General features: G+C 45.1%; 2 protein-coding genes across 14 annotated transcripts in view; one reads left to right on the top strand and one right to left on the bottom strand.

Moving 5' to 3' along the window:
- The window catches only part of mcoln3b (mucolipin TRP cation channel 3b), a 55192-nt gene extending 34837 nt beyond the window's left edge, over positions 1–20355 (bottom strand). For 4 of the 11 annotated variants that reach the window (XM_059983728.1, XM_059983730.1, XM_059983737.1 and 1 more), the window contains exons 1-3: positions 20078–20353; positions 7899–8125; positions 4797–4964 (exon numbers count right to left, since the gene is read on the bottom strand). In XM_059983728.1, coding sequence (XP_059839711.1) covers positions 4797–4964; positions 7899–8125; positions 20078–20159 — 477 coding nt within the window. In that variant the 5' untranslated portion in view covers positions 20160–20353. The other 7 variants (XM_059983738.1, XM_059983739.1, XM_059983733.1 and 4 more) reach the window with 6 other exon arrangements.
- A 6837-nt stretch (positions 20356–27192) lies between these two features.
- Positions 27193–115366, top strand: dnai3 (dynein axonemal intermediate chain 3). Of its 3 annotated transcripts, XM_059983721.1 has the most exons (23): positions 27193–27271; positions 35555–35687; positions 39526–39710; positions 44979–45083; positions 49352–49480; positions 51492–51691; positions 53415–53531; positions 59530–59720; positions 63045–63169; positions 67663–67752; positions 68748–68837; positions 71430–71552; positions 75916–75989; positions 83065–83212; positions 85225–85309; positions 87732–87859; positions 91798–91995; positions 93893–93956; positions 97416–97546; positions 99986–100190; positions 102943–103034; positions 104193–104303; positions 113724–115366. In XM_059983721.1, exons 1-23 carry the CDS (start codon positions 27266–27268, stop codon positions 113841–113843), a joined length of 2850 nt encoding a protein of 949 aa, XP_059839704.1. In that variant the 5' UTR covers positions 27193–27265; the 3' UTR covers positions 113844–115366. The 3 variants fall into 3 exon arrangements, with proteins under 3 accessions (XP_059839704.1, XP_059839705.1, XP_059839706.1); XM_059983722.1 differs by lacking the exon at positions 91798–91995; XM_059983723.1 differs by lacking the exons at positions 102943–103034; positions 104193–104303; positions 113724–115366 and adding an exon at positions 101808–101848.
- The last annotated feature ends 28813 nt before the right edge of the window (positions 115367–144179 follow it).

The following is a 144179-nucleotide window of genomic DNA, read 5'->3' as shown; positions in this document are numbered from 1 at the left end:
ATTTAAGAGTGAGGTAGAAGCTGTCTTTGATCCTGGAGGTACATGACTTCAGACTTGTTTTGTCTGCCTGGTGGGAGGGGGAGAAAAGAGAGCAAAACCCTATAATCCACCCAAAATGGGTCGAAACACAGAATAAAAATACAACACCAAACAGACCATGAATCAGCACCATGGACAGGGAAGAATTTACAAGCAGCTTAGCCTTATAGTGGTAAAATTACAGACACATCTGGATTCAGGTCACTCTTGCATGTCTCAGGAGAGAGATTTCCCACAATAGTGGGTTATATTACAAGACAACAGTACTCGAGGCCCATTTTTTTTTTTAAAAATCTAGAAATTAAACTGAACATGTTGACAGTTCAGTAAAGTCAATAAACTCAAGACAAAAATCTGTCTATAAAGCAGGGCTTCCCAACATTAATACCATTGACTACTGACATTAAGCAAGGGGTCTATGGATCCCAGGTTGGGAGCCCCTGTTATAAAGAGGGGAACACAGGGAACATTTAAACATGCTGGGAGAAACTCAGTATGAAATGTCAATTATTTATTTTCCTCCATATACGCTGTCCGACCTGCTGTGTTCCCTCAGCATTTTCTGTATTGCTCTGGATTACCAGCATCTGTAGAATCTCTCATTTAGTGAGTTTAGGTTTTTAAATAAATGCAGCTCATTTGCAATTCAACTGACCCACAGTAAACATCAGACTGACAAACCTGGGTCAGGTCGGTTGTCGACCCTACAGTCCAGCAGCAAACAAAGACCTTAAAGTTTCAAAATAAATCAAAGCACTTCAACATGGACTAGATGGGCTGAAGTGCCTTTTTCTGTGCTGTAGGGTTACAGTGGGAAATGTTGTCACATGGTGTGAGCAGAATCATCTGCAGTTTAATGTGAAAAAGACTAAGGAGCTGGTGGTGGACCTGAGGAGGGCTAAGGCACTGGTGACCCCTGTTTCCATCCAAGGGGTCAGTGTGGACATGGAGGATTAAAAATACCTGGGGATATGCGTGGACAATAAACTGGACTGGTCAAAGAACACTGAGGCTGTCTACAAGGGTCAGAGCCATCTCTATTTCCTGAGGTCCTTTAACATCTGCCAGACAATGCTAAGGATGTTCTACGAGTCTGTGGTGGCCAGTGCTATCATGTTTGCTGTTGTGTGCTGGGGCAGCAGGCTGAGGGTAGCAGACACCAACAGAATCAACAAACTCATTCGTAAGGCCAGTGATGTTGTGGGGGTGGAACTGGACTCTCTGACGGTGGTGTCTGAAAAGAGGATGCTGTCCAAGTTGCATGCCATCTTGGACAACGACTCCCATCCACTCCATAATGTACTGGTTAGGCACAGGAGTACATTCAGCCAGAGACTCATTCCACCGAGATGTAACACTGAGCATCAAAGGAAGTCATTCCTACCTGTGGCCATCAAACTTTACAACTCCTCCCTCGGAGTGTCAGACACCCTGAGCCAATAGGCTGGTCCTGGACTTATTTCCACTTGGCATGATTAACTTATTATTATTTAATTATTTATGGTTTTATATTGCTATATTTCTTCACTATTCTTAGTTGGTGCAGCTGTAACAAAACCCAATTTTCCTCGGGATCAATAAAGTGTCTGTCTACTGGTAGAAGTTGAAGTTTGATTATCATTCAACCATACACAAATACAGCCACATGAAGCAACATTCCTCTGGGGTCAGGATGCAAAACATTACCAATGGCAGACAGTACAAACAGCATATACAGTTACAATTTCAGAAAAAAAGTCAAAGAAAATATAGCTCAAGTCCAAGTATCCAGCTTGTTGTTCCACTGAACAAACACCAGCAAGGCAGCACAACACCTCATGGCATACAGTGACAGAAACCATCCCCAGAACCCAGGAGCAAGCTCACATCCTTTAGACCATCAAGAACTTCACCCCCTCATGGAATCACTTGTACTCTTACAAATCCAAGGCAGGGAGAGGAAGTAAATTTATAAACCTGCTAACAGCAGTCCATCAATCTCAGGTTCAGATAACAAAAGAACAGGATCTTAACGCAAGAGAACAAAACGTGCAGCAATGTTCAAAACAAATCAAAGTACATGCGTCACCATATACAACGCTGAGATGACTTCTTGTGGATATACATCGAAAAATAGAAGTAATGAAAACTCAAAGACTGATAAACAATGTAATAACATTGCACCACAAAACCAGAATTAGGTCCCCCAGCCCATCAAGTCTGCTACACCATAACATGGCTGATCCACTTCCCCCTCAACCTATTCTTCCTGCAACCATTCATGCCCTGACTAATCAAGAACCTACTAACACCCACTTTAAATACATCTGAAGTCTTGGTCTCCACAGCTGCTATGGCAACAAATTCCACAGATTCACCACCCTCTGGCTAAAGAAAATCCTCTTCATCTTTATACTAAACTGACATCCCTCTATTGAGTGTGCCCTCTGATCCTAGCCACCCTCACTATAGGAAACACCCTCTCCACATCCAATTTAGGTCTTTCAATATTTGATAGATTTCAATGAGATGCCTCCCATTATTCTACATTCTACCAAGTACAGGCCTAGAGCCATCAAACACTCCTCACACAATGCCTTTCATTCCTAGAATCATTCTTGTGAACCTCCTCTGAACCCCCCCCCCACAATGTCAGCAAATCCTTTCTTCAAGGGGTCCCCCAAACTGCTCACAATACTCAAGAGTAGTGGTTACCATGACACCATTATAGCTCAGGATGTCAGGGTTCAGAGTTCAATCCCAGCATCCTCTACAAGGAGTTTGTACAACCTCCCCCTAGAATGCGTGGGTTTCCTTCGAGTTCTCTGGCTTCCTTCCAGACCAGAGATGTACCAGTTAGTTAGTGAATTGTCATTGTAAATTGTCCTGTGATTAGCCTAGGTTAAATTGCTAGGTTGCAGATAGCACAGCTTAAAGGGCCAGAAGGGCCTGTTCTGCATCTCCAAGTATAAAGTGCACAATATAAACTGAGAATGAGTTGTTGAGTCCTTCAAAACAAGTGCACAGGTTACAGATTCAGTTCAGTGTTGAGGTGAGCAAAGTTATCCATGCTGGTTCAGGACCCAGACGTTCGAGGGGTAAGCGCTATTCTTGAAACTGGTAGTGAGAACCAGACTGTCTTCCAAAAAAAGTTGATGAAAAGGCTCAGAATTCAGTCAGAGTTAGAGAAACACAAGTGGCTCAGAGAAATCTTAAGTAAAATAGAAGTGGGAGCAGTTCACTTGGCCCGCCATTCAGTACAATGTCTGATCTATGCCAGACTCGAAGACTAGTTTGATTTGTCACACACACACACCAAAATAGTGAAACATCATATCAAGTCAGTAATGAAGGCACTGGGGGCAGTCTCTTCCAGCACCAAAACAGCACACTGAAAGCACTAACCCAAATACCTTTGGAAGGTGGGAGGAGACCTATGAAGTCACAGAGAACAAACTCCTTACAGACAGCATCAGAACAGGACCCCAATTTGTGATCACTAGTACCAACAGCATTATGCTAACCACTACACTATCCACTCTTCTTACTGAGCCACTACCATCTCTGCCAATTCCCCTGTATTTCTCAGTTCTTTGGCTCATTCGTTTCTAGATTTTATGATTCGGACTCCAGTACCCTCAAGCGGAGAATTCCGGACATTCCATGCCTCAGGACCCCTGCAGTTCACACCTTCATTTGAAGTGACCACAGAACAGTACAGCACAGGTACAAGCCCCTGCAACCCACCATGTTATACCTGATTCTTAACCCACTCTAAGATCAGTCTAACCCTTCCCTTGGTTTTTCTTTCACCCATGTGCCAATCCAAGATTCTCTTAAATGTCCCTAATATCTGCCTCCACCACACAAAACCTCAGACATCCCCCATACCTCCCCTTCAATCACCTTAAAATTATGCCCTCTTATATTAGCCACTTTCACCCTGAAAAAGGTCCATCTACTTGATCTATGCCTCTTACACACCTCTACAAATTCACTTCATCCTTCTCTCTAGAGAGAAGAGCCCGAGCTCAAGGCACTCTCTAATCCAGGCAGCATTCTGGCAAATCTCCTCTAGTGAGGCAACTAGAACAGAACAATACTCCAAGTGTGGTCTGACTAGAGTTTAGAGCTGCAGCATTACCTCATGGCTCTATAAAACCCTAGTCAGACTACACTTGGAGTATTGTTCTGTTCTGGTTGCCTCACTAGAGGAGACTTGCCAGAATGCTGCCTGGATTAGAGAGCGCATCTTAAACTCAGTCCCCCAAAGTTCAAAGTTAATTTTATAATCAAAGTACATATACAACCAAGATTCATTTTCCTGCAGGCATACTCAACAAATCCAGAGAACAGTAACCAACAGGATCAGGGACCAGAGTACAGACAACAACAAACTGCAAATATAAATAAGCAGCCATAAATAACAAGGACATGAGATGAGACACCGAGTCATTAAAGTGAGATCATTGGTTGTGGGAACAGCACAATGACCCCACTTTAAGGACCATGGTCATCCAACCGCAAGGTCAACACGTTACATCTTAACCAGCCCATCAACTTTGAGGGATATCTGGAAGTGTTCCTCCACACTGCTGTGAATCCTGCCACTGACTACTTTACCTTCAAGGTTGACCTTCTAAAATGAACTCCACCCACTTTTACATTTTAAACATTTGAAGGAAGTTTTAAAATAGGCACTACACATTTCATTAAAGCCTGTGGAAGATTAAATACAGAGGTAGAGAAGTGGAACAGTAAACTGGTGACTCACTCACCTGACTAAATATGAAGGAAAGATACTCGTACACTTCACTTTGGGTATAGATTGCAAAGCCACTGCTGGCACTGTCCACGTAATTCTTAATGAAGAGGTGCTTAAAAGCCACAGTATTCTCCTCTTTGAAGAGAACAACCATCTGATTGCTGAGCCCAAAGAGCACCAACTGCAAAAGAGAAAGCTGATTGCACTACTGACACACAAGCGGCTGGTACTCAGTCCTATTTCTCAAGCTTCAAGCGTTTAAGAAACATTTCAAGTCAGTGCCCACTATCAATTTAGTTCAGCATGCCTAGCTGGATGTGAGAGCAGTTTTGGGGCCCAGTTTTTAAAGGATTTGCTGGCATTGAGCTAGAGGTGGTTCATGAGAATGATGCTGGGAATGAAAAGGTTAATGTACGAGTGTTTGATAGGTCTGGACCTGTACTCACTGGAATTAGAGGATGAGGGGGCAGGGAATCTCAAAACTTATTCAATATTGAAATGCTTAGATAGAGTGGATGTGAAGGGCATTTTCTACAGTGGTTGGGGGGGGGGGGGTGCGCAAAGAAAATCAGACTAGAGGATTCAGCCTGAGAATAGAAGAATGTCCCTTTAAAGCAGGTGAGGATGAATTTGTTTAGCTAGAGGGTGGTGACAGCTGTGGAAGCCAAGAATTGGGTATACTTAAAGCAGAGGTTGATAGGTTGTTGGTTAGTCAAGAGAATAGAATAATAAATCAGGCATGCAGAGCAGACTTGATGGGCTGAATGTCCTAATTCTGCTTCTGTCTTGCCTTGTACTGTATCACTGCTGCAAAATAACAATTCTCATGACAAGAATGATAAATAAACTGATTCTGATTTGTGAACATGTCAATTGCATCTTCATTCTAACTCGATGGATTTGTGCCCAAATTCAGATTTACATTTCACATGTACATTGAAACAGTGAAATATTAGAAGAAATTTGCACCATTGAGCACCTTTATAAGGAGCACAGTCACAAAAAGCAGCACCCATTAAAGACCCCCACCATCCAGACCATGCTTACTGCCAGCAGAAATGAGGTACAGGAGCCTCAGGATCTGTTATCACCCCTCAACCATTAGGCTCTTGAACTGGAGGAGATAACCACACTCACCCCAACTCTGACCCAATTCCACAACTTGTGGATTCACTTTTAAGGGCTTGACAACTCACGTAGAGTTAGACTAGTAATGGGGAACAAGGAAATGACAGACAAGCTGAATAAGCATTTTGCGTCAGTCTTCACTGTGGAAGACACTAGCAGTGTGCTGAAAGATCCAGGTGTGAATGGTCATGAAGCGTGTGAAGTTACCATAACTAGAGAGAAGGCTCTTGGCAAAACTGAAAGGTCTGAAGATAAACAAGTCACCTGGAACAGATTGTACACCCCAAACTACTGAACTAGGTGGATGAAGAGATAATGGAGGCATTAGTAATGATCTTTCAAGAATCACTAGATTCTGGAATGGTTCCAGAAGACTGAAAAATTGCCAATGTCACTCCACACTTCAAGAAGGGAGGGTCGGAGGCAGAAGAAAGGAAGCTATAGGCCAATTAGTCTGACCTCAGTGGTTGAGGAGATATTGGAATCGATTAAGGATGTGGTTTTGGGGTATCTGTAGGCACACAATAAAATACGCCATGGTCAGCACGGCTTCCTCAAGGGAAAATCTTGCCTGACAAATCTGTTGGAGTTCTTTGGAAAAAAAAAAGCAGGATAGAATCAATTGATATTGTTTACTTGGATTTTCAGAAGGCCTTTGACAAGGTGCTACACACAAGGGCCCTTAACAAATTACAAGCCCATAATATTACAGGAATGATTCTAGCATGGATAAAGCAGAGGCAGATTGGCAGGAGGCAAAGAGTGGGAATAAAGGGAGCCTTTTTTTAGTTGGCTGCTGGTGATTAGTGTTCCACAAGGGCCCGAGTTGGGATTGATTCTTTTTACGTTAAATGTCAATGATTTGGATGATGGATGTAAAGTTTGCAGATAGGTGGAGGAGCAGGTAGTTTTGGGAAGTAGAGTCTATAGAAGGGCTTAGATTAGGAGAATGAGTAAAGAAATGGCAGACAGAATAGCGTTGTGAAGTGTATGATCGGGCACCTTGGTAGAAGAAATAAATAGGGTAAACCATTTTCTAAATGGAGGGAAAATACAAAAAAAGGCACAAAGGGACTGGGAGTCCCTGTGCAGGATTCCCTAAAGGTTAATTTACAGGTTGAGTCTGTGTGAGGAAGGCAAATGCAATGTCAGCATTCATTTCAAGACTAGAATCTAAAAGCAAAGTTAAAATGTTGAAACTTTATAAAGCACTGATGAGGTCTCACTTCAAGTATTGTGAGCAGTTTCAGGCCCTTTATCTTAGAAAGGATGTGCTGAAACTGGAGAGGGTTCAAAGGAGTTTCCAGTGTTGACTGGCTTTTCTATGAAGAGCACCTGTATTTGCTGGAATTCAGAAGAATGAGGGTGACCTCTTTGAAACCTATCAAATGGTGAATGGCCTTGATGGAGTGGATGTTTGCTATGGTGGGAGTCTAAGACCAGAGGACACAACGTCAGAATAGAAGTGTCCTTTTAGAATAGAAATGAAGAGGAACTTCTTTAACTAGAGAGAGCCGAATCCATGGAATTCTTCGCCACAGGCAGCTGTAGAGGCCAAACTTAAGGCAGAGGCTGATAGATCTTTAATTGGTCAGGGGATGTGGAGAAGGCAAAAGATAGGGGCTAAGAAAATAAATCAGCCATGATGAAATGACAGAGCAGACTCAATGGGCCAAATGGCCCAATTTTGCTACTATATCTTACAGTCTCGATATTTATCTATCACCTTTGTCTCTTGTATTTACAGTTTGCCATCTTGTGCACATTGGTTGTTTGTACATCTTTCTGTGCGGTCTCCGATTCTACTCAATCTTTGTATTTACTATATGGTGACACACGTACTTTAATAGGTTTTCTTTGATGGGAAAATCCTTAGGAAGGGAGTTCTGTACTGGATTTATTTCAATAATTGTAGTGGAATGACACTTTGTGACTGGAGACAGAAGCTGAACCCAAGCCATCACCCTCAACTCCAGTGAACAGGTACCTGTACAGTAACCATTGCTATCTTCAAGATCTGCACGCCTAGCTTCCAGGGCTTACGGCCACGAGCCTGGAATTTCTCGCATGGGTTCATGAAGAAGAATTTGAGCTTCCGCTGGAGGTGATCAGCCGAGTCTGGATCGATCACTGACCCTTCATCCCTCTTCTGTGGTATCGAGTCTGCCACAGCTCCACCACCAGCATTGGTGGCCAGGTCAGGACCCAGCATATCTAATGGAACAAGAACAAGTGGTTCCACATCACAAACCCTTCAGAGTCCGTACTACAGCACAGTCATAAGCCCTTTAACCCATCTAGTCCATGCAAGCAATTAGTCCCTTGGATCCATACCCCTCCCATCTATGTACCTCCAAATTCCTTTAATGCTGTAATTGAACCTGCATAACAAGACCATAAGAAATAGGAGCAGAATTAGACCATTTGGCCTCGAGTCTGCTCTGCCATTTCATCACGCCTGATCCATGTCCTTCTCAGCACCAATCTGCTGCCTTCTTTGTAACCCTGACTAATCAAGAATCAAATAAGATTCTTGCATTAATCACTTCTGATAGTAGCTCATGCCACCCACACTGAGTGAAGCTCCCCATTTCCCCTTAAATAATTCACTCTTCACCCTTAACCCATTATCTCTAGTTGTTGCATCTAACCTCGGTGGGAAAAGGTTTGCCTGCATTTATCAATCTATACCGCTCAATTTTGTGTTCCTCTAGCCAATCCCCCAAGCTGTGGGGAATAACATCCTAACCTATCCAGGCTTCCCTTACAACTCCATGTTACGAACCCCATAACTGGGTGACTTACCAGCGAAGATAGAGACGTCCGTTGAAGTCTGATCATACTATTTTTAAACAGTATTTATTAGTAAAAATACACAAAAATAATATAATGCAAATATACAGATAATAGACGTAGTCAATACTAAACCTAAAAGTGCAGGTATAATAATAATCAATAAGAAATAAGCTTTATCGTTGTCTAGGGGATAATGTATTATCCAATGGAAATATAAAGTTCACTGCAGCTCACACAAGCTGCCGTCTTTTTGGTTGTCGCTGTGGGGGGGGGGGGGAGAAGAGGGGGGAGAGAGAGAGAGAGAGAGAGGGAGAGAACATTGACCACTAAAGGTTTTTGCCAACCTTCCTTTATGATTTCGATCCGTCGGTGTCTCGTTGTCATGGCCGTTCAAGTGTGACCTCTCCTTTAGCTAAACTGTCTTCCGTGATGAGCCCGCCACCCAGGCAAGGGAAGACACACACGAGCCCCCACCAGCTGTTGCTATAAAACGCTGTCACGGGATTTCTAGCGTTTCTCCTGGTGCGTCTAAAGGGGTTGTTCCCCAGACCTCTCTTTTATCCTTACTCACGGGGTCTCAGATGTCAATCAGGTTGGGATGATGCAATCCCTCAACCAGCCCACTCTGGTTGTCCCCTGAGGGGTTTCAATGAATAGTACAGTACTCAATACACAATTCCTTCTCCAAGAGACAATAGCAGTAATCAATGGTTCCATTCAGCTTATGTCAGGAGAGATTCCACCTGGTTGTGTATTCTGTGTGTGTCTCTCTCTCTCATTTCCTGGGTCTCAGACCCGAAATAATAGCGATCTTGCGATTCTCAAAAAGGAGGGGGGGGCGACTTTGTACCCTTCAGCCCCTCAGAGTGGCTTCACTTTCATAACATCAAGTACTCAAGACCTACCAACATCTTAATGAAGAGTTTTGGTGCAAAACATTTCTCTATTCTCCTCCACAGATGCTGCCTGACCTGCTAAGGTTATGTGGTCCTCTGGGTTTTCAGCATCTGTTTGACATCCTTGCAAACTTTATCTTCACTTTCAATCTTATGATGCATTTCCTATACAGTAAGTGACCAGAACTGCACACATTACGACTAATTTGGCCTCACCTACACACAGTAACATCCCAATCTTGTCTGTTAGAGTTGGGTTAGTAGCACTTCTGAAGGCTCTTCAGCCCAACCGCTCAATGCTGACCCATGCCACCCAGCTGGTCCCGATTTCCTGTGTTTATTCCATATCCCCCTAAACCCCATTCCTCCATAAACAGGAGCAGAATTAGTCCATTCAGCCCATCAAGGCTGCTACAAACTTAGAGATCACCACCATTACAGGCCCAGTGAGACCACACCACCCAATTACACCCATGTGACCAAATAATCTCCTGACCTGTTCATCCACACACCTTTCCCAATGCTTCTTCAATGGTATCTGCTTCAACCACTTCCTCTAGCAGCTTGTTCCACATGCTTACCTCCTTTCCCCTCGCCCTGGGGAAAAGACACCGCTACTGGGCAGCAAATAGAGCTGTCACCTCAGTTCCAGAGACCTGGGTTTGGTCCTGACCTCGTGTAAACTCCACGTTGATAGCACTGTTCTCCCCATGACTGCATGGGTTTCCCTCCAGTGCTGCAGTTCCCTCCCATATCCCAAAGATTGAGCCAGTAGATTAATCACCCCTTTGTATACCGCCCCAAACTGAAAAGCTATGGGAGCTCAAATCCCCTATGCCCATCCCCACTAAGACCACCTTACGAACAACAAAAAGTAAAGCCTGCTCTACTTGCTTTGTACCCATGACTATGTGGCAAGAGCAGATCCAACACCATATACAAGTTTCTTTATCGGGCCCCTGCCCACTCCCTTAGTCCTGACGAAGGGTCTCAACCCAAAACGTTGACTGCTCCTTTCAACGGATGCTGCTCAACCTGCTGAGTTCATCCAGCTTTTGTACATGTTGATTTGACCACAGCATCTGCAGTGTACTTTGTTTACCATATACAAGTTTGCTGATGACACCAGGCTGCGTGCAGGAGAGATTGAAAATTTGGCTGAGTGGTGCAATAACAACCTCACACTCAATGACAAGACCAAGGAACTGATTGTAGACTTGGTGAGGGAAACCAGAGTCCATGAGCCAGTAATCAGATGTGTGGGGGGGGGGGAAAGAGAGAAATCAGTAACTTAACGTAGGGACATAGTAATATAGGGACAGAAATGTGGGGCAGAGGGGGAGGGGTGGCCCTGTTGGTGAGGAATGAGATTCAGTCCTTTGCCGGGGGGGGGGGGGGGGGAGAAGAAAAGAAAACACATAGGATCAGGAGAAGTAGAGTGTGTGGATAGAACTGCGGAACAGTAAGGGCAAAAAGACCCTAATGGGTGTTGTCTACAGGCCACCAAACAGTAGCATGGATATTGGGTGCAAGTTGAATAGGGAGTTAACATCGGCATGTGGCAAAGGTAATGTTGCAGTAGTTATGGGGGATTTCAACATGCAGGTGAACTGGGAGAATCAGGTTGGTGCTGGGCCCCACGATAGGGAGTTTGTAGAGTGCCTACAGGATGCATTCTTGGAACAGCTTGTATGAGAGCTGATCAGGGACAAGGCTATTCTGGATTTAGTCTTGTGTAATGAACAGGATTTGATAAGCGATCTTGAAGTAAAGGAGCCATTAGGAGGTAGTGACCATAATATGATAAGTTTTTATCTGCAATTTGAGAGGGATTAGGGCAGATCAGAGGTGTCAGTGTTGCAGTTGAACAAAGGAGACTATGGAACCATGAGGGAGGAGCTGGCCAAAGTTAAATGGACAGATATCCTAGCAGAAAAGACAGTGGAACAGCAATGGCAGGTATTCTTGGGAATAATGCACAAGGTGCAAAATCAGTTCATCCCCCGGAGAAGGAGGGATTCAAAGGGGAGAAAGGGGCCACAGTGGTTGACAAAGGAAGTCAGAGATTGCATAGCATTAAAAAAAATATGACAGTGCTAAGGTGAGTGGGAGGACAGATGATTGGGAAATTTTTAAGGAACAACAGAACTTAACTAAAAAGGCAATACAGGGAGAAAAAATGAGTTACGAACACAAGCTAGCCAGGAATATAGAGGATAGCAAAAGCTTTTTTTTTGGTATGTGAAGAGAAAAAAGTTAGTTAAGAACAATGTTGGGCTCTTGAATGAATTGGTTGAAATTGTTATGGGAAACAGAAATGGAAGAATTTAATAAGTACTTTAGATCTGTCTTGAATAGGAAGACACAAGCAATCTCCCATATGTATGGATGGGCCAAGGACATAGGGTAACAGAGGAAATGAAACAGATTGACATTAGGAAGGAAACGGGACTAATGGGACTGAAGGCTAACAAGTCCCCAGGTCCAGATGGTCTGCATCCTAGGGTAATAAAGGAGGTGGCTCTGGAAATTGCGGATGCATTGGTAACCATTTTCCAATGTTCCTTAGATTCAGGATCAGTTCCTGAGGATTGGAGAATGGCTAATGTTATCCCACTTTTTAAGAAAGGAGGGAGGGGGAAAACAGAGAACTATCATCCTGTCAGCCTAACATCAGTAGTGGGGAAGATGCTAGAGTCCATTATTAAAGATGAAATAGTGGCATATCTAGATAGCAGTGATAGGATTGGGACGAGCCAGCATGGATTTACCAAGGGCAAATCATGCTCAACTAATCTATTGAAGTTTTGAGCATGTAATCAGGAAGTTAGATGGGGGAGATCCAGTGGATGTAGTGTACCTCAATTTTCAGAAGGCATTTGATAAGATCCCACATAGGAGATTGGTGGGTAAAAATCAAAGCTCAGGGCATCGGGGGGGGGGGGGGTGGGGTGGGGAAGATATTGACATGGATAGAAAACTGGTTGGCAGATAGAAAGCAAAGGGTAACGGTGAATGGGTGTTTCTCGGAATGGTGGGTGGTGACTAGTGGGGTGCCACAGGGCTTGGCATTGGGACCCACAGCTGTTTATGATTTATATCAACGACTTAGATGAAGGCATTGAGAATAACATTAGCATGTTTGCTGATGATACTAAGCTGGGTGGCAGTGTGACATGTGATGAGGATGTTAGGAGAATTCAGGGTGACTTGGATAGGCTGGGTGAGTGGGCAAATACTTGGCAGATGACGTTTAATGTGAATAAGTGTGAGGTTATCCACTTTGGGAGTAAGAACAGGAAGGCAGATTATCATCTGAACGGTGTAGAGTTATGTTAGGGAGAAATACAAAGATCTAGGAGTCCTTGTTCATCAGTCACTGAAGGTGAATGAGCAAGTGCAGCAGGCAGTGAAGAAGGCTAATGGAATGTTGGCCTTTATTACAAAGGGAATTGAGTACAAGAGCAAGGAAATCCTTTTGCATTTGTACAGGGCCCTGGTGAGACCACACCTGGAGTATTGTATACAGTTTTGGTCTCCAGGGTTAAAGGACATCCTGGCTGTAGAGGAAGTGCAGCATAGATTCACAAGGTTAATTCCTGGGATGTCTGGACTGTCTTACGCAGAGAGATTAGAGAGACTGGGCTTGTACACATTGGAATTAAGGAGATTGAGAGGGGATCTGATTGCAACATATAAGATTATTAAGGGATTGGACAAGATAGAGGCAGGAAATATGTTCCAGATGCTGGGAGAGTCCAGTACCAGAGGACATGGTTTAAGAATAAGGGGTAGGTCATTTGGGACGGAGTTAAGGAAAAACTTCTCCTAGAGAGTTGTGGAGGTGTGGAATGCACTGCCTCAGAAGGCAGTGGAGGCCAATTCTCTGGATGCTTTCAAGAAGGAGCTAGATAGGCATCTTATGGATAGGGGAATCAAGGGATATGGGGACAAGACAGGAACCGGGTATTGATAGTAGATGATCAGCCATGATCTCAGAATGGCGGTGCAGGCTTGAAGGGCCAAATGGTCTACTTCTGCACCTATTGTCTACAATTTAAAAACTCCTGGGTGTCATTCCACAATGTCATACCAACCAATCTCTAAATGTGCCACGAGTTCATCCAGCACATTCCGAATGTTACCTGTATTTAAACACAGCACCTTCATTCTTCGCCCTTTTGAATTTTGCCTGTAGTGCAACTTAATTCTTTGATCTGTCCGCATTTGTACCCAATCATTGGCTTGTCCTTATTTGCACTGATATTACATAAATCTCATTCAAATGTTATTATCAGTAATATACAGTAGGCTATGAAATTTGTACAGTATAAAATTACTACAAATTAAGTATACAAAAGAATAACAGTGTGAAATAGTGAGGTAGTGTTTATGGATTGCTCACAAGTCTGACAGGAGGGTAGAAGCTGATCTAAATCATTGAGCGTGGGTCTTCAGGCCCCTGTACCTCCTCCCTGATAGCAGCAACAGACAAGTCTCAAACCCTCTTCTCCACGCATTTGTTTGAATAGTTTTTCTTGAACATTGTACCCACCTCAACTGCCTACTCCAGCAGCTCATTCCACACATTCACCTCTGAATTTGTCTGGCAGGTGCCTCTTAAATATTTAACTTCCTGCCCTCTAGTTTTCTCCTGCTGGTAAAGGGCAATTCAAGTTTGGTCCATCATATCCATTTTCTCCTCCAAGAAATATACCCTAATCATATAGTTTGCAAATTGATAAAATTCATACAGCCTTGTATAAAGGGCTACCACTCTATTTGCATAAGAGTTTCATTAACAATATATCTCATTGTGAGTTTGCACCTTACTGTTAATGAGCTTTCTCTGTAACCCGAGCACTATTCTGCATTGTAAGCATACACAAAACACCAAGGGAACTCAGCAGGTCAGGCAGCATCTGCAGAAGTGAATAAACAGTCAATGTTTCAGGCTGCTGCTCAAGGGTCCTGGCCTGAACCATCCACTCTTTCTGCAGATACTGCCCGACACCAGAGTTCCTCCAGCATTGTGGGGATTTGCAGAATCGCTCGTTTATTAGTCCACATTGCTGCTGTTCCACTGCGCCATGTACGATCTGATCTTGTGAACAGTGTACAACACAAGCTTCCCACTGCATCTCGGTAGCTCTGACAATGAAACACTTTTCATTAATACATTTTCAAAGTGACAAGATTGACAACCCCAACCACTGAATGAAAGTGCGCTGTTTGGACTGAACAGACAAGTGATAAGAGGGGAGGCAGAATGGGGTAAAAAAAACACAAAACTAGAGTTGTGACACATCTCAGCACATCACAAACTAGCTTCCCTTCTATGGACCATCTATACTGCTCAGTAAAGCAGGTAGCACAATTAAAGACCCTCACCCACCCAGATGTTCTCTCCGTGCCCCCCCCCCACCACCACAGGGCAGGATACAAGGACTGTTTCTATCTCGACCATTATCAGAATTTTGTCTTCAGCCTATCTCATACGGCTTACAGTTTGCCTGTGCTGTATTGTAGCTGCGACACCATACTGCATTCTCACCCTGGACACTACCTCATCTACATTGTTATTTTCTCCAGTACTACAGAGTCCTGATGTGATGAAGTGATCCCTATGCAAAACACTTTACACTTTTATACATATACAGAGGTAGAATAAACCAAACCCTCTTGCCAGAAACACCACCATCCACTTGCCATCTCATTGACCTCGGATAGATTTCTGTGATCTATTTTAAGCAGAGAATTTAGTGACTGGTTTCCAAATCTCTCCCTTCAATTCCCAAAGCCACAGGCATTTTTGTTTCAGAACAGCACAGCCCCTTCAGCCTACAGTATTGCGCTAAGCTACACAAGCCTACCCCGCCACCAATCTAACCCTTCCTACATTACCCTCCAGTTTTCTTTTACCCATGTGCCTCCAAGACTTAAATGTCCCCAATGTATCGGTATCTATCACCACCCGTAGCAGCACATTCCACACACTTAGCACTTAAAACTCAGCTCTGACATTGCCACTATACTTTTCTTCCAATTACCTCAAACAGATGTCCTCTAGTATTAGCTTTTGTCATCCTGGAAAAGTCTCTGGCTGTCCACTTACATCACCTCTCATCCTCCTTCACTCGAGGGAAAAACCCGCGTTTGCTCAACCCATCCTCAAAACATGCTAATCCCAGCAGCATCCAGGATCATCTCCTCTGCACCCTCTAAAGTTTCAGCATCTGCAGGCTGCCACATCTTTTCTTACAGCACAAGGCCACTCAGCCCATCAAGCCTACTCTACTAGCTCACCAAACAATCTTGTTCTGGTAAGGAGAGGCTGCACAGGATCAGGAAAAAGCTGTAGAAAATTGCAAACTCAGCTTGCTCCATCATGGGCAGTAGAGTCTCTTGCAGATAAGACCTTCCAAAGCCAATGCCTCAAAAACATGGCATCCATTATTAAGGACCCCTATCACATGCCCTCTTCTCATTGCTCCCATCATGAGCCTGATAACCCATACTCAACATTCCAGGAACAGCTTCTCCTCCAGGTTTGAGTGGAAAATGAATCCATGTACATGACCTCACTAGCTTGCTCTTTCTGCACTACTTGATGTCTTTATCTACATCTCTTATTGTAATGTATAGCAGTGCAAAACTAATTTCAATATGCATGCCAGTGATATTAAACCCAATTGATTGCATGTCCACAAGGCGACACTAGGCACAGGAGACAGTATACAAGGTAAATGACAGGAAATGATAAAGTAATGGTGGATTTAGCATCCTGCTGACGAGATGGTGATTTTAACCTGTTCCATTACAGGTACTATGGTCACAGATTGTATGCATTAACTCAGCCTTTGCTCTGAGAGAGCAATCCTACCAAACCCAACCCTTTATTAATCATAGAGCCTTTTGACTTCCTTACTCCCTTTGCCAAGGGATATTGATAAGTGACAACAGGTGTTGAAAGAACAGCCAACAGATAGGATTCAAAGAACGGGTTTAAAATAATTTATGCACAGAGCTAGACTTGATATTATCACATGCAAAACAGTTTGAAATCTATGGTGCACTGACAGATGGATGACTAATTCTGGCACCCAACTGCAGTCTAATCATACCAATAGAATTTCCACTGGCACTGGCAAGCCAGTGGGTGGAAGGCAGTTTTGGGTGCTGGGTTAACAAACTGCAAAGCACTTTGCTTCATTTTGGAGGGTCAAACTTGAAGGCCAAATACAGGGTTAATGGCAGAGTTCATAGCAGTGCGGAGGAACAAAAAGTCACCACACAAATTGATAGGGTGGTTTGTGTCTTCGTTTGCTGAGGGATTGAGTTCATGAGCCACAAGGAAATGCTGCAGCTTGAAAAGACTCCAGTTAGACCACACTTGGATTACGTGTTCAGTTCTGGTCATCTCATTGTAGCAAGGACGTGGAAGCTTTAGAGGAGATTTAGAGTGTGCAGAGAATATGCTGATGGGGTGGTGATAGAGACAGATACATCAGGGAGATTTAAAACACCCTTAGATAGCAACATGAATGATAGAACAATGGAGGGTATGTGAGGGGGGTAGGGGGTAGAAGGGTTAGGTTGATCTTGGCGTAGGTTATTGGGCCGATGAGCCTTACTGTGCTGTAGTGTTCTATGTCACATGCATGAGATACAATGAAAAGCTTTAACATGCAATCCTACAGATCATATCATACATAATTACAACAGGTTACAGAACAGTGCTGCATCTACAGAGCAAGTGCTGTGCAGGTAGACAACATAAAGTGAGTTCATCTTCAGTGTACAAGGAGTCTGATAACAGGTTGAACTTGGATCAGAAATATTCTGCAGTCTTCAATACATCCAACCTGACATTTACAAAACCAATTTCTGTTCTGTAGCTGGACAGAGAAATTATCAGCAGGGGTACAACATCAACTGAGTGTGAAATCACTCTCTCCTTAGAGTAACCCTCTCATCTCTGGAATCAATCTCATGAGCCCCCTTTGCACCACCTCCAAAGCCAGTATACCCTTCAAGCAAGGAGAGCAGAAATGCACGCAGTACTCCAGGTGCACCCTGTACAGTTGCAGCAGAACCCCTCTTCTTAAATTCAATCCCTCCAGCAATGGCCAACATTCCTGATGTAGCGTGTGAAGGCAGATAAGTGGGTGCAGTTACTGTTACAAGAGAGAAGATGCTCAAAATGCTGAAAGAACTAAAAGTACACAAGTCAGGTGGACAAGAGGAACTACATCCTATAGTTCTGAAAGAGCTAACATTAGAAATGTTTCAGAAATTGTTGGACTCTGGCATGGTGCCAGAGGACTGGAAAACTCCAAATGTCACTCCACTCTTCAAGAAAGGAGGAAGGCAGCATAAAGAAAATTACAAACCAGTTAGCCTGACCTCAATGTTTGGCAAGATATTAGAGTCAGTTGTCAAGGATGAGGGGATGGAGTACTTGGTGATACAGGACAAGATAGCACAAAGTCAGCATGGTTTCCTTCAGGGAAAGTCCTGCCTGACAAACTTGTTCAAATTCTTTGATGAGATCACAGGTAGGATAGATAAAGAGGATGTTGTATATTTGGACTTTCAGAAGGCCTTTGACAAGGTGCCACACATGAGGCTGCTTACCAAGTTAAGAGCCCATGGTACTACAGGAAAATTACTAACATGGTTAGAGTGTTGACGGGCTGGTAGGAGGCAGTGAGTGGGAATAAAAGGATCCTTGTCTGGTTGGTAGCCAATGGTGTTCTGCAGGGGTTGGTGTTGGGACCATTTCTTTTTTTGCTGTATATAAGTGAGTTAGAAGGTGGAATAGATAGCTTTGTTGCCAAGATTATAGATGATACAAAGATTGCTGGAGGGGCAGGTAGTGTTAAAAAACCAGGTAGGCTGCAGAAGGACTTAGGTTAGGAGAATGGGCAAGAAAGTGACAAATGAAATACACTGTTGGAAAAGGCATGGTCATGCACTTTGGTAGTAGAAATAAATGCGCAGACTGTTTTCTAAATGGGGAGAAAATCCAGGAATCTGAGATGCAGAGGGACTTGGAAGTCCTTGTGCAGAACACCCTGAAGATTAACTTGCAGGTTGAGTCACTGGTGAGGAAGGCAGATGCCATGTTAGCATTCATTTCAAGAGGTCTAGAATAGATGAGCAGGGATGTGATGCTGAGGCTTTATAAGGTACTGGTGAGGCCTCACGTTGAGTATTGTGAACAGTTTTAAGACCCCTCATCTTAGAAGAGATGTGCTGGCATTGGAGAGGGTCCAGAGCAGGTTCACGAGGATGATGGCAGGAAAGAAGGGGTTATCATGAGGAACATTTGATGGTTCTGGGTCTGTACTCAGAATTCAGAAGGATGCTTTCAAAACAGAGGTGTGGAGAAATTTCTTAAGCCAAAGGATGGTGATTTTTGAGGAATTTGTTGCCACGTGCAGCTGTGAAGGCCAAGCCATTGGTTGTATTTAAGGCAGAGATTGATAGGTTCTTGATTGGACAAGGTATCAAAGATTACAGGGAGAAAGCCAGGAACTGGGATTGAGGAGGAGAAAACAAAAAGGTCAGCCATGATTGAATGGCAGAGCAGACTCAATGGGCCAGATGGCCCAATTCTGTACATGTTATATGGTCTTATTCCATTTGACTTCTTGATAACCTACTGCAGCTGCAAACCAAACTTGTTCTCCATTTTGCTCCTTCACCAGATTCAAGGGGAGATATTTTCTCTTAATCAAAAGTAGTAAAATCAGACCATTACAGCACATACAGGCCCTTTGGCCCATCCAGTTCGACTAATCCCAGTAGTACTTTCCCAGAACAACTGAAAGTCTAAGGTCTGTATAGATAACCAGAGGAATGGAAAACAGCACATTTTACTCCACTTTGCCACTCACCCATTCAACAGAACACAAATCACATCACATCTCCATCTGCACCATTCCACAGACACATTCCAGTTCGTCCTCGTTCAATCATACGTGACCATACCAAACCAGTGTTTCTCCAGGGCCAAGGTGCAAATCACAGCACCAACAGCACACAACACAGATGGTTATGTAAAAAAAAACATAGTCACAAAGAATAACCTATGTCCCCACGTGGCATGACTGTAGACTTTGTAGATGCGAACCTTAGCAGACTCACAGGACAGGTACGCCGCGTTTGAGTTCACGGACCATCGAACAATCAACTCGCAAAATAAAATCAGATTGCCCAAAACACGCAGTTATTCGTTAAAAAAAACAATAATTAAGCTTCAAATTCCAACTTAATACCAAAACTCCATACAGTTATATAGTCAAATAGTTTGCAATCTCTCCTCATTCAGAATTGGTGGCAGGAGCGGTGGGAAGTAAACGATGGAAGATGCTCAACTCCTTCAAAGGTTTAAATAACTGCAGGTTTTACCCGATTTCGAGAGTTTTGCCACGGGGGAACCAGCATCCATGATTCCCAGAAAACAAACCTTGCTTTACGTCAGGGCACGCCGAATTCAGGGAGAGAACCTGCATCTCATACTCCGCAGGACGACTCACGGAACTTCCCATATCACTTGATCTGTTCGCAGTGAAATTAAACTACACCGGTTAGTTTTACACCGCTCTTGCTCGTTGTGGCGTCAACAAGAAACGTCGAGTCCTCATCAACGTCAATGCATTGAAAACGAGCCATTACTTGACGACTGGAACAAGGACTCACCTCCCCGGGTTCGTGCGCAGCCGAAAGGTGTTAAAAAGACTTGATTACCGGGAGCTTGATGGACGGACGCCCGGGACCGCCCTGAGTCTACGTCACAGCGACCGCCTGCCAATCCGCGCTCCCAGGCACCGCCGGCGACCCGCGCACAGGGTCAACCCTCCGCACGAAGTTTTAAATGTCGCCGAACTTGAAAGCAAAGTTGCAAATTCACGTTCTAGGTCAGGTTGGGCTTCGGATGCAGAGCATCGTTAATTTAAACCCACAGGCGGTAATAGAAACAATTCAACAGATTCAAGATTGTTTATGCCGTTTCCAGTACACTAGAGTAAAGGAGAAGGAAATAATTGTTACTCCAGTTCCGGTGCATAAAAAGAAAGCCACAATAATAATAAAAAAACACAATAAATATAGTAATCACATGAGGTAGCTTATATGCATTGATTGTATGTCCATAAAGTGACACTAGGCACAGGTCTGTCTGTACATAAGGTGACTGACAGGAAATAATAAAGTAGTGGTGGTTGGGGCTGTGGAGGGGTGGGTCAGTGGGTGGAGGTGATCACAGCCTCACTGCTTGGGGAAAGTAACTGTTTTTGAGTCAGGAGATCCGACATGACCTCCTCCCTAATGGGAGTGGGACAAACAGTCCTTGTGCAGAGTGTGTGGGAACCTTCTGGCATCTTTTGTATTTATGTCTTTGATAGTTTTAAGGTAGTACAAGGGGAAACAATAACAGTACTGCTTTCCATGGATGCTGCCTGGCCTGCTGAGTTCCTCCAGCATTTTGTGCGCATTGCTTGGATTCCCAGCATCTGCAGATTTTCTCTTGTTTGTGAGCAGAATGAAGTGTTGCAGTTACAGAGAAAGGGCAGTGCAGGCAGGCAACAAGGTGAAAGGTCATGACCAGGTAAATAGTGAGGTCAAAAGTCAATTTATCGTACAGGGGACATTTAGTAATCCTGTAACAGTGAGGTAAAAGCTGTCCTTGGGTCTGCTGGTATATGTTATCATGTTCTTGTGGCTTCTGTTCAGTAGGAGAGGTGAGAAGGGAAAATGTTCAGGTTGGATGGCATCTTTGATTATGCCGGCTGCTTTACTGAGGCAGTGCGATGTATAGACAGAGTCCACGGAGGGGAGGCTGGTTCCTGTGAGGTGCTGAGCTCTACCACAACTCAACGCAGTTTTGAAGACTTGGAGTACTTGGAGTATGGGTGTAAGCAGGATCATTAAGCTTGGGACATTTTCACAACCTACTACTAATTTAATGATCAACATTAACATCAGATAACTCGAATTAACTGAATTTAGGGTGCTTAATTCCCATGTGGGATCTGAACTCTTATTCAGTTGCACGCACACAAAACTCTGCAGATACTGGAAATCAAGAGGCCCATGCACAAAATGCTGGAGGAACTCAGCAGGTCACACAGCAAGTGCAAGAAGTGCAGGTGAAATGGCCTTTCATTTGGGTTGTGCCAGTCTTTAGAGTGGCTTGGCTCATTAGGTTTGGGTGAGGAAGATATCTCTCCCTCTCCCTCTCCCTCTCTCCCTCTCATCTCTGGCACTGAGTCTGGTGATGTTGCTCAGAAGAGCAGAGAAATGAAGAGGACTGCAGTGTTGATATGAGATTCCTTATTCAGAGGAACAGAGACGAGGTTCTGTGGGTGCGATAGAGGCACCCAGATGGCATGTTGCATCCCTGGTGCCAGGATCAGGGATGTCTCGGATTGTGTCCAAGACATTCTAGAGGGTGAAGTGAGCAGCCAGAAGTCTTGGTACATACTGACACCAATGACATAGGTGAGGAGGTCCTGAAGAGAAATTTTAGGGAGCTAGGTAAATCACTGAGAAACAGCATCACCAGGGTAGTAACCTCTGGATTGCTGCCTGTACCACATGCCAGTGAGGGCAAGAATAGGGTGATCTGGCAGGTGAGTGTGTGGCTGAGGAACTGGTGCAGGGGTTCAGATTGCTGGGTCATTGGGATCTCTTCTGGGGAAGGTATGACCTGTGGAAAGGTGTTTACCTCTGGATTAAAGGTGGTAATTTCTGGATTACTTGAGCCACCTGCAAATTGGCACAGGGCCAAGAAGATTAGTGAGTTAAAAGTGTGGCTCAAGGATTGGTGCAGGAGAAGTGGGTTTGAACTCATGGGAGAATGGCACCAGTATTGGGGAAGGAGGGAGCTGTTTCAATGAGATGGGCTGCACCTGAACTGCGATGGAACCTGGATCCTAGAGAATCATATAATTAGGGCTGTGGATAGGGCTTTAAACTAAATAGTAGCAGGGTGGGTTCAACAGATTGCAGAAGTATGAATAAAGTAAAAGAGAAAAATGTGGATAAAGATAAAATAAAAGCAAAAGTTAAAAAAGAAAAGTCAAATGCAAGAAGTCTAGATTTTAAAAGCGCAATGAGTGTAAGGGCCTTTTATCTGAATACCCTCAGTATTCAAAATAAGGTCAGTGAACTTGTGGCACAAATCAGTATAAAGGGGTATGATTTAGTAGCCATTACAGAAACGTGGTTGCAGGGTGGAGAGGATTGGGAATTAAATATCCAAAGATATCAGGTATTATGGAAGGACAGGCAGGAAGGTAAGTGAGGTGGAGTAACACTATTAATTAAAGATGAGATCAGGGCGATAGTGAGAGATGATATAAGATCTAAGGAACAGAATGTTGAATCCATCTGGATAAAGATTAGGAACAGTAAAGGTAAAAAATTGTTGTTACAGTGGCACAGGCAATAAACAGAGAAATTTCTGAGACATGTAAGAATGGAACAGCAGTTGTCATGGGGGACTTTAACTTATGCATAAATTGGGTGAGTCGAGTTGGTTGAGGTAGTCTTAAGACGGACTTCATAGAATACACTCGTAATTGCTTTCATAAACAGTATGTTACTGAACCTACAAGGAAACATGTTATATTGGACCTGGTCCCATGCAATGAGACAGGTAAAATTAACTATCTTGTAGTCAGGGATCCTCTTGGAAAGAGTGATCACGGTGTGATTGAGTTTCTCATACAAATGGAGGGTATAATAGTTTGACCTAAAACCAATGTATTATGCCTAAACAATGGAGACTACGACGGGGTGAGGGAGGATTTGACTAGTGCAGACTGGGATCACAGGCTAGATGGTTGGATGGTTGAAGAACAGTGCAAGACTTTCAAACAGATTTTTCACGGTGCTCACCAAAAGCATCTTCCAGTTAAAAGTGAGGACAGTAAGGGTGGGAGAGCCAGCCTTGGATAACTAAGGAAATAAAAGAAGGCATCAAACTAAAAGCTCGTGTGTACAAAATCACCAAGAGTAGTGGGGAACTGGAAGATTGGGAAAACTTCAAAAAGCAACAAAGTACCAGTAAGTGAGCAATAAAGAAAGAGAAGGAGGCTATGAAAATAGACCAGTACAAAATATAAAAACAAGATGTAAAAGTTTTTACAGTTATATAAAGCGGAAAAGGGTGGCTAAAGGTAGACAAGTCCCCTGGTCCTGATGGAATGCATCCCAGGGTACTGAAAGAAAAGGCAGAAGTTATAGCAAAGGCTTTGGTGATAATTTACCAAAATTCTCTGGACTCTGGGCAGGTCCCAACGGATTGGAAGATGGTGAATGTCATGCCAGTGTTCAGAAAAGGATGTAGGCAAAAGGCAGGTAACTATAGGCCATTTGTTTAACATCTGTAGTTGGGAAAATGCTTGAATCTATCATTAAAGAAGAAATAGCGAGGCATCTGGAAAGAAATGGATCCATCAGGCAGATGCAGCTTGGATTCAGCAAAGGCAGGTCCTGTTTGTCAAACTTACTGGAGTTCTTTGTGGATATAACGAGTGCAGTGGATAGAGGGGAACAGGTGGACGTTATTTATCTGGAGTTCCAGAAGTCAGTTGATAAGGCGACTCATAAAAGACTTATCCATAAGATAAGGATGCATAGAGTTGGGGGTGATGTATTAGCGTGCAAAGAGGATTGGTTAACTAATAGAAAGCAGAAACTAATAGAATTCTTTAGCCAAGAAGTAGTGCAGCTGTGGAATTCCTTGCAGCTGTGGAGGCCAAGTGCTTATGTATATTTAAGGCATTGGTTGGAAGATCCTTGGTTGGCCAGGGCATGAACAGATATGGTTAGAAGGCAGGATACTAGGGCTGAGAGAAAAAAATTGATCAGCCGTGTTGAAATGGCAGAGCAGACTCGATGGGGCAAATGGCCTAATTCTGCTCCTATATCTTACGGTCAAAGAAGCACAATAATAAGGTGGGGGAAGGGAAGAAGTGCAAGCTCGAAGGTGATAGGTGAAGCCAGGTGGGTGGGCAAGGTAATAGTCTGGAGAAGAAGGAATGTGATAGGAGAACAATAAGATGGCAATGAAGACAAATTCACAGGAAGGATATGTGGCTGTGGTAGCAAGTCTGAGTGAGTACATGGTCAAAGATTCGGAGGGCAGCAGAGATCCCAGGGGGGAGCAGTGAGAGAGGGTTTTGCTGAACTCTCATCAAAGAGAGGATTTAAACTTCTTCAGGGTAGGCATCCCTGCATCAGACTTCGTAGTGGAGCAGTAGATCATTAACACATGGGATTCTATAGATGCTGGAGATCCAGAGCAACGCACACAAAACGTTGGAGGAACTCAAGAGGTTGGGCAGCATCTATGGAAATGAATAAACAGTGTTACGTACACGCAATGGTTTAAATAAACCAGCAGCAATTGACCACACCTGGAGTCTGGTTTTGATGCCAAAAACCACTATTTAATAGTAACTACTTAATATAGTAACTTAAACCAGGTAAATCAACAGTTAGCAATCTTATGCGTATATATGTGATGCACCATCAATAACTCTCCGAGACGTGAGGCGAGATATCGGCTTTTATTGGCTTGAAGAAAGAACAAGCAGCAATTGACCACCATGCTACATCCTGGAGACTGAGGGCAGGGCTCAGGCCTCAATCGCCTTTATACAGGGGTCTGTGGGAGGAGCCACAGGAGCAGTCAGCAGGGGGCGTGTCCAGACAGGTGTATGTAGTTCACCACAATATGTGTGTAACTATAATTCCCAAACTCGTTTAAACTCGGGTGGCAAGGTTTAAAGTCCTACAATGGTACTGTAAGAAAGTTCAGTTCAATGCACGGAGTTGGCGGGGGGAAAGAGAGAGGGAGGCATCTGTAATCCAAGGTGAAATCCACAATAGGAGAAGAACGAATAACCAGGTTTCCTTGGTCTTCCATCGTCGGACACCGAATCCACTCCCGAGTTAACCAAACGTAGCTTATCACAAAGGGAAAACTACCACCCAGGCAAAGGAAAACACACCGGTAGCCTCTAGAGGGTCGGCCCTTCCGCACACCGTGATAGCTGCTGATTGATCCTCAGCCCACCCTTGTGGGCACTCGGAAGTTTTATCCAGCTGTGACACTGCCTGTGTGCTGAACGTGCCCTTGTATAAAAGCAAACATCAACTCTCCATCATATAACTCCACTTCTCTCTCCATAGCAACTCAGAAGCAGGCAGTCCGTGTCTTTCTCTCGCTCTCTTTTTTAAAGACACAGTCCATGTCCGTCACAACAGTTAATGTTTCTGGCCGAGACCCTTCTTCAGGACTGGAAAGGAAGTGGGGGGGGGGGGAGGCGCCAGATTAAAATCTTATTCAGATTGTCCATTCAGACTGGAGTCATGATATTGTAGGTGCTGGAATGAACAGTAACACACAAAACGTTGGCCGGCTCAGCCAGCCAGGCAGCATCTATGGAGAGATGAAGTCCTCTATCAAGCTGTGTTTCCCTGGTGCAATGAGATTGACTCTTGATCTCGCAGACTATCTCATTCTGACTTTAAACACAAGAGAACCTGCAGACTATATTGCATTATTTCATTAGTTTATTACCTAAAACACTCACGAACTTCTACAGGTGGAGACAATTCTGAAAGGCTGCATCACCGTCTGGCATGAGAGGGGGTTCTGCACAGGATAGACAGAAGTTTCAGAAAGTTGTAAAGTTAGACATCTTCATCATGGGCATAGTATTCAAGACATCTTCAAAGAACAGTGTCTCAGAAAGGCGGCGGCCACATTAAGACCCCCTATCACCCAGGTCATGCCCTTTTCTCACTGTTATCATCAGGTAGGAGGTACAGAAGCCTGAAGGCACACACTCAGCGATTCAGGAACAGCTTCTTCCCCTCTGCCATTCGACATTGAACCCGTGAACACTACCTCTCTTCTATTATCTCTGTTTTTGCACTATTTTAATGTAACTTTTTAATATACAAAATTGACTTATTTATTTTGTTTTCTATATTTATCACGTATTGCATTGTACTGCTGCCGGTAAATTAACAAATTTCATGACATATGCCGGTGCTATTAAACCCGATTCAGAGATGCTGAGTCTGTTGTGTTTAAGGTCATAACGAGGTAGATTATGAACAACACATACAAAAAGGCTTGAGCAACGCCAGTACTTCCCTCCAGCATTTTGTGTCTGTGTCTCGTTGTGCCGTTATACCTGATTAAAAGTGCACTGCACTTTTTCTGTAACTGTAACACTTTATTCTGCATGATTGTTTATCTTTGTACTCCCTCAATGCATGGTGTAATCATTTGATCTGTATGAACAATGCAAGTTTTTCACTGTACATGTCACAATAATAAAACAATTCGCAATGAGGAATCCACTGTGATGCTGGAGTGGCAATATGACCACATTAACCTGTGTAATGATATATCAGCAGCAAAAATAATTCTAAGTCTGTTAAAAACCATTTTAAATATTCAACCTGAAACGCCCTCTGGGAATTCAGCGGATCGCGCATGCGTACAGTGGCCGCGACAGCCAATCAGCAGCGCTTGTCGCCGACACTTAGCAACGCCCCTGGAGACCGAGGACGCCGGAAGGGAGCGGTGGTCAATCGGAGGGGAAGGCCGACAACGGCTGTGGTGGCCAGGATGAATGTAAGTGTCCCGGGGCCACTTGGCCGCGTTAGCCGCAGCAGCCGGGAGTTGGATGGGCTTTCCCCCGAGTGTTTCAGCGACCCCACCGGTCGCAAACCCGATGACGGTTGGCCGGGACTTTCTGCACTTCGGGACCAGATCGAAGGCCAGACGAGTGTCCGACACTGGGTCTGACCTGCAGTGCCCCTCTCCTTCCCTTCATACAACTGTAGGGCAATCTACCTCGCACCTTATTGTCTGCCTGCACTGCACTTCGTCCTTAGTTACTCTTGCTCTGCATTCTGTTACTGTTTTACCTTGCTCTTCCTCAATGAATAATACAATGCTTTGATCTGTATGAACAGGTTTTTCACCGTACCTCGATATATGTCAGAATCGGGTTTCACCACACCGATATATGTCATGAAATTTGCTGTTTTGCGACAGCAGTGCATTGCAATTCATTGTAATAAAAAGTATATATAAATTAAATACTTAATGCAAAAAGAGGGAAAATTATTGAGGAAGCGTTTGTGGGTTCAAGATCTTTTCAGAAATCTAATGGTGGAGGGAAGAAGCTGTTCCTGAAACTTGTGTGTATGTCTCTTTGGGCTCCAGTACCACCTCCTTGATGGTAGCAAAGAGAAGGCATGTCCTGGGTTACGTGGGGAGGGGGGGGAATTCTTAATCCTTATTGGGGAAAATGTGGAGGTGATAGCAGCTACAGGGAGGCAGGCACCTCTAAGTTGCAGGAGGCAGGTCCTTGGTGACTTGCTGGAGAGGGAAAGGGGATAGGCAGCCAGTGCAGCATGCCCCTGTGGCTGATCCCCTCAAAAACAAGTATACTGCTGGGATGAACAACCTACGGGGGGAAGCTGCAGCAATAGTGTCTCTGACTGTGTGGCTCAGAAGGGTCGGGGGGTGGGGGAAAGTGAAGTGTAGCTGTGATAGGGAATTCTATAACTAGAGGAGCAGATTACACGGATGTGAAAGAGACACTGAGATGGTATGTTGCTCCCCAAGTGGGTCAGGACTGCACTGGATTGGGTCCATGGCATTCTAAAGGCGGAGAGTGAACAGCCAGACGTCGTGGTACAAATTGGTACCAGTGACAGAAGTAGGAAAAGAGCAGAGGTCCTGAAGAGAGAATGTGAGGAGTTAGGCAGGAAGCTGAAAAGCAGGAGGATTGCTGCCAGGTTCCAATAAGGGTGAGAATAGGATGATTTGGCAGGTGAATGCATGAATGAAGAATTGGTGCTGGGGACAGGGCTTTAGATTTCTGGATCATTGAGATCTCTTCTGGAGAAGGTATGACCTGTACAAAAAGGACGCGTTACCCCTGAACCGGAGGGGGAACCAATATTCTTGCAGGTTGTTTTTTTCTAGAGCTGTAGAGAAGGGTTTAAACTAATTTGGCAGGGGGATGGGAAACTGAGTGATGGGGCAATTGGTATACAAGTAGGTGCAGTGTGAAGCGAGACTGTGAGGAAGGAGAGCCTGATGATGGGGCAAAATTGGAATCAGTGGGATGAGTTACGGTGGCCAGAATTGAAAAAGGTGATGAATACAGGACTGAGGGTGTTCTAACTGAATGCACACAGCATATGGATTAAGGTAGGTGATCTTGTGGTGATGGGCAGATATGATATCATGGGCATCACCAAATTGTGGCTGAAAGATTATAGTTAGGAGCTTAACATCCAAGTGTATATATTGTATTGAAAGGTCAGGCAGGTAGACAGAGGGAGTGGAGTGGCTTTGTTGGTAAATAGTAAAATCAAATCCTTAGGAAGGGGTGACATAGACTGGAAGATGTAAAATCCTTGTGGATAAAGTTAAGAAATTGCAAGGGTGAGAATAACCTGATGAAAGTTACACACAGACCTCCAAACAGAAACCAGGATGTGGGCTCCAAATTACAGTGGTAGATAGAAACGGCATCTCAAAAGGGCAATGTCATGATAGTCATGGAAGATTTCAATATGCATGTAGATTGGGAAAATCTGGTTGATGCTGGATCCCAGGAGAGGGAGTTTGTAGAATGCCTTTGAGATGGCACTTTAGAGCAGCTCGTGGCTAAGCCCACTCGGGGAAAGGTTATTCTGCATTGGGTGTTGTGCAATGAACTGGAATTGATGAGAGAGCTTAAGGTAAAAGAACCCTCAGAGGGAAAGTGATCATAATATGATCAAATTCACCCTGAAGTTTGAGAAGGAGGAGCTGAAGTCAGATGTATCAGTATTACAGTGGAGTGAAGGGAATTGCAGAGCATGAGAGAGGAGTTGGACAGAATTGATTGGAAGGGGACACCACCAGGGATGACAGCACAGCAGCAGTGACTGCTATTTCTGGGGGAAAGTTAGAAGGTGCAGGAAAGTTACAACCCAAAGATGAAGAAGCATTCTAAAGGGAGGATGAGGCAACTGTGGCTGACAATGGAAGCCAAAAACAGAATAAAAGCAAAGGAGAGGGTATATAATAGAGTAAAAATTAGTGGGAAGTTAGAGGATTGGGAACCTTTCAAAAAGCAACTAAAAAAGCGATACAATGAGAAAAGATGAAGAAGAAAGCTAAGCTAGTCAATAATACAAAAGTAGGTACCAAGCATGTTTTTTTTGGCTATATAAAGAATAAAAGAGAGATGAGAATGGATATCAGACAGCTAGAGAGATAGAAACGGGGGGCAAAGAAATGGTGGAGGAACTTAGTAAGTATTTTGCATCAGTCTTCACTGTGGAAGACACAACCAGAATGCCAAAGATGTGAGAGTGTCAGCGGATCGAAGTGAGTGTTGTTGCTATGACTAAGGAGAAGGTGCTTGGGAAGCTGAAAGGTCTGAAGGTAAAAAGTCACCTGGATCAGATGGACCATCCCAGAGTTCTGAAAGGGGTGGCTGAAGAGATCGTGGAGGCATTAGTAATAATCTTTCAAGGATCACTGGATTCTGGAAAAGTTCTTCTGAACAGGTTAATTGCAAATGTCACTCCACTCTTTAAGAAGGAAGAGAGGCAGAAGAAGGTGCTAATCCCAGTCAGCTCAATGGTCAAGAAGACGTTGGAGTTGATTGCTAAGGTTGTGGTTTTGGATCCACATGATAAAATAAGCCCTGGTCAGCATGGTTTCCTTAAAGAGAAATCTGTTGGAATTCTTTGAAGAAGTAACGATCACGTTACACAAAGGTGCTTATTTGGATTTTCAAATGGCATTTGACAAGGTGCCACACATGAGGATGCTTGACAAGATAAGAGCCCATGCTATTACAGGAAAGGCATGAGCATGGCTGGACCCTCTACCCTCTCCTATCTGATTTCCCCCTTCTCCAGCCCTTTATCTATTTCACCAATCAACCTTCCAACTCTTTACACAGGCTCAGAATTGAGGGGCATCTATTTAGAACAGAGATGAGGAAAATTTTCTTTAGCCAGAGGGTAGTGAATCTGTGGAATTCTTTCCCACAGATGGCTGTGTAGGCCAAGTCACTGGTTATATTTAAGGTGGAGTTTGATAGGTTCTTGATTAATCACAGCATCAAAGTTTACAGGATGAAGGCAGGAGAATAGGGCTGTGAGGAACAATATATCAGTCATGGTGGAATGGTGGAACAGACTCGATGGGCTGAATGACCTAATTCTGCTACTAGGTTTTATTGTTTTAATGGTGGATGCCAGTTTTTGAGGCATCACCTTTTGAAGATATCCTGGATGCTGGGGAGGCTGCTGCCTGTGATGGAGCTGGCAGAGTTTACAATTTTCTGCTACGCTTTTCCCGATCCTGTACAGCGGTCCCTCCAGGGTAGATGTTGATGCAACTGGTTAGAATGTTCTCCATCATACATCTGGAAAAATTTAGACCGGAAGACCATAAGACATAGGAACAGAATTAGGCCATTCAGCCCATCGAGTCTGCTCCGCCATTTCATCATGGCTGATCCCGGATCCCACTCAACCCCATACACCTGCCTTCTCACCATGTCCTTTGCCATGACTGATCAGGAAACGATCAACTTCCACCTTAAATATACTTGACCTCCACTGCAGTCTGTGGCAGAGCATTCCACAAATTTACTACTCTCTGGCTAAAAAAATTCTTTCTTGCCTCTGTTTTAAAGAGCCAATCCTCAATTCTGAGGCTGTGCCCTCTACGCCCACCATAGGAAACATCCTCTCCACATTCACCCTATCTAGTCCTTTCAACATTCGGTAGGTTTCAATGAGATACCCAACATTTTTCTAAATCCCTGTGAGTACAAGCCCAAAGCTGCCAAACACTCCTCATCCATTAACCCATTCATTCCTGGAATCATCTTCATGAACCTCTTCTGGATTCTCTCCGATGACAACACATCTTTTCTGAGATACGGAGCCTAAAGCAGTTGACAATACTCTAAGTGTAGTCTGACTAGTGTCTTATAAAGGCTCAGCATTATCTCCTTGCTTTTATATTCTATTTCCCTTGAAATAAATGATAACATTGCATTTGCCTTCTTTACCACAGACTCAACCTGTAAATTAACCTTCTGGAAGTCCTACATGAGGAATCCTAAGTCCCTCTGCACCTCTGATGTTTGAACATTTCCCCATTTAGATAATAGTCCACACTATTGTTCTTTTTACCAAAATGCATTATCATACATTTCCAAACACTAACTTCCATCTGCCACTTTTTTGCCCATTTTTCCAATTTGTCTGAGTCCTACTACAATCGCATTGCTTCCTCATTACTACCTACCCCTCCACCTATCTTCATATCATCTACAAACTTTGCCACAAAGCCATCAATTCCATTATCCAAATCATTGACAATGTGAAAAAACACCATTAGTCACCGACAGCCAAGCAGAAAAAAGCCCTTTGTTCCGACTCACTGCCTCCTGCCTGTCAGCCATTCCACTATCCATGCCAGTATCTTTCCTGTAACACCATAGAATTTTATCTTGTTAAGCAGCCTTGTGTGTGGCACCTTATCAAACACCTTCTGAAAATCCAAGTAAATGATATCCACTGCCCTTCCATTGTCCACCCTGCTTGTTACTTCCTCGAAGATCTCTAAAAGATTTATCAGGCAAAATTTATCTATAAAGAAACCATGCTGATTTTGACTTATTTTATCATTAGTCTCCAAGTCCCTCGAAACCTCATCCTTAAAAATAGATTCCAACACTTTCCCAGTCACTGAGGTTAAGCTAACTGGCCTATAATTTCCTTTCTTTTGACTTCCTCACTTCTTAAAGAGTGGAGTGACATTTGCAATTTTCAAGTCCTCTGGGACCATGCCAGAATCTAGAGATTCTTGAAAGATCATGATCAATGCATCCATTATCACTTCAGCAACCTCTCTCAGGACTCTGGGATGTAGTCCATCTGGCCCAGGTGACTTATCCACCTTAAGACCTTTCAGATTGCCTAGCACTTTTACCTTTGTAACAGCAATGTCACTCACTGCTGCTCCCTGACACTCACGGACCTCTGTCACACTGCTAGTGTCTTCCACAGCGAAGACAGATGCAAAGCACCCATTAATTTCATCTGCCATTTCTTTGTCCTCCATTTCTACCTCACCAGCATCATTTTTGCAGTGCTCCAAAATCTACTCTCACCTCCCTTTTACTCTTTATATAACTGAAAAAACTTTTAGTGTCCTTCTTTACATTATTGGCTAGTCTGCCCTCATATTTCATCTTTTCGCTTCTTATAGACTTTTTAGTTGCCTTTGGTTGGATTTTAAAAGCTTCCCAATCATCCAACTTCCCACTTACTTTTGCTACCTTATATGCCTGTTACTGTTCTGTATCTCCAAATAAAATAAAGCCACTCACTGAAACTCGCCTGGTATGCTTACAACACTCTCTAAATTTCAACCTCAATAACAGCAAAACAGCAGTGGTTCATCAAATCTCTGGACTTCAGAGAAGTTAAGGCTGCCTTGATCCCAACTTCCACTATTGAACTTTTTCACTGGCTCCCTGATTCATCATCAGCACAAGCTATGTCCTTTGTTACCAGTCTCTTTTCCCACTCCTGCTGCACTCCAGGATCTTCTCGTTTACTCCAAATTCCAGCACCTTTCATTTAGAGCCAGAGTCAGAATATGCAGTGAAATGTGTCATTTGCATTAACAGCCAACATGTGCAAGGGTGTGCCAGGACAGCCCATGAGTGCCACAACACAGTCCAGCTCCAACATAACGTGCCCACTGCAGAACAACTCAAAAGGTTCAAATGTCCATTTATTATCAAAAACAAATGCAGTGTACAACTCTGAAATTCATCTTCTCTAGGTAGCCATGAAACAAAGAAAAACCACGGACGACATTCAAAGAGAAATGTCAAATCTACCCTCACACGAAACAGAACATCGACCCCTCCCAACCCGCTTTCCCTCACACAAAACAGAATATTGACCGCCAAACCCCATTCCCTCACACAAAACAGAACATCGACCACCAAACCCCGTTTCCCCACACAAAACAGAACATCGACCCCTCCCAACCCCCTTTCCCTCACACAAAACAGAATATCGACCCCCAAACCCCCTTTCCCTCACACAAAACAGAATATTGACCCCCCAACCCCCTTTCCCTCACACAAAACAGAATATCGACCGCCAAACCCCGTTCCCTCACACAAAACAGAATATCGACCCCCCCAAACCCCGTTTCCCCACACAAAACAGAATATCGACCCCCAAACCCCATTCCCTCACACAAAACAGAATATTGACCCCCCAAACCCCACTCTCCCACACAAAACAGAACATTGACCCCCCAACCCCGTTTCCCCCACACAAAACAGAATATCGACCCCCAAACCCCATTCCCTCACACAAAACAGAACATCGACCCCCCAACCCCGTTTCCCCCACACAAAACAGAACATCGATCCCCCAAACACCGTTTCCCCCACACAAAACAGAACATCGACCCCCATCCCCGTTTCCCCCACACAAAACAGAATATCGACCCCCAAACCCTGTTTCCCCACACAAAACAGAATATTGACTGCCAAACCCCATTCCCTCACACAAAACAGAATATCGACCCCCAAACCCCATTTCCTCACACAAAACAGAATATCGACCCCCAAACCCCATTTCCTCACACAAAATAGAATATCGACCCCCAAACCCCATTCCCTCACACAAAACAGAATATCGACTCTCAAACCCCGTTTTCCTCACACAAAACAGAACATCGACGCCAAACCCATTTCCCCCACACAAAACAGAATATTGACCCCCAAACCCCGTTTCCTCCACACAAAACCGAATATCGACCCCCAAACCCCGTTCCCTCACACAAAACAGAATATCGACCCCCAAACCCCATTCCCTCACACAAAACAGAACATCGACCCCCCCAAACCCCACTCTCCCACACAAAACAGAATATCGACCACCAAACCCCTTTTCCCCACAAAAAACCGAACATCGACCCCCCAAACCCACTTTCCCTCACACAAAACAGAATATTGACCGCCAAACCCCATTCCCTCACACAAAACAGAATATCGACCCCCAAACCTCGTTTCCCCACACAAATCAGAATATCAACCACCAAACCCCATTTTCCCACATAAAACAGAACATCAACCCCCCCAAACCCCGTTTTCCCACACAAAACAGAACATTGACACCCCCAATCCCCGTTTCCCCCACACAAAACAGAACATTGACCCCCCAACTCCTCTCTCCCACACAAAACAGAACATCGACCCCCCAAACTCCATTCCCCCACACAAAATAAAATATCGACCACCAAACCCTTGTCTCCCACACAAAACAGAATACCAACCCCCCAACCCCAGTCTCCCATACAAAAAAAAAACAAAATGCAACAAGAATGTTAGCCCCTGAACCCCCTTCCCTCACACACCAAAACACAAAAGAATGGTCGAAAGCACAGAATATAGAAACCAGATAAGCAAAAAACAGTCCACAGTCCGTAAACGCAATAGTCCAATCCAAAAACGCAGAACCTCGATAACATCCCTCGACATCATCGAAAGAGGCACCACTTGAACCATGAGCAACAATAACTGAAAATGAGGTCTATTCATATCCTCTCACTCACCTACCCACACCCCCCCATTTACTCTCACTGTCAAGCCTCCAACCCCAGGACAGGCCACCTCAGGGCCTCCCGTTGGTTTTTGGCCTGAGACTCCCAGACAGCGGGTCTTCAATTTGTTAGACTGAAGAGTGACCACATGATGATATTTTTTCCTTATTACTGCACTTATATGCACTGTGACCTTTAACCCCACCCTGCACATAGTGTCTCTAACTCGCACTGTATCTGCTTCTGCAGTCTGAGGACAAGAAAGATGACCTCCAAACTTCAAGGCTTTCAATAGCCAAAGATATGAAAGCATTTCCGAAACATTCAGAGAGACGGAGGTCCAAGACGCCATTAAAATCAGCAAGGAAAGCCAAATCTGCTGGTGAGTTAAAGATGAGCTTTATTTGTCACATGTACATCGAAACATCAAAGCATAGTGAGATGTGTCACTTGTGTCAACAACCAGCACAGTACAAAATTGTCCTGGGAACAGGTCGCAAATGTCACACTGCTTCCGGCACCAACGTAGCATGCCCACGACTGACAAACCCTAACTGGTACATCTTTGCAATGTGGGAGGAAACCAGAGTTCCTGGAGGATTACAGGGAAGTCGTAAGAACTCCTTACAGACAGTGGCAGGAGCTGAATGCTGAGCGCTGGTCCTGTAAAGTATTACACTAGCTGCTGCGTCAATGTGCCACCTGAGAACAGTCCATTCAGCCCAACCCATCCATACCGACCTTGCCTACCTGAGCTGAGGAAGTGATAGCATCTGCTCCTCACTGACAATTTTCAAAAATCGTCAGCTTTATTTGTCACGTGTACAGAGAAACATTGGAACACAGTCGGAAGATGAGCTGGGGCAGCCAGCAAGTCTCCCCACACTTCTGCGGCCAGTGTAGGATGGTCACAGCTCACTAAGTCTAAACCGCACACGTTTGAAATATGGGGAGAACGCAGAGCAGTCACGGGGAGAATGTACAGACTGCTTACAGATTGTGGCAGGAATTAAAACTGCTACACTAGTGCGCCATCCTCACAAAGAGTCTCGACCCAAAGCGTTGGCTGTCACTGGCCTTTCACGGTAGCTTGGTGCACTTAACAATAATAAACCGATACCAAATTGCTCATTTCCTGATCCCTGAATTCCTCTAGATTTCCAGCATCTGTGCTGATGGAGATCGTGGGGGAGATGTTGTTGCCAATCCAAACTGACTGGTATTGAGGCCGATGTCTTGAAGCTTATTGATGAGATGTTGGTGAGACCTAATTTAGAATATTGTGTCCATTTTTGATCACCTAACTACAGAAACAGTGAAAATCAGACTGAAAGAGTGCAGGGAAACTTTACAAGGATATTGCCAGGACTGAAGGACCTGAGTTTTCGGTCAGAGATTGGTCAGTATGACGTTGTGGGCATCACTGAGTCATGGCTGAAAGAAGGCCACAGTTGGGAGCTTAATATCAAAGGATATACTTTAAGTTGAAAGGCCAGTCAAGAAGGCACAGGTGGTGGTGTGGCTCTGTTGGTGAGAGATGGAATTACATCTTTAGAAAGAGGTGACATAGGGTAATGAAGTGTTGAATCTTTGTGGGTGAAGAAGGGTAAAAAAAAACATTATGGGAATCATATGTAGTTCTCGAAATAGTAGCCAAGATGTGGGGTTGAGATTGCAAAGGGAGCAGGAAGGGGAATGTAATAAAGGTAGTGACACAATTGTAATTGGGGGCTTCAATATGCAAGGGGATTGGGAAAATAAAGTTGGTGTTGGATTGCAGGAGAGGGAATTTGTTGATTACCTACGAGATGGCTTTTTAGAGCAGGTTGTGCTTGAGCCTACTTGGGGAAAAGGCTATCTTAGATTGGGTGTTGTGTAATAACCCAGATCTTATTAGGGAGCTTAACGCAAAGGAACCCTTAGGAGGCAGTGATCATAATATGATTGAATTCATACAGCAATTTGAGGGGGAGACACATAGGTCACATGTATCAGTATCACAATGGAATGAAGGGAATTACAGAGGCACGAGAGAGGAGCTTGCCCAGGTGGATTGGAGGACAATACTGCCGGGGATAACAGCAGAGCAGAGATGGCTTTAGTTTCTGGGAATCATTCACAAGGGTGTAGTATAGATATACCCCACAGAAGAAGTTCTCAAATGGCAACGATTGGAAATCCAGCAAAAGGCAACTAAAAAAGGGAAACAATGAAATATAAGGTTAAACTAGCCAATAATATAAAATGGGATACCAAAAGATTTTCCAATTATGTAAAGAGTAAAAGGGAGGTGATAGTTGATATTGGACCACTGGAAAATGATCCTGGTGAGGCAGTAATGGGGGACAAAGAAATGGCAAAGTAATGGGTACTTTGCATCAGTCTTCACTGTGGAAGACACTAGCAGTGTGCCAGAGGTCCATGAGTGTCAGGGAGCAGTAGTGAGTGCCATTGCTATCAGTGTTAGGGAATCTCAAGGGTCTTAAGGTGGATAAGTCACCTGGACCAGATGGACTACATCCCAGAGTCCTGAGAGAGGTTGCTGAAGAGGTAACAGATGCATTGGTCATTATTTTTCAAGAACCACTTGATTCTGGCATGGTCGGAGGACTGGAAGATTGCAAATGTCACTCCACTCTTTAAGGAGATTATAGGCCAGTTAGCCTACATTCAGTGGTTAGGAAAGTGGTTGGAGTCTTTTATTAAGGATGAGGTTTTGGTGTACTTGGAGACTACTGATAAAAAAAGTCAAAGTCAGCACGGTTTCTGTAAAGGGAAATTAGCCATGTTGGAATGGCAGAGCAGACTCGATGGGCTGAATGGCCTAATTCTGCTCTTATGTCTTATGGTCTTAAAACAGCTCACGATACTCCAAGTGAGGCTTTGTCAATGCTTTATGAAGTCTCAACATTACATGCTTTCTTTTATAATCCAATCCCTTCGAAGGACTAGAAAGACAACAAACAATATACCGTTGTATCTGACATTCCCAACCTGGGAACAAACCTCAATCATCAACACGTGTGCAGCTTGGTGGCACTTTGCTGAAGGAAACTTGGGCTCCAGTAATTCAGAATCAGAATCAGTTTTATAATCACTGTCATATATGATGTGGAATTTATTATTTTGTACTGCAGTACCATGCAAAGATGTAGAATTCTGCTAAATTATAAAATAAATTGTGTACACAAAAGAGGAATAACAAGGCAGCACAGCATAAATTCAAGAGATTCTGCAGGTGCTGGAAATCCAGAGCAACACACGCAAAATGCTGGAGGAACTCATCAGGTCAGGCAGTATCTAAGGAGGGGAATAAACAGTTGACGCCTTGGCCCAAACTCCTTCATCAGGGCTGAGAAAGAAGGAGGATGAAGCCAGAGATGCTGATCACTTATGCAGAGCATCTTTGCAGAGGTACTGCATGGATCTCTGTGTATCTGCAGCTCTTTGAATGTTTTGCTCTGTGATTTTGATGTCATTCATTACTATATGAGAAATCGACTTCCACTAATGGATCCCCCTTTGTTCCATCGTTCACTGTCCAGAGAGGGGGAATTTGATTATGCTGGATGCATTACTACGGCAGTGAGAAGTGTAGACAGACCCCATGGTTTCTGTGATGTGCTGAGCTCTGCAGTTTTTCGTGGTTGTGCACAGAGCATTTGCCATAAGCAGTCTCTAATTACATCCCTGAAGGGATTGTTATCACAGGAAATGTATTTTCAGACTTATGGGCAAACTGGATTGAAGGGCATCTGTGAAAATAGAACCCATCTATTACCTAGGGCAGCCACCACCCATCCTGCTCTCTTCTCCCTGCTGTCATCAGGAAGAAGCTACAAGAGCCTCAGGACTCACACCACCAGGTTCAGGAACAACCAACCACCCCAACACTGAACTGTTCCCATAACCCGTGGGCTAATTTTCAAGGTCTCTTCATCTCATGCCCTCGATATTTATTGCTTATTTATTTATTATTATTTAAAATTTTTGTGTATTTGCCCAGATTGTTGTCTTTTGCACACTGGTTATCTAATTTGTGTGTGGCCTTTCAGTGATTCTGTTACGTTTCTTTGTATCTACAGTGAAGCCCACAAGAAAATGAATTTCAGGGTTGTAGATGGTGACATAAATGTACTTGGATAAAAAATTTACTTTGAACTTTGATATTCTGCTGCTAAACAGTATGTGAGATTAGAGATCTCTGTCTTTCTTTACAGTGTTCACTGAAGCCGTGGCCCCTCTCTATCTCACCTCCAAGACTCAGGAAATCTTTCAATGTGTAATTGACCGGGACGTCACCCAGGAGAAGCCATACAAGTTAATCAAAAAGGATTTCATCATCAATGACATGAAGACAAGGGCAGCTGTGTCAGATTTTCATCCCTACAAACACCCAATCATGGTTGGTACTGAGTTAAGTTCAAATTCAACCATACCCATGTATAGTACACCCCTGAACTAAACAACATTCCTCTGGACCAAGGTGCACAACACAGTACATATAAATCACACACAACACATAAAGTTATATTACCACAAGTAAATTAATAAGGTGCATATACAATACACGTTTAAAAAGTACACTGTATAACAGTACTGGTGCTTCATGCGTGATGAGGTCCATGATGAGAGCCATGCCTGGTATTATGTCCTGGGAGAAGCAGCTGCTTCCCACACAAACAGGTTTTGACCTAATGCCATGTTACCTCCTGCCCGATGGTAGGGGTGAAAGAGATTGTTGGACAGATGGGAAGGATCACTGACAATGCCAAGGGGCCTGCGCATGCAGTGCTCATTATAAATATCTTGAGTAAGTGGAAGGGAGAACCCCAATGATCCTGTCAGAGGTTCTCACGTTTCTTGAGGAGGACTTCATAGAACGCATCCATGATGGCTTTCCTGAACAGCATGTTACTGAACCTACAAGGGAACATGCTATCTTAGATCTGGTCCTGTGGAATGAGACAGGGAAAATTAGTGATCTTGTAGTCAGGGATCCTCTTGGAAAGAGTGATCACAGTATGATTGCATTTTTCATACAGATGGAGGGTGGAATAGTTTGACCTAAAACCAGTGTATTATGCCTAAACAATGGAGAGTACAATGGGATGTCAGAGGATTTGGCTAGTGTACAGTGGGAACACAGGCTATATGGTGGGACAGTTGAGGAAGAGTGTAAAACTTTCAAAGAGATTTTTCACAGTGCTCAACAAAAGTATATTCCAGTTAAAAGCAAGGACAGTGAGGGTGGGGAGAGCCAGTCTTGGATAACTAAGGAAATAAAAGAAGGCATCAAACTAAAAGCTCATGCATACAAAGTCTCTAAGAGTATATAACCATATAACAATTACAGCACGGAAACAGGCCATCTCGGCCCTTCTAGTCCGTGCCGAATGCTTACTCTCACCTAGTCCCACTGACTTGCACTTAGCCCTCCTGTGACAATACTTCATGTCGATGTGCCAATGGTGTGGAGGGCTTTGCCTGTGATGGACTGGGCCATATCCATTACATTTTGTAGAATCTTCCATTCCAGGGTTATGATGTTTCCATGCCAGGCTGTGATGTACTCTCCACATCTATAGAAGTTTGTCAAAGTTTTAGATATCCTGTTGAATCTTTGCAAACTCCTAAGGAAGTAGAGGCCCTGCCATGCTTTCTTCGTACTCTGCACTTGTGTGCTGGGTCCAGGACAGGTCCTCTGAAATGATAGTACTGAGGAATTTAAAGTTGCTGACCCTCTCCACCTTTGATCCTCCATTGAGGACTTGGATATGGACCTCTGGTTTCCTCCTCCGAACGTCAATAATCAGCTCCTCGGTCCAGCTGACATTGAATAAGAGGGTGTTGTTGTGGTACTAGTCAGCCAGATTTTCAATCTCCTTCCTATATGCTGATTCATCACCATCTTTGATTTGGCCTATGACAGTGGTGTTGTCAGACAAACTTGAATAAGGCATTGTCATATATGGCACAGTCGTAAGTGTAAATCGAGCAGAGTAGGGGTCTAAGCACACAGACGGCCTTGTGGTGCATCTGTGCTGATGGAGATCGTGGGGGAGATGTTGTTGCCAATCCAAACTGACTGGTATTGAGGCCGATGTCTTGAAGCTTATTGATGAGATGTTGGTGAGACCTAATTTAGAATATTGTGTCCATTTTTGATCACCTAACTACAGAAACAGTGAAAATCAGACTGAAAGAGTGCAGGGAAACTTTACAAGGATATTGCCAGGACTGAAGGACCTGAGTTTTCGGGAAAGTTTGAATGGGTTAGGACATTATTCCCTGGAGTGTAGAAGACTGAGGGGAGATTTGATTGAGGTATTCAGAATTATGTGGAGTATAGATAGGGTAAATGAAAGCAGACTTTTTCCACTGAGGTTGGATGAGACTACAACTAGAGGTCATGGGTTAAGGGTGAAAGGTGAAATGTTTAAGGGGAACATGAGAGGGAATTTCTTCACTCAGAGGGTGGTGAGAGTGCAGAATGAGCTGCCAATGGAAGTGGTGGATGTGGGTTCAATTGGACAGGTACATGGATGGTAGGGGTATGGAGGGCTATGGTTGATGGGACAAGGCAGATTATTGACTTGGAACAAATTAGATGGGCCAAAAGGCCTGTTCCTATGCTTTAGTGCTCTATGACTCCATTTGACATGTTGATTGCTTATTCTCCTCCATAGATGGTTCCTGGCTTGTTGAGTTCCTCCAGCGTTTTGTGGGTGTGTTACTCTGGTTTTACAACATCTGCAGAATCTTTTAGTTTAAAACTTGTTGTTTTGTCATAGCAGTACAGTGCAAAGACATAAATCACAATAAATTTCATAAATAAATAAATAATGTAAAAAGGCAATAGTAGTGTACATGGGTTCATGTTCATTCAATAATCTGATGGTAAAGGGGAAGAAGCTGTTCTTAAAATGATGTGTGACTTCAAGGTCTTGTAGTTCCTTCTTGATGGTCCCAGATGACGAATGTTTGTAACTGTCCAAAATAACTCAGAGCGTTTAGTCTTGTTTATTCTGCTGGACTAGAATAACCTGCATAATTACGAAGTATCAGTGTTGTATCAACCGTACTACAGCATGGTAAAATAGCTGTTTCATCAGTAACAGGCACAATAAATGACCGTTCAATCATTATCTTCGTATGGTGGTTAACAAAGGCATACTTGGGGTGTTGAGTATAAGGACAAGGAAGTCAAGTTGCAGCTCTATGAAACTTCAGTCTGACTGCACATGGGGTATTGCGTACAGTTCTGGTCACCCCATTACAGTAAGGATGTGGAGAAGAGCTTCACTAGGATGCTGCCTGGATTAGAGGGTACTAGCTATAAGGAAAGGTTGGATAAACATGGCTTGTTCTCCTTAGAGCTGAGGGAAGATAAATCTTCGTAGACAAACCCCTTTGCTTCAAAGACAGCAGAAAGTCATGTAGGTTTTTACAGCTATCCAGGTAGGTTCAAAGTGTATGTACTTTGATAATAAATTTATGTCACCATCTACAACACTGGGGCTCATTTTCTTGCGGGCATTCTGAGTAAATCTAAGGAGAATAATAGAATCAATGACAGACTGCAGCCGAAGGACAGAAAAAGTCACCATGGTACTATAGCAGTTAGAGAACACTATTGCAGCTTGGAGGCTGGAGCTGAGAGTTCAACTCTAACGCATTCTGTGAGTACATTCCTTCCCGTCTGTGTGGCTTTCCTCCGGGTGCTCCGGCTTCCACCCACAGGTTAGTACATTAATTCGGCATTGCAAATTATCCTGTGATTCGATTGGGGGTTGCTGGGTGGTGCCTGTCATTGGAATGGGAGGGTCTGTTCTGTGCTCTATTGCTAAGTTAATTAATTAAAGGGAATGCAGTCTAAAATTAAATTCTTCTGTTGCCAAGTTCAGATTGGAACCAGCATCCTATTTACCTGAAGCTTTAGGCAGGCCACCTGACTGAGAATCAGGTGCTGAAGGAAGATTTGATGGAGGTTCTTAATTGCTGAGAGGCATAGACAGTCAGAATCTTTTTGCCAAGGTAGAAATCCCTAACACTAGAGAACATGTTTTTAAGTTTCTGGGGGATAGGGTGAGTGAAGTCTAAAGGTGAGGGGCAGGTTTTTTACACAGGGTGTGATAGGTATCTGGAGTGGGTTATCTGGTGGTAATGGAAGTCATCATTTTGGGGGAGTTTAAGGAGCTTTTAGATAGACACATGAGGATGAATGGAATGGAAGGATAGGGATGATGTGCAGAGGAAGGACATTTAGTATAAATTGGCATTAAGATAGGCACAACATTGTAGGCTGAATGGCCTGTCCAATGCTGTTCTGTGGTCTAGAACAGTATGTTGGTTTTCTGGTTTTGTCCTTTTTAATCCAAAGCTCCCGATGAATAAGATCCTGGTTGCAATCTCACCATGGCAACTGGGGAGTTTAAATTCAGACTGCAGTGAAGTTGAAGCTACCCAGATAATCACAAAATTCCATCTTGTTTTCTGATGTTCTTCAGGCAAAGGAGTTTGTGAACAATACAGAGACTTTAAGCTAGAACACAGGAGTTGATTCTATGTCTGACCCAGCAAACTCTTCACATCGAGCTGAAGGAAGAACAGGGAATAATATTGGCCTTACTGGCGAAGTTTAGATCCTGATATTGAATGAAAGAACAGGTTGACAGGGTGGTTAAGGAAGCATATGGCATGACTCCCTTTATTTGTCGAAACATTGAGTTCAAGAGTCAGGAAGTTATGTTGCAACTTTATTAGGCTCTGGTTAGGCCGCATCTGGAATATTGCATGTAGTTCTGGTCGCCCTGTTATAGCAAAAATGTGATGTCAAGGCTCTGGAGGGTGTGGAAGAGATTCACCAGGATGCTGCCTGGATTAGAGGGCATGTGCTTATCATGAGAAGCTGGACAAATTTGGGTTGTTTTCTCTGGAGCACCAGAGGCTGAGCAGAGATCTGACAGAGATTTATAAGGTTATGAGAGGCAAAGATAGAGTAGACAGGCAGTATCTTTCTCCCATGGTTAAAATGTCCAATACCAGAGGACGTGCAGTCAAGGTGAGGGGAGGTAGGTTTAAAGGAGATGTGAGGAGCATGGTTTTTACACAGAGAGTGGGGGCTGCCTAGAATGTGCTGGCTGAGGTGTGGTAAAAGCAGATACAGTAGGGACTTTTAAAAGATGTTTATGGACATTGAGTAGTCAGAAGAGATTAGTTAGGTTGGCCATTTGATTACTAATTTAACTGAAGGTGCTGTACTGTTCTCAGTTCTATGTTCTAATAAATCTCTCAAAGCCTGATTACATACATAAATTTAGCAGATGACTGAGTATTAAATACAGGTGTCCCCCGCTTTATGAATGTTCACTTTACGCCAGTTTGCTTTTACAAAAGACCTACATAAGTAACCTGTTTTCACATTACAAAGAAGATTTTCGCCTTTACAAAAATTTTCCCCTTATAAATTAATGGTTCTTTCCTTTACGCCATTTTGGCTCAAGAAATGTTTCATAGGAACACTCTACCTTTGTAATGGGGGAGACTCCTGTAGCATAACACACAGAAGCCTGAATGTATTTACCTGTAGCTGTACACACCCCCATATATCTTTCTGGGAATTTTACCGAACTTTTAAGGCTGCTTTTAATAAATTATTCGTTCAACACAGGATTATCAGGGCGATGAACTTCTAGTCGTCTATGATATCGATTCCATGTACGGACAAAATTTCTACCTTGCGCTCAACGAAATGATGAAGGGGATAATCCTAAATGTAAGTAATTTTATTCCTAAGGAAAGAAAGGAGGACTCATTCAGTATGATTATGTGTGATTTGTGAAAACACACTCCAGAAATCCTTGTTCCATCTGGTTTGGTAACAGTAACCAGGAAAGGATTATTGAGTTTAAATTATTATACAGCAAGGAGGCTCAAAAGGGGCAGTGGATTAAAATAGTTGTGTAATTCCTGTATATATAAGAGAGAGAGAGAGAGAGAGAGAGAGAGAGAGAGAGAGAGAGAGAGCGAGAGAGAGAGAGAGAGAGAGAGAGAGAGAGAGAGCGAGAGAGAGAGCGAGAGCGAGAGCGAGAGCGAGAGAGAGAGAGAGCGAGAGAGAGCGAGAGCGAGAGAGAGAGCGAGAGCGAGAGCGAGAGCGAGAGCGAGAGCGAGAGAGAGAGAGAGCGAGAGAGAGCGAGAGCGAGAGCGAGAGCGAGAGCGAGAGCGAGAGCGAGAGAGAGAGAGAGAGAGAGAGACACACACCATGGTACCTACCTAAGCTAGTTTCTTGGATCTTGAGGATATGCTTCTATCCAATTTACTGTATTTCCCCCCTCCCTCTTCCCTCTTCTTCTATTCCCCATTCTAAACCTCTTATCTCTTCTCTTAACTTGCCAATAATCTCCCCTTGGTGCCCCTCCTCCTTCTCTTTCTCCCATGATCTACTCTTTTCTATCAAATTCCTTCCTCTCCAGCCCTTTACCTTTTCCACCTAACTCCTCCCAGTTTCTCGCTTCCTCCCCACCCAACTGGCTTCACCAATCACCTTCTAGCTTCTACTCTTCCCCGTCCCCGGCTTCTTCGCCCTTCCCTTCCAGTCTTGATGAAAGGGCTCAACCAGAAACACGTTCTGTTTCCATCGATGCTGCCTGACCTGCATAGCTTTGTTGTTGTTGACTTGCCTTGTGTTGCTGTTACTGTTGTTGTTTGTGGACATGCTACGCTGGTGCCAGGATGTGTGCCCACAGTACATCCTCAGGTTGTGTTGGTTGTTAACTCAGGCAAGGCATTTCACCGTGTTTCAATGTGCACATGTCAAATAAACCAGAATCTGAATCAGCTTTAATGTCGTCAGCACATGTTGTCAGATTTGTTCTTTTGTGGCAGCACTACATTGTAATACATACCGCTAATAAAATTAAACTAAATTACAGCAAGAATTATCTATATTTTTAAAAGATAAAATTAAACAAGTAGTGCAAAAAGAGAAATAAAATTAGTGAGATAGTGTTCATGGGTTCAACATACATTAAGAAATTGGATTGTGGATGGGAAGAAGCTGTCCTGAAGTGCTGAGTATGTGTCTTTCCCAATTTACTCCCAATACTAATAACCTATCACTCTCATCCCTATCCCAGTGATCCCCATCTCCTGGATACCCTGTAGCCTATAGGTCTCATCCCTATCCCTGAGTCATTCCCATCTCCAGGATTCCCACCAGCCTCTTGGTCTCATTCCTCCCCTGAGTCATTCCCATTGCCAGGATTCTCAGTAGCCTACTGCTATCAGCCCTATCACTGAGACATTCCCATATCCGGATATCCAGTAGCCCATCGCTCTCATCGCTATCCCAGAGTCATTCCCATTGCCAGGATTCCCAGTAGCCCATTGGTCTCAGCCCTGTCCCTAAGTCATTCCCTTCTCCAGGATATCAGACCATGATGGGATCAGTATTGGGTTTTGATGGTTTTAATCCAAGGTTCTTTCAGAAGTCAGGAAAAAGACACAACACTTGGTGTTTCCCAGTTGTTATATTAAGTGCTAATAGAACAAAGAAAATTGGAAATGGACCTTAAGCGCAACAGAGGCTAGTAGTGAAAGGGAGAGAAGAAGCAAAAGATGGCAGAGCCTCATGGTCAGCTCTTTTTATATCCCATCAATAAGAAACGTTCCATTCAAATTCATAGATAGATAGATACTTCATTGATCCCAAAGGAATTACAGTGTCACAGTAGCATTACAAGTGCATGGATATACAAATATAGAAAGATTAGAAGAGACATAAGAAAGAATAAAAAAATAAGTTACCTCATACAGGAGGGGGTCATCACTTCCCCAGCTAGGTTGTCTCACTATAGAGCCTAATGGCTAAAGGTAAGAATAACCTCATTTAGCACTCTTTGGAACAGTGCAGCTGTCTATCACAGAAAGTGTTCCTCTGTTCAGCCAAGGTGGCATGCAGAGGGTGAGAAACATTGTCCGGAATTGCCAGGATTTTCCGTAGGTTCCTTTGTCCTACCACAGCCTCCAGTGTGTCCAGTTTGACTCCTATAATAGAGCCACCCTTTCTAATCAGTTTATTGAGCCTGTTGGCATCACCTGTGTTGATGCCAATGCCCCAGCACACCACCACATAGAAGATTGCACTGGCAATAACAGACTGGTAGAACATGTGAAGGAGAGGCCTGCACTCTCCAAAGGACCTCAGTCTCCTCAGGAAGTAGAGGCAGCTCTGGCCCTTCTTGTACACAGCCTCTGTGTTGGTGATCCAGGTGCACCCCAGGTACATATAGGTTCTCACCACATCCACATCCTCACCATCAAATGTAACAGGGAGCATTGCAGTCTAAGTCTTCCTAAAGTCCATTACCATCTCCTTTGTCTGACTGATGTTGAGCTGCTGATGATTTAGCTTGCACCATTCGACAAAGTCCTCCACCAGGGCCCTGTATTCATCCCCCCCGTCCTCCCTTTATACACCCAACTATTGCTGAGTCATCAGGGTATTTCTGTGGATGACATGACTCAGTGTTGTATCTAAAGTCCGAGGTATACAGGGTAAACAGGAAGGGAGCCGATACGGTCCCCTGTGGGGCCCCAGAGCTGCTTACAGCCATGTCTGACACACAGCTCTGAAGCTGCACAAACTGTGATCTGCAATCAGGTAGTCCATTATCCAGGACACAATGGAAGAGCCAACCTGCATTGAACGCCAGCAATGAGGGCTGTATAATATTGAAGGCACTTGAGAAATCAAAACATGATTTTCACAGTCCTGCTCTGCTTATCCAAGTGGGAGTAGTCTCTGCTCAGTGGATAGATGACAGCATTACCAACTCCAGTGTGCTCTTGGTAGGCAGACTGCAGGGTATTGAAGGCTGATATGACCAGGGGTCAGAGGTGAGTCAGGCCCAGCCTTTTAGGGTCTTTATGATGTTTGAGGTCAGGGCCACTGGACAGTAGTCATTCAAATCTTTTGGTTGGCCCTTCTTGGGTACTGGGACCACACGATGTTTTCCACCCAGTCGGGACCCTTTCCAGGCTGAGACCCAGATTGGAAATGTGCTGGAGGACTCCACACAGCTGCTTTGCACACAGAGCAGCTATGATATGCGTTAACCAATCAGATAGCCCCTATTCAAATAATTCAACACTGGAGAAGCTTCCAGATCTTTCCAGAATGATACAAAATACTGTAATTACTGGAGGATGCACTGGACAACTGTGTATACATACTGGGACCACTAGGAAACATACTATACAGTTACATATATTGAAGTAGTTATAAAAAATATTAACAGGCAAGAATTGTTAAACTGCAAAAATGATGACAATTAAGCAGTCTAATCCAACACCAGTCAGGACACAGAGTGGGCTGAAGGACCTGTTTCTAAGCTGTATCTCTCTGACTCAATCTCCTGACCTTTCAAAATGGCAGAGGTAGGGTAGCAGTTAGCACAACCATTTTACAGCATCCACGATGACTGATCAGAATTCAGTTCCCGCTGCTGTCAATAAGGAGTTTGTATGTTTACTCAGTGACAGGTTCTCTGGTTTCCTCTCACAGTCCAAAGATGGACTAGTTATCTTGTTTAAAAGTAATCGAGTTGCTTCACCTCTTTCTCAAAGTAACCTTCCATAATGACTTCTGCAAAAGGCAGTGACCATCAGTCTGAGGGAATTTCGTTCACTGCTGGAAACACCAGCATTTACCGGGTGCCATGGTGGTATGCATTTGGTGCTACATTTTACAATATCAGCAACTGAGGTTCCATTACCACTGGAAGCTTATGTTCTCCAAGTGACTGTGTGGGTTTCCTCCTGCATCCTGGAGATGTTTAGTGAGAGTCAGTGAGTTGAGGGCATGCTATGATGACACAGGAAGTGTGGTGACTCCTGTGCCACCACAATCCTCAGACCACATTGGTCACTGACACAAAATGACGCATTTCACTGCATCGATGCACAAAGCTAATCATAAAAAGTATGCAAAAGAAAACATCACCTGAAAGGAACTGATTCCAAATCTTGGTCTCTCTCTTGCAGTCTTTCGAGGCAACTGAGAATAAAACTTCTGACTTTGATGTGGTGAATGAAATCAAAAGAAAGCCATGGGTTGACCTGGGTAGCGGCGTTGAAATCGAAGAGGAAAAGTTTGAAGAAGCTCCAACTAAGGTCACAGCTTATATCAATGTGCATATTTACTGGGATGGAGATGGCAAGGCTGAAAATCTAAATTGCCTGGGCTTTTGTTATTTTGGCCAACCTCATTATCTGCACCAGTGCAAGCTGGTTCCTTAAGGTTGTCATAGCTGGGTGAGGGGAGGAGCGGGTTTGGGTGGGTGATGACGGGGAGAAGCTCCCAATGACATGCATCTCTAATAGCCTCTGACAACTGAGTTCAGCTCCTGGCCTTTACATATGGCCTAGCTACCAAGCCCAGTGGATCCATTTCTACTGACAGGAGAACGGGCAAAGGTGGGTTACCGGTGCCTTAAAACCAGTTGCTTCAAGCAGATGGAGCTCATCAGTCATGGTTGGCAGGTCATCGAGGAGAAGGAAGACTCTGATCCCAAACCTCTGCTGCCTTTCAGCTATACCCACTCATGGGGAAGGTTTTGGGGGGAAGCTCCAAGGGGAAAATGCAGAACTAGAGTCCCTAAGGCAGTCCCATGTTGAGTTTAACGCTGACTGGCAACTCTTGTGATGTAGGAATTAGTCTATTTTGTTATTATATGTATTGGGATATAGTGAAAGGCTTCTCTTGTATACAGTTTATGTAGATCAGATCATTACACAGTGTATTGAGGCAGAACAAGGTAAAGCAACCACAGGATTCAGAATAAAGCTTTAGCTACAGACAGTATAATGCAGGTCAACAATAAAGTGCAAGATTATAATGAGGCAGGATGTGAGTTCAAGAATCCAAGAGCCCCGAATCAAAATCTGATGGTGGAGGATGGTGGTTGAGTATAAGATTTGGAATGAAATGGTGAGGTTGTATAAGACATTGATGAGACCGAATTTGGAGTATTATGTGCAGTTTTGGTCACCTAATTACAGGAATGATATTAATAAAGTTGAAAGAGTGCAGTGAAGGTTTACAAGGATGTTGCCGGGACTTAAGAAACTGAGTTACAGAGAAAGGTTGAATAGATTAGGACTTTATTCCCTGGAGCGTAGAAGAATGAGGGGAGATTTGATAGAGGTATATAAAATTATGATGGGTATAGATAGAGTGAATGCAAGCAGGTTTTTTCCACTGAGGCTAAGGGAGAAAAAAACCAGAGGTCATGGGTTAAGGGTGAAGGGAGAAAAGTTTAAAGGGAACATTAGTGGGGGCTTCTTCACACAGAGAGTGGTGGGAGTGTGGAATAAGCTGCCAGATGAAGTGGTGAATGCAGGATCACTTTTGACATTTAAGAAAAACTTGGACAGGTACGTGGATGAGAGGGGTTTGAAGTGATATCGTCCAGGTGCAGGTCAGTGGGACTAGGCAGAAAAATGGTTCGGCACGGCCAAGAAGGGCCAAAAGGCCTGTTTCCATGCTGTAATGTTCTATGTTTCTATGGAGAAGAAGCTACTTCCCAAATAACTGCAAGGGCTGTGATGAGGTAGATGAGGAAATCAAGAGTTCATCTTTGGTGTGGGAGAGGCTTGTTCAAGAGTCTCACGACAGTCGAACGGAGGCTAGTCTGAAGCTGCTGGCACGTGATCTCAAGCTTTTGTACCTTCCGCCTTATGGGAGAGAGAATGGCTAGGATGGGTGGGGTCTTTGACTATGCTGCCTGAGGCTGGATTATTAATGTCAGATCTGCATCTAGATAGAAAAGCAGCAATATAAATCAGAATCAGATTTATCATCACTGAACTAGATGATGTTTTGTGGTAGAAGTACATCACAAAGGCATTGAGTTACAAGAATAGGTAAATTGTGGAAAAATAGGATAATGAGATGGTATTCATGGATACATGGGCCATTCAGAAATGTAATGTTGGTGGTGAAAGAGCTGTTCCTAAAACATTGAGTGTGGATCTTCAGACTCCTGTACCTCTTCCCTGATGGTAGTAATGAGAAGAGGGCATGTTGCAGATGGTGATGGTCCTTTGTGATAGATGCCACCTACATCACGTACTGATGGTGGGAAGGGTTGTGCCCATGATGATATTCCATAATCCATTACAGATGAAATTCATGGTGTCACGCATCCGTAGGCAGTTTGGGGCTCCAGTGACCTTGTCTGATTGGAATGTTGCTGATGCCAAGGACAGCTATGTGGAGTGTGCATCCTATCAGGATAAGAGCTTCAGCATCAGGAAGCTGGAGCGGGATATCGGGATTCAGGCGGTGCCGAAATTATGGGAAAGCAGCACACAGACTAAATGGTGAGTGGTCACAGGCTGTTCATGAGCACTTCACCAGCCATGTCTCTCAACCAGTGAGTGCAGAACATCTACACTGTAAAGGGGTTGTGTATTTTTCTGATTGGACAGTCAGTAACCAAGGTAACCTGGGACAGGTACGGGCAAACTAATACAATAACTGAGATAACCTACAAGGTCAATGACTCAGTAGATTATTGTGAGCAGTTCTGATATTTTCAAAAAGATGAGCTGACAATGGAGAGGGTCCAGAAGAGGTTAACAAGAATGATCCCTCCTGATATAGGCTGGAGGTTTATAGAGTCTGGACATCCTTAGTGAAAATGAGACAATCGGGGCCAGGGAATGCAGCCATTGAAAACATCAGGAGTATGTGAAGTGTCATGGGTGTAGTCACTGGGGAGGTAAAACAGAGTTGAGGCATACAGACATAAGTTTGGTGAGGCAGCGACAAGCAGAAACAATGGGTCTATCAGGACAGGCAGAGTTACGCCTCAGGACCCTCACCATCAGATTCAGGAATAGTTATTACCATTCAACCATCAGGCTCTTGAACCAGAGGTGATAACTTCACTCAACCCATCACTGAACTGTTTCCACAACCTACGGACTCGCTTTCAAAGACTCTGTATCTCACATACTTGATATTTATTGCTTTTTTTGTTTTATTTTCTCATTTTGTATGAGTACATTGCTTGTTTATTTGTCCTATGAGGTGTAATCTTTCATTAATTCTATTGCCTTTCTTGTATTTACTGTGAATGGCCACAAGGAAATGAATGTCAGGGATGTATATGAAGATTGATAATAAACTTACTTTGAACTTTCAATATTGAAAGGCCAGATAGAGTGGATATAGTGGGTGAGCCTAGGACCAGAGGGCACAGCCTCAGAATAGAAGGACATCCTTTTAGAGTGGGGATGAGGAGGAATTTATTTAGTCAAGGGATGGAATTCATTGCCACAGCAGTTGTGGAGACCAAGATATTGGGTATATTTAAAGTGAATGTTGGTAGGTTCTTGATTAGTCAGGGTGTCAAAAGTTACGGGGAGAAGGCAGGAGAATGGGGTTGAGAGTGACGGTGAATCAGCCACGATGGAATGGCAAAACAGACATGATGGGCTGAGTGGCCTAATTTTACTCCTATGTTTTAAAGTCTAGCCAAGGCAACCTGAAGCAGCTAAAGGATAACAGATACAGGAAGCAGTTGGTAGGAGGTTTAATCCAGTAAGCTGTTGCACTCTCCATCGGACTGGCTGGAAAATGGATGAAAACATATTCCAGGCAGTGGCAAGAATGCAGCCTAAGGCATATAGGAGCAGAGTTCCCCATCTGCAATCTGAAACCTGCACTCTGGCTGTGACCACCTCACTAAAAGTGTCATCTCTGGGATTTCAGCTCCAGCTCCTTTCAGAAGGTGACTCATTGTTCGCTGTTTGATAAAGGCGGCTCAGGCACGAGGAGCTGAAACCCTCTCCAGTTCAATCATTCCACAACGTTTAATAGAAATTTGGATAGGTACGTACAAAGATGAGGGGGGTATGGGGTCCAGGTGTAGGTCAGTGGGACTAGATTAAGTGTTTGGCATGCACTAGATGGGCCAAAGGGCGTCTGTCTGTGCAGCAGTGTTCTATGTCTCTATGACTCTGAGACAGAGCAGTAAGTGATGTAAAGGATTCTATTTGTGTTTTCTTCTTGTAAAACTATTATCCATTACTTTTCCAGGACCTACCCAAGGAATGCCTGTACCCAGTACACACCCAGAGAGTTCGCCACGGAGGAGAAGGAGCAGCTTCTGAAGTCTGAAGCCCTCAACAACTTCATTAACTCTGTGGCCTCGAGGTTCCTTTCTTTTATCTTTGTTCATAGAAATCACCAGCATTCTTTGCCATCCCTAACTGCCCCAAACCTGACTTAGAACATTGACCAGTACAGCACAGGAACAGGCCCTTCAGCCCACAATGTTGTACTGAACCAATTAAATTAGTAATCAAATGGCCAACTAAACTAATCTCTACTGCCTACAAAATGTCCACGTTCCATCATTTTCCTCACATTCACGTGCCTATCTGCATATCCTTTAAAAGTCTCTAATGTATCTGCTCCCACCACCATTCCAGGCACCGAACACTCTTTTTTTTAAACTGTGTAAGACAACAACAACTTGCCCCTCACATCTCCTTTGAAATTACCTCTTACCTTAAATGCATGCCCTCTGGTATTAGACATTTCATCCCTGGGAAAAATATATTGTCTGCCTACTCTAGCTATGGCTCTGATAGTTTTATAAACCTCTATCAGATCTCCCCTCAGCCTCCACTGCTTCAGAGAAAAGAACGCAAGTTTATGCAGCCTCTCCTCTTCTTATAACACATGCCCTCTAGGCAGCATCCTGGTGAACCTCTTCTGCACCGTCTCCAAAGCCTCAACATTCTTCCTATAATGGGCAACCAGAACTGTATGCAATACTCCAGATGCAGTGAAACTGGAGTTTTATACCGCTGCAACATGACTTCCTGACTCTTGAACTCAATGCCTTGACTAATAAAGGCAAACATACCACATGCCTTCTTACCCACCCTATCAACCTGTGTAGCCACTTTCAGGGAGCTATGAACATGGACCCCAAGATCCCTCTGCTCATGGAAGACCTTCTGGGGCCTGTCAGGGGATAGTTCAGTGCTAACCACAGGGTTTGAAGTCACATAGAAAATCAGTTTATTATTATCACATGTACTGCGGTAGAGTGTAAAAGCTTTCATGTCATCCATACAAATCAGTTCACCACATCTGTACGCGAGGTAGGTTAAACAATAGAGAATGTGGAATAAAGTGTTACTGTTATAGAGAAAATGCAGTGCAGACAGCCAGTAATGAGGTAGATTGTGAGGTCAAGAGCCCATCTTACTGTCATCACCATTATGGGCCATGCCATCACATGGATGATTATGGTCTTTCCATGATCATGATTGTTCTTGGCAAATTTTTTGCCAGAAGTGGTTTGCTGTTGCCTTCTGGGCAGTGTCTTTACAAGATGGGCGGCCCCAACCATTATCAATACTCTTCAGAGATTGTCTGGTGTCGATGGTCACATAACCAGAAACCTTATACCTCCTTTGAGAGTGACATATCTTGACCCCATCATCCTACATCTTATTGTACTAGAGAAAAATTCAATAGTTTTATAACAGCGGGTTAGAGCTGCCCTTGAGCCTGGTGGTACGTGCTTTCAGGCTTTTGTATCTTCTGCCCGATGGGAGACGGGAGAAGGGAGAATGCCCGGGGTGAGTGCTGTCCTTGATTATGCTAGCTGCTTTGTTGAGGCAGCGTAAAGTGCAGACAGAGTATAAACCAGATAAACCAGACCAAGTAATGACATTGATGAAGCTCAGGGGGTTTTAATGACTATCATAGTTGACATTACAAACTATTTTTAATTACAGTTGTGTTAAATTAAATTAATTAATTAAATTCATAGGCTCTTTTCCCAAGTCTTCCAAGCCTACGGAAGTTGATAACCATGTCTACCTGGAGTCACAGAGAGGCTTGTGCTGGAAGGTCACAACGTAATTTTCTCTCTCTGCCAACTCCAGGAGAAGTGCAAAGAACAAATGTTGCAGTTATTGATCTCACCGAAACATTTGACTTGGTCAGCAGAGCTGGGCTTTTCAGATCCTCTCTAAACTGGACTGCCTGAGAACACGATCAAATCCTTCCACAACAACATGAAGGGGACGGTGCAGTCCTACAGCAGCTCTTCAACATGAGAGTGGTGCTAAGCAAGGCTGTTCTCACCCCAGCACTCTTCAGGATCCTCTTTGCCTTTCTCCCGAGGCAGCATTTGACACAGTAACAGCGGGGATCTACCTCCACACTAGATCAGAGGGCAGGCTTTTTAACCCCACCGCCTAAGAGCCAAAACCAAAGTGCGCGAGGCAGTGATAATTCACAACCCTCACTCTGCAGCACTTCCAGAGCTCGATGGACCGTTTCTCCCAGGCCTGTGAGGAATTTGGTCCGACTATCAAGCCAGAAAAGGACAAACGTCTTGGGACAAGACAGGGAGGCACTACCACCGATAACTCCAAACTCGATGTTGTTCATCAGTTCTCATACCGGGGGTCCATTGTCAGTGACAAACTCTCCTCGGATAAAAGAAATCGACGAGCACATCGGGAAGGCTGCCACACCACACGGGTCTGGGAGAACTGCAAACTCCCAGTCAAAACAAAGATGACAGTGTACAACACTGGTGTCACCAGCACACTGCTGGTCAACAGCGAGACCAGGACAACATGCACTAAGCAGGAGAGAAAGCCCAACACCTCCATTTAAGGAGGCTTTGTCACCCCTGGGACATCTCCTGCAGAATCAGAGAGGTTCTCTCTCGTGTCAGCCTCCCCAGTGTCTACACCCTGCTCAGTTAGTGTCGGCTGGGCCGTGTCTACCGTACGTCTACACCCTGCTCAGTTAGTGTCGGCTGGGCCGTGTCTACCGTACGTCTACACCCTGCTCAGTTAGTGTCGGCTGGGCCGTGTCTACCGTACGTCTACACCCTGCTCGGGTAGTGTCGGCTGGGCCGTGTCTACCGTACGTCTACACCCTGCTCAGTTAGTGTCGGCTGGGCCGTGTCTACCGTATGTCTACACCCTGCTCGGGTAGTGTAGGCTGGGTCGTGTCTACCGTACGTCTACACCCTGCTCGGGTAGTGTAGGCTGGGCCGTGTCTACCATATCTCTACACCCTGCTCGGGTAGTGTCGGCTGGACCACGTCTACCATATCTCTACACCCTGCTCGGGTAGCGTAGGCTGGACCGTGTCTACCATACGTCTACACCCTGCTCGGGTAGTGTAGGCTGGGTCCTGTCTACTGTATGTCTACACCCTGCTCAGTTAGTGTCGGCTGGGCCGTGTCTACCGTACGTCTACACCCTGCTCGGGTAGTGTCGGCTGGGCCGTGTCTACCATACGTCTACACCCTGCTCGGGTAGTGTCGGCTGGGCCGTGTCTACCGTACGTCTACACCCTGCTCGGGTAGTGTAGGCTGGGTCCTGTCTACCGTATGTCTACACCCTGCTCGGGTAGTGTAGGCTGGGCCGTGTCTACCGTACGTCTACACCCTGCTCGGGTAGTGTCGGCTGGGCCGTGTCTACCGTACGTCTACACCCTGCTCGGGTAGTGTAGGCTGGGCCGTGTCTACCGTACGTCTACACCCTGCTCGGGTAGTGTCGGCTGGGCCGTGTCTACCGTACGTCTACACCCTGCTCGGGTAGTGTAGGCTGGGTCCTGTCTACCGTACGTCTACACCCTGCTCGGGTAGTGTCGGCTGGGCCGTGTCTACCGTATGTCTACACCCTGCTCGGGTAGTGTAGGCTGGGCCGTGTCTACCGTACGTCTACACCCTGCTCGGGTAGTGTCGGCTGGGCCGTGTCTACCGTACGTCTACACCCTGCTCGGGTAGTGTAGGCTGGGTCCTGTCTACCGTATGTCTACACCCTGCTTGGGTAGTGTAGGCTGGGTCCTGTCTACCGTATGTCTACACCCTGCTTGGGTAGTGTAGGCTGGGCCGTGTCTATCGTACGTCTACACCCTGCTCGGGTAGTGTAGGCTGGGTCCTGTCTACCGTATGTCTACACCCTGCTCGGGTAGTGTCGGCTGGGTCCTGTCTACCGTATGTCTACACCCTGCTTGGGTAGTGTAGGCTGGGCCGTGTCTACCGTATGTCTACACCCTGCTCGGGTAGTGTAGGCTGGACTGTGTCTACTGTACGTCTACACCCTGCTCGGGTAGTGTCGGCTGGGCCACGTCTGCTGCGTGCAGGATGGTCGCATCCTCTACGGTGACCTGGCTTCAGGTAAGAGAACCACTGGCTGCCCACAACTGCCCTACAACGATGTCTGCAAGCTGGACATCAACGTTGAGTTCTGGGAGGAACTTGCAGCCGACCGCACCAGATGGAGAAACATCCTGAAACAACACCTTAACTCAGGCAAAGAAAAACAAATGGGCCGATAGAAAGGAAGGATGCGTCTCCAGCTGAGACTACTTATAGATGTGACCTTTGCGAAAGAGACTGCCACTCTCACTTTCGTCTTAGCAGCCCTGCACAGTGCTGACCAACAACGTGCTGTAGAGAGCTAGGATGCAACATCCATGGTCGACCTCGACTAAGGGAGGGCCACACAAGGATTTACTGTAAACTCCCTTGTTGCTGGGATTGGAGGTGATCTGCTGTTTGCTCAAGGTACTAGTGCAGTAACAACTACTGCTTGCTGTTTCCCATTGATACAGGTTTTGTATTAGGCTGAGAATTAGGTCAGGTGTCTTGTTAGAGAGTCCACCTCCTAACAGCAGCTCTCTTTCTCTGTCTTCCACACTACCTGCCCAATAGGAATTGGTTTATTGTCACATGTGGTGGGTAAGGTGGAGATATATCTCTACAAGTGGAGGTATAATGCTCACTCTCCTTCTGCTAGCCTGTAGATCACCCTTGGGCAAGGTGTAGTACCTGCTTAGCCCCTGATCAGGGTCACATGAAGCCATGGGAGCAGGTGCTGGATTGTCGTATAAGCAGCTGGTGCATATCACAAGTCCCAGTTATGCAACCACTGACTCCAGGGAGACAATCTCTCGAGTATTGATAATAGCTGGAGTCACCCATCTTGTAAAGACACTGCCCAGAAGAAGGCAACGGCAAATCACATCAACTCAGATAAGTGTGAAGTAGTTCATTTTGGTAGGTCAACTATGATAGCAGGATATAGTATTAATGGTAAGACGCCTGGCGGTGTGGAGAATCAGAGGAATTTTGGGGTCCGAGTCCATAGGACATTCAAAGCTACCACGCAAGTTACCTCTGTGGTTAAGAAGGCATGTGGTGCATTGGCCTTCATCATTCGTGGGATTGAGTTTAGGAGTCGAGAGGTAATGTTGCAGCTATATAGGACTCTGGTCAGACCCCATTTGGGGTACTGTGCTCAGTTCTCGTCACCTCACTACAGGAAGGATGTGGAGACCATAGAAAGGGTGCAGAGGAGATTTAGAAGGATGTTGCCTGGATTGGGGAGCATGTCTTATGAGAATAGGTTGAGTGAACTTTTCTCCTTGGAACGACGGAGGATGAGAGGTGATCTGATAGAGGTATACAAGATGATGAGAGGCATTGATCGTGTGGATAGTCAGAGGCTTTTTCCCAGGACTGAAATAGCTAACACAAGAGGGCACAGTTTTAAGGTGCTTGGAAGAAGGTACAGAGGAGATGTCAGAGGTAAGTTTTTTACTCAGAGAATGATGAGTGTGTGGAATGGGCTGGCAGCAATGGTGGTGGAGGTGGGTACGATTGGGTCTTTTAAGCAACTCCTGGATGGGTACATGGAGCTTAGAAAAATAGAGGGCTATGGGTAACCTGGGGTAATTTCTAAAGTAGGTACATGTCCGGCACAGCATTGTGGGCCGAAGGGCCTGTATTGTGCTGTAGGGTTTCTATGATTGGATTTGCCAGAATAATGGATTAGCACAGATTAGTTAGGCTGAAGGGTCTGTTTAAGCTTGTTGTGCTGTGAGTCTGTAGCTTTAGAATCCTCTACACTATTTTTGGAAGACATGGGTTTAAGGTGAGAGGGGGAAGATTTAAAGGGAATCTGAGGAGTACGGATTATTGATACACAGTTCGTTGTGTGTTGGTGACAGGTTTGAGTTGGGTGTATTATAGAGTTCTGATATCCCGAGACAGATTATTGATGCATGCTGTGTTGTGTGTTGGTGACAGGTTTGAAACAGTGGGTATCCTGAAATTCCAGTACAGGTTATTAATGGATGCTTTGCTGCACGTTGGTCACAGGTTTGAGTTGGCACTCCAGCAAAACGAGATCATGGACGTATTTTATGATGACTGGAAGGGGCTCTCGGAGGAGGACAGCACCTTTGGAGGGAAGGCCGACGGCCACTTGAAGGAGTACCAGTCATTCACAGACCTGCAGAAGAGCCAGGGCAGAAGAATCAGCAGCATCGAATGGCACCCCGCGATCCTTGGTGAGGGCAGCCCACAGGATGCAGCATGCGCACGGGGTGACCGGTACTGGAATTGGTTCATTCTTGTCACATGTACTGAGATACAGTGAAAACGTGTCTCCCACACTGTTCATACAGATCAGATCATTACCCAGTGCACTGAGGTAGAACAAGGGAAAACACTAACAGTGTAGGATAAAGTGTAACGGCTACGGAGAAAGTGCAGCTCAGGTAAATGATAAAACACAAGATCTTAACAAAGTAGATAAGACCATTAGACATAGGAGCAGAATTGGGCCATTCAGCCCATCAACTCTGCTCTACCATTCTATCGTGGCTGATTTATTATCTCTCTCAACCCCATGTTCCTGCCTTCTCCCAGTAATCGGATTAATCAAGAACCTACCATCCTCCATTTTAAATATACCCAATGGCTGGCCTCCTGAGCAGACCATGACAGTGAATTCCACAGGTTCACCATTGTCTTGCCAAAGTGACTCCTCCTGATCTCTGTCCTAAAGAGACCCATTCCCCAGCACCTGCTCCATACCCCTCTCTGCCTTGGTGATTCAAGTGTTCATCCACATGCTTGTTCAATGTTGTAAGGGTCTCTGTCTGTACCACTCCTTCAGGCAGAGAATCCTTTCCCCAGATCCCTTCTAAACCCTCACCCCATCCCCTAAACTATTGCTCTCCAATGCTAAGTACCTCAGCTGAGGAAGTGTTGACTACACTATAGCCTATGTCTACCCCTCAGAATTCTGTGCACTTTTCAGGTTCCCCCTCAACTTACTCACCTTCCAAGGAAAACAACTCAGCATCTCCACCCTTTCCTGATTACTGAAAATGTTCAGGGTGGTTCTGTAGCATAGTGTTAGCAAACCGCTTTACAATTAACAACTGTGTTCAATTCCTGTCACTGCTTGTAAGGAGTTGGATTGTTCCCCCCATGACCCATGGGTTTCCTCCAGCATTTGAAAGATGTATAGGTTAATAGGTTAATTAGTCACTTGGGGGTAATTGGGTGGGACAGATGGATCAGATTAGTTGGATCAGATGGCCTGTTACTAAGCTGTGACTCCAAATTAAAAACAATAGAACTAAATCCCAGAAAATGTCAGGTGAATCTCCTCTGCATCTTGTCCAGTGTAGCTACATCCTTCCTATATTGTAGCAAACGGTCCTCCAGTTGTGGATGAACCATTGTCTTATAAAGTTGTTCCAAGAATGGGATTTGGTATATTATACGGTGAGAAGCTTGTCTTGCATATTGTTCATACAGACCAAGTCTTGCAACAGTGCAAGGTAAAACCATAACGATGCAGAACAAAGTGTAGCAGCTACAGAGAAAGTGCAGTGCAGGAAGACAATAATGTGTGAGATGGCAAAGAGGTAGGTAGTGAGGTGAAGAGTCCATCTGGGTGGCATAGCCAGCAGAACAAGGGTTTCCGACTTCCGGTCCGTGGACCCCTCAGTTAACTGCAAGGCTCAATGGCATCAAAAAGGTTGGGGACCCCTGCGTTAGACTGACACTTTACAGCGCAGGGGTTCGGAATTTAATTTCCCCCTACTGTACGTTCTCTCTGTTACTGTGTGGATTTCCTCCCAGTGCTCTGGTTTCCGTACGGTTAGGGTAAGTGTGGCGACATTCGAGGGCTGCCTCAGCACATCCTTGAACTGTGTTTGACTGCAGAGAAGGAATCTCAGGGTTGTATGTGGTGACAGGTATGCATTCTGATGATAAATTTACTTTGAACTTTGATTTGATGTACACCTGATAAATGAAGCTAAGCTTCTTTGAATTTTACTGTACCAGGGAACCATTCAATAGTCTCACAGTAATGAGGAGAAGCTTCCCTTCAGCCTGATCATCTCGGCTTTCAGACTTTTGTATCTTCTGCCTGATGGGGGGCGTGGGGGGGAAGAAGAGAGAATGTCCAGGGTGGGTGGGGTTTTGATGATGCCAGATCAGAGTCCGTGGAGGGGAGGCTGGTTGAGAATGTTCTAGTTGGAGCCCCTCCCGCCCTACACGTGGCCTCAGTGATCCCCACACACTCCCACCCAGTGCATGGCTGGAGGCAACATGGCCACCCAACCTACAAATGGGTTTATTCAAAGAGTCATTTAATATAAAAGGACGTACAAATTACACAACCTTGAGCTTTGCCTTCTTGCAGGCAGACACAAAGCAAGAAACCCTAAAGAACCCAATTTTAAAAAAGACCAACCCCATTGTGCACAGAAAGAGGAAAAACCACAAATCATGCAAATAGTAGAAGCAAGCAACAGTATTCCAGACCAAATGAGTCCTTAGTTCCAAATCCCAGAGCAGCCTCAGAGTAGGCCCAAAGCCTCAGTCTCAGTTCATCACGTTAGTGCGGCAAATTGCCACGAAGCTTGCAGACAAGAAGCACGGCAGCTGGGACAGTCTCACAGCCTCTGTGCAAAATCAGCCTGACACTTGCTTCTGGTCCCTACACCCAGCCTTTCCAGTCTATCTGGGCTGGTATTTAAATTGTCCAAACAGCAGAACGTGCCTCACATTAGGACCCGGAGCCCACTGCAGCAAAACTCTCCGGGCCTAGTCCAGGCTGCCCAGTGATTCACTCTGGGCCTAGACCTCACCGCCCAGCCCCAACCCATTCCTGATCTCTCCAAACTGGCTTGGCAATCCAACCTCACACCCAGGTTAGTTGGACGAAAATTGAAACGCCTCCTCTTTGAATCGCTTCCTCCAACTCCATTTACGTCAATTTTACAACATGGATCATCCCTCAAATTCACTTCGCATTTGCTTGCCTCTTCATTGTTTGCAGTGCTAGGTTACCACAACCTACTCAGAAAAGGTGTTATTAATTATGTTTTCAGTTGAATTTATTGCCTTTTGAACCACCAGTAAGCTGTGGCTCACCTTTAGTAGCACCATATTGACCTCTCTCGTGCCATTGCAATGAGCCAGGTCTGGGCCAGAACTAAAGGTTTCTCCTACTTTATTCATTTATTTAATTAGAGACACAGCAGAGAACAGAGATTCTTTAAGTCACGCTGGCCAGCAATCCCCCACCTTAACCCCAGCCTAACCTTAGGACAATTTACAATGACCAATTAACCTACCAACCCGTACATCTTTAGGCTGAGGGAGGAAACCGGAGCACTTAGGGGAAACCTGTGTGGTCACATGAGCTGGAAAGTCCGTTCAAAACCAAGCCAGGTCCAGGGATTAAATTAAGACAGACCAAGGGTTCCTCATTTTGAAACAGTCAAATCGGTTTTGTGGAGTTATTTTCAATGTTTTTGTCAGTGACTCTTCAGCTAAACTTGGAAAACCCCGCATTTGTTTTCAAGGGTTGGTGGCTGTGTCTGTAGTGGATATCATAACATTGGAGGACAGGATAAAGTCGATCAACAGAACAGTCCGCAGTCACTCGTACGTCCTCTTCTGGAACTTCAGTGACCCAATTCACCCACAGGTACCTGAACGTCTTCAGTACAACTCCCGTCAAACACCAATGCTCATAAAGAACTGCAGCACAGGAACAGCCCTCCGGCCCATCTAGTCCATGCCAAACTATTATTCTGTCTAGTCCCATTGACCTGAACCTGGACCATAGTCCTCCATACCGCTCCCATCCATGTTCCTATCCAAATTTCTCTTAAGCGTTGAAATCAAACCCACATCCATCACTTCCACTGGCAACTTGTTCCACATTCTCACCAAGCTGCGAGAAGAAGTTTAAGTCAAATCAAGTTTATTGTCATTTAACTATATACATACAGTATATACAACATACATAATCATATAATGTATGTAGAAATGAGATGTTTCTACAAACCAGGGTGCACATAACACCCAATGCATGGTAACTTATGAAAGTAAGGATAAAATCTACAGATGAAATGCACATAAATAACAAACTAAAGTGCATTAATATTAAATATTGTAAGGTACGGAATAGGTTAACCAGCAAGATTTCGAATACGATGTGGCAAGGAGTTCAGAAGCCTAATGGCCTGAGGGAAGAAACTGTTTCCCATCCTGACCATTCTTGTCTTTATGCTTTGGAGTCTCCTTCCTATCTGTAAAAACTCAAAGAGGATGCTAGATAGATGTAGGGAGACCCCAATGATCTTCTCAACTGTTCTCACAGTCCTTCGTAGGGACTTCCGGTCCAATACCAGACGGAGATGTAACTTGTCAGTATGCTCTTAATGGTGCTCCTGTAAAATGCAAGATGGGGGTGGGGGAACCATTCTTGCCTCAATCTTTGGCAGTGGAGGCATTGCTATGCCGCCTTGTTCAGGGAAGTGGTATTAAGATACAAGGTGAGGTCATCCATGATTTGAACTCCCAGGAACTTAGTGCATTTAACTCGGGAGCCATGTATTCGCAGAGGGGGATGGTTTGTCTGCACCTTCCTTTGTTTTCTCCACGTTCAGCTTCAGGTCCACCAGCCACTCCACTTCCTCTCTAAACTGCGTCTTGTCATCATTATTGATGAGACCAGCTGCAATCGTGTCATCCACCAACGTGATGACAGGGTTTGAGCTGGACCCTGCAACGCAGTCATGTGTCAGCAGTGTTGACAGCAGCGTAATGGGATGAGAGACACTGCTGCCCACACTGACCCTGTGGCCAGTATCCAATTGCAGAGGGAGGTGAGACCTACCGAGGACAGTTTCCCCACCAGTTTCTGGGATATGATGGTGTTGAACACCAAACTGAAGTCTATAAACAGCAGTCTGGGGTATGAGACCTCATTTTCAAGGTTGGACAGGGGAGGGTGGAGGGCAGAGGCTGTTGTATCATCAGTGGACTGATGTGAGTGATAAATGAACTGGAAAGGGTCCAGTCCCAGGAGAAAGGCTCTCATGTGCTCTGTGACCAGCCACACAAAGCATTTCATAACGTTTGATGTTAATGCCACCAGTGATAGTCAATTAAGCAGGTTATTGTTGCCTTCTTTAGCAGTGGAATGATAGTTGCCACCTTGAAGACTGAGTAGACAGTAGATTGTTCCAGAGAGAGAGATTGAATATATCTGTCAGCACTATCGTCAGCTGGGTTGTGCAGTCTTTCAGAACCTATCTATACCCCTCATAATTTTGTAAACCTCTATTAAATTTCCCCTTGTTCTCCTACGCTTCAGGGAAAAAAAGTCCTAACCTACACAACTTCCCCTATAACTTAGGTCCTCAAGTCCTGGTAACATCCTTGTAAATTTTCTCTGTCCTCTTTCAATCTTGTTTTCATCTTTCCTGTAGGTGAGTGATCAGAATCAATATCTCTGTTTCTCCTCTTAATCTGCTGGTCTTGTTTCAGATTCCCACCAGCAATTTTTTTAAACACAAGAGATTCTGCAGATGCTGGAAATCCAGAGCAGTATACACAAAATGCCAGAGGAACTCAGCAGGTCAGGCAGTGTCTAGGGAGGGAAATAAGCAGCCAATGTTTCAGGTTGAGACCCTTCATCAGGACTTTTTTTTTACGTCTCCTGAAGCCTGACGAAGGGTCTTGGCCCGAAACGTCGACTGTACTTCTCCCTATAGATGCTGCCTGGCCTGCTGCGTTCCATCAGCATTTTGTGTGCGTTGCTTTTTTTTAACGTTTTAGGTTTGTTGATCTTTTCCAGTTAAACCACTAGACAGGGACACAAGTGTTCTGATTCAGGGTTTCAACCCAAAGTGTCAATTATTTCTTTCTCTGTCCCCCTACTTGTCCCCCTCCCCCAAGGTTGCTGCTCAACCTGCAAATTCCTCCTGCGGCCACTAGATGGGGTTCAAAGCTGAATATGTAGAACCTTGAACGGTACTGCACGGTACAGGCCGTTCTCCGCACACACAGTGTTGTGCTGCAAGATCAATCTAACCCCTCCCTCCTAGTGTATTTCAATACAGGGGAAGTCCAGAGACAAGCCCAGTGGCTCAGTTTCATGTGCAAGCCAGCAGTGACAGTGATGACTTCACTTCCAGCGTTTCCCCGTTGACCCTCACCACTCACTATCGATGCATCCTTGCTGGAAACTTCTCAGCTTGGTACGGCAACTGCTCTGCCCCTGGTCCCAGAGAGTTGTGAACGCAGCTCGGCACCTCACAGAAACTAGCCTCCTCTCCATGGACTCTGTCTACAGTCCTCATTGTCTGGGGAAAGCAGCCTGCATCCCACTCAACCCAGACATTCTCTCTTCTCCTCGTCGGGCAGAAGGACAAATACCTGAAAGCACATAGCACCAGACTCAAGCATAGCTTCTACCCCACCGTTATAAGATTGCTGAGCAGTCCCCTACTACAATAAAAGGACACTTAACTTTACAGTCCACCTTATTGTCTGTCTGCACTGCACTTTCTCTGTAACTGTGACACTTTATTCAGTGTTTGTTTTTCTTTTAACATTGTTCTACCTCAATGCACTGTGTAATGAAAATATCTATATGGATGGCATGTAAAACAATTTTTTACTGTATCTCAGGACATGTGACAATAATAAACCAATTTACCAACTTCACCCTGCCACTGAAATCAGGTTTAATAGCCCCTCATTCTCCATGAGGGGCTGCTCCTCTCTGCAGCTCCTCGAGGGAGGGACATTAGAACTGTGTCTGCTGGCTTTAGCGCCACCTGCTATTTAGAAGACAGCATGGGCTTGTGTCTGAAAGACATCCAACTCCCTCGAGGTGCTCAGTCTGAATAGTAGGATAGTTCATCCTAACTCTAAAGATCGCTGGTAAATAATTAACCCAAGTAAGTGATTCCGGAGTATAAAAGGGGCAATTAACCTACTGTCCAAACACGGGTACACAAAGAACAGAACTAACATGTGTCCCGTTGTCAAATCCAGGCATCACCTGGGATTATAAACATTCTCAATGAGAGACCGATGGAGGGCTGTGGTCCAGGAGCAGGTAGATGGGGACGAGGCCGAAGACCTGGCTAGCATGAAGTGGATGGGCTGCAGGGCCTGTTTCTGTGCTGTAGTCTCTGTGACTCTGAGAATAAGGGGCAAACTAGCCCTGACCCCCATCACAACCCTGACCCTATCACAACCATGTTTCCATCTCTAACCCTCACCGCAGCCCTACCTCCTATCACAACCCCAACTGTAATCACAACCCTGGCCCCATCACAAGCCTAACCCTAGAGAGAGGCTTTCCACTGGTCAAGATCTACCATGGATGTATCATTCTAGCTGTCTACCATCAATGTGCAAGTTAGTGTAGAAGCCAGGACAGTTCAATATGGAGAGCAAGCTGTAGTACAAGCTGCAGGCTCCCATTCTCCATGCAGTTGATGAATCCAAAGGAACGGTAGAGACTGATACAGTTTGCTACGAGTGGCATCGCAAGAGTTGCCAGTCAGTGTTGAACTCAAAGTAGGACTGCCTTAGGGACCCCAGCTCCAGATTTTTCCTTGGAGTTTACGCTTGAAGCCTCCCCCATGAGTGGGTATAGCTGCAAGGCAGTGGAAGTTTGAGATCAGAGTTTTCCTTCTCCTAGATGAGCTGCCAACCATGGCTGACAAGCCTCATCTGCCCAGAGCGACTGGTTTCAAAGCACCAGTAACCCACCTTTGCCCCTTCCCCTGTCAGAAGAAATGGTTCCACCAGGCTTAGTAGCTAAGCCACACCTGAAGTTCAGGAGGGGCCCTTGGTTGTCAGAGGCTATTTCAGATGCACACCATTGGGAGCATTTAATAGGTAGTGGGAGCTTGTCCCTATCACCACTCCCAGCTGTAACAACCTTAAAGAACGTCCGGAGACCCGACCCACATTCAATCCCAAACCCTTATTCCTTCCCAACAGCATCCTTCATTCCAGTCTGAAGCCCCAACTCAGGACCCATGCCCATCACAGATCATGACCCCGACTCAATCCCAATGCTGACCCCTACCCCACTCTGAATGTGTGCAGGTAGTGTGAGTGGATGGACCCCTACTCTCTCTCTAACCCTCACCTCCCACTGTTTTCCAGATCATGTTGGAGGCTCCAGATGAAATTTACTGTTTCCAGTTTTGTCCCACAGACACCAACATCGTGGCGGGTGGCTGCAGGAATGGCCAGGTATGGACTGACCCATGAGTGAGTTACAAGAGCTCATCGATAGTTAGCAGCAGCATGGTAGCGTAGCAGTGAACGTAATGTTTCCCAGCACCAGTGATCAGGGTTCAATTCCCACCGCTGTCTGTAACATTTTATCCCTGGGAAAAAGCCCCTGACTATCCACACGATCAATGCCTCTCATCATCTTGTACACCTCTATCAAGTCACCTCTCATCCTCTGTCACTCCAAGGAGAAAAGGCCAAGTTCACTCAACCTATTCTCGTAAGGCATCCTCGCCAATCCAGGCAACATCCTTGTAAATCTCCTCTGCACCCTTTCGATGGCTTCCACATCCTTCCCGTAGTGAGGTGACCAGAATTGAGCACAGTACTCCAAGTGGGGTCTGACCAGGGTCCTATATAGTTGTAACCTTACCTCTCAGCTCTTGCGCTCAATCTCATGGTTTATTAAGGCCAATGCACCATATGCCTTCCTAACCACATAGTCAACCAGCACAGCAGCTTTGAGTGTCCTATGGACTTTTCCCCCAAGATCCCTCTGATCCTCCGCACTGCCAAGGGTCTTACCATTAATACTATATTCTGCCATCATATTTGACCTACCAAAATGAACCACCTCACACTTATCTGGGTTGAACTCCATCTGCCACTTCTCAGCCCAGTTTTGCATCATATCAATGTCCCGCTGTAACCTCTGACAGCCCTCCACACTACCAACAACTTCCCCAACTTTTGTATCCCCAAATCCCCAAATTTACTCTAGGTGCTTCGTTTTCCTCCCACGTTGCGAAGATGTACGGGTTAGGTTCAGAAGTAGTGGGGATGCTATGTTGACCACTATCCTACAGCGCGGCTGTAATGCTTGTGGTGGGGTGGTGCATTTAGTTTTGTGATACCCCTGTGAATTGCCCTGGGTTGTCGTATACAAGTGGAGGGGGTGTATATAAAGGAAGGTTATCACAGTTAATGATGTTTGCTCTCTAACCCCTGAGCAGGTCGTGCTGTGGGATATCAGTGAGTTTGCAGAGAGATTGCGGGGCTACCTTCCAAACGCAAAGCCCGAAACCCACAAATCAAACCTGCTGGTGAGTACAGGAAGACACAAAGTGTAATTTTGTGAGAGGGAGGAAATTGGAATTGGGTTATCATTGTGACATATACTGAGATACTGTCAGACTGTCCATACAGATCATTACACAGTGCAGTGAGGTAGAACGGGAAATCTACGTAAAAGTTAGTGAAGAAGTACAGTGCAGGTAAACATAGAAGTGCAGGATCATAATGAATTTATAAGAAAGTTGTTCTTTAATTAAAAATAATTTAAAACAATTGAAACATTTGATGATGGCTTCAGTAAACACTATTGAGGCCCAGAGGAGATTCACAAAAATCTATCGAGTGTTGAAAGGCCTAGATAGAATGGATGTGGAGAGGATGTTTCCTATACTGCGGGAAGCTAGGACCAGAGGACATAGTTTAGATTAGAGAGATGTCCATTTAGAACAGAGACAAGGAGGGATTTCTTTAGCCAGGGGGTAGTGAATCTATGGAATTCCTTACCACAGACAGCTGTGGAGGCTGTCGTTTAGCATATTTAAAATGGAGGTTGATAAGTTCCTGTGATGTACTGGGCCATTTCCACTACCTTCTGTAGATTTTTCCATTCCTGGGCATGCGTGTTTCCATACCAGGCCATGATGTAACCTGTCAGGACTCTCATCCTGTCTCTGCCAAGCTCCTCAATCCGATTAACCAGACTAGATTCTCCCTTCACTTTCCCAGAGAATTCCAACTGTGCTTCAGGGACTCTCTGGTAAACCTTGGGCTATTTCTGTTTGAGAAATGAATTAGGCAGATGTTAGTAAAGGCAGACAATAGTGAAGCCCCCAGCAGATCCCACTGATTCCCCAGAATCCATGAACAGTAAATGGAATGTGGATTCTAGATTGGAATCACTGCACAGCCAAAACAGCAGCCAAACTTCAGAAATACTTCAGGAGTTGACATGTCTAGTAGGGTTGGATAGAACATAGAACAGTACAGGCCCTTTGACCCACAATGTGGTGTCAACCTTATAATCTACTCTAAGATCAATCTAACCCCTCCCTCAGATTCGGATTCAGAACAATTTATCTGGCATACATCATAACATAGAGTGAAACATGTCACTTGCGTCAACATCTGGACCAGTGGGATAACTTCACTCAATGTTATCTGCCCCAAGGCTGAAGAGATCCCACAACCCATGGACTTCCTTGTACAGTGCCGTAAGGTTCTATGTTCTAATCCCCCGTAAGCACTGATGATCATCTTCAGCCCTAAGGATTGAACAAAGCTGTCGAGCACTTCCCTCTATCTGCAAAAAGCAGGATTTCCCAGTGGGCAACCGTTTCAATTCTAATCTCCATTCCCATTATGGCATGATCTCCTCTCTGCCATGATGAGACTCTTAATATTCCGTCTAGTAGCCTGCAACCTGATGGATCTCTGTTTATTTTCCCATCCTCACAGTTCTTCCAGGAGTCAGGAATGACGATCTGTTTATCTTAGAGTACAAACAAACTTACAAATGCTAAGAAAACAAAACAAAGAGCTGCGAAACAATGCTAAGAGGTTGGAAGAGCAACACTTATATTCTGTCTGGGTAGCGTCCAACCTGATGGCATGAACATTGATTTCTCAAATTTCTGGTAACTGTTTGTCCCCCTTCACATTCCCCATTCCTTTCTCCCTCTATCACTTTGTGTCCTACCTGCTCATCACCTCCCTCTGGTGCTCTTCACCCTTCCCTTTCTTCCAGGACTCTGTCCTCTCCTTTAACATTCCCCCTTCTCCAGCCCTTTATCTCTTTCACCAATCAACTTCCCAGATCTTTACTTCACCACTCCCTCTCTCCCAGTTCCACCTATCACCTGCTACCTTGTACTTCTTCCTCCCCTCCCCCACATTCTCACTCTATTTCTCATCTCCTTTTTCCCATCTTAATGAAGGTTCTTAGCCCAAAATGTTGACTGTTTCCTCTTTTCCATGGTTGTTACCTGGCCTGCTGCATTCGGCGTGACTTGCTTTGGATTTCTAGCATCTGCTTCTCTTAATTCTGATTTGTAAGGTGGTAAACTGTTTGTTTAGCTACTACACAACTTTCTGCCAGTGAGTGGGGATGAGCACACTGACTGTGAAAAATTTGTTAAAAGTACAAATGTTATAGAAAATGTTATTAAAAGAAACAATGGCTTCCAACAAACTTGATGGCATGTACACTGAATTCTTTAACTTCCTGTAATTTTTTCCCCTTCCCCATCACCCCTTACTTCTCCTTACCTGCTTATCATCTCCTCCTGGTGCCCCTCCTCCTTCATTTTCTCTTATGGTTCACTCTCCTGTCCTATCAGATTCCTTTTTCTCCAGCTGTTTACCTTTTCCACCTATCACCTCCCAGCTTCTCACTTCATCTCCCCTCCCCCCACCCACCTTCTTATTTTGGCATCTTCCCCCTTCCTTTGCAATCCTGATGAAGGGTCTCGGCCTGAAACGTCGACTGCTTATTCCTCTCCACAAACGCCGCTTGCCCTGCTGAGCCCCTTCAGTATTTTCTGTGTTTGTTTGGAATGCTGCTTACAAGATTATTTCGGTGGTGAACGTGAAGGTAAAGTTGTTCCTGATGTTTCATTTCCCAGCCTGAGTTGGATCCGGCATCTCATTGTGAAGTCCCGATTGCTCGTCACTGTGCAGTGTCATCCATAGAAAATGGGCACAAATCCCTCATCACTGACCTGTGCTGGCTACCCGATCACTTTCAGGTAAGAAAAACTTCTCGTCCAAATCTGTTTCTCAGTTCCCAGCTATACAAACTATGAGGGGTACTAATTGGGTAAATGCAAGACGGCTTTTTCCACTGGGGTTAAGTGAGATGAGAACTCGAGGTCATGGGTTAAAGTTGAAAGTTGAAATGTTTAAGTGGAAGCTGAGGGGGGGACTTCTTCAATGACAGGATGCTCAGAGTGTGGGACAAGCTACCAGAAGACGTGGTGGTGCTGGCCTTGATCTCAACATTTAAGAGAAGTTCGGATACACGGATGAGGGATATGGAGGGATATGGTCTGGGTGCAGGTCAATGGTACTAGACATAATAACAGTTTGGCATGGAATAAATCAGCCAAAGGGCTTGCTTTTGTGCTGTGGCGTTCTATTGGTTGTGGTCATCACCTGGGAAGGTCACCATTTATCACCCCTGGCCTCCTGCTCTCTGAGTTCAATAGGTACATTTTAATGTCAGAGAAATGTTTACAATATATACCCTGAAATCTTTTTCTTCAGTTGGGGGAGAGCCGCCTTCTCGATCCACTGCAATCCTTGAGGTGAAGGGGCTCCCTTAGCACCGTCAGGGAGGCAGTTAGATACAAACTTCCATGTTACATGGGCTGACAATTCAGTGGGGAACCTGCAGGAACCTCCACCCTCCTTGATGGTCAAGGTCATGGTTCTGAGAAGGAATCAGGAGGTACAGGGACCTGAAGACTCACACCTCAAAGTTTGACCACAGCTTTGTCCCCATTCTCTCTTGAACCAACCTGAAAATTCCTAATTTTGTCTGGATGATATTTCCCTCAATTTACACTAACGTCATTATGCCTCGTTCCAATAGTACTGTCATATAATATATGTTGATATTAGTTGATGTAATTCATGTTTGTCTAGTCAATAATGTATTGTGCTGCTGTTGTTGCAAAAAGGTCATTTTCAAGAACATGAACATTGATTTCTCCAACTTCCGGTAATTTTTCCCCCTCCTCCTTCCCCCTTCTTCAATTCCACACTCTGGCCTCTTACCTCTTCTCCTCGCATGCCTATCACCTTAAAGTTCAAAGTAAAATCTTTTATCAGAGTGCATGCAACCCTGAGATTCTTTCTCCCGCAGGCATACTCAGCAAATAGTGAGTGTAAACAGGATCAGCGAAACAGTACGAGCAAAGAAAACACACTGTGCAAATGCAAATATAAATAAATAGCATTTAATAACAAGAGTATGAAGCAACAAGATAAAGAGTCTTTAAAGTCAGATCATTGGTGTGGGAACATCTCAATGGATGAGTGTAATTATCCCCTTTTGTTCAAGAGCCTGATGGTTGAGGGGTAGTAACTGTTCTTGAACCTGGTGGTGTTACTCCTGGGACACCTGTACCTTCTAACTGAAAGCAGCAGTGAGAAAGGAGCAGGGCCTGAATGGTGAGGACTTTTGATGATGGACGCTGTTTTTTTACAACAGTGTTTCATGTAGATGTGCTCAGTGGTCTGGCTGGCTTTACTTGTTATGTACTGGGCCGAATCCACTACCTCCCCTGGAGTTCCTCCTCCTTCACTTTCTCCTATAGATTCTTCTCCTGTCAGATTCCTTCTTCTAAAATCCTTTACCTTTTTCACCTATCACCTCCCAGCCTCTTACTTCACCCCCCCACTCCCCCCACCCATCTGGCTTCACCTTCCAGCTCTTCCTCCTTTCCCTCTCCCACCTGCTTATTCTGGCATCTTCTCCATTCCTTTCCAATCCTGATGAAGGACCTCGGCATGAAAAGTCAACTGTTTATTCAAGAAACCTTGGCCTGTACCCCCATACCAATAAACATAACACATAGAATATTACAGCACAGCTCAGTACAGGCCCTTCAGCCCACAATGTTGTATGAAACTTCTAACCTCCCCTAAGGTCAATCAAACCCTTTACTCGGACATACCTCTGTTTTTCTATCATTCGTGTGCCTACCAAAGAACCTCTTAAACTATTTTTATTTTATTTAGAGATGCAGCACTAACCAGATTCTTCCAGCCCAACAAGCTGGGCTGCCAGCAGCCCACCTATTAAACCCGAGCACAATCGTGGGACCATTTACTGGCCCAACCGGCCCATCTTTGGACTGTGGGAGGAAACCAAAGCACTGAGAGAAAACCCATGCATTCCTCGAGGAGTGTATAGAAACTCCTTACAGAGGACACCAGGATTGAACTCTGAACTCCAATGCCCTAAGCTGTAGGAGCTCAGTGCTAACCACAACGCTAATGTGGCACCCAAATATCCCTAATGTATCAACCTCCACCACCCCCCCGGGCATCTACCGCTCCCTGTGTCAAAAAAACTTACCTCTGATATCACCGCCTATACCTTCCTCCAATCTCCTTAGACTTGTGCCCTGCTCTCACCGTCATTGAGAAGGTGGGTGAGCTATTTCCAGTCTGGTAAAATGTCTCTGAACGTCCACTTGATCTACAAACACCTCATGATGTAGGAGGAGAGACTGGGCCTGTTAGGCTTGTATTCACTGGAGTTAAGAAAGAGTGGGGGGGGGGGGGAAGGTGCGTGGATATCAAAGAAACATTTTTAAGGCCTAGACAGACCAGATACGGGAAAGGTGTTCCTGAGATGAAGAGTTTTGACCCACCATTCAATGGTTCAGGTAACTGATACAGAACCAAAATCAGGAGAAATTATTGAATCTGAATCACTGACAGATGGTGTAAAATTAACCTCAGTCCGTTTTGACATGTCAGTTCATGGCCTCCTCTTCTGCTACAATGAGGCTACTCTCAGGTTGGAGGAGCAACTCTTTATATTCTGTCTGGTTAGCCTCCAACCTGATAGCATGAACTTCAATTTTTCTCCAGTATTTCTTTCCCTTCCCTCCTCTTTTCTTCAATGTCCCTTCCTGGTTTCTTACCTCTTATCTTCACCTGCCTATCACCTCTTCCCAGTACTCTTCCGCCTTCCCTTTCTCCCATGGTTCACTCTCCTCTCCTACCAGTTTCCTCCTTCTCCAGCCCTTCATCTTTTCGACCTATCACCTCCCAGCTTCTTACTTCAACTTCTCTCCCACCCACCTGGCTTCACCTGCCACCTTCTAGCTCATCCTCCTCCTCCCCCCACCACCTTATTCTGGCATTCTCCCCTTTTCTTCCCAGTCTTGATGTGAGGTATCAGCCTGAAACGTTGACAGATAATTCATTTCCATAGATGCTGCCTAACCTGCTGAGGTCCTCTAGCATTTTGTGTGTGTTGTTGTGAAATTTGTTCTTTTGTGGCAAGAGTACTCTGCCAGGACAGGGAGAAGTAACAAGGTTTATACACAGAATGCTCAGGAATCTTGTGGCAGGAGGGAAGGAATTGTTCTTGAATCATTGAAAGTAGGTCTTCAGGCTTATGTCCCTCTTCCTTGATGGTAGTAATAAGAAGCAGGCATGTCCTAGATGGTCCTCATTATTGGATGCTACCTTCTTGAGACATCACCTCTTGAAAATATCTCAGAGGGTGTTGACTGTATGGAATTCTTTCCCGCAGAAGGCAGCAGAGACCAAGTCATTATGGATTCTGGTTAATTGGGACACATCGGGGCCAGTACATTTTGGCCCATTTAAGTGGCTGCCTCAATTAGCTGAAGTTTAATGGAAATAGTTGAAAAGATATATATGTGTATGAAATATAGAACAAATTAGAATACTACCAATATGACTACAGTACTATAAAACCGTGCATCAGTTCCTTATAGTTATCGACAGTGGAATTCATACCAGGTTCTTTTGGCTGACTGTAAATAAACAAAATCAGTACAGATAACAGAATGCCTTCGTTGTCTTCCTGCATGAAGTAGTGTTACAATCCAACAATCAGTTTCCTGGCACAATATCAAAAATCACTGATTTTGGATCCGGCGTCCATTGACCCAAATGAATAACACAAGAACACATAATTGATGCTATTTAAAAACTGTTCACTCTATGCACAATGCAGTGTCTAACTGCAAGACAAGTGCAAATGACAGACACTAGTTCGAAATTGTTCGGCAACAGTCTCCTGCCCCAATTAAGTGGCAAAATGTCCCAAAATAAACGAAGGGAATCCAAGCTATAGTCCTCAAAGAGTTTTTGTTCTTTAAGAGTTGTCCAAATAAAAGGCTATGCCAATTAACCAGAGTCCTGGGTAAAAACAAGATACATAATTGATGCCAAAGGGATGAAGGGATATGGGGAGAAAGTGGGAACAGGCGAGTTGGATGATCAAACATGATTCTCTTGAATCTTGAAATGGAAGGACCAAATGCCTTCATTCTGCTCCCATTTTTTATATTTCTATGTTTTATCTGGCATTACTTAAATTAAATGTATGTTTATTTCCAGCTAACAAAGTATGGGGTCCCATATGAGAACACGGATGGGCTTTGTGTCCAACTTATCACCTGCTCTCCGGACTGGTAGGTATATACTGTGTGTTCATATTTATCACACACAGGTATCCATCAACCATTCATCTTAGGTAATATGATCTGGATCAACCATGGAAGATGCATCCTATCTGACTATATTGTCGGTGGACCACTGTTGGTTAATACACAGGCCAGGGCAGTACAGTATGGAGGGCAAGCTGTTGCCCATGTAACAGGCTGCCCCCTCTCCACGCAGCTGATTGATCCAAAGGAATGGCAAAGACTGATACAGTTTGGCAACGGCGGTGTCACAGGAGTTGCCAGTCAGCATTGAACTCAACGTAGGACTGCCTTAGGGACTCCGGCTCTGGAGTTTTCCTCAGGGTTTACTCCAGAAGCTTTCCCCACTGTGTTGGTATAGCCACAAGGCAGCAGAGGTTTGAGATCCAAGTTTTCTTTCTCCTTGAGGAGTTGCAACCACAGCTATCAAGCCCCATCTGCCTAAAGCGACTGGTTTCAGGGCACCAATAACCCGCCTTTGCCCCTTCTCCTGTTAGTAGACACGGTTCCATTGGGCTTAGTGGCAAAGCACATGAGAAGTCCAGGACCCCAAACATGAGAAAATCTACAGATGCTGGAAATCCAAAGCAACACACACGAAATGCTGGAGGAACTCAGCAAGCCAGACAGCATCGATCAGAAAGAGTTAACAGTTGATGACTGGGCTAAGATCCTTCATCAGATCTGGAAAGGAGGAGCAGAATGAGAAGGTGGGGGGAGGGCTGAAGAGGTAGATGATTGGTGAAACCAGGAGAGGAGGAGGGGTGCAGAAGTACAAAGTGGTAGGTGATTGGTGAAACCAGGAGAGGGGGAGGGATGAAGTACAGAGGTGGGAAGTTGATTGGTAAAAGAGATGCAGAGCTGGAGAAAGGGAAATCTCATAGGAGAGGACAGAAGACCATGGAGGAATGGGAAGTGGGCCATTTCTTTAGCCAGAGAGTGGTGAATCTGCGGAATTCAGCTGTGGAGGCCAAGTCTTTATATATATTTAAGGTAGAGGTTAATAGATTCTTGATTGGTCAGGGCATGAAGGGATGCCATAAGACCATAATATATAGGAGCAGAATTAGGCCAACTGGCCCATTGAGTTTGCTCTGTCATTTCATCAAGGCTGATCCAATTTTCCTCTCTGCTTTAATCTCCTGCCTTCTCCCCATAACTGTTCATGCCCTGACCAATCAAGAATCTATTTACCTCCCCCTTTTCTTTCGTTCATGGCCTTCTGTCCTCTCCAATCAGACTCTCGCTTCTCCAGCCCTGTATCTCTTTCAGCAATCAAATTCCCAGCTCTTTACTTCACCCCTCCACCCTCCTGGTTTCACTTATCACCTTGTATATCTTCCTCCCCTCCCCCCCTCCCCCACCTTCTGACACTGACTCCTCATAATTTTTTCCAGTCCTGATGAAGGGTCTCAGCCCAAAATGTTGATTGTACCCTTTTCCATATATGCTGCCTGGCCAACTGAGTTCCTCCAGCATTTTGTGTGTGTTGCTTAGATTTCCAGCATCTGCAGATTTTCTCCTGTTTGTGATTGTACACTACATACAATTATAAAGGAAGTATACTTACAAATTTCAGCTTTATCAAACAGTTGGTAGGAAAAAGAAAAGAAAAAATAAAAAGGCCCCATTATAGTTAACCCAGTCCAAATGCACACACAAGTTGGAGCTCGTCTTGAAGTAATCTTTAACTCGCATGCTGGTCCCCGCTCTGCATGAAAGCTCACACCACCTTCTGAATGACGCTTGAAATCCATCTCGAACAATCGGGCTCCCCCACGGGAGTACTCGTCCTTCCTCCTCGAAGCCATTCATCTGTACCAACAGCTTGTGTAACAAGCTCTGCATCCTCAGCCTCCTTCCCTCCTGTCTTCTCCCAGCTCTCGCCAAATAGACCTTGAACCCACCAGTGTCCATCACAAAACGTCTCTGCCCCGTGTTCTCTCAAACCTTCTCCCAATTCCACCAACCTGACTGGATGACACAACATTCCTAAGCTGAACAACAAAGCCCCTTATCTTTAGATCAAACCCAAACATACTGAAAGCAGAACAGACTGCTCTTACAGAACTGCCAAAATGAAATCCCTACAGCATAGCAGTAAAAATCTCAGCCAGGGCATTACATCCTCCCGCCACCACCAAAAATAGTCATGCCCTCATGACTTTGAACTTCGTTAACCCACCATTAATAACACAGTTTCCAAAGGAGTTTATTGATGTCTGGACCTCCAATCCATTTGTGAACGGAGTGACATATCTCACTAGGGGGATAGACTCAACACTCTGTTCCCCTGGTGTGTCATAGGCCAGCCTCTCTGGGGGCTTCCTGACTCTTTGCGACCTCCTTAACCCACCTTTGGCTCCTCCAGCTTCAACCATGCTTTGTGACCCTTCCAGTCTACTAGAGGTTGCCTCCCTCTGTCTATCGCTTGTGTCCTTGGTGGCTCAGGAACCCCTGCTTCGTGACTGAACGTAACTTCCTTCAGTTTAAGCAGGTGCTGCCAAACATCTTCAACCTCCGCTGGTGCTGACTGGTGAGACCTCTCTTGGCAAGGGGTGTCCTCAGTCACTCTAATAGTGTGGCAAGTACTCCTGGTGTAACCAACATCAGACTCCTCAGTAGAAAATGCATCTTCACATCTCAGTATCTTCTCAGTTAATCCCCTTTTCCATTCTTCAGACATTCCGGTAAATTTGGGTGTTCCTGTCGCTCTTGCTGCTCCTCCAGGATGTAACATGACAGGTTTAGACTGGGTGTACCACACAGTTCCTCATTTCTGCTCATCATCCTGCTCAGAGGGAACTTGCACCTTCTCAAAAGCAGCTTTGAACACAGTGAATGGATAAGGTTTTCAAAAAGTTCTCTCCATTCCTCTCCTCGAATGCTCCCAGGAGCCTTCTCACAACGGCAGTACTTGTTCCCACAAGAATGGAAGCTCCACCCTTTTCAGCCGGATCTGGGCAGACCAACTCTGGTGTGTCAATTGTCTCAGTTGCTCCAACATCTGCTTCCGAAAACTCCAACTTCAACGACAAGTAATCATCATATGGGTACCCATCAGTACTAAGCTCCTGAATCTCAAGGGCACCGAGAGGCATCAACAGTAAGTGTGTCAAATACCGGTTGTAAAAGGATCTATAGAGAAAAGTAACTTGAGAATCTGTGTCAAGTGTGGCTCTAGCATAAACACCTTCAATCCGTGTGGATACATCAGAGCTTGGTCCCACAAAACTTTCAGGAATAGTGTTGCGTAATTTAGTATTTCCCTTGGTACACTAATAGGATTGTACCCTCTCTGAAATGCCAGTCTGTTCCTTTACTGGATCCCTTGGTAGTTTTACCTATTTTCTTCTCTGTTTGATAAACTGCCGATTTACTTTCTGAAGATTTTCCAGTTCCTCATACTCCTGCTTGAAATGTCCATCTTCTCCAGAAACACTGGTCACTTCCCTGGTCAAGGGACCCTGGTCAGTGGCAGCCCTCATCTTGGTATGTCCCACCAGCAGGTCCAGCTTCCTGTCGGCCTTGTTATGCTTGGTAGCAACACCAACCGATATCATACGAAATACCTTGGTCCTCAGATCTTTCACAACATCCTGCAAAACCCGGCTTGTGTGACATCAGGGATCGCTTCAGCAACAGAGGCTACGACCGAGGACTTTGCCCTGCTGACGGAGGCCTCCAGCTCCTCCACTGCGTTTCCTCCTCTCTCACTTCTCTGAGTAACGTGGTAAAAGATGGAGGAGGATGCATCCTGTGGGTCATTGGAATACGTAGAGCAATCACATCGTGTGACAATGCATCCTTCACAACTTGCTCCATCCTCAAGCAATTTCTCTCAAACAGTTGAATGCCCCCTTTGTGGCACAAACAGTGCAGCAGCTTCTCCACCCTGAAAATGTAGGCAGACAACTTCTCCACATCCTTCTGGAATGAGTGTTTAAACTTCAACCTAAGGTCGGCTGCACTTCCAGCAGGGCCAAATGCATCTTCCACAGCTTGCAGGTAAGTAGCTGAGATGGCTAGTGGATTTTCTGCTTTGCGGAACCTCATTATATTAGCCACCAGACCCTTTAAACTCTCCACCAGTCTGTTTTTTCACATTATCCAAGCTCTGCCATTCATCCAGGCAGATGAATGTCTGCTCAGCCCAAGCCTCACGTTCGTCTTCCCCATCGGCTGTGGGCTTGACCCCAGAGAACATGCCCAGCCTACGATAACTTTGGCTCTCCACAGATATACTTCTGCATTTGTGAACGAGTGATGTAATAGCCAAAATGAGCTCGGAATTTAAATCAATAGTTGAAGGACTCATTAGACATTTCAGGTCAGGCAGCTCCCTCCCCTCACTTCACACAAATGGGAGTAAATTGTCTTTAATGTCTCCACCTGCAGCTATGGGAAACTCGACTCCCAATTCTCCACCCTGTCCTGCATTTCCCCCTTCTCTAAAACTATGGAAGGCCCATAGCCCTGCTTGTCCAGGCACCCCAGTGATACCAGGCAGATCCACCCTAGTCACGTTCACGCTAGCCTGAACTGAAATGACATCTTTGCCTGCTGTTTAGTCAAACTGCCATTCTATGATCGCAACTTTCCCTAATACTTTAAATGTACTTAAAACACTAATCAACAATTCATCTGGGCTGCGGATATCCACCCTATTCATTTCTTGTGGGTGTTGCTTGGTTTTCCAACATCTGCAGATTTTGTCTTGTTTGTGATTTCTTGTGGGTAATCTCTTTGAATCGCACCAACGCTTAATCTCTACGGTGTTCATAATCAAGTATCTTAATCACTTTCCCAGCACTAGTTTAAACACAGGCTTAAGCACACTAACCACTTCATCATTACCTTCAGCAAATACACAGCATTAGCGAATCAGATCAGAGATGAGTTCCCACAATGAAACATGCCTCTAGAAACTTGGCTGGTTAGCCCCTCACTATCAAGTCAATGGACCCTGAGGTGAGAAAGCCATCTTTCTCGAACTCCCTACATCAGAATGGGAATGGGACGTGGAATTAAAATGTGTGGCCACTGGGAGTCCCTATGCGACTCCCTTGTCCGCTCGTTCCCCCCCCCATCCCTTCCCCTCCTGGCACTTATCCTTGTAAACGGAACAAGTGCTACACCTGCCCTTACACTTCCTCCCTCACCACCATTCGGGGCCCCAGACAGTCCTTCCAGGTGAGGTGACACTTCACCTGTGAGTCGGCTGGTGTGGTATACTGTGTCCGGTGCTCCCGGTGTGGCCTTTTATATATTGGTGAGACCCGTGGCAGACTGGGAGACTGTTTTGCTGAACACCTACGTTCTGTCCACCGGAGAAAGCAAGATCTCCCAGTGGCCACACATTTTAATTCCACGTCCCATTCCCATTCTGATATGTCTATCCACGGCCTCCTCAACTGTCAAGATGAAGCCACACTCAGGTTGGGGGAACAACACCTTATATACCGGCTGGGTAGCCTCCAACCTGATGGCATGAACATTGACTTCTCTAACTTCCGTTAATGCCCCTCCTCCCCTTCTTACCCCATCCCTGACATATTTAGTTTTTTCCGATTCTTGCTTTTTTTTCTTTCACTCTCTGCCCATCACTCTGCCTGTTCTCCATCTCCCTCTGGTGCTCCCCTCCCCCTGTCTTTCTCCCTAGGCCTCCCGTCCCATGATCCTTTCCCTTCTCCAGCTCTGTATCCCTTTTGCCAATCATTTTGCATTTCCCCCTCCCCCTCCTACTTTCAAATCTCTTACTATCTTTCCTTTCAGTTAGTCCTGACGAAGGGTCTCGGCTCGAAACGTCGACAGCGCTTCTCCCTATAGATGCTGCCTAGCCTGCTGTGTTCCACCAGCATTTTGTCTGTGTTGCTTGAATTTCTAGCATCTGCAGATTTCCTCATGTTTGCTCATCTTGAAGTTGTCTTTAATTCATGCGCTGGACCCACCTTCTGAATGTCATTCAAACTTCATCTTGAACAAATGGGCTCCCCCATGGGTTTATTGGTCCTTCCTCCTTGAGGCCATTCATCTGCACAAAGCACCTTGTGCAGCAGGGAGCGTCCTTGGCCATCTCCTCTCCTGTTGTCTCCCAGCCACCAGCAAAAGTGCCTTGACCCACTCCGGTGTCCATTACAAAACCCTCTCTGCCTATCTTTCTCTAGGACCTTCTCCTAATTTCCCCATCCTGATTGGAACAGTAGAGAGTAGGTACAGGGCCTTTGGCCCACAATGTTGTGTTGAACCAATTAAATTAGTAATCAAATGGCCAACTCAACTAATCACTTCTGCCTATCCTTCCATTTTCCTCCCAGTAATGTGTCAATCCAAATGTCTCTTAAAAACCTGTAATCCATCTGCCTCTCCCACCTCCCCAGGCAGCCAGTTGTAGGAAAGATGTTTATACACTAGAACTTGTCCAGAAAAGATTAAGCAGGATGTGGCCTAGACTTGGGGGCCTGAGCTACAAAGAGTGATCGTGTAGGCTAGGACTTTATTCCGTGGAATGTGGATTAAGGAGTGTCCTGTTGGAGATGCAGTATATCAGACCATGAGAGTGTGAAAGCATGTAGTCCTTTCTCCCCAGGGAGGGGGTACTATCAACAATAGGGCAGGGGTTTAAAATGAGAAGGACATCAGGGGCAGCTTCTTCGCTCAAAGGGTGGCACATATTTAGAATAAGCTGCCAGAAATACTGGACATATTAACACCATTTAAAAGCCATTTAGAGAACCACAGAGCCAGTGTAAGTTTGAAGGGCTATGGACCAGGCATGGGAAGATGGGACTCACTTGCTGGGCAGCACGATCAGCATGGATCGGTTGGACAGAATGACCTGTTTCTATGCTTTCTCACTGTATGACTGTGTTGGATCTTATTCACTTCAGAATGAGTTGAAAGACCATTCTGTAGAAGTCAGGAATCTGCTGGTTGGATCAAAAGATAAACTCTCTCTACCATTCCCAGAATTTCACCAGTGGGAATTCTGATCTATCACTATAGTGACCTCTTTGAGAAGCAGCCTCACTGTATAGTTGGAATCCTTATTCCCTCTCCGCAGCGCCATTCTATTCTGGGATATACGACGTACAAAATCTACTGTCCATTCAATGCAACAGAAACGGAAAATCGAGAAGGAACTCCAGAATCCCAAGGGAGTTCCCAACACCTTCAAGCATCTGGATCTCCACTGGAAGCCGATGCATCAGGTAGGGTCAATGTGTCCCATCCGCAGTGAAGAGTAAGACCTCTGGGGGTAGTTCTGGCTTTTTACTGTCAGCAATTGACATTTCCTGTTGGTAGGTGACCAGAACTGCACACAATGCTCCAAAGCGGGCCTCTCCAACATCTTAAACAACTTCAACACAACATCCCAACTCCTATACTCAACACAATTTACGAATGCCAAGGTGTCAGAAGTTTTCTTTACCATGCGGTCTACTTCTGGTGCCATTTTCAAGGAATTATAGATCTGTATTTCCAGATCCCTGTTCTATCTCACTCTTCAGTGCCCTACCATTCACTGTGTAAGGCTCACCCTGGTTGGTCCTACCAAAGTGCAAACCCTTGCATTTGTCTGCATTAGATTCCATCTGCCAATTTTCAGCCTATTTTTCCAGCTGATCCAGTTTCTGCTGCAAGTTTAGATAGTCTTCCTGTCTGTCCACTACACTCCCAATCTTGGTGTCATCCACAAATTTGCTGATGCAGTTTACCACATTATCATCCAGATCATTGATAAAAATGACAAACAGTATCAGGCCCAACCCCGATCCCTATGGTACCTCAAAAGCCATGAGGTTATGATCCAACTTTATAGAACTCTGCTTAAGGCCACATCTGGAGTATTGTTTACCGTTCTGGTCACCCCACTATAGGAAGGAATTTGAGGCTTTTGAGAGGATGCAGAAGAGATGTTGCCTGGTTTAGAGGGCATGTGTTATCACAAGAGGCCGGATAAACCCGTGTTGTTTTCTCTGGAGCGCTGGAGGCTGAAGAAAAATCTGATAGAGGTTTACCAGATCATGAGAGGCAGACATAGAATGGACAGGGAGTATCTTTTCCCAGGGATGAAATGTCTAATACCAGAGGGCATGCATTGAAGGTGAGAAGGGGTAGGTTCCAAGGAGATGAGAGGGGCAAGTTTTTTACTCAGAGAATGGTGGACACCTGGGATGTGCTGCCTGGTACGGTGGCAGAGGCAAATACATTAGAGGCTTTTAAGAGACGTTGGATAGGCACATGGACGTGAGGCAGATGAAGGGACAGGGACATGGTGTAGGTAGGAGGGATCAGTGTTTGGGTGTTTTTGATTTGCTTTTTAGCTGGTTCAGCACAATATTGTGGGCCGAATGGCCTGTTCCTGTGCTGTACTGTTCTGTGTTCTTGACCAGCCTTTTCAAAGGTCCATGTAGGTGCCATCCACTGGCTTCTCTTTGTCAACTTTCCTGCTAAATTCCTTAAAAGAATTTAAGATTGATTATGGAGAATGTGCAATTTCCTTTCAGACAGCAGAATGAATTGAACATGGGTTGCTGCTGTAATAGTGTTACACTCAGTCCTACACTACCACGTGCATAGTGTTGCTAAACGCCAGAGATTAGGGTTGTGCTGGCAGGTTCAAAGACCAAATGGTTGAATGGAAGTAGCTGTTCCTGAACATGGTTGTGTGAGACTTCAGGCTTCTGTACCTCCTGCCTGATGTTGGATGGTGTGGAGCAGATCATGTGGATCTTCGATGACGAATGTTGCAATCTTGAGGCAATGCCTCCTACAGACACAACTGATGGTGGGGAGGGACGACCCTGTGATGTTTATTATTTATTATTTATTTGTTTGTTTGCTTACTTAGAGGTACAGCATGGAACAAGCCCTTCAGACCCAGCAAGCCACCTATTTAACCCTAGTCTAATCACAGGAAATTTACAGTTAATCTACTAACCAGTCCGTTTTTGGGGTGTGGGAGGAAACTAGAGCACCGAGAGGAGTACGGATTTATGGAGAGGATGTACAAACTGCTTACAGTGCTGGAAATGAACTCTGAACTCCGATGCCCTGAGCTGTAATAGCATCGTGCTAATCGTGGTGTCCACGGTTATATCAATATTAAATAATTCCAATACAGATATTACCAATGGTGGGGAGTACATGCCCGTGACGTTTTGGGCTGAGTACACATTCCGTGATTGTCTGACATCTCTCTCTTCCTGCTTCTGCACAGGTGTCACTACCTCGGATCGAAGGCAATGGGGAATACAGCCCGATACGAATAAGCATGAGAGAGAAATGCACTGACAGGATAAACGGTATGGTTTTATCTCCCACCCCGCGAGTTTAAAGTAAGGTCTCTGTGTGACGAGAGTATTATATCAGAGGGAATACGTTTTGGTTCTTGCCGCACTGCTTTTGACAGATACCAGGAATGATCACAGAGGGTAATTAAAAAAAGATTAGCTTTATTTCACACATATGTCGAAACATACCGTGAAACGCATAATTTATGTCAATGGCTACACAGTCCAAGGATACACTGGGGTCAGCCCACCAGCATCACCACGCCTCTGGCGGCAACACAGCAAGCTCACAATTTACTAATCCTAACCCATACATCTTTGGAATGTGGGTGGAACCCAGAGCACCCAGGGGAAACCCGTGTAGTCACGGGGGCAACGTACAAACACCTTACAGACGATGGCAGGAATTGAGGTAGTGTTCGTGGGTTCACGGACCTTTCAGAAATCTGATGGTGGAGGGGAAGAACTTGTTTCAGAAATGTTAAATTTTCTCTATACAAACCATCTCAACTAATTATTATCCTAGCAAGCTATTTAGTTTATGTTTTCTTTTATTTTTATTATATTTAGAGATACAGGATGGTAACAGGCCCTTCTGACCCTTGGAACCCACCCCGCCCAATTACACCCATGTCACCAATTAACCGACTAACCAGTACATCTTTGGTATAGTGGGAGAATCTGGAGCACCCGGAGAAAACACACAATCTCACGGAGGTAACATACAAACCTCAGGAATCAAACCCTGAAGAAGATCCCCCTCAGATGTCCCTTAAATATTTCACCTTTCACCTAAACCTGTGACCTCCAGTTCTAGTCTCACCCAACCTGAGGGGAAAAGACTCCATATACACATCATAGAACATTACAGCACAGTTCTAGCCCTTCCCTTTCACGTAGCCTACCATCTTTCATCCATGTGCCAATTTAAGAATCTCTTAAATCTCCCGAATCTACCACCACCCTTGGTAGCATGCCCCACACCCACCACTCTGTGTGCATAAAAATACCTGCCTCTGGCATCCTCCCCATACTGTCCCCTAATCACATTAAAATTATGTCCCCTTTTATTAGCCATTTCCTGGGAAAAAGACTCTGGCTGTCCACTCGATCTATGCCTCTGATCATCTTATACACCTCTAGCAAGTCATCTCTCATTCTTCTTCACTCCAGAGAGAAAAATCACAGCTTACTCAACCTTTCCTCATAAGACATGCTCTCTAATCTAGGCAGCATACTGGTAAATCTCCTCTGCACCCTCTCTAAAGCTTCCACATCTTTCCTATAATGAGGCAACCAGAACTGAACTCAATAGTTCAAGTAGAAGCATTGAACATATTTTTCTCAACACAGAGAGGTGATTGCCTGGGAGAGACCACAAGGGATGGTGGTGGAAGCAGATACGATAGGGACATGCAAGAGACTGTTAGTCAGACACTAGAGTATTCAGAAAATGGAGGGATATGGATTTGTGAGTCAAAAGAGATTTAGTTTTACTGTGGCATTGTGATCAATGCAGACCTTGTGGGCTGGCAAACCTGTTCCTGTGCTGTAATGTTACAATCGTAGAGTCACACAGCACAGAAACAGGCCCTTCAGCCCGAATGGTCCATGCTGACTCTGTTGCTCAGCAAACTAATCCCATCTGCCATGTTTGGCCCATAGACAAACAGCTTCATTTGCATTCTATCAATGCGTGATTGTAAGAAACTGCGGAGAGTTGTGGACACAGCTCAGAATATCAGAGAAACCAACCTCCCCTCCATGGGTTTCATGCCCCCTCAGTAAAGCACCCAGGATAATCAAAGACCTCACCCAGCCCAGACATCCTCTCTTCTCCCCTCTCCATCAAGCAGAAGATACAAAAACCTGAAAGCACGTACCACCAGGCTCTAGGACTCTTGAATGGACCTTTAGTATGATAAGGTGGACTCTTGGCCTCAAACTCTACCTCGATATGATCTTGCATCTTATTGTCTGTCTGTGCTGCTCTTTCCCTGTAACTGTTACACATTGTTTTGCATTCTGCTATTGTTTTACCTTTTTCTACCACAGTGCACTCTGTAATGATCTGAACTGTATCAACAGTATGCAAGACGAGCTTTTCACTCAACCTCGGCACAGGTGACAATAATAAACCATTTCCAATTCCAAAATTATCTGTGGAACTCAGCAATCCCATGTAAATATATTTACTGATCGCATCCAGGAGACGTTCTGAAATGTCTACAGATCAGGACTTGTCCACTATCATTCCACAGCCAGCTGCAAGGCCGACTAACTCCTGTTGTCACAGTGGATGCAAATCGGATTGTGCAGAATTTGGAATTTTGAGTTTTGGCAGTTCTCATTCTAAAAACCACATTTTAATCACTAGTGTTTCCAATGAAAATTCTGTGACGTCAATAGTGATGGATGGTTGTCCTCCCTATAGAGAAGTCCCAACTTCACCTCCTAAAAGAAAAAGGGGAAAACACAGAGTACAGCAGCAAGAATGTTCCTTCAGCCAGAGATCTGACCATCCTGACAGACATCAACACCTTCCTCTTCATCGGTACTGAGGTAAGTCAATCAGGTCTTTGTTGCTATTGGACACAAGTTGGGCCAGGTAAACATTTTTGTCATAATAATAATAATAATAATAATAATAAAACAGTGCACGGAGGGGAGGACGGTAGGCTGATCATTGGTGAGCGATGTAGTGCACGGAGGGGATGACGGTAGGCTGATCTTTTTTTTTATTACAAAATCCTTTATTACAAATTTCGGTGCTATACAATATATACAAAACAGTGGCAAACACAATTACTGCACTACAAATAGACAATAGACATTACACCAGAATGTTGCCATCCCTATCTACGATGGCATTTACACCCCGCGGAGCCCAACCGTCTCGAAACTCCTCCAAGGCCGTTGTGGACTGCGCGTGTTCCTTTTCAATAGTTACCCGGGCACGAACATACCCCCTAAACATCGCCAGGCAGTCTGCCCGGGGAGATCCTCCCGCCACCCGTTTCCAAGACCCACGGATGGCGGATTTCGCCAGCCCCAGGAGCAAGTTGACTAGGACATCCTCATCCCTCCATGCCTCCTTCCTTACTGGATGACCATATATAAACAGGGTGGGACTAAAATGCAGCCAGAAGGCGAGAAGCAGCCCACGCAAATATGCAAAAAGAGGCTGCAGCCTCACACATTGGTGAGTGATGTAGTGCACAGAGGGGATGATGGTAGGCTGATCATTGGTGAGTGATGTAGTGCACGGAGGGGATGATGGTAGGCTGATCATTGGTGAGTGATGTAGTGCACGGAGGGGATGACGGTAGGCTGATCATTGGTGAGTGATGTAGTGCACGGAGGGGATGACGGTAGGCTGATCATTGGTGAGTGATGTAGTGCACGGAGGGGATGATGGTAGGCTGATCATTGGTGAGTGATGTAGTGCACGGAGGGGATGACGGTAGGCTGATCATTGGTGAGTGATGTAGTGCACGGAGGGGATGATGGTAGGCTGATCATTGGTGAGTGATGTAGTGCACGGAGGGGAGGGCGGTAGGCTGATCATTGGTGAGTGATGTAGTGCACGGAGGGGATGATGGTAGGCTGATCATTGGTGAGTGATGTAGTGCACGGAGGGGAGGGCGGTAGGCTGATCATTGGTGAGTGATGTAGTGCACGGAGGGGAGGGCGGTAGGCTGATCATTGGTGAGTGATGTAGTGCACGGAGGGGATGATGGTAGGCTGATCATTGGTGAGTGATGTTATGCACGGAGGGGATGATGGTAGGCTGATCATTGGTGAGTGATGTAGTGCACGGAGGGGATGATGGTAGGCTGATCATTGGTGAGTGATGTAGTGCACGGAGGGGATGATGGTAGGCTGATCATTGGTGAGCGATGTAGTGCACGGAGGGGATGATGGTAGGCTGATCATTGGTGAGCGATGTAGTGCACGGAGGGGATGATGGTAGGCTGATCATTGGTGAGCGATGTAGTGCACGGAGGGGATGATGGTAGGCTGATCATTGGTGAGCGATGTAGTGCACGGAGGGGAGGACGGTAGGCTGATCATTGGTGAGCGATGTAGTGCACGGAGGGGAGGACGGTAGGCTGATCATTGGTGAGCGATGTAGTGCACGGAGGGGAGGGCGGTAGGCTGATCATTGGTGAGTGATGTAGTGCACGGAGGGGATGATGGTAGGCTGATCATTGGTGAGTGATGTAGTGCACGGAGGGGCGGACGGTAGGCTGATCATTGGTGAGCGATGTAGTGCACGGAGGGGCGGACGGTAGGCTGATCATTGGTGAGCGATGTAGTGTATGGAGGGGCGGACGGTAGGCTGATCATTGGTGAGCGATGTAGTGCACGGAGGGGCGGACGGTAGGCTGATCATTGGTGAGCGATGTAGTGCACGGTGGGGAGGACGGTAGGCTGATCATTGGTGAGGGATGTAGTGCACGGTGGGGAGGGCGGTAGGCTGATCATTGGTGAGGGATGTAGTGCACGGTGGGGAGGACGGTAGGCTGATCATTGGTGAGGGATGTAGTGCACGGTGGGGAGGGCGGTAGGCTGATCATTGGTGAGGGATGTAGTGCACGGAGGGGATGACGGTAGGCTGATGAGGAATGTGAAGTGCGTTGTCTGAGCATTGAATGGTCTCACACAGCTTGGGCTGTGACATCAGCGTCTCTCTCATGAATTACCTCTCCCAATTTCCCCTTCACCTCTGCCAACTGACTTACTGGAGCGAACAAACTCTACTGGTGTAGTAGAAAATTGGAGGGAAATTTTTAAATAAGGATCTTTTATGTGCTGCGATGCATCTGCTGGTCTGCCACTTTGCTGTTGTTGTCAATGTTGTAAGAAGTGGATTGTGTAGGTTAGAAGTGAATTGTATTGTGGAGTGTTTGTATTTTTTGCAGTTTTCTTGTTTAGCTATTTATTATGCAGCTCTTTTTTATATTATATTAGCCCCTACTCCACTGTGCCTAGTCTGTGGCAAATAAATTACAAATGCAGCAACGGCTCCAGCAAAATTAAAATGACATTTAACTACAAATCCCAGTCATTCATTCACTTTCAATTCATCGGACAAATCATCCTATTCCTACCCTCACTGGCTTACTTTGAACTTTGATAGATAAATGACAAAAGGGATGATGGTGGCTGATGAGAGGGACCTCTCAAAATCTGTCAGAGACTCATAGAAAATTCCAGCATAGCAACAGGCCCATCTAGTCTGTGCCAAACTCTGCCTGCTCCCATTGACCTTCACCAGGACCATAGCCCTCCATACCTCTCCCATCCATGTACCTGTCCAAACTTCTCTTAAATGGAGAAATCAAGCTGACATGGACCACTGGCAGCTGGCAGCTCACTCCACATTCTAACAATCCTCTGAGTGAAAGAAGTTCCCCTCATGTTCTGCATAAGCTTTCTACCTTTACCACTAACCCATGACCCACCCGAACTCAGTGGGAAAAGCTTTCTTGCATTTTCTATATCTATACCCATCATAATTTTGTATACCTCTATCAAATCTCCTCTCAATCTTCTATGTTCAAGGGAATAAAGTTCTAATTTAGTCAACCTTTCCTTATAATTCAGATCCTCCAGACCTGGCAACATCCTTGTAAATTTTCTCTGCACTCTCTTGACCTTATTTACATCTTTCCTGTATGTAGGTGACCAAAACTGCACACAATACTCTAATTTAGGCCTCACTAATGTCTTATACAACTTCAACATAACATCCCATCTCCTGTACTCAATAATTTGATTTATGAAGGCCAATGTGCCAAAAGTTTTCTTTACACCCTATCTACCTGTGACACCCCTTTCAACAAGTTATCGGACGTGTTCCCAGAGCCCTTCGTTTTACCACACTTCTCAATGCCCTACCATTCACTGTGCAAGTCCTAACCTTGTTGGTCTTACTGAAGTACAACACTTCACACTTGTCTGCGTTAAATTCCATTTTCAGCCCATTTTTCGAAGTGGTACAGATCCTGCTTCAAACCATGATAGCCTTCCTCACTGTCCACTGCATCCCCAATCTTGGTGTCATCTGCACATTTGGTGACCCAACTACCCACATTATCATCCAGATAATTGATATAGATGACAAAAACAATGGGCGCAGCACCAATCCCTACTTCAAATTAAATTTATTATCTAAGTTTCAAAAGTTCATTTATTATCAAAGTTCACAACTCTGAAATTCTTCAGTTCTCTGGGTACATGAAACCAAGAAAGAAAAGAAAGGCAGCGCGATCATCAATGCCCAGATCACACCTCGCTGCAAAAATAATTAACGAGAACATCGGCCCCCAAATCCCACTTCTCACACAAAAGAACAAACAAAACAGATCAGGCACAATAACCCCGATACCACTCTCCCTGCACAAAAAAAAGAGATTTGGTTAAAAAAAACACATATGAAAGCTATGAGACTGAAAAAAAGAGCTTATCGTCCAATGTTCACATCCGAAAAGCAGAAAAATCCTGGAAAACACTCTGTGGGTGAAGCGACGGACACAGAAGTGACCAAGATCGGCAGCCAGTGCTCACCCTCTGCACTTGCTTTGATGTTTCAAGCTCTCTCATCGCTTTCATCGACGAACAGTTGGAGTTTTAACTTGGTGAAATGGAGCCAAGCATTGTTTGTGCGCCATCCTCAGCCTGCCCACTACGAGGTGCGTGCACACTGCCTTGGCCACCCGGAATCCTCTCACAGACTGCAGAGCGCAGTACAGATCTGTCACCATATATTTCCTTAAGACTTGCAGGTATTCACAGGAAAGTAAAGTCATACAGAAAAATTTATGAAAAACTATATGTAAATAAAGACCGACAAACAACCGATGTACAAAAGACAAATTGCAAATAGATAATGCTGAGAAAATGAGTTGTAGGGTCCTTGGAAGTGAGTCTGTTGCTTGTTAAATCAGTCAGTGTTGGGGTGAGGGAGGTTATCCACGTTGCTTCAGGGTGGCAGTAGGGTAATACAATCATCGGGTAACGGATTGTACAATGTCTCTGCAGTGATTGTCTGGAACTGTGGAGCTCGGTGTTAATAAGTAGCTGACAAAGAGAGAAATGTTCAATGTCCATTCCAAAACCTGACGGCAGAGCGGAAGAAGCTGTTCCTTAATCACTGAGTGTGTGCCTTCACACTCCTGTACCTCCATGAGATATAGGAGCAGAATTAGGCCATTCAGCCCATCAAGTCTGCTCTGCTATTTCATCATGGTTGATCCCAGATCTCACTCAACCCCACACACCTGCCTTCTCACCATGTCCTCTGATGTTCAGACCTATCGGGCAACGATCAGCTTCTGTCTTAAATGTACGCACAGACTTGGCCTCCACTGCAGTCTGTGACAGAACATTCCACAAATTCACTACTCCCTGGCTTAAAAAAGATTCCTCCTTAGCTCTGTTCTAAAAGGGTCACCCCTCAGCTTCGAGGCTGTGCCCTCTAGTTCTGGATACCCCCATGAGAAGGAACATCCTCTCCACATCCACCCTATCCAGTCCTTTCAACATTCGGTAGGTTTCAATGAGATCCCCCCCACATTCTTCTAAATTCCAGTGAGTAAAGGCCTAAAGCTCCTCATATGTTAACCCCTTCATTCCCGGAATAATCCTCGTGAATGTCCTGTATACTCTCTCCAATGACAACATTTCCTTTCTGATGGTAACAATAAGAACAAGGCGTGACCTGGCTGATAGGGGTCCTTAATGATTGACGCTGCCCTTTTGAGGCCTCGCTCCATGAAGCTGTCCTGGGTGCTGGAGAAGCTGGTTCCCACGATGGAGCTGACTGAGTTCAGAACTCTCTGCAGCTTATTTCAATCCTGTGCAGTGCCCCCACCCCTCCATACCAGATGCTGGTGTAGCCGGTCAGAATGCTCTCCACGGTACATCTGTAGAAATTTGTGGATGTCTTTGGTGACATACCAATGCTCTTCAAACTCCTGATGAAATATCAGAAGCAACACACACAAAACACTGGAGGAACTCAACACATACAAACATGCTGGAGGAACTGAGCAGGTCGGGCAGCATCCGTGGAAACGAGCAGTCAACGTTTCAGGCCGAGACCCTTTGTCAGGACTCAAGAGGGAGGGGGCAGGGGCCCTATAAAGAAGGTGGGAGGAGGGTGGAATGTGCCAGATGAAAAACCAATCAGAGGAAAGATCGGAGGGGGGGGGAAGGGGAAGCAGGGTGGGAATAGGCAGGAGAGGTGAAGAAGGAATGTAAGGGGAAACCACTATGTGTAGTAGAAGACAGGATCATGAGAGAGGTGATAGGCAGCTGGAAGAGGAGGCAGTGGATGGGGGAAGGGAGAGGGAGGGAATTACCGGAAGTTGGAGAATTCGATGTTCATACCAACGAATTCTTCCATTACGCATAGTGCAGTCTAATGAGCAATACTGGAGCTCACTGATAAGCCAATCATTCACTGTTGACCTCCTCCGAGTGTCGCTGACCTTCGGGCCCTCGCTCCAAGTCCGCTCCGTCCATCTATGTATATAGAGAGAGATAAATATATGTCCTTGATGGCATTGTTTTGTGCTTTTTAACCAGGATGGAGAAGTTACTTATGTAGACTGGCAAGTGGAGAAGGACATGGACACTGGGAAAATGACCAGTAAGTGAACCACTTTCTCACTGTGTATATGTACACAGCTCTGCAACGGGCTAAACAACTGAAAAATCACCTGCGATGGAAGCTTTCTTCAGGGTTTTAAACGAGTTCTCTTTTGTATTAAACTGCAGACAGTTAAGTAAAGTAGACAATAGACAATAGGTGCAGAAGTAGACCATTCGGCCCCTCGAGTCTGCACCGCCATTCTGAGATCATGGCTGATCATTCACTATCAATACCCAGTCCCTGCCTTGTCCCCATATCGCTTGATTCCCCTATCCATCAGATATCTATCTAGCTCCTTCTTGAAAGCATCCAGAGAATTGGCCTCCACCGTCTTCCGAGGCAGTGCATTCCACACCTCCACAACTCTCTGGGAGAAGAAGTTCTTCCTCAACTCTGTTTTAAATAACTGACCTCTTATTCTCAATCCATGCCCTCTGGTACTGGACTCTCCCAACATCTGGAACATATTTCCTGCCTCAATCCTATCAAATCCTTTAATTATCTTAAACGTTTCAATCAGATCCCCTCTCAATCTCATATATATATGAGATTGTATATATATATTAAATTCAATACAGAATTATTGCACACCTGAATACACGAATAATTCTGACAACTGCTGTTAATACAACCATTCTCACACATATACATCACTCCATAACTATGCTGAGTAAACAAGAGTAAACTTTGACGCAGCGTAATACTTCCTTCAAGATATATCAATTAAATGTTTGCCAGTAACTTTAGACTCACAGATATGGCTATTTCAAGATATATGTCTTTCCACTGTTCACTTCAAATTAAATAAATCTAACCCATGCATGAAACAGCTTGTGTATTGGAAGTGATGTTTATACAAGACGAACTGTGCCTCTAGAAGCAGGGTAATGGGAGGTTTTTTTTGTATCCTGCACAGTGGTTGTCCAGTGAATATTGTTGGTAACGCAATAAACGTAACAGATGCTGCAGATGCTGGAAATCCAGAGCGACACACACAAAATGCTGGAGAAATCTTCCTGCCATCTTAACACATCCACACATCATTCTCTGCTACTTCTGCCATCTTCAGTGGGATCCTACTGCCAAACACATCTTCATCTCCATCCCTCCTCACTCTCTGTTTCTGCAGGGATCGGTCTCTCTGTAATCTGTTTGTCCTTTCACTGCTCCCCACTAATTTCCTTCCTGGCATATAACCCTGCAAGTGACATATGCCCATTTACCTCCTCCCTCACCTCCAAACAGTTCTTCCAGGTGAGGCAGCACTTCACCTGTGAATCTGTTGAGGTCATCTATTTTACCCAATTTTCCCAAAGCAGCCTCTACTACACTGGTGAAACCTGACGTAAGTTGGGTCATCTCAACTCGATCTGTCAAAAGAAGTATTTCCTGGTGGCCAACCATTTTAATTCCTATCCCCATTCCCGTTCCAACATGTCAGTCCATGGCCTCTTCTGCCATGAAGAGGCCACTCTCAGGGTGGAGAAACAACACCTTGTATTCCATCTGGGTAACCTCCAACCTGATGGCATGAACATCAATTTCTTCCAGTAATTTTTCCCTCCCCCTTCTTTTTTCTTCTAGTCCCACTCTGGCCTCTTACCTTTTCTCCTCATCTGCCTGTTGCTTCTCTCCTGATATCGCTCCTCCTTGCCTTTCTCCCCTGGCCCACTCTCTTCTCCTCTCCTGTCAGATTCCTTCTTCTCCAGCTCTTAACCTTTCCCATCCATCTGGTTTCACTTATCACCTTCTAGTAGTCCTCCTTCCCCTCCCCTACCTTTTATTCTGCCTTATTCACCCTTCTTTTCCAGTTGTGAAGAAGGGCATGATGCCTGAATTGTCGACAATTTATTCATTTCCATAGATGCTGTCTTTACTGTTGAGTTCCTTCAGAATTTTGTGTGTGTTGTTCTGGATTTCCACCACCTGCCAAATCTCTTGTGTTTAACATCAACTGAGGTCAAGAGTCCATCTAATTGTATCAGGGGGCCATTCAATAATTCTGTTAATCTGCTCCAATGTCTAAATAGTCTAATGGTCTTATAACAGTGAGATAGAAGCTGTCTTTGATTCTGGTGGAATGTGCAGATGGGAGTGGTGTGTGGTGACTGGTCGCAAACTGCTCTCTGCAGATCAACAACTGTGTCCAAGAGAGGTCTTTGGCTGCTCTGAAGCACCTGAAAGACGGCCTGACGCTGTGAAAGATGCAACTGAAATCCACATTTTTTTCATTTTATTTATTAGTTGCTTAATATGGACCGTGAATGTTGACCAAAAATGTCAAAGGTAGAATCAGAATTGTAACCTAGATCAGAATGAGGTTGATAATCACGGCCATATGTCATGAAATTTGGTGTATTGCGGCAGCAGTCTAGTGCAATGCTAAAAAATATTATAATTCACAATCTAAATGAATAATGTTGACAAAAAGAAGTCGTAAGTTGGTGTACATGGGTTCATTGTTCAGAAATCCAATGGCAGAGGGGAAGAAACTGTTTTTGAATCATTGAGAGTGAGTCTTCAGTTTCCTGGGCCTCCTCCATGATGGTAGCAATGAGAAGAGGGCATGTTCTGAATAATGAGAGTCTTGGGTGATGAATGCCACTTTCTTGGGGCCTTGCCTTCTGAAGGTGTCCTCAGAGCTGGGGGAGAGTTGTGACTGTGATGGAGTTAACAAAGAAACATAGAAAACCTACAGCACAGAACAGGCCCTTCGGCCCACAAAGCTGTGTCGAACATGTCCTTATTTGAGAAATTACCTAGGGTTACCCATAACCCTCTATTTTTCTAAGCTCCATCCATCCAGCAGTCTTAAAAGACCCTATTGTATCCACCTCCACCACCGTCGCTGGCAGCCCACTCCACGCGCTCACCACTCTCTGCGTAAAAAAAACTTGCCCTTGTCATACCCTCTGTACCTACTTCCAACCACCTTAAGACTGTGCCCACTCGTGTTAGCCATTTGCAGAGGATTGTAAATTCAGCCAGCTTCAACATGGGTACTAGCAAGTATTAGCCTGGCCAATCTCTCCCTATAAATCAATCCTCAGATCCTGGAAATATCTTCTGTAAATCTTTTTTGCACTCTTTCCAGTTAATCACATCTTCCCTACTGTAGGGTGACCAAAACTGAACACAATACTCCAAGTGCAGCCCACAGGTGTCCTGTACAATGAACCTCTATACTCAATGGGAGTATATAGACTGATGCCCAACAGGGCAGGTGAGAATGGAAAATGAGAGAGAGAGTCCTGCGTTCCTGAGGCAGCAGGATATGAAGACAATCAATAGGAGAGGAGCTGGTTTACGTGCTGGACTGGGCTGTGTGCTCATCTCTGTGGGCAGCTGAAGAATTAATGTAAACCTTTCCATGTATATGCTGACCGGTAGGACAGAATGCTCCTGTTCCAGTCTCTTGGTATCTGACATGGCTTCTGGTATATGTTCCCATTACAGCTCCAAGCCCCACCCACTGCTACGCTGTTCACGACGGACCTGTGAACACTGTGCAAAGATCACCGTTCTTCAGGGATATCATCCTAACCGTCGGAGGATGGACAATTGCAGTTTGGAAAGAAGGTGCCACTGTGAGTAGCTGCTCGCTGTCTCAAAGTCAATCTCAAATGTTTTCTGCACACTCCAAATGCTTCTCACTTCTCAATGCCTCAACTCCTCATCACTGTGACTTCCTTTCAGGACTCAGCCATCATGTATTAGGGTTTTTTTCTGGGAATGCAGATCCATAATTCTTTGAAGTGCCATCACAGGTAGATAGAGCCATAAAGAGAGCTTTTGGCACTTTGGCCTTCATAAATCAATGTAAAGCGTACAGGAGTTGGGCTGTTATGATAAAGCTGTATAAGACATTGGTGAGAATTGTGTACAGTTCTGGTCACCTACCTACAGGAATGATGTAACTAAGATTGAAAGGGAGCAGAGAAAATTTACAAGGATGTTGCCAGAACTTAAGGACCTGAGTTATAGGGAAAGGTTGAATAGGATAGGACTTTTATTCCCTAGAGTGTAGGAGAATGAGGGAAGATCTGATAGAAGTGTATACGCTGGATTATGGAATAGTTCTGGAGAGCGTCCCTTCAGAACTGAGATAAGGAGGAATTTCTTTAGCCATTGAAAGTCATTGCCAGAGATGGCTGTGGAGGCCATGTCACTGAGCGTACTTAAAGCGGAGGTTAATAGGTTTTTGAATAGTCAGGTTACAGGGAGATGGCAGGAGAATGGGGTTGAAAGGGATAACAAATCAGCCACGATGGAATGGTGGAGCAGGTTCAATGGGCTGAATGGCCTAATTCTGCTCCTGTGGGTTATGGTGTTCTGATCTTATACAGTATATATTTGATAGGGTAAATACAGAAAATCCTTTTCCAATTGAGACCAGAACTAGAGATCATAGGTCAAGGGTGAGAGGTGAAATACTTGAAGAGGAACTTAAGGGGGAATTTCTTCACTCTGAGGGTGGTTTGAGTGTGGAACAAGCTGCCAATGGAAGTGGTGAATGCAGGTTTGATTTTAACATTTAAGAGCAGTTTGGGTAGGTACATGGATTGGAGGGAAATGGACAGCTCTGGTCCAGCTGCAGTTCGATAGGACTAAGCAGAAGAATAGTTTGGCATGTTACTGTGCTGCAGTACTCTGTGATTCCATTCCCACACACGTGTCGTGTACCAGTGTCTCCGTAGGGTCTTTATGCGAGGTCACGTGTAAGGGGAATGCATAACCATTATTGGCAGACACTGGCTTGGATAGCGGAATGGCTGACAGGCAGGGGGCAGCGAGTGGGAATAAAAGGGCCCTTTTCTGGTTGGCTGCCAGTGACTAGTGGTGTTCCTCAGGGGTCAGTATTGGAACTGCTACTTTTCATGTTGTTTGTCAGTGATTTAGAAAATGGAATTGATGGCTTTGTGGCAAAGTTTGCAGACAATATGAAGATAGGTGGAGGGGTAGGTAGTGCTCAGGAAGCAATGCGATTGCAGCAGGACTTCAACAAACTGGAAGAATGGGCAAAAAAGTGGCAGATGGAAGACAATGTTGGGAAATGTATGATAGTGCATTTTGGTAAAAGAAACAATAGTGTGGATTATTATATAAATGGGGAGAAGGTTCAAAAATCAGAGGTGTAGAGAAACTCAGGAGTCCTCATGCAAGGCTCCCAGAAGGTTAATTTTCAGGTTTAATCTGTGTTAAAGAAGACAATTGGAAAGTTAGCATTTATTTCAAGGGGAATTGAATATCAAAGCAAGGAGATAATGCTGAGGCTTTAAAGACATTAGTCAGGCCATAATTGGAGTCAACAGTTTTGGATCCATATCTCAAAAATGACTTGTTTTCATTGGAGAGATTCCACTGGAGGTTCACGAGAATAATTCCAGGAATTAAGGGGTTAACATATGGGGCGTGTTTGGCAGCTTTGGGCCTGTACTCACTGGAGTTTAGAAGAATGCGTAGGGATCTCATTGAAACCTACCGAATGTTGAAAGGACTAGATAGGGTCGATGTGGAGAGGATGTTTCCCATAGTGGGTGTATCCAAAACTAGAGGGCACAGCCTCAAAACTTATGGGTGACCTTTTAGAACAGAGTTAAGGAGGAATTTTTTTTAACCAAAGAGTTGTGAATCTGTGGGATGCTCTCTCATCCTCCTTCACTCCAAAGAGAAAAGCCCAAGCTCACTAGACATGCTCTCTAATCCAGGCAGCGTCCACAGTTGTGTCATGAAGAAGACATCTGGCATGTTCGCCTTTATTGGTCAGGGAACTGAGTATGAGACTCAGGAAGTCAGCTGTGTAAATCTTGATTAGGGGGATTGAATTTATTTTTGGTCACCCCATTACGGGAAGGATGGAGAGGGTGCAGGGAAGTTTCACCAGGATGCTGCCTGGACTTGAGGGCATGAATGGTAAGGAGAGGTTGGACAAACGTGGATTGTTTTCTCTGGAGCGACAGATGCTGAGGAGAGATACATGCTCTGAAATCCTATAATAAGTCAAACTCACCTTTTATATGTCACAGGTTGGGCCTCTCCTGCACTCAGCCTGCCAGGACAGGCGCTGCACCACGGGGCACTGGTCCCTCTCCAGACCTGGCGTCTTCATCATCGGCAAAGAAGACGGCAACATCGATATCTGGGATTTACTGGAAAAGACACACGAGCCCTTGCAGACACAGAACATTTCATCTGTCCCAATCAGTTGCATGAAGCCTTGCATTGTGTCACGTGAGTATCCGGGTGGAAAACTGGCCGGTACACAGTCACAGGGACACAGGATGGGAATGGGTGCTTAGCCCACCAATTCGGTGCTAATGTGGTGCCCCTGGAAAGGGGAGACAAATGAAACATAAACTCTGTAATGTTCATGCATCGGTCATTTTGCGGTGAATGAGTATGACGTGCACTGCCCCTCCCCAGGCACTCCGGCAGGCAGTTGCATGCTGAAGATTGAATGCGAGCCCTTACAGGTCGATGGCAGAGTCGGGGCTCAATACTATTGGAGAATACCTTGCCCATAGATACTCAGAATTTTCAACCAAATACAGTTGCATGTTTTTAAAGTAATATCCTTTCTTTTCCTCAACTTGAAATGATATTCACATTAAATAAATTATTTTAATTATTTTTAAAAATATATTTTCAACAATTATTTATAACTAAATTGATCAGATTTCAACCTTGTCACACTAACTCTCACTCCATGTACTCCACCTGCCCATTCACCTCCTCTCCTACCTCCATTCAGGGCTTCCAGATGAGGCAACACTTCACCTGTGAATCTGCTGTGGTCATCTACTGTGTCCGGTCCCCGGTGCTCCCAATGTGGCCTCATCTACATTGGTGAGACCCATTGTAAGTTGGGGAATCTCTTTATCCGGTACCTATGCCACAGACACGACTTCCCCATGGCCAAACATTCCCATTCCCATTCCTGTTCCAACATGTTGGTCCATGATCTCCTCTTGTGGCTATGCTGAGGGGGGAGGAGTAACACCTTTCATTCCATCTGGGTAGCCTCCAACATGAATATCAATTTCTGCTTCTGGTAAAATAAATTTTTCCTCACCCTTCCTTCTACTTTGGCCTCTCACCTCTTCTCACCTGCATATCACCTCCCCTGGTCCCCTCTTCCCTCCTATTCTCCTATGGTCCACTTTCCTCTCCTGTCAGATGCCTTCCTCTCCAGTCCTTTACCTTTCCCACCCACCTGGCTTCACCTATCGCTTCCTAGCTATCCCCCTTCCCTTCCCCCCAACCTTTTTCTGGCATTTTCCCCCTTCCTTTCCATTTCTGATGAAGGGCCTGAGCCTGAAACATCAACTGTTTATCCCCCTCCATTGATGCTGCCTGGCTCTGAGTTCCTCCAGCATTTTGTGTGTGTTGTTCTGGATTTCCAGCACCTGCAGAATCTCTCATGTTTGTGATATGCTGCTCCATACACTTAACCTTCGGCACTGTCTGTGTGGAGTTTGCATGTTCCCCCTGTGACAGAGTGGGTTTGCCCCCAGGTGCTCTGCTTTTCTTCCACATCCCAAAAGGTTGGTGGGTTAATCAGCCTCTGCAAATTGTCCCCAGCGTATGGGTGAGGGGTGGAGGGGAAATGGGATTGGGGTCAATGGGTGGGTGTTTGTTGGCATGGACTTGATGGGCCAAAGGGCCTTCTTCTATGTGACTGAGACTGTGGGGAAAAGATCTTCTGTCCTTGTAGAGAATGTCCATTGACTGGAGAGGACATCCAAATTTTACTGATGGTACAATCTCATCGGTAGACAGAAAAGACTAGAGGGGCCAATTGACCTCCTCCTCTCCCATTTCCATTGACCATTCTTTTGCTTTATCAAGATTCTGCCTCAGACATGAGGGATTGAATGGCCTCCTCTGTGACCAATGGCTGAGGGTATGTATTGGCATTGGTTTATTATTGTCACATGTATCGAGGTAAATTGAACGGTACAGTGAAAGGCTTGTCGTAAGACCATAAAATGTAGGAGCAGAGCCTTTTCCCCAAGGAACAAATGTCAAAAACTGAAGGGCAGGGGTCAAAGAGGGGAAAATTGAAAGGGGATTTATGAGGCAAGTACTTTTTACACAGAAGGTGATGGATGCCTGGAACAGGTTTCAAGGGGCGGTGGTGGAGACACATTTGATGGGAATGTCTAACAGGCATTTAGACAGGTACACGAGCAGGCAGAGAGTGGAGGGATGTGAACTGTGTACAGTCAGCAGGGATAAGGCATCAGGGTTAGCACAGACAGGGTGCTCTCTTGTTCCTTGCTCTGTGGCCTCCCCTACTGCCACAATGAGGCCATTTTCAGGTTGGAGGAGCAACATCTCATATTTTGTCTGGGACATCAATTTCTCTATCTTCTGGTAATTTCTTCTCCCTCCCCCTTCTCTTTTTTCCCATTCTCCATGCTGGCTCCCCTCAAATTCAAGTTCAAGTTCCTATCACCTCCCAGCTTCTCACTTCATCCACCCTCTCCCTCTACCTTCTTATTCTGGCTTCTTCCATCTTCCTTTCCAGTCCTGATGAAGGGTCTCGATATGAAATGTCAACTTTTTATTTATTTCTATTGAATCTGTCTGACCTGCTGAGTTTCTCCATATTTTGCGTGTGTTGCTCTGGATTTCCAGCATCTGCAGAATCTCTTGTAAGGAAACGCCAATGACAACTCACAACTAGTGGACCGTTCCAGAATATCTTTTAACAGCTGTTTCTGATTGATTGTGAATTCCTTTACCCTTTCCACCTACCACTTCTCAGCTTCATCTGCCTTTCCCAACTATCTGGCTTCACCCTTTCTAGCTTGTCCTGCTTCTCCTCTTCCCACCTTCTCAGCCTGAAACGTTGACTGTATATTCATTTCCATTAATTCTGCCTGAGCTGTTGAGTTCCTCCAGTATTTTGAGTGTGTTGTTCTGGATTTCCAGCATCTGCAGAATCTCCAGTGTCTCTGTTCTGTGTTTATCTCAACAGAGAAGCAGCATCTCCTGGCAGTGTCTGATGACTTTGGAACCCTGCACATTCTGGAGGTGCCCTGGTCCCTGAGACATCCACTTAGCCAGGAGGTGAGTAATGTGATTGTTTCGCTGCCCCATCTCCAGCAGGTCTTCACCAACTCTGTCCCATCAGAACTCAAGGCTTGGCAGACAAATTCAGCTTGTCTTCGCACCCCGCCTGCTGAACAGTCAGGCAAGGAGTGACGCCTGACATGTCAATCCTCTTCCACCATTTTGTGCAATCCACCATTGTAGCTTCACTTCACACCAAATTCATCGCCTCAGATTGTCTGTTTCTATTCACAAAGGAAAATTACCTAGAAAGAACCTAGGTGTGGTACCTAGAGGCAGATATGTCAGGGACATTTAAGACACTTGGAGGTGAGAGAAATGGAGTGTTATGTGGGAAGGAACCTCCAAGGTGACCACAAGCTTGTCGTTGGGTTTGGAGGCTTGCCTGCTTCAATGACCCAGAGAACAATGCTGGCTGGAGTCAGGGCTTTATGCACTGACTGTTGGTAGGGACATTCATGCCAAAAAGATCAAAGGGTAGAGGGCAGACTAAGAGTGGTCCGCCAGTCCTACAGGTTTGGGGTACAGCTCAGAGATAAGAACCCTGACTGGTCAAACAAAATTGAGATGGAAACAGCAATGAAGAATCCTTCTCCATCCGAGTGCGATGATATTCCTGAGTCTCCACTGGGACTTGTATGGCTGACAGGAGTGAAAACTGAGAGGAAGCTACTGACATGATGAAGGAAGCCCTGAACACCGCCAGAGATGGAGGACCTTCGTTGCTGCCCTAAATACCAGCAGCATAATGGACAGTAAGTAAGTGGGAGCGAAAGGTTAGATTGATCTTAAGGTCAGCACAACACAGCTGAAGGGCCGGTGCTGTTCTCTGTTCTATGATCAGGAGCATGACTAAAGGTAGAGAAGTCAGATGACCTTTATTTCCCACTCATACAATGAACGTGCAGTGAAATGTATTGTTTGCACAATGACCAGCGCACTCTGAGGAAGCCTGCCAGCGTCCAGCCCCAACGTAACAGCCCACAGCTGACTAACCCTGACCCATGTGCCTTTGGAATGTGGGAGGAAAGCCACGCAGTCACAGAGGAGAATGTACTGACCCCTCACGGACAGCACCTGATAAACGACGGTGTTTGCAGTGGTGAATTAACAAGGATGGAGGTCGGTCAGACTGATGCTCTCTGCCTTTTGCAGAAGTCCATTGTGGAAGCTTACTTCGAGAAAGAGGTGAAGCGACTCAATTACTTTGGAACAAAAAAACTACAAAGAGCAGAAAAAATTGAAAAGGAAGATGAAAAGAAGCAGGTGAGTGAGGAGAAGTTCCTCTAGAGATACAAGAGAGCAGGGGTGCTGGGGTGTCTCGGCGTCTGTGGGCGAGGGGAGGACAGACAACATCATCAAACTGAAATATAGAGTGGGAATAGCCATTTTTAACAAGTTAAGGAGAAAGGGTGGGAAAAGCTGCCAAGTGATAGGTGGATCCAGGTGAGGAGTGATGGACAGATGGAGGAGGGGAGAGTAGGGATAATGACAGAGACTGGGAGGTGATGGGTGGGTCCAGGTGAGGAGGGGAGAGTGGGGATAGTAACAGAGACTGGGAGGTGATGGGTGGATCCAGGTGAGGAGGGGAGAGTGGGGATAGTGACAGAGACTGGGAGGTGATGGGTGAGTCCAGGTGAGGAGGGGAGAGTACGGATAATGACAGAGACTGGGAGGTGATGGGTGGGTCCAGGTGAGGAGGGGAGAGTGGGGATAGTAACAGAGACTGGGAGGTGATGGGTGGATCCAGGTGAGGAGGGGAGAGTGGGGATAGTGACAGAGACTGGGAGGTGATGGGTGAGTCCAGGTGAGGAGGGGAGAGTGGGGATAGTAACAGAGACTGGGAGGTGATGGGTGAGTCCAGGTGAGGAGGGGAGAGTGGGGATAGTGACAGAGACTGGGAGGTGATGGGTGGGTCCAGGTGAGGAGGGGAGAGTGGGGATAGTGACAGAGAATGGGAGGTGATGGGTGGGTCCAGGTGAGGAGTGATGAGCAGATGGAGGAGGGGAGAGTGGGGATTGTGACGGAGACTGGGAGGGATGTGTGGGTCCAGGTGAGGAGGGGAGAGTGGGGATAGTGACAGAGACTGGGAGGTGATGGGTGGGTCCAGGTGAGGAGGGGTGATGGACAGCTGGAAGAGGGGAGAGTGGGGATAGTGACAGAGACTGGGAGGGGATGGGTGGGTCCAGGTGAGGGGGGGAGAGTGGGGATAGTGACAGAGACTGGGAGGTGATGGGTGGGTCCAGGTGAGGAGGGGAGAGTGGGGATAGTGACAGAGACTGGGAGGTGATGGGTGTGTCCAGGTGAGGAGGGGAGAGTGGGGATTGTGACAGAGACTGGGAGGTGATGGGTGGATCCAGGTGAGGAGGGGAGAGGGGGGATAGTGACAGGGAATGGGAGGTGATGGGTGGGTCCAGGTGAGGAGTGATGGGCAGATGGAGGAGGGGAGAGTGGGGTTTGTGACGGAGACTGGGAGGTGATGGGTGGGTCCAGGTGAGGAGGGTGATGGACAGATGGAGGAGGGGAGAGTGGGGATAGTGACAGAGACTGGGAGGTGATGGGTGGATCCAGGTGAGGAGGGGAGAGTGGGGATAGTGACAGGGACTGGGAGGTGATGGGTGGGTCCAAGTGAGGAGTGATGGGCAGATGGAGGAGGGGAGAGTGGGGATTGTGACGGAGACTGGGAGGTGATGGGTGGATCCAGGTGAGGAGGGGAGAGTGGGGATAGTGACAGGGACTGGGAGGTGATGGGTGGGTCCAGGTGAGGAGGGGAGAGTGGGGATAGTGACAGAGACTGGGAGGTGATGGGTGGGTCCAGGTGAGGAGGGGAGAGTGGGGATAGTGACAGAGACTGGGAGGTGATGGGTGGGTCCAGGTGAGGAGTGATGGGCAGATGGAGGAGGGGAGAGTGCGGATAGTGACAGAGGCTGGGAGGTGACGGGTGGGTCCAGGTGAGGAGGGGAGAGAGGGGATTGTGACAGAGACTGGGAGGTGATGGGTGGGTCCAGGTGAGGAGGGGAGAGTGGGGATAGTGACAGAGACTGGGAGGTGATGGGTGGGTCCAGGTGAGGAGGGGAGAGTGGGGATAGTGACAGAGGCTGGGAGATGATGGGTGGGTCCAGGTGAGGAGTGATGGGCAGATGGAGGAGGGGAGAGTGGGGATAGTGACAGAGACTGGGAGGTGATGGGTGGGTCCAGGTGAGGAGGGGAGAGTGCGGATAGTGACAGAGGCTGGGAGGTGACGGGTGTGTCCAGGTGAGGAGGGGAGAGTGGGGATTGTGACAGAGACTGGGAGGTGATGGGTGGGTCCAGGTGAGGAGGGGAGAGTGGGGATAGTGACAGAGACTGGGAGGTGATGGGTGGGTCCAGGTGAGGAGGGGAGAGTGGGGATAGTGACAGAGGCTGGGAGGTGACGGGTGGGTCGAGGTGAGGAGGGGAGAGTGGGGATTGTGACAGAGACTGGAAGGTGATGGGTGGGTCCAGGTGAGGAGGGGAGAGTGGGGATAGTGACAGAGACTGGGAGGTGATGGGTGGGTCCAGGTGAGGAGGGGAGAGTGCAGATAGTGACAGAGGCTGGGAGGTGACGGGTGGGTCCAGGTGAGGAGGGGAGAGAGGGGATTGTGACAGAGACTGGGAGGTGATGGGTGGGTCCAGGTGAGGAGGGGAGAGTGGGGATAGTGACAGAGACTGGGAGGTGATGGGTGGGTCCAGGTGAGGAGGGGAGAGTGGGGATAGTGACAGAGACTGGGAGGTGATGGGTGAGTCCAGGTGTGGAGGGGAGAGTGGGGATAGTGACAGACTGAGAGGTGATTGGTGGATCCAGGTGAGGAGGGGAGAGTGGGGATAGTGACAGAGGCCGTGAGATGATGGGTGGGGCCAGGTGAGGAGTGATGGGCAGATGGAGGAGGGGAGAGTGGGGATAGTGACAGAGACTGGGAGGTGATGGGTGGGTCCAGGTGAGGAGGGGAGAGTGGGGATAGTGACAGAGACTGGGAGGTGATGGGTGGGTCCAGGTGAGGAGGGGAGAGTGGGGATAGTGACAGACACTGGGAGGTGATGGGTGGGTCCAGGTGAGGAGGGGAGAGTGGGGATAGTGACAGAGACTGAGAGGTGATGCGTGGGTCCAGGTGAGGAGGGGAGAGTGGGGATTGTGACAGAGACTGGGAGGTGATGGGTGGGTCCAGGTGAGGAGGGAAGAGTGGGGATAGTGACAGAGACTGGGAGGTGATGGGTGGATTCAGGTGAGGAGGGGAGAGCGGGGATAGTGACGGAGACTGGGAGGTGATGGGTGGATCCAGGTGAGGAGGGGTGATGGGCAGATGGAGGAGGGGAGAGTGGGGATAGTGACAGAGACTGAGAGGTGATGGGTGGATCCAGGTGAGGAGGGGAGAGTGGGGATAGTGACAGAGACTGGGGGGTGATGGGTGGGTCCAGGTGAGGGGGGGGAGAGAGGGGATAGTGACAGAGACTGGGAGGTGATGGGTGGGTCCAGGTGAGGAGGGGAGAGTGGGGATAGTGACAGAGACTGGGAGGTGGTGGGTGGGTCCAGGTGAGGATGGGAGAGTGGGGATAGTGACAGAGACTGGGAGGTGACAAAGGGCCACAGATAGTGGGATCTAACAGGATAGGAAAATGGAGCATTGAGCAGAGGGAAGGAGGTGGAGAAGGCAGTTGGGACCAGTGGGAGCAGTGAATCCACTGGAATGTGATGGAATGTGATGGAATGTGATAGTGTTGTGGAGAATGAAAAAAACAGGATAACGGGGTTCAGGATTGGTGTAGGAGGATCAGGGTGGGTAAGGAAAGCTGAGAAAGAGGTTAGAGGGGAGTGAGTTACCTGAAATTGGAGGTATAAGGCATAATGATTTATTTAACTTCTTGTAATTTCTCCACATTGTCACTCCTTTCTTTCTCCATTCTGGCTCCCCCTCATCCCTTTTCTTCTCCTCACCTATCCATTACCTCCCTCAGGTTCTCCTCCTCCTCCTCCTCTTCTATCTTCACTCTCCTTTTCCTATCAAATTCCTCCTTCTTCAGCCCTTTGCCTTTTCCACATATCACCCCCCAGTTTTTTACTTCATCCACCCCCCCCCACCCAAGCACCACCCCCATCTCATTTGGTCTCACCTATCACCTGCCAGCTTGTCCACCTTTCCCTCAACCCTCCCCCATCTTCTCATTCTAGCTTCTTCCCCATTCTTTTCCCGATCTGGTGAAGGGTCTCAGCCTGAAATATCGACTCCTCTCCATGGATGCAGCATGACTGGCTCGCAGTCACACAACTTCGACTTCTTTGGAATCATTCATCCGCAGAACCTCTTGTGTTGATGTTGTGGACCTGTTCCTTTCTCGGTCACACAACTTCGACGTCTTTCAAAACATTCAGATCTGGCAGAGTGTGGAATGTCACATCTGTTTTCCTTCAAAGCTCCAGACAGCCGGGTATTAACACGCCAGTAACTCACCCACAGAGTGAGTGCAGCAGCTCAGTGGGTAATTATGGGTCTGCTAATGAAATACTTCCTCCATGAGAATCTTTATGAGGAATCTGCGAATATTTAACCCCAGACTGAAAAAAGTCTATAAGAGGTTGAAGCGGAATTAGCCCATTTGCCATCGAGTCTGCTTTGCCATTCCATCACAGCTGGTTTATTATCTCTCTCAACCTCACTCTGCTGCCTTCTCCCCATAACCTCTATCAGCCTCTGCTTTAAATATACCCAATGACCTGGACCTACACACAGCTTTGAATTCCACAGATTCACCACCATCTGGCTAAAGAAATTCCTCTTCAACCCTTTTCCAAAAGGGTGTCACTCTATTTTGATGCTGTGCCCTCTGGTCCTAAACCCACCCACTGTAGGAAACATCCTGTTTGTGTCTTCTCTGTTTAGGCCTTTCAATATTCAATATATTTAAATAAGATCCCCTCTCATTCTTGTAAACTCCAGTGATTACAGTGCTGAAGTCATCAAAGGCTCCTCATACATTAAACCAGACATTCCCGGGATCACTCTCGTGAGCCTCCTCTGGACTCTCTCCAATGCCAGCACATCCTTTCTCAGATAAGGGGCCCAAAACTCTAAGTACAGTCTGCCCAATACTTTATAATGCCTCAACATTACATCCTTGCTCTAATATTCTAGTCCTCTTGAAATGAATTCTAACATTGCATTGCCTTCCTCACCACTGACTCAAACTGCAAATTAACCTTTAGGGAATTCTGCACAAGGACTCCCAAGTCCCTTTGCCATTCTGATTTCTGAACTTGCTTCCTGTTTAGAAAACAATCTATGCCTTTATTCCTTCTACCAAAGTACATGACCTCACACTTCCCTGCAATGTAACATTGTATTAGTTAGATATGGCCCTTGTGGCTAAAGGGATCAGAGGGTATGGAGAAAAAGCAGGTACAGGGTTCTGAGTTGGATGATCAGCCATGATCATACTGAATGGCGGTGCAGGCTCAAAGAACCGAATGACCTACTCCTGCACCTATTTTCTATGTTTCTATGTATTCCACGATGCATTTTGTCCACTCTCACATCTGTCTAAGTCATTCTGCAGACTCCCTGTTTTCTCAACAGCACCTGCCCCTCCACCTATCTTTGTATCATTCACAAATTTAGCCACAAAGCCATCAATTCCATCATCCATGTGTAACATGAAAGAAGCAGTCCCAGTACTGATGCCTGCAGAACCCTGCTTTTCAATGGCCAGTATAGTTCAAGCTAAATGTATAATTGAAGTACGTATGTGTCATCATATGCAAGAGAAGAGAGCATGACCTAGAAGGTGGAAGTCCCTGATGATGGATTTCCTGTGACAGTGCTTGGTGCAGATATGCTCAATGGTGGGGAAGGCTTTATTTCCATTCTCTGGCTCCTGCCAGTCAGCGATCCATTCTAGTATGTTCCTGTAATGCCATGGGATCTTATCTTGTTAAGCATGTGTGTCACCCTGTCAAAGACCTTCTGAAAATTCAAATACAAAACATCCACTGACTCTCCTTAGTCTATCCGGGCTGTTATTTTTTTAAAGAATTTCAACACATTTGTCAGACAAGGTTCCCATTAAGGAGAGAGTGCCTATTTTATCACGAGCTTCCAACACCCACCTACTTCATCGCAAGACAATTTACAATGACCTACTAACCAACACGTCTTTGAACTGTGGGAGGAAAGCAAATCTTTAAAAAGAGCTGACATAGGATGGAAGGTGTAGAATCCTTGTGGGTAGAGTTTAAAAAACAGCAGGGTTAAAATACCCCGATTGGAGTTATGGGAGTTATATACAGGAGTCCAAACAGTAGTCAAGACGTGGGCTATATATTACAAAAGGAGATAGAAAGGGCATGTAAAAAGGGCAATGTTGTGATAGCCATGGAGATTTCAATATGCAGGAAGATTGAGAAAATCAGATTGCCACTAAATCCCAAGGCAGAGATTTTATAGGATGCCTATGAGATGGCTTTTTAGAGCAGTTTATGGTTGAGTATTCTAGGGGATCAACCATTTGTATTAGGTTTTGCACAATAAACCAGAATTGATTAGAGAGCTTAAGTTAAAGGCTTAAGAAAGCTTAGGAAGCAATGATCATAATATGACAGAATTCACCCTGCCCTTTGAGAAAGAGAAGCTAAAGTCAAATGATCAGGACACGGGAGAAAAGAGAATTATAGAGACATGAGGAAGGAGTTGGCCAAGGTTGATTGAAAGGGGATTCTAGCAGGGATGACAGCAGAGCAGCAATGGCTGAGGTTTCTGGGAGCAATTCAGAAGGGCAGGATAGATTCATTCCAACAAAGAAATTGAATTCTAAAGGCAAGATGACACACTATGGCTGACAAGGGAAGTCAAAGCGAGAGTAGATATGGGATTGTTGGAAAATTACACTGGAGAGGTAGAAATGGGGAACAAGGAAATTGTTGATTAATTAAATAAGTATTTTGCATCAGTCTTCACTATGGAAAACACTAGCAGTACACTAGAAGTTCAAGAGTGTCAGAGGGCAGAAGTGAGTGTAGTTGCTATTACTCGGGAAAAGGTGTTTGAGAAGCTGACAGTTCTGAAGGTAGATAAGTCACTTGAACCAGATGGACTACAACCCAGTGTTCTAAAAGAGGTAGCTGAAGAGATCATGGAGGGATTAGTGGTAATCATTCAAGAATCACTAGATTTTGGAATGGTTCTGGAGTACATGAAAATTACAAATGTTGCTCCACTTTTAAAGAAGGGAGTGAGGCAGAAGAAAGAAACTCAAAGGCCAGTTAGCCTGACTTTAGTGGTTGGGAAGGTATTGGAGTCAATTATTAAGGATGGGGTTTCAGGGTACTTGGAGGCACATGGTAAAATAGGCCATAGTCAACATGGTTTCCTCAAGGGAAATCCTTGTCTGATAAATCGCTTGGAATTCTCTGAAGAAATAACCAGCAGGATAGACAAAGGAGGGTTGGTGGATGCTTTGTACTTGGATTTTCAGAAGGTCTTTGACAAGGTGCCACACATGGCTGCCCATGATATTACAGAAAAGATGCTAACAAGGATAGAGCTTTTGCTGATTGCCGGGACGCAAGGAGTGGGAATAACGGAAGTCTTTTTTGATTGGCTGACAGTGACTAGTGATGTTCTGCAGAGGTTAGAGTTGGGACCGCTTCTTTTTACATTGTACATCAATTATTTTGATGGTGGAATTCAAGGATTTGTAAGAAAATTTGCAGACAATGCAAAGATTGAGGAAGGGGCAGATAGTGTTGAGGAAGCAGGGATTCTGTAGAAGGACTTGGACAGATTAGGAGAATGGGCAAAGAAGTGGCAGATGTGTCATGAAGTAAATGGCCATGCACTTTGGTAGCTCAAAGGAAGCACAGACTCTTTTCTAAACGGGGAGAAACGGGAAGAGGTTCCAATGACACATTGATAGGATGCAAAACTGGGCTGAGAAGTGGCAGATGGTGTTCATCCCAGATAAGTGTGAAGTGGTTCATTTTGGTAGGTCAAATATGATGGCAGAATATAGTATTAATGGTAAGACTCTTGGCAGTGTGGAGGATCAGAGGGATCTTGGGGTCTGAGTCCACAGGACACTCAAAGCTGCTACGCAGGTTGACTCTGTGGTGAAGAAAGCATATGGTGTATTGGCTTTCATCATCATGGGATTGAGTTTAAGAGCTGAGAGGTAATGTTGCAGCTGTATAGGACCCTGGTCAGACTCACTTGGAGTACTGTGCTCAGTTCTGGTCACCTCACTACAGGAAGGACATGGAAACCATAGAAAGGGTGCAGAGGAGATTTACAAGGATGTTGCCTGGATTGGGGAGCATGTCTTACGAGAATAGGTTGAGTGAACTCGGCCTTTTCTCCTTGGAGCGACGGAAGATGAGAGGTGACGTGATAGAGGTGTACAAGATGATGAGAGTCATTGATCATGTGGATAGTCAGAGACTTTTCCCCAGGGCTGAAATGGCTAGCATGAGAGAGCATAGTTTTAAGGTGCTTGGAGTAGGTACAGAGGAGATGTCAGGGGTAAGTTTTTTATGCAAAGAGTGTTGAGTGCGTGGAATGGGCTGCCAGCAGCGGTGGTGGAGGTGGAAACGATAGGGTCTTTTAAGACACTCCTGGATGGTTACATGGAGCTTAGAAAAATAGAGGGCTATGGGTAAAGCCTAGGTAGTTCTAAGGTAGGGACATGTTCAGCACAGCTTTGTGGGCTGAAGAGCCTGTATTGTGCTGTAGGTTTTCTATGTTTCTAAAATTCAAAAAACTGAGTTGCAAAGTGACTTAGGAGTCTTCATGCAGGTTGAGTCAGTGGTGAAGAAGGCAAATACAATGTTAACATTAATTTCACTAGAATATGAAAGGAAAGATGTAATGCAGAGGCTTTATATGGCACTGATGAGGCCTCACTTTTGGAGTATTGTGAGCAGTTTTGTGCTGCTTATTTAAGAAAGGGCGTAGAAAGTGTTCAGAAGGAGTTCACAAGATTGATTCCAGGAATGAAAAGCTTTTTGTATGAGGAACTATTGATGGCTGTGGCCTTTAGACACTGCAACTTGAAAGAATTAAGAGGGATCTCATTGAAATCTGTCGAATGCTGAAAGGCCTAGATAGAGTACATGTGGAGAGGATATTTCCTATGCTGGGTGAGTCTAAGACTAGAGGAATAGAGGAATGCCAATTTAGAATAGAGATGTGGAGGAATTTCCTTGCCCGAAGGTGGTTAATCTGTGGAATTTGTTGCCACAGATGGCTGTAGATGCAAGGTCATTGGATGTTGTGAAGGTGGAGGTTGATAAGTTCTTGTTCAGTCAGGTTACGGGGAAATGGCAGAGAATGGAGTTGAGAGAGAAATGGATCAGCCATTGATGAAATGGCGAGGCAGGCTCAATGGACCGAATGGCCTAAAACCATTCCTCTGTCTTCTGGAAACCGGCACACCCAGAGGAAACCCACATCGACACGGGAAGATGCATAGAAACCTTCCGACCAAGAATACTGGAATTGAACTCCGAACACCGACGCCCTGAGCTGTAACAGTGGCGCGCTGACTGCTACGTTACCATGGCACTCCCCGTTCATCAGATTAACTGCCTGGGGGAAGAATCCTTTGAGATGGCATCAAGTTTTTGAATGTTTTATCATTAAAATGGAATATCAAAGGCTTTAACAACACTCTGTTGTATTTTAGGCTCCCCCGGATGTCGAGGCAAAGAAAATAGAACAAATTGAGGAGGAAATGAAGAAGGAATATTCCATATATCTAAATGAGGAGAAGAAAGCCATCATTGCCCAACTTGGAATGACCTGATAATCTTTGAACCTCTATATTTTGTGATTAAAAAATAAAATTTGGTAATGTTAGATCTAGGTATTTAAGAAACCTTCAACAACTGAGTCCAACTGTTATCAGAATCAACAGGTCTGTGCACTTATAGAGTCATAGACCTGTATTTGACTTCCCATAGAGCCCTTAGAGAGACTATGTGTACAGGAGTAGACCATAAGCTATAGGAGCAGAATTAGACCACTTAGCCCATCATTTCCACCATTTCATCACGCCTGATCCATTTTTCCTCTCAGCCCCAGTCTCCTGCCTTCTCCCTGTATCTCTTTACAACCTGACCAATCAAGAATGTATCAACTTCTGCCTTAAATATACACCAAAAACTTGGCCTCCACAGCCACCTGTGGCAATGAATTCCACAGATTCACCACCCTCTGGCTAAAGAAATTCCTCCTCATCTCCATAGACTCATAGACAAAGTTCAAAGCAAATTTATTATCGAAAAATAAAATTTGGTAAGATAAAAGACTGTTGATTCTAGGTATGTAAGAAACCTCAGCAAGTGAGTCACCACACATAGCCTTGAGATTCATTTTCATATGGACATTCACAGTAAATACAAAGATACACAGTAGAATCAATGGAAGACCACACCCAACAGCATGGACAGACAACCAATGTGCAAAAGACAACAAATTCTAAATACAAAAAGAGAAAAAGTAGTAAGAAGATGGCACCAAGGGCCACATCCTCCAGACGGTTCATTTAACTACTTCTTTCACTTCTTTTATGTCTTTCTCTTTCAAATATGGTTCTGTTACTGTTGGAGCAAGTGCGTTTCGCTGTTGTGTTTTTGGGCTGATTGAGCAATCTGGGGCTTTGCTGTCTCCGAGGGTCTTCCGTGAGGCTTTGAGCAAAGAATGCAGCTTCAAGGCCAAGAAGCCTGAAAATGAGCATGAACCAAAGATGGACTACACTTCTCACCAATCTCATCTGTTAGGGTGCCAAGGAAGATTGAAATCATTGAGCCTACCGCAGAAAGTGAGTGGGTGCCAGAGGAAGGTGTCTCGTGATGGTCTCTCTTGCTCACTGTTCCCAACAGACTGTCCCTGCATTCAAATGGTCACTCTCTCTCTCGATGCAGTCGGAGGATGGTGCCAGATCTCTGTGTCATTGGCAAGGCTTAAACGAAGTGGTTTGGACTGGACTCTGTAGTTGATGTTATAATGTGTTCCTGGTTTCCGATTACTCCTTTTTTGTTGCTGTTTTGGATGATTTTGAATTGGGGCTGTCTGCAGAACTCTTTCTATCGTGTGTTTTATATTCTGTATTTTTTGCCCAATTTTTTGTTGCTGTTGATGTAATTTGCTTTTTTTGCACATAGGGGAGTGTTTGATGATTTTCTTTGAGCAGGTGTCATAGTTTTCTTTGTTTCATGGCTGTCTTTGGGAAAGAGGAATCTCAGCGTTGTATACTGCATACATACTTTGATAATAAATATACTTTGAATCTTTGAATATTAAATAAGCAATAAATATTAAGAACATGAGGGGAAAAGCCCTTGAAAGTGTCCATAGAGTCATAAAGCACCACAGCACAGAAACTGCCCCTTTGGCCAAGATTGCTTCGTCCCATCAAACCACGCCTGGATTGTAGCCCTCCATACCCTCCTATCCATGTGCTTATCTGCTCAGAGGGAATCTGTGAATGAAGGAGGAGGGAGTAGTATGTCAAAGGCAAACTACCTTTCTCAAGTTCAATGCTTCACTGATGGGACTTTCACAGAACAATACAGCACAGCTTTTGGCCCGCAATGTTGTGCCAACCTTTTAACCTACTCCAAGATCAATCTAACCCTTCCCTCCCACATAGGCTTCCTTTTTTTCATTCATTTGCCCAAGAGTTTCTTAAATGTCTCTAATGTGCAGTATCTGCTTCTTCCACCACCCCGGTCCCACTCTCTCTCTATTTATCCTCCTGTTCCTCATGTATGTGTAGACCACCTTGGGGTTTTGCTTAATCCCATTGCCAAGGCCTTATTATGCCACTTTCAATCTCTCCTAAATTCTTTCTTAAGCTCCTTCCTGGCTTCCTTGTAACTCTGTAGACCCTGTCTGATCCTTGCTTCCTAAACCTTTAGTAACCTTCTATCTTACTTCTTGACTAGATATTCCACGTCTGTTGTCGACCATGGTTCCTTCACCCTACCATCCCTTCCCTGCCTCAATGGGGAAAAGCCTTTCCACCGCCCCATGCAAGAGTTTCCTAAACAACCTCTACACTTCCATTGTGCATTTCCCTGAACACCTCCCAGATTCCCACCTAATAGCATCAGGATTCGCCCTCCCCCAAATTAAATATTTTTCCATGTAGTCTGTTCCTGTCTCTCTCCAAGGCCCACAGCATTGTACTAAACTAATTAAACAAGTAATTAAATGGCTAACTAAATGAATCCTTCTCCTACACATTGCCCATATCCCTCCATTCTCTGTGTTCCATGTACCTGTCCTGAACACCTGTATCTTTTCTGTCTCCATCATCATCCCAGGCAGTGCATTCCAGGCACTCACCACTCTCTGTGTAAAAAAAAAACTTGCGCCTCACATCCCCTTTGGAATTACCCCCTCTCACCGTAACTAAATGCCCTCTGGTATTAGACATTCCAACCTGAGTTAAAAACTCTGTCTATTCTATTTCTGGATCTTAATGATCTTATAAACTTCTAACAAGTCTCCCCTCAGGCTCTGATGGTCCAGAGAAAGCAACCCAACTTTGCGCAAGAAGGATCTCGGCCCGAATCGCCGACTGTTTAATATTTTCCATGGATGCTGCCTGACCTGCTGATTCCTCCAGCATTTTGTGTGTGTTGCTCTGGATTTCCACCATCTGCAGAGTCTCTTGTGTTTACAATGTTTTGTTTGTCTGATCTCTCCTTACAGTAGATAGGATCTAATCCAAGCAGCATTATCTGCAACCCCTCCACCCTTTCAAAACGGGCCTCATGACAGGCTTGTTACCAGTAGATCAGATAGTTATCAAGCTATAGTGAAAAATCTTTTCACAAACAAGAGAAAATCTGCAGATGCTGGAAATGTGAGCAACGCCAGCATCTATGTAAAGAGTACAGTCGACGTTTCAGGCTGAAATTTTGTGTGTGTTGTGTGAAAAATCTTTTGTTTAATAGAACATGGAACAGTACAGCACTGTACAGGTCCACGATGTTGTTCTGACCTATATAAACCTACTCCATTATTAACCTAACCTGTCACTCCTACATAGCTGTTAACCCTCCATTTTTCTTTCATCCATGGGACCACAAGGGTTCCCAAACTTTTCTTATACCATGGAGCCTTACCATTAACTGAGAGATCTATATGTCCCAGGTTGGGAACCCTTGATGTGCCATCTATACAAATCATTTCATCACATATCAGTTGTCCTTCAGCTTGGAGGAATTAACTCACAAACCTTTCTCTCTGCTGTCGGACAGGAAGATGAAGAAGTGACAATGTCCAGGATGGGTTGGGTCTTTGATAATGTTGGCTGCTTTCACAAGTCAGTGAGAAGTGTAGATGGAGTCGATGGAGGGGAGGTCACTGGGCTGTGTCCACAACCCTCAGCAAGTTCTTGGATACCAGAGATTTTTATTTATTTAGAGATGCAGCTTGAAACAGGCCCTTCTGCCCAACATGCCACACAGCCTGGCAACCCACCTATTTAACCCCGGACTAATCACAGGACGAATTACCGTGACCAATTAACCTACTAATCAGAATGTCTTTGGACAGTGGGAGGAAACCAGAGCACCTGGAGGAATCAGATGGTGTCAGAATTGAACTCTGAACTCCAACCCCCCCAAGTGGTAACAGCATTACACTAATTGCTACACTACAGCAGCACCCTTTGATGGTTTATACAGTTCATTTTTGAGGATGTAACTAAACACTTAGCTGATGGTAGAGCAGTAGATGTAATGTATATGGATTTCAACAAGGCATTTGATAAGGTACCCCGTGCAAGGCTTATTGAGAAAGTAAAGAGGCATGGGATCCAAGGGGACATTGCTTTGTGGATCCAGAACTGGCTTGACCACAGAAAGCAACGAGTGGTTGTAGATGGATCATTTTCTGTATGGAGGTTGGTGACCAGTGGTGTGCCTCAGGGATCTGTTCTGGGATCCATACTCCTTGTGATTTTTATAAATGACCCAGATGAGGAGGTGGAGGGATGGGTTAGTAAATATGCTGATGACACAAAGGTTGGGGGTGTTGTGGATAGTGTGAAGGGCTGTCAGAGGTTACAGCAGGACATTGATAGGATGCAAAACTAGGCTGAGAAGTGGCAGATGGAGTTCAACCCAGATAAGTGTGAGGTGGTTCATTTTTATAGGTCAAATATGATGACAAAATATAGTATTAATGGTAAGATTCTTGGCAGGGTGGAGGATCAGAGGGATCTTGGAGTTTGAGTCCATAGGACACAAAAGGCTGCTACGCAGGTTGACTGTGTGGTTAAGAAAGCATATGGTGCATCAATTGTGGGATTGAGTTTAAGAGCTGAGAGGTAATATTGCAGCTATATAGGACCCTGGTCAGACCTCACTTGGAGTACGGTGCTCAGTTCTGGTCGCCTCACCACAGGAAGGATGTGAAAATCATAGAAAGAGTGCAGAGGAGATTTACAAGGATGTTGCCTGGATTGGGGAGCGTGCCTTATGAGAATAGGTTGAGTTAACTCGGCCTTTTCTCCTTGGTGATGGAGGATGAGAGGAGACCTGATAGAGATGTATAAGATGATGAGAGGCACTGATCATGTGGAAAGTCAGAGGCTTTTTCCCAGGGCTGAAATGGCTAATCCAAGAAGGCACAGTTTTAAGGTGCTTGGAAGTAGGTACAGAGGAGATGTCAGGGGTGAGTTTTTTTACGCAGAGAGTGGTGAGTGCATGGAATGGGCTGCCGGCGACGGTGGTGGAGGCGGATACGATAGGGTCTTTTAAGAGACTTTTGGACAGGTACAAGGAGCTCAGAAAAATAGAGGGCTATGGGTAACTCTGGGTAATTTCTCAGGTAAGGACATATTCAGCACAGCTTTGTGGGCCGAAGGGCCTGTATTGTGCTGTAGGTTTTCTATGTTTCTGTATATATACAGTTATAAGCAATTTGCTGTTTGAAATCGTAAACCTTCCAGTACATTGGATAGGTACATCTCTTTCCAAAGAATGCATTCATTTCAATTTGTAAGAATAAAATTACATGTTTGGTTTTAGATTAATATTTATTTAACTGCTATTATTAGATACCACCCACCCACTCTACACACGGACTGTTTGTCCCAGTCCCATCTGGGAGGAGGCTACATAGCCTGGGCCACCAGACTCAAAAACAGTTACTTCCCCAAGCAGTAAAGCTGATGGACACCTCCAACCACTGACCCACCCGTCCACACCCCAACCACTACTACTCTATCATTTCCTGTCAGTCACCTTATGTACAGACACTCCTGTGCCTAGTGTCACTCTATGGACGTACGGTTAATCTATGGAGATCAACTATCTTATGTATTTATATTTATTGTTTTATTATTATTTTTGTTTTTTAAAATCTTTTTGTGTTTATTTGCTCTGCATTGGATCCGGAGTAACAATTATTTCATTTTCCTTTACACTGTGCACTGAGAATGACATTAAGCAATCTCGGATCTGGGATCGTGAACTGAGTTCATCTCTGTTTTGTTTTCTTGCAATGCTAACCAATGAGCCGATATGGAGATGAAATGATTCACACTCAGTCTTTCCATCAAGGAGGGCACAGTGCGTTCCACATCTCCGCAGCCTGCAGTGTTACTCTGGCATCACCAGTGTAGTTGATGTTGTTTGCAGCCCACACGCCAATGCCATGGATTTGCAGTTTTTTCACGATGGACACCCTCATTGAAATACTCTCGGGATCATCGTACCAGACCTCGTGGTATGTGTTAAAATCCTGAAAAAGAGAGATGCAGAGATAGAAACCAATGTTAGATTGACACTTTATCCTTGTAGTGTTCCTTGATACTGCTGGTTTTTCTATACAACATATCTTTATTACAAATTCAGTGTTATATATACAAAACAGTAACTAACACAATTACTTCACTACAGATAGACAATGCACATTAAACCAAAGTGTTTCTATCTCTGTCAATGATGGTAATTACTCCCTGTGAAACCCAATGATCCCGGAACACCTCTATGGTCGCAGTGGACTGCGCGTGTTCTTTCTCAATATTTACCCGGGCACGAACATACTCCCTAAACATTGCCAGGCAGTCTACCCGGGCAGATCCTCCCACCACCCATTTCCAAGACCCATGGATGGCTGTTTTCGCCAGCCTCAGGAGCAAGTTGACAAGGACATCCTCATCCCTCCACGCCCCCTCCTTACTAGATGACCGCATATAAATAAAGAGGGGCTAAAATGCAACCAGAAGATGAGAAGCAGCCCATGCAAATACGCAAAAAGGGGCTGCAACTGCAGAAAGGTGACATGGTAGTGCATAGTTTGGCATTACACTTTACAGCACCAAACAATATCTCCAGAAAAGCAATATCTTCTTCCTACAGTTGGAATGACATACCAGAGGGTGTGAGGTGAGAGGCGGTCATTTCAAAGGAGATGTGAGGGCAAGTTATTGACAGAGGGGTGGGTGCCTAGAATGTGCTGCCTGGGGTGGTGGTAGAGGCAATACATTAGAGACTTACAAGAGATGTTTACAAGGTCCCTGCTGCACCAGATGACCCTGTGATCTCTGTCTCAAAGGCCGATGTTAAACTGTCTTTAAAGAGACTGAATCCTTGCAAGATAGAAGGTCCTGATGGAGTACCCAGTGAGGCTCTGAAAACCTGTGCCAACCAACTAGCAGGAGTATTCAAGGACATTTTCAACCTCTCACTGCTATGGGCAGAAGTTCCCACTTGCTTCTAAAAGGAAACAATTATACCAGTGCCAAAGAAGAATAATGTGGACTTCCTTAATGACTATCCCCTGGTAGCACTCACATCAACAGTGATGAAATGCTTTGAGAGGTTGATCATGACTAGATTGAACTCCTGCCTCAGCAAGGATCTGGACCCATTGCAATTTGCCTGTCGCCGCAGTAGGCCAATGGTGGATGCAATCCCAATGGCTCTCCACACGGCTTTAGACCACTGGGACAACACAAGCACCTATGTCAGGATGCTGTTCATCGACTATAGCTTAGCATTTAATACCATCATTCCCACAATCCTGATTGAGAAGTTGCAGAACCTGGGCCTCTGTACCTCCCGCTGCAATTGGATCCTACCCTTCCTAACCAGAAGACCACAGTCTGTGTGGATTGGTGATAACATATCCTCCTCACTGACGATGAACACTGGTGCACCTCAGGGGTGTGTGCTTAGCCGACTGCTCTACTCTCTATATACATGTGACTGTGTAGCTAGGCATAGCTCAAACACCATCTATAAATTTGCTGATGATAGAAGCATTGTTGGTAGATCTCAGGTGGTGACAAGAGGGCATACAGGAGTGAGATATGCCAACTAGTTGAGTGGTGCCACAGCAACAACCTGGTACTCAGTGTCAGTAAGACAAAAGAGCTGATTGTGGACTTCAGGAAGGGTACAACAAAGGAACACATACCAATCCTCATAGAGGGATCAGAAGTGGAGAGAGTGAGCAGTTTCAAGTTCCTCGATGTCAAGATCTCTGAGGATCTAACCTGGTCCCAACATATCGATGTAGTTATGAAGAAAGCAAGACAACGGCTGTACTTTTTTAGGAGTTTGAAGAGATTTGGTATGTCAACAAATATACTCAAAAACTTCTATAGTTGTACCGTGGAGAGCACTCTGACAGGATGCATCACTGTCTGTTATGGAGGGGCTACTGCACAGGACCGAAAGAAGCTGCAGAAGGTTGTAAATCTAGTCAGCTCCATCTTGGGCACTAGCCTACAAAGTACCCAGGACATCTTCAGGGAGCGGTGTCTCAGAAAGGCAGCGTCCATTATTGAGGACCTCCAGCACCCAGGGCATGCCCCTTTCTCACTGTTACCATCAGGTAGGAGGTACAGAAGCCTGAAGGCACACACTCAGCGATTCAGGAACAGCTTCTTCCCCTCTGCCATCCGATTCCTAAATGGACATTGAAACTTTGGACACTACCTCACATTTTAATATGCAGTATTTCTGTTTTTGCACATTTTTTAAGATCTATTCAATACATGTAACCGATTTACTTGTTTATTTATTACTGTTTTATTTTATTTATTATTATTATTTTTTCTCTTTCTCTGCTAGATTATGTATTGCATTGAAATGCTGCTGCCAAGTTAACAAATTTCACGTCACATGCTGGTGATAATAAACCTGATTCTGATTCTCATTGATTCTAGATAGGCACATGAATGTGAGGAAAATGGAAGGATATGGACATTGTGTAGGCAAAGGGAATTAGTTAGGTTGCCCATTTGATTACTAAATTGGATCAGTACGATAATGTGGGCAAAGGGCCTGTTCTTCTACTGCACCTCTCTATGTTCTATTGTCTGTAAGGAGTTTGTGTATTCTCTCCATGACCACAAAGTTTTTATTTAGGTGTTCCAGTTTCTCCCCACAATCTAGAGATGTGTGGTTAGAGATGGTGAGTTGGGTCGTGCTGTGTTGGTGCTGGAAATATGGTGATGCTTGCGGGCTGCCCCCAGCACATCCTCAGACTGTGTTGGTCATTGACACAATGAGACATTTTCAATGTTTTGATATTCAGTACGTGTGGCAAATAAAGCCATTCTCTGTCTTTATCTTTATACCATCTAGTGTAACATTGAGTTCCAAATTATAACATGTGCACACTTAACTTTTTATTTGGGACCTTTTTAAAAGTGTTAAGAAAATCCAGTGCCATACATGTAATCATTCTATTGGGCAAACACAATAACCCTTTGCTAGAGCCATCTGGACTTTGTCATTGTATTGCTAATAGTTTCTACGTGCTGTCGTTTTATTCTTGCAGCAACCATAATGGTGGGGGGGGGGGGAGAGGGTAAGGCAATAATCTGAGATTTCAAACAAACCTCTTACCCCTGTCTTCACAGTAGCAGACAAAGTAAACAGTCCAATTGCACCTGATCAGATTTTAGGGAAATGCTATTATTAAATAGAAACATTGGAGAAAATAATGAGACCAGAAATAGACAAAACCTCTGAACGTGATGATCACAACACGAGTCTGAATGAATGACTGCAGAAATCCCCTCTCCCCTCTCCCCTCTCCCCTCTCCCCTCTCCCCTCTCCCCTCTCCCTTCTCCCCTCTCCCCTCTCCCCTCTCCCCTCTCCCCTCTCCCCTCATGTAGCAATGAATTCCACAGATATTCTGCCAGCGGGCTAAAGAAATTCCTCTTCATCTCTGTACTGAAGAGATGTCCTATTCTAAAGTTGGGCCTTCGGGTCATAGACTCCTCCACTATAGGAAACATCCTCTCCATATCCACACTATCTAGATCTTTCAATATTTGATAGGGTTCAATAAGATGCATCTTCATTCTACTAAAGTCCAGAAAGTATTGGACCACTGGAAAACGATGTTGGAGAGGTAGTAACGGGGGGACAATGAAATAGTGGACGGACTGAATAAATATTTTGTGTCACTCTTCACTGTGGAAGACACTAGCAATACAGGGGAAGTTCCAGGTATCAGGGGGCATGAAGTCTGTGAAATTACCATAACTAGAGAGAAGGTTCTTGGGAAACTGAAAGGTCTGAACCACCTGGACCAGATGAAGTACACCCCAGAGTTCTGAAAGACATGGCAGAAGGGATTGTGGAGGCATTAGTATTGATTTTTCAAGAACCACTCGATTTTGAAATGGTTCTGGAAAGCTGGAAAATTGTAAATGTCACCCCATTCCTCAAGAAGGGAGAGAAGCAGAAGAAAGGAAACTAGGCCAGTTAGTCTGACCTCAGTGGTTGGGAAGATGTTGGAGTTGATTATTAAGGACGAGGCCTCAGGGTACTTGGAAGCACCTGATAAAATAGGCCGTAGTCAGCATGGTTTCCTCAAGGGGAAATCTTACTTGACAAGAAATAAAGAGCAAGATAGATTTTCAGAAGGTCTTTGACAAGGTGCCACACATGAGGCTGCTTAACAAGCTATGAGCCTATTGTATTACAGGAAATATTCTAGCATGGGTAAAGCAGTGGCTGAATGACAGTGGGCAAAGAGTTGGAATAAAGGGAGCTTTTCTGGCTGACTGCTGGTGGTGTTCTACAGGGCTCGGTGTTGGGACTGATTCTTTTTTGCATTATATATCAATGATTTGGATGATGGAATTGATGGCTTTGTTGCAAAGTTTGCAAATGATATGAAGATTAAGTGGAGGGGCAGGTAGTTATGAGGAAGCTAATCTATACATGCTAGTATATTTCCTATATCACAGGCCCTTATCTTGCTAAGCAGCCTCATGCGCAGCACCTTGTCAAAGGTCTTCAGAATTTCCAAGTACACACCATCCACTGACTCTCCTTTGACTATCCTAATTGTTATTTCCCAAATAAGAAAATCTCTTAAAGAAGGCAATGAAAACATTGTAATCCCATGGTTGTTTCTCAAAATATGGTATCATTGTTTGGGGGTAGGATGTTAATAAAGATAGAGGATGGATTGAAAGACAGAAGAGTCAGAACAAATGGAAAAGTTTATCAAACCGGGAGAGCATATATATTTCAGTTCACATCTCCAACTCAAGGCAGTTCCTCTGTCTACACTTGATTATACATGATACTTCTGATTAAAATAACTTTGGATTCCACGGTTGGTTCATTCACTCCCAAATACTCGGCCAATCTCCTGCACCCAATTGCCACCAAACAGACCTGATGTTTTGTGCTTTGTGGAGTTGTTTATACAGAGTTTATTCAGCCTGGGAGATTGGAGTATTGTAGGTAGAATGGCCTGATGCCCAGGTCCCCAATGTGCTCTGGTAGATCATCTTACCAAGTAAACAAAATATGGGGCTTTCCGATCATCGTCCCAGAACCTGCCAGTGAGTGATCTCGACAGACGCTGCATAATTTCTTTGTATGGGATCCGTCTTGCTTCAGTATAACTACACGGGACTCTTTGGGAAATCGTTCCCAGTTCACACTCACCCACCTGAGAAATATAGAAAAAAACAAGAAATTGTGTGTCTGAATTCAGTGGTCAGCATGGACAGGTTGGGCTGAAGAGCCTGTTTGTCTGAACAATGGGAATCATATTCTATCCAACAGACTGCCTCACTTCATGGGATTTCTCCTGGTCCAGTACCCAATTGCCATTATGAAAAAGCACAGTAGTGCCGTGACTTTCTTAGAAGTTTACAAAGATTCAGCATGTCATCTAAAATTTTGACAAACCTCTATAGATATGTAATGGAGAGTATATTGACTGGTTACATCACAGGCGGGTATGGAGACACCAACGCCATGGAAAATGGAAAATCGTACAAAAGTAGTGGAGACAGCCCAGTCCATCACAGGTAAAGCCCTCACCAGCACCGAACACATCTACATGGGACATTGTGAAGGAAAGCAGCATCCATCATCAGGGATCCCCACCATCCAGGTCACGCTCCCTTCTCTCTACTGCCATCAAGAAGGAGGTACAAGAGCCTCATGACTCATACCACCAGGTTCAGGAACAGTTATTACTCCTCAACCATCAGGCTCCTGAACCAGAAGGGGTAACTTCACTCAAATTCACTCACCCCATCTCTGAACTGTTCCCACAACCTATGGAGTCATTTTCCAGGACTCTTCATCTCATATTCTCGCTACTTAAGACCAGAAGACCATAAGATAAAAGAACAGAAGTAGGCCATTTGTCCCATCGAGTCTGCTCCGCCATTCAGTCATGGGCTGATTCAATTCTTCCAGTCATCCCCACTCCCCTGCCTTCTCCCCGGCTAATCAAGAACCTATCTATCTCTGCCTTAAATACACCCAATGACTTGGCCTCCACAGCCACTTGTAAATTTCACAGATTTACCACCCTCTGACTAAAGTAATTTAGAAACATAGAAAACCTACAGCACAATACAGACCTTTCAGCTCACAAAGCTGTGCCGAGCATGTCCTTACCTTAAAACTACCTAGGCTTTACCCATAGCCCTCTATTTTTCTAAGTTTCATGTAGCCATCCAGGAGTCTCTTACAAGACCCCATAGTTTCTGTCTCCACCACCACCACCAGCAGCCCATTCCACACACTCACCACCCTCTATGTAAAAAACTTACCACTGACATCTCCTCTGTACCTGCTTCCAAGCACCTTAAAACTATGCCCTCTTGTGCTAGCCATTTCAGCCCTGGGGAAAAGCCTCTGACTATCCACATGATCAATGCCTCTCATCATCTTGTACACTTCTATCAGGTCACCTCTCATCCTCCGTCGCTCCAAGGAGAAAAAGCCGAGTTCACTCAACCTATTCTCATGAGGCATGCTCCCCGATCCAGGCAACATCCTTGTAAATCTCCTCTGCACTCTTTCTATGGTTTCCACATCTTTCCTGTAGTGAGATGACCAGAACTGAGCACAGTACTCCAAGTGGGGTCTGACCAGGGTCCTATATAGCTGAAACTTCTTCGCATTTTTGTTCTAAATGGATGTCCTTCAATCCTGAAGTTGTGCCCTCTTATCCTAGACTCCCCTACCATGGGAAATATCTTTGCCATATCTAATCTGTTTGCGGCTTTTAACATTTGGAATGTTTCAATGAGATCCCTCCTCATTCTCCAGAATTCCAGGGAATACAGCCCAACGGTTGCCAGACATTTCTCATTCCTCATACCCTTTCATTCCTGGAATCATTCTTGTGAACCTTCTCTGAACCCTCTCCAATGTCAGTATATCCTTTCTAAAATAAGGAGCCCAAAACTGCACACAATACTCCAAGTGTGGTCTCACAAGTGCCTTACAGAGCCTCAATATCACATCCCTGCTCTTAAATTCTATACTTCCAGAAATGAATGTCAACATTGTATTAGCCTGCTTCACCACTGACTCAACCTGGAGGATAACCTTTAGGGTACTCTGACAAGGATGCCCAAGTCCCTTTGCATCTCTGCATTTTGAATTTGTTCCACTAAAGTGCATGACCATATACTTTCCAACATTGTATTTCATTTACCACTTCTTTGCCCATTCCTCTAAACTATCTAGGTCTCTCTGTTTCCTCAACACTACCCACTCCTCCACCTATCTTTGTATCATCAACAAATTTAGCCACAAATACATTAATCCCATAGTCCAACTCATTGACATATATCATAAAAAGCAGCGGTCCAGATACCAACCCCTGTGGAACTCCACTGGTAACTGGCAGCTAGCCAGAATAGGATCCCTTTATTCCCCTCTACGTTTTCTGCCAACCAGCCAATGATCCACCCACACTAGTAACTTCCCTGTAATTCCATGGGCTCTTATCTTGCTAAGCAGCCTCATGTGCAGCACCTTGTCAAAGGCCATCTGAAAATCCAAGTACACCACATCTACTGCATCTCTTTTGTCTACCCTGCTTGTAATTTCCTCAAATAATTGCAGTAGGTTAGTCAGGCAGGATTTTCCTTTCAAGAAACCATGCTGGCTTTGGCCTATCTTGTCATGTGCCTCCAGGTCCTCTGTAATCTCACCCCTAACAATCGATTCCAACAACTTCCCAAATGCTGATGTCAGTCTAACAGGTCTATAGTTTCCTTTCTGCTACCTCCTACCCTTTGGCAATTTTCCAGTCATCCTGTACAATGCCAGAAACTATCGATTCTTAAAAGATCATTTTTTAATGCCTCTGCAATCTCTCCGGCTACTTTCTTCAGCACCCGAGGGTGCATTCCATCAGGTCCAGGAGATTTATCCACCCTCAGACCATTAAGCTTCCTGAGCACCTTCTCAGTTGTAATCTTCACTGCACAAACTTCACTTCCCTGACACTCTTGAACGTCCAGTATACTGCAGACGTCTTCCACTGTGAAGACTGATGCAAAATGCGCATTCAGTTCCTCTGCTATCTCTGCATCTCTTATTACCTTATCTCCATCGTCATTTTCTATTGGTCCTATATCTACCTTCAACTCTTTTTTTTACCCTTTATATACTTAAAAAAGTTTTTAGTATCTTACTTGATATTAGTCACCAGCTTCCTTTCATAATTCATCTTTTTCCTTCCTAATGATCTTCTTAGTTTCCTTCTGAAAGTTTTTAAAAGCTTCCCAATCCTTTATCTTCCCACTAGCTTTGGCTTCCTTGTCTGCTCTCTGTTTTGGTTTTACTTTGGCTCTGACTTCATCGTAATGCCCTTCTTCCATAAGAAGATTTCTTCTTACTTGGAATATATTTGTTCTGCACTTCCCTCATTTTTTGCGGAAACTCCAGCCATTGCTACTCTGCTGTCCTTCCTGCTAGTGTCCCTTTCCAGTCAACTTTGGCCAGGTCCCCTCTCATGCCATTGTAATATCCTTCAGTCCACTAAATACTGACACATTGGAATTTAGTTTCTCCTTCTCAAATTTCAAAGTGAACTTGATCATACGAGGTGTGATTGATATGTTCATGACCTAAGGTAGAAGGAGTCAATTTTAGAAAACCTAGCACATTTATTTTTCAACATTTACACACTTAGTCCAGCGTCATGGAGCATATAGATCTTGGACCTCCAGAAAGTGTCCACAGATGGGTGATTGATAAGTTCATGGCCCAGGGTAGAAGGAGATGAGTTATCCAGCTCTCGTTACATGCACATGCAGTTCAACTCTTTGAGTGATTATGCAGAAAGTTTGAAGTTAATAACTCATCTCCTACCTTAGGCCACAAACTTACCAATCACCCCGATGCATTATTGACTTCAAAATTTCTACATAATCACTCAAAGAGCTGACCTGCGTGAGCATATAATGAGAGCTGTACAACTCATCTCCTTCTGCCTTCGGCCATAAACTTATCAATCACCCATCTGTGGACACTTTCTGGAGGTCCAAGATCCATAGGCTCCATGACGCTGGACTAAATGTGTAAAAGTTGAAAAATAAATGTGCTAGGTTTTCTAAAATTGACTCCTTCTACTGTAGGCCACAAACTTATCAATCACCCCTCGTATTGTGATCACTGTTCCCTAAAGGTTCCTTAACCTTAAGCTCTCTTATTGCCTCCGGATCTTTGCACAACACCCAATCCAGCACAGCTGACCCCCTAGTGGGCTCAACAACAAGCTGTTCTAAAAAGCCATCCCTTAGACATTCTACAAATTCTCTCTCTTGAGGGCCAGTACTAGCCTGGTTTTCCCAATCCACTTTCATGTTAAAATCCCCAACGATTATCATGACATTGTCTTTCTGACATGCGTTTTCTATCTCCTGCTGTAATTTGTAATCCACACCCTGGCTGCTGTTTGGAGGCCAGTATACAACTGCCACTAGGGTTGCCATTTCTTATCTCAACCCATTGAAACCTTACACCTTCCAATCCAATGTCATCTCTTTCTAATGATTTAATATTATTTCTTATACACAGAACCACACCACCCCCTCTGCCTACTAACCTATCTTTCCGATACATCACATATCCTTGGACATGCAGCTCCCAATGGCAGCCATCCTTTAGCCAAGTTTCAGAGATGGCCATTCATCATTTTGTAGCTGAATTTCAAGATCGTCCATTTTATTTCTTATGATTTCTTTATGTATTGCTTATTTATTTATTACTTTATTTGGTTGTTTGTCAGTGCCTGTGAGTGGATTTTCATTGATTCTACTGTGTTTTTTGTTTGTACTTACTGTGAACACCCAGAGGAGAAGGGATCTGGATTGTAGATGGTGAGATATATGTATTTTGAGAATACATTTACTTTGAAATATGAAAGTGATTGTGGCAGGTACAATTTCTATTTGAAGAGAGGTGGGCAGGTGCATGGACAGGAAAGGCTGAGATTTTATGGGTTAAACAGGGACAAATGGTGAACAAGATTCAAAAGTCGAGTTTATTGATCACTTGCACAGCGAAACATTTACAGGAATACGTATTTATTTGTGTTAACAACCACAGCAATCTAAGGATGTGCTGGGGCAGCCACAAGTGTCGCCACACATTCCAGTGACTCTGATAAAAATAGACACATAGAAAACCTACAGCACAATACAGGCCCTTTGGCCCGCAAAGTTGTGCATAACACGTACTTACTTTAGAAATTACCTAGGGTTATCCATAGTTCTCTATTTTTCTAGGCTCTATGTACCTATCCAGGAGTCTCTTAAAAGACCCTATTGTATCTGTCTCCACCACCGTCACCAGCAGCCTATTTCACGCATAAGAAACTTACCCTGACATCTCCTCTGTGCCTACTTTCAAGCACCTTAAAACTGTGCCCTCTCGTGTTAGCCATTTCAGCCCTGGGAAAAAGCCTCTGACTATCAGAGGATGCTAATCAGAGACTGGTGCTAATATTGAGAAAGGATCTAGTGCTTCCCCAGCGTACATGATGCATAAACTCTTCACGGGCTTCCAGCCGGGTACAGGCGTCAATTTTGATTGATGTTTCAATGACAAACTCTGCCATCTTCAGTATATATACCTTGAATATATACGTATATGCACCATGTGTGACCTTGAGTGTCTGACTGCGCTGCGAGTGACTGTGTGTACTGTGTCTGACTGTGTGTACTATGTAACTGTGAGTACAGTGTGTGACTGTATGCACTGTGTATTACTGCACTGTGTGTACTGTGTGTGACTGTGTGCACTGTCTCTGACTGTGTGTGACTGTATGATCTGTGAGTAATGTGTGACTATGCACTGTGTGACTGTGTGTGCTGTGTATGACTGTACTATGTGTGATTGAATGCACTGCGTGTGACTGTGCGTACTGTGTATGACTGTACTATGTGTGATTAAATGCACTGTGTGAGTGTATGCAAAGTTTGACTGTATGTACTGTGTGCACTGTGTCTGACTGTGTACTATGTGTGACTATGCACTGTGCGTGACTGTGTACTGTGTGTGACTATGTACTGTGTGTGGTTGAATGCACTGTGTGAGTGTGTGTACTGTGTCTGACTGTGTACTATGTGTGACGATGCACTGTGTGTGACTGTGTGTACTGTGAGTGAATGTGTACTCACTGAGTGTGAATGCATGCACTGTGTGACTGTATGCATAGTTTGACTATATGTACTGTGTGTGACAGTATGCACTGTGTGTGAATGTGTGTACTGTGTGTGACTGTATGTACTCTGTGTGACTGTGTGCACCGTGTGTGAATGTTCCACTGTGTGTGGCCTTGAGTGCCTGTATGTGCTGTGTGTGACTGTATGCACTGTGTTTAGCATCCCAGCCGCAGAGGAACAATGCTTCATTTAGCTGTATACATGTGTATGGTTGAATGATGGTAAATATGAATTTGAATATCAGCATCTTACCCTGAGAAAGCGCTTGCAGGTGTAGTCATAACCGTACCAAGCAACGCCCATCACCAGCTTTCTGGAGTCAATGCCCATTTTGATATAATCCAACATTCCTGAAAGGACAAATTGTATAAATTGGATCTCAGTCAGCTTTGTGAGAGGGTGAGGCTGAGGGTCTCATTGAACCTACCTGATAAAACCTGGTGATAGGGAGCACTTGACCTTGCAACACAACCATCCCGCAGGTCATTTGGAACGTCGTAGGATGCCACAAGTAAAATGTCACAGGCTTTTGAAATTGCTAAGAAGTCATAACATTGTTCGTTCCTGCAGTGTGGAGACCAAGGTACGTGAAAGGAGATCTGAGGGCCAAAAAACAACAAGAAATCAGTCTCATTTTATTATTTACAATGGAAGTCTTCAGTAATTCAAAACTCAAGATACAAGATTTAAATTTATTTGTTATGTGTATATGACGTATGGAGTGAAATATGTCATTTGTGTTAACAACCAATAGTTATATACTGTATTTACAAAAATGAAGTCTTTTTTGTTTGTGAGGTGTTTTGTGCCCCTTGTCTGGCATTGGAAAGGGTCCAGAGGAGGTTCACGAGAATGATTCTGGGAAGGGAAAGGTTAATGTATGAGGAGCATTTGAGGGCTCTGGGACTTTATTCACTGGAGTTCAGAAGAATTAGGGGAGGATCTCACTGAAACTTATGAAGATTGAAAGATCTAGATAGAGTGGACTTGGAGAGGCTGTTCCTATAGTTGAGGAGTCTAGGACCAAAGGTCACAGACTCAGAACAGAGGGACATCCATTGAGAACAGAGATGAGGAGGAATTTCTTTATCCAGAGGGTGGTGAATCTGTGGAATTAATTGCCACAGATGGCTGTGGAGGCCAAGTCAATGGGTATATTCAAAGGAGAGGTTGATAGGTTCAGGATTTGTAAGGTTGTCAAAGGTTACGGGAAGAAGAAAGGAGAATGGAGTTAGGAGGGATAATAAATCAGCCATGAAGGAGTTGTAGAGTGGGCTCAATCGGCCAAATATTCTCCTCCAATAGTGTGTCTTATGGTCTTATGGCCTGAGTGTGTTGTGTTGGTGATGGGCGGATAAAATAAGTTGGGGGATAGAAAGAACAGGATGACTGGGGATGAGGGCAGGGTACTGAAACGTAAGAGGGGCTGTGGGTGGATCAGAAGGGGAGAATGGAACAGAGTAGAAGTGAATAGAGAAACTGTTCACATCACAGGGATCTGGGTGGTCCATGTGGAATATGAGCTGCTCTTCCTCAGCTCGGTAGAAGAAGAGGCCGAGAATGGATAGGGCAGTATGAGAGGTTTTGAAATGACATGCAGCCAGGAGCTCTTGTGTCCACCAATTTGTTGATTTAGTGGCAGAACCAATTGTTTACTGTTAGATTAGACTATTTTCTTTGTACTTTAATAATTAATTATCTGTTTGTATTTTATATAATTACTTATATACAAATAACTGCCTAGTATGCTTCCTAGTGGTCACAGTGTGTATATGCAGTTGTTCGGTGTTTCCCTAATGGTTACACTGATATGATTCTGGAAGCTTCTCTTTGTGCTGCACTATTTGAATTAGGGCTTTCTCATTGGTTGACATTTACCTACAAATTATAATTGAATTTTTTTTACCTATGGGTATAAAATAGCCCCACGTTGGCCAGTGTCATCAAATTTATTTTGGTCTTTAAGCCCTCCTGTTCCTTTCTATTTCAACTTTCCTTTGCTCTATTAATATTTAATAAAATGATCATGAAGCAACAAGGTTTTTTGCCTCATTCCCGACTTCTGAAAGAACCTTGGATTGCTGACCCTCTCCACCTCTGATCCTCTGATGAAGACTGGTCCATGGACCTCTGGTTTCCCTCTCCTGAAGTCCACAATCAGTTCATTGGTCTTACTGAGATTGAAACTCAGCCAAGTTTTCAATCTCCCTCCTGTATGCTGATTCATCCCCTTATTTGATACAGCCCACAACAGTAGTGTCTTCACCAAACTTGTATACGGTGCTGGAGCTGTACTTAGCCACCCAGTTATTGGTTTTCTGCTAAATTCCCATCATCAGCACTCTCTTGTCAACACTGAACCAATCACTGAACACAACCCATGGACTCGCTTTCAAAGACTGTACAACTCATCACTGATAAAGCGCCAGTCGTGTTTTACTGTACTTTTTAAACTTGAGTCGTATATACACCTTATGCTAACTGCCACTCTTCTGGAACATAATTCATTACATTTTAATGTATCTATGCTAATATTACTCCCTGTGTTTGTGATCTATATGAATTGTGTTGTGCACCTTGGTCCATTGGCTGATAAATATGCATATGGTGAGAGACAATAAGCTTGAACTTGACTATTTATTATTATAGAAACATAGAAAACCTGCAGCACAATACAGGCCTTTCGGCCCACAAAGCTGTGCTGAACATGTACTTACTTTAGAAATTACCTAGGGTTACCCATAGCCCTCTATATTTCTGAGCTCCATGTACCTGTCCAGGAGTCTCTTAAAAGGCCCTATCGTATCCACCTCCATCACCATCACCAGCAGCTCATTCCATGCACTCACCACTCTCTACGTAAAAAGCTTACCCCTGACATCTCTTCTGTACCTTCTTCCATGCACCTTAAAACTGTGTCCTCTCATGTTAGCTATTTCTGCCCTGGGAAAAAGCCTCTGACTATCCACATGATCAATGCCTCTCATCATCTTGTACACCTCTATCAGGTTACCTCTCATCCTCCGTCGCTCCAAAGAGAAAAGGCCGAGTTCACTCAACCTATTCTCATAAGGCATGCTCCCCAGTCCAGACAACATCCTTGTAAATCTCTTCTGCACCTTTTCTATAGTTTCCACATCCTTCCTGTAGCGAGGTGACCAGAACTGAGCACAGTATTCCAAGTGGAGTCTGACCAGGGTCCTATATAGCTGCAACATTACCTCTCGGCTTTTAAACTCAATCCCAAGGTTGATGAAGGCCAATGCACCATACGCCTTCTTATCTACAGAGTCAACCTGCGCAGCAGCTTTGAGCGTCCTAATGACTCGGACCCCAAGATCCCTCTGATCCTCCACACTGCCAGGGGTCTTACCATTAATATTATATTCTGCCATCATATTTGACCTACCTCACACTTATCTGGGTTGAACTCCATCTGCCACTTCTCAGCCCAGTTTTGCAACCGATCAATGTCCCGCTGTAACCTTTGACAGCCCTCCACACTATCCACAACAACCCCAGCCTTTGTGTCATGAGTAAGTTTACTAACCCATCCCTCCACTTCCTCATCCAGGTCATTTGTAAAAATCATGAAGAGAAGGGGTCCCAGAACAGATCCCTGAGGCACACCACTGGTCACTGACCTCCATGAAGAATATGACCTGTCTACAACCTTCTGTGGGCAAGCTAATCTGGATTCTCAAAGCAATGACCCCTTGGATCTCATGCCTCCTTACTTTCTCAATAAGCCTTGGATTATTGTTATTATTATTATTTTCTTCTTGAACAGTATGTCTTTTACAGATTATTGTCAGTTTTTGTGTATTGTTTTTCATTGATTCTACTGTATTTCTTTGTTCTACTGTGAGTTCCTGCAAGAAAATGAATCTCGGGGTAGTATGGGTGACCTCATGGCATCTTCACAGTTAGTGTAATGTATTACAGCCTGGGGCATTAGAGTTCAGAGTTCAATGCTTGTGTCCTCTGTAAGGAATCTACACATCCTACCTGTGGAAAGTATGGATTTTCTCCAGGTGCTCCAATTTCCTCCCAGTCTAAAGAAATACTGGTTAGTTGGTTAGCTGGTCCTGTGATTAGGCCTGGGTTAAATCAGGGTTGTTAATGGTACAGCTTAAAGGGCCAGAAGGATTCTGAGCTGCATCTCTACATACATAAAAAAATAAGGTGTCATGTACGTACTTTGACTTTAAATGTACTTTGAACTTTGAACTCAGCTAAGAAGATTTGTTTGTATTGTGTGGAGTTAATTCCTATCATTCTGGGCTAAAAGTCTGAAATTTCTGGCCTGTTTTCTACCTGAGCTCCAGGTAGTTCTTCACAGAAACGTGATGAAATTTCTCTAACCGTCTCGGTTACTTTGTGATAAAGGTAAGACCCTTTTTCAATTTTCTCCGAGACATATAAATAAACTCCATCCATATATGTCTCTCTTATGAACCTTAGAAGGAACTTAATCCAAGTGTTTCGAAATTGGTTGATTGTCAAGTGGTTGATTGTCAAGTCACCTGAAGGAGGGCAGAGAGAAACACAGTTTAGAGAGAATTAAAACATAGAATATAAAAAGATTATAGCACAGAACTGACCCTCTCCATATTGTGTATGGCATGCGTAAAACAGAAAGGATGTATCATCCATGGTTGACTCTGATCAACAAAGAACCTTCTTGTCCATAAAGTGACACGAGGCTTAGAAGTGTCTGCACACAAGATGACAAACGGGAAAAGATAACGTCATGGTGGTTGGGGGTGTGGAAGAATGGATATATATTTCACCAAGACCTGGTGGCTGCAGTGGACACAACGTGGGAGTGTGTTTAATTCTAGCAACCATTTCAGGAACAGCTTCTTCTCCTCCACCATCAGATTTCTGAATGGACAATGAACCCATGAACACTGTCCCCCTCTCATTTTGAACTAATTGTTTAATTTAGTTTGCTTTTTAATTCTATACTTCTTGTTGTAAGTTATAGATTTTATAGCTATGTATTGTAATGCACAGCTGCCACAAAAACACACATTTTGCCACATACGGCAGTGATACGAAACCTGATTCTCATTCTCATTCCACAGGTGTGCTGGGGGCAGCCCACAAGTGTCACCACACAACTGGGCATCACCATAACATGCCTGCAATGTTCAGCAGGACAACACAGGCAATGATGACAACTTCCTCCTGAATCGTTTCCAGTAACATCGCAATATGTAACTTAGAGTCAATGAGCGCTTGAGTTACACGGTAAGGCCCAGCTCAACCACGCTAACAAAGATGCCTATCTACGCCAATCCATTTGTGCAATTGCCACTGCCTATCGCTTTCACTGGTATTGGAGGAAGTTTGTGACAGTGATTCCAGGAATGAAAGGGTTAAAATATGAGGAGCATTTGGTTGCTCTGGGCCTGTGTTCACAGTTTTGAAGAATGAAGGAGGTGGGATCTCACTGAAACTGAGACACTAAGGTCGAAAGGCTTAGATAGAAGGGAAGTGGAGAGGATGTTTCCTATAATGGGAGCCTAGTACCAGAGGGCAGATCCTCGGAACAGAGGAATGTCCATTTAAAGCTGAGATGAGATGGAATTTCTTCAGCCAGAGGGTGGTGAATCCTTTTCCAATGTCGGCTGTGGAGGCCGAATCATCAGGTATATTTAAAGTGGAGTGTGACAGGTTCCTGATTAGTCAGGGTGTCAAGAATTACAGGAGACAGGCAGGAGAATGGGGGTTATAACCATATAACAATTACAGCACGGAAACAGGCATTCTCGGCCCTTCTAGTCCGTGTCGAACACTTACTCTCACAAAGGTTGAAAGGGACAGTAAATCTGAAATGACGGAATGGTGAAGCAGAGTTGAGGGGCCAAATGGCCCGATTCGCCTTCTACAGTATGTCTACTGGTTGTGTCTTCCACACACAATTGACAGCCTTAAATCTATGTTTTCTGGTTTTAGACTTTTTCACTTTGAGAAAATTACCAATGGCAACCAGCCTTAGTTATTTACTTAATTACAGATAACGCGCGGAACCGGCCCAGCAAACCTCCCAACCTAATCTCCAGACAGTTTACCAATTAACCAACTAACCAATATGTCTTTGGACTGTGGAGGGAAGCGGAGCATCCAGGAAAACCACGCGGTCAGGGGAAGAACTTTGAAACTCCTCGGGTACAACTGAACGCCAGCATCCCAAGCTGCAACACAGGTATACTAACCACACTACCCTAATGCCACGCATGATTTTATACACCTCAGTGGGATCACCCGCCAGCTCCAAGGACAAAAATCCCAGGGCAGACATGAACTTCCAGAAATGCTGGAAATCCAGAGCAACACATGCAACATGCTGAACTCATCAGGTCAGCCAGCATCTATGGAAATGAAAAAAACTAGCGACGTCTCTGGGAAGGGGGGAAACGCAAGAACAAAATGGTGGGGTGAGGGGGAGGAGTACTAGCTGGAGTGTGATAGGTGAAGCGAGGTGGGTAGGAAAGGAAAATTTCTGGAGAAGGAGGAATCTGATAGGAGAGAAGAAGTGACCATAGGAGAAAAGGAAGGAAAACAGGTCCCAGCGGGTGGTGATAGGCAAGATGAGGAGAAGAGGAAGGAGGCCAGAATGGAGATAGAAGAAGAGGTAACGGGAAGGGAAAATTTACCAGAAGGAGAAACTGATGTACATACCATCAGGTAGGAGGCGACATACAGGGATTCACAGGTGTTGCTCCTACAACCCGAGAGTGGGTTCGTCACGGCAAAATAGGACAGTGATCAGCTGGAGAGTACCGAGCTCACTGACTGTGATCGGATGGACAGTACAGTGTTCACTGACTGTGATTGGATGGACAGTACAGTGTTCACGGACTGTGATTAGATGGACAGTACAGTGTTCACTGACTGTGATCGGATGGACAGTACAGCGTTCACTAACTGTGATTGGATTGACAGTACCGAGCTCATTGACTGTGATTGGATGGACAGTACAGTGTTCACTGACTGTGATTGGATGGACAGCACAGTGTTCACTGACTATGATCGGATGGACAGTACAGTGTTCACTGACTGTGATTGGATGGACAGTACACTGTTCACTGACTGTGATTGGATGGACAGTACAGCGCTCACTGACTGTGATTGGATGGACAGTACAGAGTTCATTCACTGATCGGATGGACAGTACAGCGTTCACTGACTGTGATTGGATGGACAGTACAGTGTTCACAGACTGTGATAGGATGGACAGTACATTGTTCAATGACTGTGATTGGATGGACAGTACAGAGTTCACTGACTGTGCTTGGATGGGCAGTACTGAGATCACAGATTGTGATTGGATGGACAGTACAGTGTCCACTAACTGTGATTGGATGGACAGAACACAGTTCACAGACTGTGATCGGATGGACAGTACAGTGTTCACTGACTGTGATCGGGTGGACAGTACAGTGTTCACTGACTGGGATCGTATGGACAGTACTGTTTTCACTGACTGTGATTGGATGGACAGTACCAAGCTCACAGACTGTGATTGGATGGACAGTACAATATTCACTGACTGTGAGTGGAAGGACAGTACAGTGCTCACTGACTGTGATTGGATGGATATTACAGTGTTCACTGACTATAATCGGAATGACAGTACAGTGTTCACTGACTGTGATTGGATGGACAGTACTGAGCTCACTGACTGTGATTGGATGGACAGCACAGTGTTCACTGACAGTTATCGGATGTACAGTACAGTGTTCACTGACTGTGATTGGAAGGAGAGTACTGAGCTCACTGACTTTGATTGGATGGATAGTACTGAGATCACTGACTGTGATTGGATGGACAGTACAGCGTTCACCGACTGTGATCGGATGGACAGTACAGTGTTCACTGACTGTGATTGGATGGACAGTACAGTGTTCACTGACAGTGATCGGATGGACAGTACACTGTTCACTGACTGTGATAGGATGGACAGTAGCGAACTCACTGACTGTGATCGACAGTATAGTGTTCACTGACTGTGATTGGATGGACAGTACAGAGTTCACTGACTGTGATTGGATGGACAGTACAGTGTTCACTGACCGTGATTGGATGGACAGTACCGAGCCCACAGACTGTGATCGGATGGACAGTACAGTGTTCAATGACTGGGTTCGGATGGACAGTACAGTGTTCTCTGACTGTGATCGGATGGACAGTACAGTGTTCTCTGACTGTGATCGGATAGACAGCACTGAGCTCACTGACTGTGATTGGAAGGACAGTACAGTGTTCACTGTATGTGATTGGATGGACAGTACAGTGTTCACTGACTGTGATTGGATGGACAGTACAGTGTTCACTGACTGGGTTCGGATGGACAGTACAGTGTTCACTGACTGTGATTGGAAGGACAGTACAGTGTTCACTGTATGTGATTGGATGGACAGTACAGTGTTCACTGACTGTGATTGGATGGACAGTACAATGTTCACTGACTGTGATTGGATGGACAGTACAGTGTTCACTGACTGTGATTGAATGGACATTACCGAGCTCTCAGACTGTGATTGGATGGACAGTACAGCGTTCACTGACTGAGATTGGATGAACAGTACTGAGCTCACTGACTGTGATCGAATGGACGGTACAGTGTTCACTGATTGTGATTGGATGGACAGTACAGTGTTCACTGACTCATTGGATGGACAGTACAGTGTTCACTGACTGTGATTGGATGGACAGTACAGAGCTCACTGACTGTGATTAGATGGACAGTACAGTGTTCACTAATGTGATTGCATGGACAGTACAGTGTTCACTGACTGTGATTGGATTGGCAGTACAGTGTTCACTGACTGTGATCCGATGGACAGTACAGCGTTCACTGACTGTGATTGGATGGACAGTACAGTCCCCACTGACTGTGATTAGATGAACAGTACCGAACTCACTGACTGTGATCAGCTGGACAGTAGAGTGTTCACTGACTGTGATTGGATGGTCAGTACAGTGTTCACTGACTGAGATCGGATGGCCAGTACTGAGCTCACTGACTGTGATTGGATGGACAGCACAGTGTTCACTGACTGTGATCGGTTGGACAGTACAGTGTTCACTGAGTGGGATTGGATTGTCAGTACAGTGTTCACTGACTGGGATCTGATGGACAGTACAGTGTTCATTGACTGTAATTGGATGGACAGTACTGAGCTCACTGACTGTGATTTGATCGACAGTACAATGTTCACTGACTGTGATTGGATGGAAAGTACCGAGCTCACAGACTGTGAATGGATGGACAGTACAGTGTTCTCTGACTGTGATCAAATGGACAGTACAGTGTTCACTGACTGTGATCGGATGGACAGTACAGTGTTCACTGACTGTGACTGGGTGGACAGTACAGTGTTCACTGATTGTGATTGAATGGACATTACCGAGCTCACAGACTCTGATTGGATGGACAGTACAGCGTTCACTGACTGTGATTGGATTAATAGTACTGTGCTCACTGACTGTAATTGGATGGACAGTATAGTGTTCTGTGACTGTGATTGCATGGACAGCACCGAGCTCACTGACTGTGATCGGCTGCACAGTACTGAGCTCACTGACTGTGATTGGATGGACAGTACAGTGTTCACTGACTGTGATTGGATGGACAGTACAGTGTTCACTGACTGGGTTCGGATGGACAGTACCGTGTTCTCTGACTGTGATCGGATGGACAGCACCAAGCTCACTGACTGTGATTGGATGGACTGTACAGCGTTCACTGACTGTTATCGGATGGACAGTACAGAGTTCACTAACTGTGATCGGATGGACAGTACAGTGTTCACTGACTGTGATTGGGTGGACAGTATAGCGTTCACTGACTGTGATTGGATGAACAGTACTGAGCTCACTGACTGTGATCGAATGGACGGTACAGTGTTCACTGACTGTGATTGGATGGACAGTACAATGTTCACTGACTGTGATTGGATGGACAGTACATTGTTCACTGACTGTGATTGAATGGACAGTACAGTGTTCACTAATGTGATTGCATGGACAGTACAGTGTTCACTGACTGGGTTCGGATGGACAGTACAGTGTTCTCTGACTGTGATCAGATGGACAGCACCGAGCTCACTGAATGTGATTGGATAGACTGTACAGCGTTCACTGACTGCAATCGGATGGACAGTACAGTGTTCACTGACTGGGTTCGGATGGACAGTACAGTGTTCACTGATGTGATTGGGTGGACAGTACAGTGTTCACTTACTGTGATTGAATGGACATTAATGAGCTCACAGACTGTGATTGGATGGACAGTACAGTGTTCACTGACTGTGATTGGATTGGCAGTACAGTGTTCACTGACTGTGATCCGATGGACAGTACAGCGTTCACTGACTGTGATTAGATGGACAGTACCGAACTCACTGACTGTGATCAGCTGGACAGTACAGTGTTCACTGACTGTGATTGGATGGTCAGTACAGTGTTCACTGACTGAGATCGGATGGCCAGTACTGAGCTCACTGACTGTGATTGGATGGACAGCACAGTGTTCACTGACTGTGATCGGATGGACAGTACAGTGTTCACTGAGTGGGATTGGATTGTCAGTACAGTGTTCACTGACTGGGATCTGATGGACAGTACAGTGTTCATTGACTGTGATTGGATGGACAGTACTGAGCTCACTGACTGTGATTTGATCGACAGTACAATGTTCACTGACTGTGATTGGATGGAAAGTACCGAGCTCACTGACTGTGAATGGATGGACAGTACAGTGTTCTCTGATTGTGATCAAATGGACAGTACAGTGTTCACTGACTGTGATTGGATGGACAGTACAGAGTTCACTGACTGTGATCGGATGGACAGTACAGTGTTCGCTGACTGTGATTGGGTGGACAGTACAGTGTTCACTGACTGTGATTGAATGGACATTACCGAGCTCACAGACTGTGATTGGATGGACAGTACAGCGTTCACTGACTGTGATTGGATGAACAGTACTGAGCTCACTGACTGTGATCGAATGGACGGTACAGTGTTCACTGACTGTGATTGGATGGACAGTACCGAGCTCACTGACTGTGATTGGATGGACAGTACAGTGTTCACTGACTGTGATTTGGTGGACAGTAAAGTGTTCACTGACTGTGATTGGATGGATATTACCGAGCTCACAGACTGTGATTGGATGGACAGTGCAGCGTTCACTGACTGATTGGATGAACGGTACATTGTTCACTGACTGTGATTGGATGGACAGTACAGTGTTCACTGACTGGGATCTGATGGGCAGTACAGTGTTCATTGACTGTGATCAAATGGACAGTACAGTGTTCACTGACTGTGATCAAATGGACAGTACAGTGTTCACTGACTGTGATTGCATGGACAGTACAGTCTTCACTGACTGTGATTGGATTGGCAGTCCAGTGTTCACTGCCTGTGATCCGATGGACAGTACAGTGTTCACTGACTGTGATTAGATGGACAGTACCGAACTCACTGACTGTGATCAGCTGGACAGTACAGTGTTCACTGACTGTGATTGGATGGTCAGTACAGTGTTCACTGACTGAGATCGGATGGCCAGTACTGAGCTCACTGACTGTGATTGGATGGACAGCACAGTGTTCACTGACTGTGATTGGATGGACAGTACAGTGTTCACTGACTGGGATCGTATGGACAGTACTGTTTTCACTGACTGTAATCGGATGGACAGTACAGTGCTCACTTACTGTTATCGGATGGACAGTACCTAGCTCACTGACTGTGATTGGATGGACAGTACAGTGTTCACTGACTGTGATTGGATGGACAGTATAATGTTCACTGACTGTGATTGGATGGACAGTACAGTGTTCACTGACTGTGATTGAATGGACATTACCGAGCTCTCAGACTGTGATTGGATGGACAGTACAGCGTTCACTGACTGAGATTGGATGAACAGTACTGAGCTCACTGACTGTGATCGAATGGACGGTACAGTGTTCACTGACTGTGATTGGATGGACAGTACAGTGTTCACTGACTGATTGGATGGACAGTACAGTGTTCACTGACTGTGATTGGATGGACAGTACCGAGCTCACTGACTGTGATTGGATGGACAGTACAGTGTTCACTAATGTGATTGCATGGACAGTACAGTGTTCACTGACTGTGATTGGATTGGCAGTACAGTGTTCACTGACTGTGATCCGATGGACAGTACAGCGTTCACTGACTGTGATTAGATGGACAGTACCGAACTCACTGACTGTGATCAGCTGGACAGTACAGTGTTCACTGACTGTGATTGGATGGTCAGTACAGTGTTCACTGACTGAGATCGGATGGCCAGTACTGAGCTCACTGACTGTGATTGGATGGACAGCACAGTGTTCACTGACTGTGATCGGATGGACAGTACAGTGTTCACTGAGTGGGATTGGATTGTCAGTACAGTGTTCACTGACTGGGATCTGATGGACAGTACAGTGTTCATTGACTGTGATTGGATGGACAGTACTGAGCTCACTGACTGTGATTTGATCGACAGTACAATGTTCACTGACTGTGATCGGATGGTCAGTACAGTGTTCACTGACTGAGATCGGATGGCCAGTACTGAGCTCACTGACTGTGAATGGATGGACAGTACAGTGTTCTCTGATTGTGATCAAATGGACAGTACAGTGTTCACTGACTGTGATTGGATGGACAGTACAGAGTTCACTGACTGTGATCGGATGGACAGTACAGTGTTCACTGACTGTGATTGGGTGGACAGTACAGTGTTCACTGACTGTGATTGAATGGACATTACCGAGCTCACAGACTGTGATTGTATGGACAGTACAGCGTTCACTGACTGTGATTGGATGAATAGTACTGTGCTCACTGACTGTAATTGGATGGACAGTATAGTGTTCTCTGACTGTGATCGCATGGACAGCACCGAGCTCACTGACTGTGATCGGCTGCACAGTACTGAGCTCACTGACTGTGATTGGATGGACAGTACAGTGTTCACTGACTGTGATTGGATGGACAGTACAGTGTTCACTGACTGGGTTCGGATGGACAGTACAGTGTTCTCTGACTGTGATCGGATGGACAGCACCAAGCTCACTGACTGTGATTGGATGGACTGTACAGCGTTC

Source organism: Hypanus sabinus, chromosome 11, assembly GCF_030144855.1.
Source record: "Hypanus sabinus isolate sHypSab1 chromosome 11, sHypSab1.hap1, whole genome shotgun sequence".
Lineage (NCBI taxonomy): Eukaryota > Metazoa > Chordata > Chondrichthyes > Myliobatiformes > Dasyatidae > Hypanus > Hypanus sabinus.
The sequence above is the reverse complement of the archived record's forward strand: the minus strand, read 5'-3'. Positions and strand labels throughout refer to the sequence as shown.

Coding starts and splice junctions, on each gene's coding strand:
- dnai3 (XM_059983721.1), top strand. Junction 75,990..83,064: donor ATCACCTGCTCTCCGGACTG/GTAGGTATATAC, acceptor CCCTCTCCGCAG/CGCCATTCTATTCTGGGATA. Junction 97,547..99,985: donor TTTGGAAAGAAGGTGCCACT/GTGAGTAGCTGC, acceptor TATATGTCACAG/GTTGGGCCTCTCCTGCACTC.